This window comes from Hesperophylax consimilis, chromosome 12 (genome assembly GCF_061612785.1).
Source record: "Hesperophylax consimilis isolate HC1 chromosome 12, BYU_Hcon_1.0, whole genome shotgun sequence".
NCBI classification, from domain to species: Eukaryota; Metazoa; Arthropoda; class Insecta; order Trichoptera; family Limnephilidae; genus Hesperophylax; species Hesperophylax consimilis.
In genome coordinates, this window is record NC_142847.1 from 12,656,387 (window position 1) to 12,800,565 (window position 144,179).

General features: G+C 32.7%; 3 protein-coding genes and 1 non-coding gene across 4 annotated transcripts in view; all 4 read left to right on the forward strand.

Moving 5' to 3' along the window:
- Nucleotides 1-13,130: 13,130 nt before the first annotated feature.
- Nucleotides 13,131-93,957, forward strand: LOC149419169 (uncharacterized). The gene is made up of 2 exons (XM_089637716.1): nt 13,131-13,154; nt 93,082-93,957. The coding sequence occupies exon 2, from the start codon at nt 93,088-93,090 to the stop codon at nt 93,955-93,957; it is 870 nt and encodes a 289-aa protein (XP_089493842.1). The 5' UTR covers nt 13,131-13,154; nt 93,082-93,087.
- Nucleotides 93,958-102,536: 8,579 nt separating this feature from the next.
- ema (C-type lectin domain containing ema) lies at nt 102,537-139,941 on the forward strand. Its single transcript, XM_089638128.1, has 18 exons — nt 102,537-103,137; nt 103,793-103,932; nt 105,441-105,589; nt 106,161-106,303; nt 110,183-110,269; nt 112,484-113,661; nt 117,071-117,250; nt 119,643-119,895; nt 120,229-120,355; nt 122,816-122,896; nt 125,053-125,191; nt 127,648-127,808; nt 128,045-128,215; nt 129,654-129,898; nt 131,717-131,818; nt 132,208-132,339; nt 132,818-132,941; nt 134,408-139,941. Exons 1-18 carry the CDS (start codon nt 102,935-102,937, stop codon nt 134,624-134,626), a joined length of 3,834 nt encoding a protein of 1,277 aa, XP_089494254.1. The 5' UTR covers nt 102,537-102,934; the 3' UTR covers nt 134,627-139,941.
- Nucleotides 114,374-114,445, forward strand: TRNAV-GAC (transfer RNA valine (anticodon GAC)). The gene has a single exon. It is a non-coding gene; the product is annotated as a tRNA-Val (tRNA).
- Nucleotides 139,942-143,781: 3,840 nt separating the features above from the next.
- LOC149419172 (uncharacterized) overlaps nt 143,782-144,179 on the forward strand; it is a 5,448-nt gene continuing 5,050 nt past the window's right edge. The window contains exon 1 of the mRNA XM_089638129.1: nt 143,782-144,179. This exon is cut by the window's right edge and continues 5,050 nt beyond it. Coding sequence (XP_089494255.1) covers nt 144,016-144,179 — 164 coding nt within the window. The 5' untranslated portion in view covers nt 143,782-144,015.

Genomic DNA, 144,179 nt, shown 5'->3' on the forward strand with positions numbered 1-144,179 from the left:
TTTGATCAAACGTTCTAGATGTATGTAGTTGCATATTTTCAATATTTTCTTCGTCAGACAACTCCACATCTGAATTCGCATCGCAATCCGGAAGGTCTTCTAAAAGTAATGCTTCAATCAAAGCATTAATTTTTGAAATATCCATTTCGAAGACCTGAAAAAAGCGTAAAAAAATTGTACGGGACGATTGTATAAAAAATTTTATTTTTAAAATACCCACATGAGGTAAAAATTGCGAGACGCATATGACGCCGTTCTATTTGTATAAAGAACATTAACTTTAAATTCAGTAAATTTAAATGATTCACCTCTTCAAGGCATATAAGAATCTAGTAAATCAAAAAAAAAATAAAAAAAATTGTTGTCTCATATGCATTCGTGGACTTGTTCGATATAAAAATAATAAATTTCACTCATGTCTCAAACAAATAAAGTATAACAAGAAGTTACTGACGGTACTTATTAGTCCTTAACGATTTTTCGAGTTATTCAAACACTAATAACTAGAATTATGCACTAAAAACACATTTACTACATAAACAAAACCTTAATTTCCAAGTGTAATAAACAATAATGGCACTTACCAAGTAATAACTATTTTTAAATATTTTCTAAAACAACAGCACGTCACCACGCATTACGGTGGTCGTTGCGAAGACTTATTATTTGCCCTACTTGGCGCCAAATCGCCGTATGTCAAATACTTTGCTGTTATTGGCTAGCTAGACGGTACTAGAAAGTATCGTCAGGCTTAGCAAAGGTATAGACGATAATGCGGCATAGATTTTAGGCAGGAAATCAACAGGTACAAATTTGTACCGTCAGGAAGGAAAGGGTTAAACAAGAAAAAAATGCACATCATTACAAAGATATATTGAAGAACAAAAACAAAAAACCTGTTATGGAATGATCTCTTTAAAATATGCACTGCTAAAATTTTTAATCCGTACATATTTGTATTTATATCGAGCAACGTCAACTAACATTGCATACGAGTTACAATGGTGTGTAATCTAATTATAACAGAATTGGAGCCTGAAACCGTAGTATGATTAATACACTAATACATCCTGATCTAACGGTAGGAACATGAAAGCGAATCAACATTAATATATCATGGCTATCCAAATGACATTTTTTTATCTAAATCACATATGTCTAACATAAAAAAATATTAGTCCAAATAAGACAAGATTTTTGCAGTAAGCCCTTTGGTTTTACAATTATAATTACAATTACAATTGACAATTATTTGCAAATATATGGACAACGTGGTTTTACGACAACTTATTCAATAGTATATTATATCCTTAATAAAATGCCCTTAACCCTCCAGGCCTCTGGCATTTAACATTTCTTTAAGACGCTGACAGACGGTCGGAGAATTTGTGTATATTACGGCAAATCTAAAAAAACAGAAAACTGATTTTGAAAGGTGATAAGAGTTTTATCATTACAAATAAACATATACTTTTATTAAATACTAAATTTGCAAGAAAACTATAAGTTTTTTCACCACTGAGCTAAAATTACTGATAACCGAAAAAATGCAATTTTTTTTAGATTAATGTATTATAAACATTATTATCACCTCAGTTTTAATTCGTTTCAAAAAAATAATGATATTATTCATGAAATGCAGAAAAATTTCATTATTTTTTCTCAAATTACGTTCGGAATCTCATAGAGGTGTACATTTTAGTGAATCAAATTAAATCATCAGTGGTTAACTTCTGTATTTTAATATAATGAATTGATTTCTTTCGGGAAAAAAAACGCATAGTTCTGTATTTGATAACATTATTTTATAACATAACAGTCCTGATGATAGTACGGAGGTACTATAACTGGTAGACAGAAAAAATATTTCAATAAAGTGATTTAAAATCAAGTATTTTCGTTTCATTTATTTAAAGATTTGTTATTTTTTATTGATAAACTAATGTTTATAAGACAAGGTTTTATGCATAGAATAAAGGAAAACAAATAATCATAAGCAATAATTAGTTGCCTGAAATATCAATACAAATTGAAAGTATCTCCCGATTAAAAATATCAATACAAATTGAAAGTATCTCCCGATTAAAAATATCAATACAAATTGAAAGTATCTCCCGATTAAAAATATCAATACAAATTGAAAGTATCTCCCGATTAAAAATAAATGCATCCACATTAGAAGGCGCGGGTTCAATTCCCGTTGGCGGCATTTATTTTTACTCAGATACTTCAGGCGAATAATTATTGCTTATAATTATTTGTTACAAAGATTTGTGTTTTTTTTATTTTCCGATACCGTTCAATTCATATTTCTAACTATGACAGAAAGGGAGACGATTAACGTGACAGTAACATTTCTGTAAGACCATATGAGCTGTTCCCAAAAGCGAACAAATTAACTCTAGGGATAATAGCTGTTTGTTCACAAAAGCGAACAAATTAGCATGAGGGGTTAATGAAAAGAACACCATCCCGCAAATGTTTCGTACCCTCACATTGTTATGTCGGCATCACTAAATAACGAAAGCATGTATATCTATTTTCCCATTGAGTGATTTACTTGTAATATGCTAAGAATCCGTACCTCAGACAATCTCCTTCGATCCAAACACATCTCTTTCCTTTATCTCCACGTTCTGTAAGGAATGCATCGACAAGGCGATATATTACACCGTAATATAATATGTTGTATCGTGTGGCTTCACCCTTTAACGCTGTGATAAGTTGTAAGATAAAAGATGCTGATGTTAGGAATTGTAACAATGTGAAGATAAGATCTGTTAATATCGGGAGTGGACTACATAGAGCCTGAAAAGGAAATTGTAGATATAAATAATTTATACGGGACAAACATGTACACGTTTCCTTTTGGATTGTAAAAATCGTACGCTTGGTCTCCTGTAGAGGAGAATATACCATTTTATAGGATATCCTTTCGGATTGTTGGAAAATTGTAGTTATAAATAATTTATAAGCGATCTACATGTACATAAATGAACGAAGAATACGTTTCCATTTTGATTGTAAACCCAATGCATTAAGTCTTTTATTGAGGAAAATATATAAATTTATTATTATAAAAATTCTTATCGGGTTTAATAGTGTCATTAGTTCGAAGCTGTTTTCTGTTGCCAAGTAGTTATTTTTATGATATTATAGGGGAGAGTATGGTATATCGTACCGGTCGGTAAATCGTACCACCTCGATATTTTTGCTACGGGTACCTATTTTTTAATCCTGATAATATTCTGCCAACCGTTAGAAGCGTCATAGTTGTCCCGCCATTTTTATTTAGTTTTGGATCGTGCGTGCGCTGAAGGTGGAGTATTTTTGTTTTTTCACAAATTTCATCTAATGTTTTCGGCTCCTGCGTAAGGTGATTTCGTGTTCAAAGGTAGGTATGTTAGTTTTTTCTCAAATTAAGTTCACTTAGCATGTTTTTATTCAGCAAATTACGATTGCAAAATCATATTGTCACCTGTCGTTTACATGTTTTGTTGTCATTTTTTCATAAAAACTCAGAGTTTGTTAAATCGTACCACAAGTGGTTTGGTAAATCGTACCGGTTCGATTTACCGTAATTTGTTAGTTGTTTTTTAAGTAAATTATTTTCTTGTTTTAAATTAAAGAGTTCAGTACAACAAACACGATAGATCTCGTCAGAGCCTTTGAGCTCTAGGATAGACAACTATAGATTATTTAATTTAAGTTTTTAATCTAGTGGTGCTGGGAGATGCAGTGAGTGCAGAGTGCAGTCCCATTCTGCTGCAACTCTTAGGATATGGACATTAGGCTACGGAAATAGGGCTACATAAAACTAGTCACCAAGACGAGACAATACCCTAAAATAAAGCCACAATCTCAACGACGTAAGTGAAGCAGTCGTGCACAAAAATATGCAACACGCCATTGTGCATTGAACAGATCTACGGTTGAATTTGCCCTATCAAATCTCTAAAATAATGTGGGAATCTTAACGACATAAGCAGGGCCGGCCCGACGCCTGGCGCCAATTAAATTTTGATGCTCCTCGTCAAAACATGTAAACGCCTAGGTATCTCTGTAATCAATGATATACTAATGATATAGATATTTGTGTACCGCCGTTCTTGTGAAAACCTCTCCCAAGGACGTTCTGTTAGGACTGTTGGGTGTTAGGTATTGTCAGCGCTTTGAATATTTGGCGCCTGGAGCGGACTGCCTCAATTGCGCCCGCATAGGGCCGGCTCCGGACATAAGTGATGAAGTCGTGTAAAATCAATATTAGGCGCGCGGCCCGGTGTAATGGACAGTCCTACGGTCGACTTTGCCCTAGCAGGCATAGAAAATCGATCTATCCGTGGGGTTTATTTTAATTATTTCTGATGAACGTATTACTAAAATCTCAAATATTTCTACCTATATGGTGATATTTTTTAACAGAAAATTGCCGTTTTCAAATTCGGAACTGAATTGTCGTGAAGTCAGACTAGCCGCATTGAAAAAAAAATTTAATGATTGGTTTCAAGTGTTTTTTACATCCGATTAATTCAATTTGACCTCCAACGCTCTACCGAAAACTACCGAATCCGGTCTCCGCGCACTGCTGGTCATAAAACTCTTAAATGTACCAAAAGTAACGAAGTTATGGGACATTTTGTTTTATTTACATTTTTTATTATTACTTTTTTTTTTAAAGAAAGACAAACATTCCCGGATTACGAATAACCTGACAATATTTGAAAATCTCCTACTACCACCACAGTAAGCGGAAAATGTTGCTTGTGTTGTGATGGAGGACTTAGCCAGTCGAGGAATTGAACACACTACGCCTGGGTGTGACCCATGCGCGATGTCAACTCGGCCACCGACCGGTATATATTGTAACTTTATTATTATGTGAATACCGCACAAGTATCCCGAGTGCTCCCTACCGTCTGGAGCCAGTGAGACTATGGCATCCCCGTGTTGCTCACCATATGTTGAGAGACTGAAGGTAGTGGGGCGGGGAAGGAGACGGGGGATACGATGGAGGGGGAGTACCTAACTATTCATATCTGGTCGCCAAACACGGTTAAAGCCATTTCACGCAATATTTCAACTATGAATGGTGGTCTTACACCGGGCGATACTGAGAGTATCTTTCACTCTGGAACGTGACACAAGTATATTTTTTGAAAATAATAAATCAAATAAAATTTACTTGCGCACGCTGGGATTTAAACCCGCGACCTTCGGCTTGCTAGTCGAGATCTTTACCCCTCGACAACGGAGGCCTTCAAATTAATTAACTAACTCAATTAATAATCAAAGTATAGGGTTTTCCAATAAGAGGTGTTATTTTGAATAGCCCGCTATTTCGGTAGATGTTACTTTTGAAGCTTTTATTTTTTAACTTTTGACAATTAGAAACTACGTTATTAATAAAAATGGAATAATACACGCATCAACAACGTATTGAAATTATTAAAATTCACTATTATTAATTATTAGAATTCCATCGAAAAATCATCTTGAGTGATTACAAGCAAAATTGTCGCATCTGGGGCTCAGAAAACCCAAGAGTTATTGTTGAAAAGCCTCTCTATCCTCAACGTGTGACTGTTTGGTGCGGTTTATGGTCCGGTGGAGTCATTGGACCTTACTTTTTCGAAAATGAGGCTGAAGCAACAGTTACGGTGAATGGATTGCGTTCTCGAGAGATAATTAATGATTTTTATGGCCGGAACTGGATGGTATTGATCTGGACAACGTTTACTTCCAACAAAACGGCGCTACGTGCCACACAAGCAACGAAACCCTTGATCTTTTACGGTAAAATTTTCGTTGAATATCAACATAACACCTCTTATTGGAAAACCCTATATTATTGAAAGTGGTAGAGTAAAAAATGCAAAATTTTTGCACTTTCGGAATTTTACACACATTCCAAGCAAATTCTTTTTCCAATCTTGTCGTTCACCGTTGACCTTAACAATCACCATTGTAAATTAATAAAGCTGTGCAGCAGGCTTCTCCGAGAAGAAGTTACTACTAATTACCTTGAACAATATTAATGTCCCTTCATTGTGAACCCTTGAATAATTAGCGTCTGTCATATAATAACATCAGTTAAAACTAATTCTCATTACGGGTGCACATTTATGCAGGTGAACTACTTTTAAAGCCGCTGTAAAAGTCGATTGACGGGAAATTGAATGGAGTAAATTAATTGATATATAAATGATGCAATTAAAATGCTCTAAGCAAATTAAGTACTACATTTTTAATGTATTGTAGTGAGATCCAGTGATTTGTTTAGTTGTAAAACAATTAATTATATGGAATGGATTTGCCATTAAGGGGGGTAAGGTGGTTTCAATTTATAATAAGCAAATCATTCATTGTTATTGGCTCCTAAATCTGGTAGTACAGAAAGTGGTAACGCATTGGTAAAAAATAATTTAGAAAATGGAGTTTGTAATATTTTCAGTATCTCAGTGGTAAATCAGTGACAATATGTATTTTGAGTCAAGATACGCAGGTTACCGGATAACTCAATACAATGACAATTAAACACACCTTTTAAAAGTGATGTAAATTTATGAAAAGTGGTAAAACAAATACTAGATTAAACAGTAGGTAAGGTTTACGGGTTAGTTATTTTTCATCGGTTTTAATTACTTATGTGTGTTGACTTGTCATTGTGTTGAGTTATCAAGAAACCCTTTCAACAAGTAAAGACATTTATTTATATTACTTTTTTTATTTTAGCAAAATCAACAGTTTACAATAAGGTTAATTTATACTTGTGTAATTTACTTAACTAATAAACTGTCCATTGATTATCTCATTGTATTAACACATTTAACAAAACAATTGTGAACACAAATTTCTACTACCATAATACGAGCATGTGCCCAGTGTGGTAGTAGAAAAGCATGTATAAAAACTGTGTACAAAAACTTATATATTCCAAAAAGTTTTTGGTTCTCAGTTCAGAAGTCATATGAAAAGTAGAAATTTATTTGACTGTATTTTCAATAAGTAAAGCAGGGAATTCAAACCGAACAGCATAAAACATTGATAACGATGCTCTACAGTTTATAAATTTAATGTAGTTCAAGCCATGTTCGGTTCGGACATAAACAAACACAGTCACTGGCGGTAGCAGCCAGCGGCCTTACCGCGGGGGTAGTGTTGCGTGCGCACACGGACTGTGCGCATTCGGCATCCATTATAACTTAACCATTCACACAAGCTGGTAACTTAATTAGTCGCTGATGAATTAACTCTACTCTGCTCTATGGCTACGTTATTCTGAACTGACGATGGATGGATTGTGAGGGGCGGATTGGTATTAAGAAGATATATATTTTTTTAAATCTAATGTTCATCAAATTTCAACAATCATTTGGAGTTGTGTCATCATAGGTCATTTACTTGACAGAACTGAAATAATAACAGAACTTGAAAAGAACATTCACAGAACTTGAAAATTAACTTTGTAATTTTAAGAATTGTTCAAATTCTCGGAAACAACCCATTCTAACTGTAAAAGTTTCTTCTTCTTAATCTAACATTGCTAAGTTGTTCTTAAATACTTCCATTTGAATTATAATGAATTAATGCTAATTTTGGAAGCGGAAATTATCCCACTTCCCGACATCCGATCGAGTTGAAACTCGGCAGAGAGACTCGTTGGTGGCAATCACACATACGTATTTTTCTGAAATTGGGTGACATTACAGCAGGTAATATACGAAATAAATGTCGGTCATACTCGATCGTCATTTGGCGGAGTTTGTAGTAGCGACTCTAGTACCCGGGTAGGAAGGTTCAATCCTTAGACAAACCAAAAAAAAGTAAATATTTTTTAAAGTTTTAAAAGAAATTTTAAAAGTTCACAACACTTAGGAGCCAGTCCCAAGGGAGGAAGTTTTAATCATCAGCCAAACCGAAAAAACTATATATTTACTGTAATTACAGTAAATAACTTTGGTTTTTTACTGGTTGTTTTTTAAACCTAGTATTTTAAATGCCATTCTGTTTTAAAAATTAAGATTTTCAATGTTCTTCTTTTTTTTAATCGATAATATGTTCTTTTTTTCATTCATGATTTTGAAAATTGTTATTTTGTATCAAAAAATTTTAATTTTGTTCTTTTTTTAAAATCTTAGAAGTTAAATAATGTTTTTGTTCCATACAAAATAATTATAAACGTGTTTTTATGATTTGTTGCGTTCATTCTACTGCTATTTTTATATCTAGGATTTTTTTTAATTAATAGAACATTGATTTTCACCTTCACATCGGCATGTTCTGAAATTCAATATACTGGCACTATAACCATGTAAATGAATATAATGTCTACCTTATAATTTGTAAGATCTTATTTAATGTTTAATTGTGTAGATATATCAGAATAAGTCACATAAGTTGGTACGCGCTGCGAGATCCGAACTGAATTGATTTGAAAAATAAGCAGTAAAACAAAATGCTTACATTTATTCAAATACAAATCACTTATTTATGTGACCCTACTTTTACTTAGTACCTACACTCGAACAAAGAAGTGATTGCTTTCTAAGAAGAAAATAACTTATTTATTAGAAAAGTAAGTAAGTTTATTGATTAATTCAGTGAATTGACCAATGAAGATATCAATAAATTTCTCCCTGGCCGTATAATGATGATTCCGTTATTAATTACGTACACGATTCTCGCGTGTGAACGGCCCGATCATAAAACACCATCTATTGGAAGTCGTTCGAAGCTGCAGCAGCACGGTAGCCGCCACGCGGCTGGGGGAGGAACTACCGTGTTTTATATAGCCAATACTATACCCATACATCTCTATTTAACATGATAATCAATTATGTAAATTAATGAAGCTCTCTTTGAACTGTATTTGACAGAGCTGTATTTTTCTAATTTTACCGGTGTATACATTTTGTTTGGAATCTAATTACTATATTTGTTTACTGTTTTTAAGTTTTTTTAGCTCTGTTGCATAAAATACTTTATTTACAATGTTTGATGAATTTCGTGAGATAAGTCCTGTTGATTCTGGTAGAAATAAAAAAAAAAAACTTCATATTTTTTTTCCACTGAACAAGATTTATTTTCCCATACAATTAATTGAATATTTTTTACCCACAAACTACCAGCAATGAAATTTCTAAAAGTTATTTATGTTTTTTACTTGTACTATCATGTATAATCACCCCCTGAAGTTAGCGCACTTTTCCCCGGACACCCTGTATTTAGTTCTCACTTGATTAGCTTCACATTAACCGCAAACCTGGTATAATTTGTAAAATTTAGAGAGTTTCAAAAATAATTGTTCTACTTTCAAAGAAGGTACGAAGGATATGTTGGGATAATTTCAGTAAGCTTTCAAAGTTGGTGCTGTAGTTTAGAATTAGACTGCATCTGAACCTGCATACCGGCTCGTGTCTTTCCAACGACATAGAGTGGTATATTATAGGGATTTATTTTTGGGGTATTACGCCGTGTTCCGCTACCTCCTTCTTCGGCCAACGTTTTCGTAACAGCATTACAGTATCATCAGGGCATATGTATAATTACACGTCTGTGATTACACATCTGCCCTGATGATGGACTCTGTATTGCTGTCCGAAACGTTGGCTAAAGAAGAAGGTAGCGCAACACGGCATAATATACCAAAATAAACCACTATAATACTTTTGGCTGTGAAAATCTCAAATCATATCATAGATGTTTCAACTTTTTAATGTTGAATTTGTTCTTGAAGATTAGGTGGGGCGTAACAATAAATATAAGTAATAAATTAATGTCGAAGTTCAGCAATAAGAATTAGCACTTGTAAAATGAGAAGTTAAGAATTAATTCAGTCTCATGACGTTTACTTTTCCGGTGGTGTTATTCAAAAATCTTGTGTTCGAGAGATTTAATATATATATTTCATCATTTATCGTTCTCATCGTTGCCACTATTAAATTCCATTTGCCGACTAGGAACACAAGACAAAATGTAACATTCATCTGCAATACATACACAACCAACTATCAGACACACTCACTAACCAATAAGATGCATGATCTGGGCAACATGGGGGTAATATTGATACATTTGTTGAATCCATTTATAGAATTAAGCGTAATCTATATCAGCACTTTGTTGAATCCCACAAGTTATAGTAGCGTTGGTAATGTAGTTCTAGTGATTTGTCTTATATATTGTATTGTTTTAGTTTCTATATTATTTTATGTTACTGTTACATGTTTTACTAATATTGTTTAGTATTCAGTTTATCAGTTTACTGTTATATCATGCTTTATTTTTTTTGTATAATTTTCGATAGCTCACTAGGTATATTCTGTTCTTAAAATCCGTGTACAATTTTATCAAAAAAAGTTTAACTAAAAGCCCGGCGGGGTGTAAACCCTAATAATATAAAATAAAATTTACTGGTGCTGTACATCATTGAGAATTAAAATGGCTGCACATCTAGAATATAGTCGGTAATTAACACAAACCGTTTTATTAGTCACACTTAACATAACTTCAAATTGAGTTAATATCCCATGTTTCCCACCTCTGGTTTTATGAATATTGTTCGTTATCGTTCAGGGTTACTTCAATCAGGATATTATATTCCCAGCTTTATTACATCAATGAATAATGCACACACCTTTGAAAGTAATTAACCACGGTTAAAAACAACGCAATTGTATTTTATAAAAACGGATAAGCTGTGTTACTAATTATTTTTTATTATTGTATTTAGTGTTACCCCCTTACTAATAATTAATGGTTGTTAGGGTTAATTATTTTAATTCAATGAAATTGCTTGTTTTACCCAACTTATCTTTCAGAAAAACCACGAGCTATTTGGTACTTTTTCAAATTAGTCTTTGGCATAATGGATGCATCTGACTTAAGTAACTAATAACGTTCCGAGTACCAAATCGTAAAACGAGACCTCCTGAGTTGTTCTTTGTTAATTCATATAAAACCAGGTATTTTATAATTTCCCCAATCCAAAGGCTGCATATGCTTGGAAATAAATTCAGTTCTGTTGATATTTTCATTAATTCCATACTAAAATTAAAATCGGCAATTTCTTACATTTTGTTTCGCTAACATTATATTATACAATCTGTAACATACTTTTTATCTAAATTTTTTACTTATAATTTACTTTTTATTTTGTTATTAACTCCAGGTACATTAATACCAGTATTAGTATTTGTTGTATTGATGTATATTATATTAATTTATTTTGTTCTTATCTTTTTTTTTCTTTTTTTTTTGTTATACATACTACCAAAATGAATAAATTGAATTGCAAATCCTATCCGTGCATTATTATTATGTTTATTTGAATGCACCTATGTAATGTGATTTAATTCATTTATACTTGTTTTCTGTAAAAGCTCGACGGGAGTAAATGAATAAATAAATTAATTAATAAATTAAAAACCATCTTTACTTAATATTTTAATAATTGATTCGAAGCATTTAAAGCATATTCAAATACAGTGGGATTTATTTATATACACATACACGCCTGTAGGTACCTTAAGATCAAACGTTTTCAAATCCATCCCAGAAAAACATCAAAAAGTGTAAAATTTGACAACTTTTTAAAGTTCATATTAAATTTTTATATTTAAGCTAAAAAATAATTTGCTCCCGAAATTCATGATTAAGAATGAAAATTTTAATTTAGCAATTTACATGGCTACCATACGAGAAACTGGAGATTTTAGACTTCCAAAAAGAAATTTTTCGGCAACCCTAAATAATCTATATATTAAAAGATGTAAGAATTTTAATGAATTACCGACATATGTTAATGAAGCTAAAAGCCTTGCAGCTTTTCGTGGATATGCCTACATACCATAAAGAATACATTTTAGATGTATTGTAAAATGTCATTAATGTCATAGAAATAAGGTGTTGAAAGGTTTATACTAGATATATAAAAATATAATATTTATAACTAATTTAAAACATACAAAACGAAAATAAAAATTCACTTTTTCATTCATTTTTTAAACATACATATTGTAATGAAAAACAATATTCAATTTCACTAACAAAATATTAATGGCATTTTTTTAAATTGTCAAATTTTGATTTATAGATACAGTAACATTGAAATTTAGAGATATAACATAACTACATGAGAGGCTCGTAAAACCAAATCTTTATGCGCAGTAAAAAAATAATCATTGTCTTTGAAAATATACTCGATAGCGATGTTGACATAAAACCCAAAGTCAAACACCATCCTTCTGAAGATGTCTGTAAACAATTTTAATTCCTCGAATGACATAAACAAATACTAATCGAATTATGGTTTGCTTAATGATGTAATAAGCAAAATCACACGAAAATATGAAGTCGTATTTTGATCGCACTGCGGTGAGCTACGTAAAAACCATACTGCGTAGTGTGGAAAAGCACGGATTATTCGGTGGGATTTTGTGATATTGCCACCGCAAAATAAATATTATATTACTAACTCAGAATAAAAATAATTTACATGTCACTACCTCTTACATCCTACGCATTTGTATGTGAGGCTTTCATGGAAAAAATTATTACGTGCCATATAAAACTAAACAATTTATTTCTCGGAAGTTCTTCACATCTCTATACTGTAATGAGTTCAGTGATTTTGACTTCATTCGAAATGGACATCTTTTATTTATTTTTTATTGATTATTTATGTTTATTTGAAAACATATATATTTTTATTTATGTTTTTACATAATATTATTATTCTTGTTATTACATTATAATAACGTGCGACTACCATGGTACGAGCATGAGCATAGTATTGTAGTCGGGAGAACATAAATAATTTGTATCATATAAATTTGTATTAAATAATAAATATAAACAGTACAATGTAACCGATAAAGATGGTGTAAAGTTAATACAAATAAAATATCTTCACAATATATTAAATATCAGGTTTTCAACAAGGTTTTTTTTCTGTTTTCACCAACACTGTTCCTTAAATATTCAGAGAGTAAATAATGATCTCTGGAATTCATGTTTTTTATAATTAACTAGTCCTTCTTTTCCTTTTGCAGATCATTTGTGCCTCCCTACGAAAGAAACCTGTTTGTAAGAGGAGAAGACCAATTGAACACTCAACTCGACACAATTACACGAAAAGATAATAATACAAAAAGGTATGTTTTTTTGCAAAATTATTAGGTTATAATAAAAATTAAAAAATTATTATATTATATTGTAAGGTTATAGTAAAAAATCAATAAACTATTTGGTTATAATAAAAACTAAACATATAAACGATCAAATTTTTAAAACACGCTTTTATTGTTGCAAGCTCTAAAAACAGGTTTAAGTCGATGCCATACGTAGTAATGCAAAATCATGTGTTTTTGGTTTGAAAATTTGGTCGCCTAGAAATGTTTCAGATGCTTTAATTAAATACTGCAAGTAGAATACATCTTGGCCTTTAAAATAATCGAGTATTTTTTAGATAGGTCTTTTTATAAGCCCAGAAAAAAATAATGTAAAGGCCTTTGAAAACTGCTTTAAAGTTCAAAATCTCCTACTTACGAACCCATTTTCGGTTATGATTTTATTGTATATGTGGAAAACTATGTTATTTATAAAATGATCGAAAAAAAATTAAATATTTATGCCCGAACATACACAAAATAAAATAAAAGGCACTTTTTGGCCATGTTTTTTTCTTGCATAAATCAAAACAGGCGGGTGGTGTTAAGCAGGAATTCAAACCTTATCGCCATCTACGTAAGGGTTGTTATTGATAGCGGCTCAATTTAAAATATTACATGACGTAGTGCATCGCCTTAACCAAAGTTCGTGTTAATTTGAATTAACTGAGTCTCAGAAGTTTAAAAAAAGTTTGTGTGAAAATGGATTTCAAATTCCCATGGGACAAACTCTAGCTTCCATGTAACTCCCACATTCCTGGCACCTGACTGTACGAGTATTTTCTGTCGCTAAGCAACTTGATAAGAATAATTGCAGTCAACAACCCATGAGCATAAATTAAACGACCTTCTGACCCGAGGCCTCTGCATTAATTATTACGGAAGTGTTCACATAATGATTTCTTTCCCGATCCCGGCAATGGTATTAGTATGAACATTTGAAGCAATTATTTTAGACGATTTATTTTCTTAGTAAGTTTTTTAGGGTATACTTAAATGAATTCATAATCTGCTTTTTATAGATGTCGCTATTGTAATTATATAATAAAATAAAACATTTTTTGCAAGTAATGCTTTGAAATATTAAAATGAATTATTTGTTTGCGGTCAGTGGTTGAGTGGGCATAGCGCTTGGGTCTCACCCGAGCGTCGCGTGTTCGATTCCTCGGCTGGCTAAGTCCTCCATCACAACACAAGCAACATTTTCGGCTTTCTGTGGTGGTAGTATGAGATTTTCAAACATTGTTGGGTTATTCGTAACCTGGGAATGTTTGTCTTTCTTTTAAAAAAAAAAAAAAAAAAACATGTGCATACGCAATATGCAGAAGAATACTCGTACATTGTTTTATCCGTATACAAACTCAATTCTATCTCAATTCAAAAGATCGATCCCCGTTGGGATTCATTTTGCATACGGCATAATCGTAACTTGCAAAAATAGTTTTTTCCTAAAATAATTAAATTAACAAAAATTTACTTGCATACGCCGGGATTTGAACCCGCGACCTCCGAATTGCTAGTCGAGAGCCTTACCTCTCGACCACGGAGGCTGTTGATAGACATTTTTATCAAAACAAGTTTTAAATATAAAACGAAATAAATATGCAACATTTACACAAAGTAGACGGAGAAAAATGAGTATTTCTAATTTAAGATCTTTTCAAATTATTGGAATTCCAGTTAAAAACGGAATTGCAGACCTTTAACGAATGAATTAATATGTATCTTCATAAACTTTTAGTAAGTTACGAATATACTATAAAGATGTTGGAACACGTGTTTGTGAGGTGAAAAATTAATTTTTATAAAGTTTTTCTCATGAAAAATTAAAACAACAGACGTGTTCTTGAAAAATTTTATGAAACATTAAAACAGTGTTCCATTTCCAAATAATTCGTTGTCAATTCTTTTGTCAAGGTTAGTTTCAATGCAGAACGTCTCGCCAACAAAAAACAAAGATAGTTTAAGAGCGCAAGCCTCTGGTATGACTACGTTGGTTTTTCTCAACTTTATTTCTTTTATGCATGAAATTGACACATTTCTGACAATTGAACAGTTAAATATACAATGGAAAGGAATAACTAAAATTATCACGGAATTTATCAATAAAAAGGAGAAAAAAATATTGTCTGAATTCGTGCAACAGTCATGAACAACTAGGTAGCTTATCATGGAATAGTTGTTTTAGTAAGTTTGCTGAATAATATGTTCCTTGGCTCTGGCCGACGGAATTTGAGTTCAAAAACTTTCACTTTAATTGGAAAACCACAGAAAAACCTAGCACCCGACCATATTTTTTCGCATATCTTTATGTCTCAAACTATCCAAAACTGTGAATACCATAGTTTAATAAATTGTCACTTGGGATTTAGAGCACGTAATATGCGATAACATATATGAAAAACATTAATTTCGGTTGTGTACTTATAACACTGGTTCAATGAACACTGATTTGCTTTGAATTTAATTGTTTTTTTTCAAAATTAGAACTGTTGAACTTGAATAAATTCTGACGAGCCTACCTATGAAATAGTGTTTTAACATAAAAAATTATTTAAATTATTTTTTTCAAAACTGGAAAATTCATATTTCTTGATTTTTACTTTTTTATGAATACGGCACAAGAGTCCCAACTGATTCCAACCCTCTGGAGCCAGTGAGACTATGGCATCCCCAATTGAGGTATGTTGTGAGGCTGAAGATAGTGAGGACGGAAAGGAGATAAGGAAGAGGAAGGTGGAGGAGTACCCGGCTATTCAGATCTGGCTGCCAAACACGGATAAAGCCATTTCAAGCAACGTTTCAATTCGGAATCGTGGTCTTATACCAGAGTGATACTGGGAGTATCTTCCACTCTAGAACGTGCTGCAATAATGAGAGCATCTTCCATTCTGGAACGTGCTGCAATACTGAGAGCATCTTCCACTCTGAAACGAGAGAGTATCTTCCACTCTGGAACGTGCTGCAATAATGAGAGCATCTTCCATTCTGGAACGTGCTGCAATACTGAGAGCATCTTCTACTCTGAAACGAGAGAGTATCTTCCACTCTGGAACGTGCTGCAATAATGAGAGCATCTTCCACTCTGGAACGTCCTTCAATATCATATAAGTTTGTTAAAATGAATATATTTTGATATTAACCCAAATTCATGAAATAAAATTTACTTGTGCACGCCGGGATTCCTAGTTGAGAGTCTTACCCTCGAACATGGATACTTGTGCGCTAGTAATATAATCAAATTAACGTACGTTCCTAAGTTCCGAACCAAAAAAACCACAAACATATTTTGTTCTACAATTTAAAAAGAAGGTTTATGGATAGATTATATTACACTAATATTTTATTTTATTGTAACTTTATGCACTATTTTAATATGCACCATTTTAAAAGCAACTTCTCATTGTCTGTCGCTCTAAATGTTAAATTATTATTTTTTAACTCCTTTCGTTAATGTTAGTTTTATTTTTATCATATGGGTATAATAAATGCGAAATTCTTGTATCGTATTTTTTGCGTCCATTCGGCGCTACATACATCACCATGAAAGGAATAAATTGAACCAATGTTGCCTGTGACAGACCACGCTATAAGCGCGCTATATTTGCGTGGCTTGGTATATTTCAGCATATTCCATTGGTAGTGTATGGCGAGCGATACGCTAAAATATGCCAAGCCATGATGTGTATAGCGTAATGTGTCGCCTACCATACAAGTTGAATAAACTCATCATTCTTGAATAATATTGAAAGTGAGAGCGATGTGTTTCGAATGGTGGAGAATGTGTATTTATTTATTTTTTAAAACGTTTGGGAACTCTTGTGAATAGTAAAAGGTTCTTTTACTATAATTGCGTTTATTTACGTTACAATAAATAAATCTGGATTTAGCTACACTGTTCATTACCCGAGGGTTGTTAATTCTCTGTTTCTAGAAGCTTGTTGTCTGGCAATAATATCCCACAGGCAATTGCTACACTCTAGCGACATCTGTCGGACTCTGGAGTAAGCTTTATGACTGGTGCCATCTGTCGCTTGAAAACCCAACATATTACCAAACATCATATTAAACTAAAAAAATACTAAATATTAACCGTCTTATTACGTTGGTGTGGTAAAGTCGGCCTTGAGCCTAGTCTAAGACCATTTTAACCAAACAAACGCTATGGTAATAAGTCAAGTTTTTCGCTGTTCTGACCTTACGCCCCATGTAATATTTACACAAACGTTTTTAGTAATACTGTATAGCTTTGGCTTGTTTTTTCAAATTTAACGAGACCTTTGTAGAATTTGCTCATTTTGACAAGTTTTAATTTTAAGCGATTTTCCCGTGTAACATTGGCCTCCGATAAACGAAAAATTCCTTCATGAAATTGAATGGTTAATTTTCAATGCGTGTAAATGTTATGAGTAGTTAATTATGCTTAAAATTAACTAGTGCAGAGATCTTTGGTAACGGAGTAAGGCTCTCGACTACCAAGCCAGAGGTCGCGGGTTCAAACCTTGTTCGGTTTCATATTAAATAAAACCCATTAAAAAGTGCCATCGTTTCAAGTTCATGGTAAAACTGTTCTAAATTGTATTACAACATTTTCCCGGCCACTAAAACTGTTGATTAGTATGAGATTTATCCCCTCTTGGGGAAATTAATTAAACGATAATGTGAAAGTGGGAAATTGCTTTTTTTCTTAAAGACATGTAAAAAACCAGGAGAGAAAATAATGTTCTCAAAAAATGATGAAATTATTTTTGGGGTTAAAAGTAATGTTTTTTTATGACGTTCCTGCGCATATTCATAAGTGCTTATAGTCCTCAAATTCAACTTGGCAATAATTCTCGTCGAAATAAATCAGGATTTTTTTCCATCCTGCGGGATTTACTCAAACTCTATAAGAGTATCAAATGTCAGTAATTACTAATTAAACTCCAAACGCGTGAAATTGCCGGCTGTCAGTTTTATATATCGCCCCCACATTATCTCATGCGAGTAATACTCGTTTATTCAAGTGATTTAATAAGAATTAAAATATTCAATGAAAATTCGGACAAATTGGCAGAAACACGACTTCCACATCTCAGTCATTATTTTATAATGCCTTTTTTCTAACCTGAAATCGATTCATATTGGATTTATTGGCGTCTAAGTTATTAATCTGTCTTGATGATCGCAGTTATACCAAAACCGGTTAGCATTATCGAATAAGTAAAGTGGTTTACACAAATTCAGGGCTCTTTTTCAAATATGAGATACTATGGGTAATTCACTTTGTTGGATACTCTCAGCATCGCCCTGGTAAAATACCATCATTCATTGAATTATGGCTGTAAATGGCTTTAGTCGTTTTTGGTGACTAAATCTTCTATCTGCCAGGTAGGTACTTCTCTACCTCCCTTTTCCTCATCTCCTTCTCCTTCCATGCCCTTCAGCCTCACAAAATACTCCAATTGTAGATGCCAAGTCTCACTGGCTCTGTTTAGCCGTAGTTAGAGCAGTTCGGATGCTTGTGCAGTATTGTCCGTAGATACAAAGAATAAGTATCTACTATGAAATAATATAACTTTATCGCTAAAGATACATACATAAATCAATTATCTACATGATATAAATATAATATATACAAAAACCCTATTTAAACACCGGTTGCCATCACCTATATATAGTACATATTTTTTAAATAAATCACCGATAAAGTATATTTTATTAAGTAAATTTATACATTCGAAAAAATTCCCCAATTACTCGTATATGTGCACAATATAATACAAAATTTTACAGCATTGACATTTTTGGTAATAACCTAAAGAAATATCGATATGAAGTAATGCGTACGATCGATTATTAATATGAGAGTATGGAATGTATCGGGAGCATCTCCTATCCTCTTCCTATTTTCCTCTACCTCTCCCCTTCCTTTAACACCAAATTAATTTTAAGATATTAAAACTTCACTTCCTATGAACTTTAACATAAGAAACTTCTGTGGCTTGACTTCAGTTAACTTGTATATTTATATATATCATTGTATATTATATAAAAGCTGTTTGTTTCTTACAAAACAAATAAATAAATAAATATTTTCTTCGTTGACAAAGAAATTGGCAGCACTTATTTAGTGTCATAATGCGTGCACAACTATATAAAAGGAGAAAGTGTCGCGACGTTACTCAATACACCTTTTCCTGTCCTTGTTTGGCATTCGTGACACTCCCCGCTACCGGTAACATCTCTAATCGATGGAGAGTGTCACATATAACGCCTTAAGAGATGAGATCAGAGACGACAGCTGATGGCATATTGCCGATTGGCATCGTCCACCCCCTGTCACAGTGCCAATTGGCGGGCTTCCAAGTGTCACCACATCAATGGCGGCGCGATTCGAATATGGAATGCCACGTGAACATCAGGCGGCATCTAGCGAACGAAGCACAAAGCACGTGTTCTATTGAAAGGATCCACGCATGCAGAATGCTTAATTTATTTTCTATGGATTTTACGATTACAATAATACACAGGAATTCTTCAGTTTGTAAATGAACACAGGTAAAGCAGACGGAATTACGATGACAATTTATTGCTCATGTATTCGTGATGGAGTCATCAATCATTCCGAGTTCGTAGAAATAAAATTATAATAAATACATATCATCATTTAGAATTTCTTTTATTGATTATCTATCAGATTACGGCGTAATACTAGAAAGTCAGGATTAATTTCAGTGCAGAAACTCTGGGACTAACAACCATATGTATTCCTCACTCCCCAGAAAACTCTTTGGTGGAAATAATTATGCTCAGTCGAAAACTTCCATTTATCATTAAATACAATACCGTATAATTTTTACTATTCCTATGCAAAAGCCCCTAAAAGAAGTGTTAATTAATAACTCAGTTTAATCAAATAAAACGTAAAGTGTATATTTTTATCACACTGGTAAGAGATGAACTACATGAATTGACTTTAGATGTTTTTAGTGACTGAATCATTTTTTTCGATCGATAACCGATTGTGCGCTGGTGGCATTGTAATTTCGCCCTAGCTGGAATTTTTTGATATGCGATTTAAACCTGTTTGCCACGGGAAAGTGTATATTTTTTTTACATAATCGCTTGCGCTTGAAACACTTTAGAGTTCAATTTTGATTTCACGCATTTGTCAAAAAGGGTCTCGTGTTCCAAATGTATTAATTAAATGAATAACTAGATTATTTTCAACCTTCCCCTTACCCATCTTCTCGCCCTCCGAACTTACTTGTGATTTTTTTATTTCATTTATTTCTTTTTCACGCCTTGAAGGTTTATTTAAGTTATTCAAGATTATAATTACAATGTATACTACTTTACATCATAAACTGAGTATGAAAGAAATAAGCAGGTATAAATCAAGTACGTAGGTAGTAAGAAAGTAGTTTTATTACCGGTCAGTAGATGAGTTGGCATCGCGTTTGGGCCGGACCCAGGCGTCGCACGCTCAATTCCTCGGCTGACTGGCAGCCCTCTGTCACAACACAAGCAATGGTGATAGTAGGAGTTTTTAAAATATATATTTATATTTTTGAAGTGAAACTTCTTTACGCGCGTCATGCAATTTCGAGGACCGGAGTAAAACCGACTCATGACCGAAACGAAAATGCGGGTACCCCCACCACCGATTAAAGTTCATTTGATCTAGTCAAAGTTTTGAAGTAACATATAAATGCTTCTTAGCTCATCCCGACAACTGGCGTTGGTGGTGTAATGGTCAGCATAGTTGCCTTCCAAGCAGTTGATCCGAGTTCGATTCTCGGCCATCGCACATTATTTTTTTGTTTTTAACGCCTTTTTCATTCAATATCTTATTTTTTAGTAGGTCAGAACATTTTTTAAAAGAAAATAATATTGCAAAATAATAAAAACACTTATCTCACTGTGATAAAACATTACTCCGCTAGAGCGCGCTTTGCGTTATTGTGTTGGATTAAAATTATTATCTAATCCGTATATTATGATAATTGTATTACATTTATTTAATTAATTTATTTATTTTGATAATATGTAATAATTTACAGAAAAAAAAATTAAAACTATCTCCCTCTGATAAAATATCCGTTCGCTAGAGCGCACTACGCGATCTTGTGTGGGATTCTATTTCTGTACATTGTACATTATTTTTAAAAATATATTATATTTTGGGTGTGATGTAGGTAACATTATAAAACATAACAAGCTCTCATATTTTCAGAACCTACATAATATAATCAATTTATGCGGCTTTGCTTACAGTTGGTGCTCAGCGTGGTTGGCTTTCAATCAGTTAAGCGAGGTTCGATTCTCGGCTGTGGCATTTTTGAAGTGAAACCTTGTTGAGGTGGGGGAGCCGCTCACGAACGTTCTCTCTCTTCTCTTCTTTCCTCTCTCTCAGACACCAGCGAACTGCGCCACGCCAAGCATCAGCTGAAACTAGAAGTTTCACTTCTGTCTTGCGTAGGCTTGACACACCCACTTTTTTTTATCATATAAATTTGTAGAAAGGAGTCAAAGTTATAAAGGTTTTAGCGCAATTGAGGTGACTTTTCACAAAAATTTCACAAATCAGCCAAATATTATTATAATTTAAATAAACATGAACCGTTTGTAATTATCAAACTTGTATTACGTACGATTGGGTGTTTTAAAGACCATAGATAAATAATATACCGATCAAATGTGCAAATTAAAAGCATTCTAATTGACTGAACTTTAGGTTAGACACAGAATGGTGGCGGTAAACATCGTTTGAATTATACTTATTACCAAGTTTGCGTAGACTTTGAAAAGGCAAATTATCTAAATAAATGGTAACAGACTTAGGAACATTAATATAGTTATGATACATAATTGCCATAGTCCCAATGGCTCCGGGTATTTGGAACCTTTAACCAGTAATAAAAAAGGAAATTGGCTATTACCTCGCGTGCTCACACGGATGCTTGTTAAAGTGGGTTCATTTTCAATTTATTTACAGAACTACATTTGAAATTTTCAAAAATATGATTACATACTTTCTGAACTAATGAATAAAAATCATGATTTATGAATCTCAAGTTAAGATCTACTTCTACATGGTGTCCGGAAACTATTTGTATAAACGGCAAATTAGTTAATCTACATCACACTTGGAGTCGATTTTGTAGTTATATTTTTTTTTATTTAGGCTTACATTTATCGAGTAAATCGAGTCTAAAGTTGGAATTTCTCGTGTCAAAGTCGATAAAAAATCGATAGCTGCAGGATTGCTATGAGTTGTTAATTGTATTTTAAAATGCGTTAGCACAGATCAGGCTCCAATAGCTTCTTAATGATAGCGTTTCAAAAAAATGGAAAGAGTCTAAAATAAAATTAAGTTCATTAATGATTAAAAATTTAAAAATATATTATGTTTTGTCGGAATCCCTGTGTTATTTAAATTTCATTAATTTCCGGACACCGTGTACATTGTATTCATCTGTCAATAATATTGATGATCGCGCAGATCACAATCCTAGATAGAGATAGAGTAATTAACATCTCAGGAATTAAGATTACTTTTTCGTAATCATCAAATTAAGATCGAAGGTATATCAATGGATTTGAAATCGTCGATGATTTTTTTTTACGATGACGGGATGTATTGCTTTGTACCGTTACAATGTACTAGGGGTTATCCTATCCCAATCAAGGGGATCTAAGGCTCTATAGTTCTGAGACCAAAAGGTCACTTTATCGATGTAATTTGCATCTCAAAAGATATAAACTTCACTCTTCAATGTTTTTCGATAGAATCGTCATAATAAAAGATGGACTTCATTATAACGATTAAGAACTAGCGAGTACTTGCGAAAAATAGCGTGTATTCCTGGAATGTCTTAACTTGTATAACTCAATATAACTGCAAAAAACGTGAAGTTATAAATATTTATAAGAATTTAATAATATACTGATGTGAATAACTCGTTTTCTCAGTAATTTGTGTTATCTCTCTTTAGATATCAAAATACAATTTGGTCATCTTTTTTTTTCAACTTAAGAAATCAAAAAAATTTGAACATTTGATCATTTTTTTTGACGTTTAAATTTTTATTTAAAAGCTTCGTAGCTCATGGTGGAAGTCATATAATTAAAAAAATATAATTTTATACAGCTAGACAAAAAGTTAAGCTTGCATAAAAAGTTATCGCACGAGCTCACGATTCGAGAAAGTAAAATTATGCAAAGAAACGTTTTTTTACCGTTTTAATGGAAATTGTTTTTTAGGTTATGTATATTTTTCTATATAAATATATATATATATATATATATATACATATATATATATATATATATATATGTGTGTACACATATATTGTAAGATTTTTCTGATAAATAAAATACCTACAATAAATTTGTTAGCAAAAAATTCACGGGACATTATAGGATTGTTGCAGCTAAAGATAAGTATTTATTTTTTTTAAATTACTTCAATATCATTGACTTTCAAAGGAAGAAATTTACCCTTCTAATTTATTTATTTTTTATAATATTCATTACATTATATGCAAGGAAGCTTTTGCCTGTCAAACTAGACTCGTTTTAGGACAGTCAAATTAACAGGTTTCAAATTATACTAGAGGAATACAGGATTTAAGAATAGAGAATATAATTATGTAAAAACGAAGATACAACTAGGCGTTCGTGATAAATAATTGTCAGAATACATTTTTTGCAATATTTCGGAATCAGTTCTGCCTAGATCTAATTACCATTTTGTTCTATCTATCAAAATAATACAATACGCGTTATATTCATATTAATTGAACAAAAATGTATCACCGCTTATGAAAAGAAGAACTATTCAAATAATATTGTATAATGTGTGTCCTCTGGACCTAGATGAAACTACGCGCGTTGTCTCAGTGACGTATCTCCACTCTATTCAGTTATCTATTTAAACAAAATAATGCACATTTAAAAAAATAATTTAGGCACCTATTTTATCGCTTGTCTGATATGACAAGTAGTTCCAATTTTGAAATTAAAATCATTGAACTTGAACGATGTTACGCATTACACAGAAATATTTCAAATAACGCATGCACCAAAAACCGAAAATGGTGTGTTTAATTGTTCTAATTCTCTGAAACAACCCGTCCTAAGTATTTTAAAAAAACGAGATTTCAAATTTTTTATTTATGTACCAATGGAAATAAAAATATGCAAACCAAGTAGCCCTAAATTTGTGTATAATATACGATTATAAAAAGTGGGGTGCACGAAAATCACGATCAATAATAATATGTATTTTTATTAGCAGGTAGAAATATTAATATCATTCATAAACGGCTGCTTGAACACAATTTTGGGTTTATCTTTTTTCAGTTAAATTCCACATTTTTTGTGCCTATCTATGTATTATTATTTTGTCTTATTCTAAATATTTTATAAAATATTTCAAAATATGGAATGTACTGCATACATTCTGGAATAAAATCTTATTATTGTTTTAACGGTTTTTTCTCAATAATAATTTTATCGTACTCTTATTGAGGAACTATACCGGATTATTCGTGGAAAGTAAGTGAATCGGTGTACTTTCGAAGTAATTTTATGATAAACGGAAGGAGATATCGATTGAAGATTGGCTGCCGGAATAAAATCGAAGATAGTCGATAAAAACGAAGTATTATTTGGTGACCTGATTTGCCTCATGGGAAATTTTCACGGTGAATATAGTTTACGGTTGGTGTGTGGGAAGGATGTAATGATTCCGTTATAATATTATGTTAAATAACAGGTCAAAATAATAAAGACTTTATTGAAACTTATTATTTTTTAACGTGTCGTAGAATGGAAGGATGCACTCAGATAAAATGTAAACGCGCGTTATGGGCGTGTCTTTATCCCGAATAAGTAAAATGTTTTCTTAATTTTGATGAAATTTATCAAGAAATTTCAAATATCGAAATTATTACAAGAACAGATAATCAGATCAGATTACATTGGCATGTCTGGGACTTCGAGAGTTCTTATGTAATTTGATGACCCTTTTCTATAAAGAACACATTTTTAAGGATTTTCTGTTCTGCGGCAAAATGGAACAGTCCGAATCTTACAGGTATTTGAAATGAAGATTTTTGCTTAACGAATAACTATATTTTAAAAATCATCAGGTGACTACCTCTGTGGTTGAGTGGTAAGGCTTTCGAATAGCAATCCGAAGGTCGCGTGTTCAAATCCGGCATGCGCAAGTAAATTTTATTTGATGGATTTTATGTTAGCTCTTAATTTATTCATTTAAAATAATATAAAGTATACTTGCGGTGTAAGATGATCATTCAGAATTGAAGCTTTGCTTTAAATGGCTTTAACCGTATTTGGTGACCAGATTTCAATAGCCATGTACTCTCCCACCTTCCTTAACCCCTTCCCAACATCTTCAGCCTCACAATATACCCCAATTGTGGATGCAAAAGTCTCACTGGCTCCAGACGGTCGGGATCAGTTGGAACTTTTGTGCCATTTTCAAATAAATAAAAAATTCAAAAAGGAATAAACGTAACATGTTGCTTGTGCAAAGGTGTAGGATTTTTCTAGTGGAGTAATTGAACCTCCGACGATACTTGTGTGGCATTTGTTTGATCCGTTGCATTTTTCCACTCGTGTAATTTGCTAATCGGCTAATCCACTAATTGTTCGTTTAGTGTGCACACCGCAATGGTGTGTGAACACACGTAAAAATAATGACTCGCAATTTTTTTACGACTGCATTGTAATAAACTTCTCCTTACACTAATATGTAAATTACCCTCTTTGTCGATAGGAAGGTACCGGCCGGCCCAAGCGAGCGGGACATGTAAATTAATCTCCCCCGGTACCGCGTGTCACATGGTAACATGGATTCTCGCAACGCTTGTCTGGTATTGCCGCCGCACTCGGAATGCAAGCTACTACAGTGTGACAAAAAATTCTAGACATTTAATAAAATGCAACGAAAAAATTTAATAATTCTGGCAACACCGATTTTAGAACAAAATAAAGTAGCAGCTTATCAACCGATTCCGGAAATTTAATAAAATATTTATAAAAAATCATAACTATAGCAACACCGATTTTCGAACAAAATAAAGTAGTTTTGAATTTTAAGGTTATGTTTGTCCTCCGAATCTGACATGTTGAAAATGGACTGCAAAAATAACATGAACAGTGGTGACAGAACAGAATATGATACAAAAATATTGTAAATATTCGGAATCGCTGGACACGGATTATTCGAAATATTTTTAAATAAAACTTTTCGATTTACCTTAATTACTATAAAAGGAGGGTAAACTTCGGTTTATGGGCGAAATTCCTAAAAAATAAAACTAGTTATTTTTATACTAACTATGGGCCGGGGAATCCGAATCTGGAAGAATTAGGTTGCGGCAAGCAATATTAACTGAATTACACGACTTTAAAATTTCGACGTACAAACAATTTAACTAGCCATTTTGAACGCTTTCTGACAATAAAACTAGTTATCTTTATACATCTTTATACTAACTTTGGGCTGGGGAATCCGAATCCGAAAGAATTAGGTTGGGGCAAGCAATATAAACTTAAATACACGACTTAAAATTTTTCTATGGATTTTATTGTCAAAACGTGTCGAAAATGGGGTATTGTATTTTGTTCTGCATCGAAAATTTTTAAGTCGTGTATTTCAGTTTATATTGCTTGCCCCAACCTAATTCTTTCGGATTCGGATTCCCCGGCCCAAAGTTAGTATAAAGATAACTTGTTTTATTGTCAGAAAGCGTTCAAAATGGCCAGTTAAATTGTTTGTGCGTCGAAATTTTAAAGTCGTGTAATTCAGTTAATATTGCTTGCCGCAACCTAATTCTTCCAGATTCGGATTCCCCGGCCCAAAGTTAGTATAAAAATAACTAGTTTTATTTTTTAGGAATTTCGCCCATAAACCGAATTTTTTCCTAAAAGGAATCTGACTGTATTTGGGATATTTTTAATTTTAGTTTTTTAATTTTTAATTACGTAAATCGAAAATTCACTTTCATTGTATGGGATGACAGCTGGAATGATTTCTGTTGATGGCATTTTCTCTTGTTGGTATTCCTGATGTGAGTGGCTAGAATTTCAACCATATCTGTATGCAAATACTAGGTAGGTACTATTTTGGCCAAACTCGAAAAATAAAATAAAGATATTTAAATAAAGAAAAATTAAAAAGGTAAGGTTATTATAGGTTAGGATAAATGTTGGGTTATTATAGGTTAGGTTAGGTTGGGTTATTAAAGGTTAGGTTAGGTTAGGTTTATTTTTCATATTTTTTTCATAATGTGCTGTTTTTTCATGGAACTCTATGTCTACATTTGTTGACGGACTGTAGCTAGTTACTTGTTAGCTACCACGCAATACCCGCACTCAGGAAGAAACATTCAAGCTACCACGCAATGGGCTCTCAGGAAGAATTCATGCTGCCACGCATAAGGCCCGCGCGGTTTGTACCGCGTCCTCTCGTGCCTCGCACAAACCTGTCTAATATCAAACGTTGAATAATTTTCTTCTTTTCGCTTCGTATAATTTCACTAATAAGTTACTTATCAGTGACAATTCCAAATAAAGTACACGGAGAAAAATAATCCTGTTAAAAAGTAATAACATGCCATTTTTCTGATAAAATATTGGTCATTCAGAATATATGGAGAACACGCGTTCTTTTTATAGTAAATTTCATGACGTAATGCAACGTTATCAGTATGTCATTATCAATATCAATATCAATATTTGTTCCGCCGCGGCCGTCCTCACAAAACATTCGCGTTTAAGGCGATGCCATACATAGTAATGCAAAATCATGTGTTTTTGGTTTGAAAATTTGGTCGCCTAGAAATGTTTCAGATGCTTGAATTAAATACTGCGAGTAGAATACATCGTGGCCTTTGAAATAATCGAGTATTTTTTAGATAAGTATTTTTATAAGCCCAGAAAAAGATAATGTAAAGGCTTATGAAAACTGCTTTAAAGTTCAAAATCTCCTACTTACGAACCCATTTTCGGTTACGATTTTATTGTATAATGTGGCAAATTAAGTTATTTATAAAATTATCAAAAAAATTTCAATATTTATGCCTGAACATCCACAAAATATAATAAAAGGCACTTTTTGGCCATGTTTTTTTCTTGCATAAATCAAAACAGGCGAATGGTGTTAAGCGGAAATTTAAACCTTATCGCCATCTACGTAAGGGTTGTTATTGATAGCGGCTCAATATAAAATATTACACGACGTAGTGCATCGCCTTAATGGATACTTTGTTAGGAACACGGTAAATTCTTTCGTTAAAGACCTGTAGTCCCGTTTTAAACAGGAAAACGAATAATTTGACCAGACAAAAAATTGAAAAATGAATGAACTTTTAATAAATTAACATTATTTAACATCGGAAGGTTTTCTCCGTGTACTTTTTGGAAATTTGGGACAAACTAACTTAACTTAACCTAACCTAACTTAAAAGAAGTTTATTTGTTTGAATAGACAACAAATGAGCACATTATTTGTTTCTGTAAAAATTAACTTCAATGGTGAGTGTTGTCAGATAGATAGAAATAAGAGAATGAAAATTTGTAAAAATACTTGGTACTTTACTTACGCTTACTTTATTATAAACACTGGAGATAATTTATTATCTTTAATCCCAGTATTAAAGCTTTTAGCTGTCCATTACAGATAAATGTTTCATGTTAAAATTTATGGATACTTCCATTAGAAATGGGACCATTTAAGGTTAAAAAGAAAAGAGAGTATTGCGGGTGATAGTACTTTTACAAGTGCGTCGATGAGGAATGTATCACGTAGTCTCGGGTACCCGTTAAACAATCGGCTGGCTTGTGGAAACCCGGCTATCGGACTGGGTCTACAAGTCAGCAAAATGACCATTTGTATGCCGCAGTTAATCCGGTAAGAACGAGTTCGTGAAGGAATTCAATAATAAATGATTATATTATTCCAACTTTTAATACGATCGACTACAAATGTACAGGGTTTTCCAATAAGAGGTGTTATTTTGATATTCAATCGTAAAACATCAATGGTTTCGTTGCTTGTGTGACACGTAGATCCATTCACCGTAACTGTTGTTCCAGCCTCATTTTCGAAAAAATAAGGTCCAATGACTCCGCCGGACCATAAACCACACCAAACAGACACACGTTGAGGATAGAGAGGCTTTTCAACAATAATTATTGGGTTTTCCGAGCCCCAGACGCGACAATTTCGCTTGTTGACGAAGCCACCGAGGTGAAAATGGGCCTCATCACTCAAGATGATTTGCATTTGATTCACTCAAGTGAATTTTAATAATTTCAATGCGTTGTTGAAGCGTGTATTGTTCCATTTGTATTAATGGCGTAGTTTCTAATTGTCAAATGTCAAAAAATGACAGCTTCAAAAGTAACATCTACCGAAATAGCGGGCTATTCAAAATATAACCTCTTATTGGAAAACCCTGTATAAACTGTTGTAACAGACGCCCAGTAATATCTGTTGTTAAAAGTGATACTCCATGAGGACAATTTGTTTCACAAAATTTGAAAAATCTATCAAAAGTTAATTTTAAAGTTCTGTTATTATATCATTATTGACTACAACTGAAATAATAAAATAAATTAAATAGAACTTTCACAAAACTTTGTATTTGGATGAATTTTTCAAACTTTTTGAATGAATTGTTAAAATTGTTTTTTTTTATGAAAATGATGCACAAAATGAATTCCGAATACTTTTAATTATTCAAAAAGAAAATTCGCGTTAACAGTTGATTTTTTAACACTATCACGATAATATTAAGAAAAAAAAAAGAATTAATTAACTGATTAACCATCACGCCGTTTCTCCGCGAGGGTAGGCAGAGAGGACGGACCGCCAAACAACACTGACATGTCTGGATCATGTATTAAGGGATTATCTTAATAATTAGTGGAGTAATAAATGTTGTCATGTTTGCATGGAAAGAAGATGATTTGGTATGACAATAAAATATGTTATCTGTCCAGTTTGGAGTACCTAATACCAATCAAATTTACACTACATGTTAAATTAAGTGCTACCTTGCTTGCAATTCTAAGAGCAGCTCCTTGCAAGGCTTGCCATGCATTATTCAATCAACCATCAAATTGATTCACAGTTTGGAATTATGTATCTACATTACTTGTTTAATTTACAGTATTAGTAACGGTGATTTAAATGTAATTTTAAATGGTTTAAACGTAATTAAGCTTTGCATGCGCGGTTGGACTGGTTCAAAATTAGGTATTGGATGTGAAATTTATTGGAAGTTTATCTCAGAATATTCCGTGTTAACTTCCTCCTCAGGAGTTCAGTTTGTACATCCTTATAGAATGGTGAACTATATGTTGCAGTATCTTCACGAATCCTAGTACAACATTTATTTTTTTCATCTTCAGATCGGTAATCGCAAGAATGCTATTGTGAAAGCCGATAACTTTGTGTTTATTTTTATTTAATGCTCTATTGGGCTTTTAGGGGTAATTTTACATTGAGTTATGTACCAGCTGACGAGTATCTGGCGTTACTCTTAAATGTAGTATGTAACTTTTTATAAATGTAATATGCATGTATTATATAATATAAAAGAGAGGATTTCTCTAAATGATAATCATATCAAAATCCTTTGCGTAGTTTAGAAGAACTAAGCGCACAAATAGACAGACGTGGATAGCGCCTTGATTTTAGTATGATTATTACGTATAACACTATAATATTTAGTGACTAGTTCGAAATAGACAGACCTTCCTCTTTCCCATCTCCGCATCTGCATTCAGCCCACAACGTACCCGAAATTTGGTGATTCCATAGTTCCACTAGGTCCGGACGATTAGGACTTGTGAGTTTTTCGCAGTAATCACATAAAATAACAATGTTTTATAACGGTGATGGCTGCTTTCGCTAAACTATTATTTCTTGATGCCTGTGTTCTGACCAAATTATTTATAGTTGTCAAACAGGTACAGTATACACTATTTGGGTGTAATATTAGATGATAAATTAAAATTTGACAAACACTAACGATGGCTTGTTTCACAGAATTTGAATAATACATCAAATTTTAAAGTTAATTTTCTAGTTCTGTTTTCTAGTCCCATTTCAGCTCTCTTATTATATCATTGGGGCCTAGTTGCTTCGCAGAACTGAAATAATAACAGAACTTGAATAAAACTTTGACAGGACTTGAAATTCAAATTCTGTCAAATAACCCGACATTAGTATCTAGTATCATATTGGTATTATATTAGTATCATTAATATCTAGGAAAATTCATAAAAAAAACGTTGAATTCTTGAAAACAATCAGAAATAACTTGGATCTCAAGAGAACGTGTATTGTATACTCTTATATTGGAATTCCGCATTAAAATTATTGTCCTATTGTTTTATTCTAATTTAACGAAGCCCAAAATAATGGTTTGCAGATTATACAAAATAGAAGGATGAGGATGATATTAATGAAAAATTAAAATTATGTAATAAATTTAAATAGGATGACAACTAAATAACACATAATTTATTTCTAACATAACTCCAAAATATCTGCAAACTAATATTACGTAGCATGAAAATGTTCGCAATTATCCTTCGAGAAGTTGTCTAGATTTTAGGCTTCCCAAAACTAAAATTAGGTGCACATAAAATAAAGTGTTTTAGATAAGATAAAATCTTTACAATAACCTACTACCAATAAAGGAAGCCACAATTCATGGCATTTTTCGTAGGATATGTAAAAAAAAATAAGATTTTTGTGTATATACGTTTTACCTACTTTTATGTCACTTTAATTGTATTTCTTAAATCGTGTTTTTATTCAATATTTTTATTTTGAGTATGATGTCTTTTTTTATAATAGAAAAATGGAAAACTCTTTCGTTCATCTAAATAAAAAATCAATATTTTTTTTAAATACGCTGAATTTTACTGTATGAAACGTTATTAAATACTTAAATCCGGTTTGGACGCTTTAACATTAAATTTGAATAATATGTTTAGAGTCTGTACAAAGGAATAAATGCGGTTATCAGAACTTGTGCACATGCTTGTAATAATAAAACTAAAATCACTCCCTTTTAGCCAATTATTTTTTAGATACCCACGATCTATCACAATATCCCTACAATTATTTCCATAAAATTTATCGAGCAAGGAATCATACCGCATTTTTCCACTTTCTCCGTAGTACAGCGAAGGTCGTAATTTGGGGGATATTAAGTGTTATGTGAATGCATGGCCTCACACATAATCCATCTGTTGTATTTTCTTTAATGTGAGGCGCCTTCGTGGAACATCAAAATTAAACACATACATTACACGCATTGGATACCATCTCTGTTTTTTAAGTCCATCCGATAAAATAGCAAATCACAATCACAGAGATAGTATAATACAACAGGCGCCAACTTCTCACAAAATTATTCACATAATAACACATTTTGATACATTATGACTGTAACCTTCTCAAAATTTTAGAAATTTAAGCCCTTGCGGTTTTGAACGGTGGATTCAATTTAGAATAAACCCAGTAGAATGTTCTAAAACAATTGTCTGGGAAATTTTGACCACAAAATAAATTAATCTAATTTTTCACGCTTACGAATTTTTTGTATATTATTTTACCATTATTTGAATTTTTATTGAAATTTATTCAATTTATTTAAAAGAAATGTTCATTCTTCACAATCTCTTTTTCAATGCATATTGTATCAGAGATTCGAAACAAAAACTTCGATCACCTAATTGTATCCAGAGATGTGCAAAATGGGTACCCAAAACCATTTGAAATTCAAAATGGAAATGGGTCAAAACATTTCCATTTGGAAATGCAAAATGCAAAATGGTTTTTAGAAAAGCATTTCAAATGCAAAATGCAAAATACCTATTTTCAAAATGCATTGAAAATGCAAAATGGTTTCTCAGGTCAAACAATTAAAATAATTATATAATTTTTAAACAATTTTGTCATTTAATAATGGACATCCTGAGGTGATATCTCACAAAAGCGGCGCTATACAAATTATCCAATAATAAATAAAAAAATCAATGTAGAACAAACATATTACATGATGGTAAATCCAAAAACACAAAAAATTTGCACGGGTCTAATGTTGCCAACGTAAAAACATAGAAACTACTATCTACCATTTAATATTACAGCGTCATGGCCCCATGTTCACTATTTGAATCAGTATTTTTTGTAATGGTATCACTCAATTGCCAGAGCTCCTACCAGGGAGCAACTTGACAAATGTAAATTATCTCTCATAACGAGGTTGAGGACCGACTGATATTTGGGGCTTACGAAAAAAAGATGAGTGGAGATAGTAGGAAGAATGTTGCAAAAAAGCAATTAAAATGGAAAATGCATTGAGAAAAGCATTTCAAATGCAAAATGCAAAATGTTTTTTAGAAAAGCATTTAAAATGCAAAATGGAAAATACCGATTTCGCATTTTGCATTTCCATTTGAAATGGATTTATTTGAAATAAAGCACATCTCTGATTGTATCTCCACGAAACAGTATATTAAGTAAACTGAGTTTGATAGTTTGCAAACCTGGAAACATTTGTTTGGAGGTTTTCAAACCTGGGAACATTAGATTCTATGATACAAAATGTATATTTTTGGCCTGGACTTTCATTTAGCATCAAGGTAAAGATAATTGTTTAGGAGATACAATATCAGTGCTCATAAAACATTGCTTGGAGGATTTTCAATATTTTTTAATATGTTTATATCTTTAGGACGGTGGGTATAGGAGATCCAATATTGAATAATTTCAGTTTTTAACTCATGTTCTCCCAAAATTGGAGATGTAATATTTTATCTCCAAGCCTTCGACTAGTACCAATTATTTTTTTATGAGTCGCAGTCCGGATCAAGTGGGACTATGGCATTTCCGATTGCGGAATGTGAGGAGGATAAAGGGAGTGGAGTTGATGAGAAAGAGGAAGCTTGGAAAGTACCTGGCTATTTATATCTAGTCACCAAATAACGCTAGAGCTATTTCAAGCAACCTGTCGATTATTGAGTGGTGTACGGTCAAAAATTAGTATTGCTAATTTATTAGAAATCTTCTCAAGCCGATTAAAACGGGATTGCAGGCAGATTTCTTATAAACTTTCATTTCATAATATATCAGAACACGTGTTCATGCACCTGCATTTGCCTTGATAATATATAATGACAAAATGTGAAAATATTAGGATGATCACGTGTTCCGACATCGTGATAATATATTCGTATTTTACTCAAAGTTTATCAGGAAACCTATTAATTCATTCATTGAGGGCCTGCAATCCCATTTTTAACCGGTTTAGTAAGTAAAAGAGATTTTTTTATAAATAAGCAATACAAATATTGTATCTTCCACTCTTTAGATAGATGTTAATTATTATATTACATATTAGATATGCGTTGACAAGATTAATAATAATCTACAATAAAAATTTGTTTTAGACCACTTTAATTTTAATTACACTCTACCGGTTTCGGAAGCACCCTTCCTTCGTCAGGAGAATATTAAAACTAACCTACGATACAAAATATTCACAGTACATTGATTTGTCTAAAACAAATTTATATATTTTTATTGTAAATTATGACGAGCCACAAAATAAATGCTTATTACAAATATGTAATAATAATCTTTCATACATTGTCTTTGATATTATGTTATTTATCACAAAATCGTGTCATATTTATCACCAACACTAAATATTTTTTTTAATTAACAGTATTTGCATAATTAATCCTTTCCAGTCGTTTCGCTAATGAACCAAATTACTTACAAATTAAAATGATTTTATTGCCTTGATAAAGAACATCTCCCTTACAGTTTAATATCGTATCGAATTCGCACCAATATGTTACATAATAAAAATATATCGAGATTCCTACAGGAAAAATAAAATAAGTGGTATAATAAAACAACAATGTGTTTAGCTTCACTTGGTTCCGAATGACCTTACGCTTGTCAGTTAAAAACAATGAGTGAAGAAAATGCCCTTAGAAGTTAAAGGTGACTTACTGATATCAGCATATGGGCAGTTCATATTATGTTTTTATTGCATCTCACTATACATGTTTTTTTCTTATAAAAATCAACCTGACTAAAACTAAGCCTGTATCGAGGTTAACAATTTACATTTGAGTGAAGCAAACATAGAGTTATCACAAACATATATTAATACTACAAACAAACACAAAATATTTGTCCCGTTGGCGTCATGTATCTTTTATCAGGAGATCTTTCAATGTGGATGAGTGTTTCAGGCTAATAATTATTGCTTATAAAATAATTGTTACCCTTTGTGCTATGCATAAAAAATCTTGTCTTAAACAATAGTTTACCAAAACAAAATAATACAAAATATTTATTTTTAAAAGAAAAAAATATGTAATAGATGAGTTACCAGATGGGTAATTTGACAGTATATTGTAACAATATTTGAACCATAATCAATCATTATTCCCAAGAAGAAACAAAAAGTAGATAATAATGACAGCGAGGGTGACATTCAGTTTTAGCAAATGGGACTTATATAAAATAATACATTTAAGTAACTGTCTATAAACTGTTAAATTTCTGAATATATCGCTATTGTTTTTCTATCTGCATAGACAGACTGAGCCATAGCAACGCGTGGCGTTATAATATCATATAATATCAATCAAATTATACTCTATTTATATACAATCCAAAGGAAATGTTTCAAGACTGCAATTTTTTTTAATCGGACGCTTCTTAAATTTTGTCACTTCATTACGAGAACATTGTTCAGTTTTTTTTTTTGTATGACGTCTATTTAAGGCGAAGCACTACGAAGTATTACAAAATTATGTTTTTGGTATTAAAATTTGATGGCTTAGAATTATTTTTAATTTGTACTTTAAGGCGATGCACTACGTCGTGTAATATTTTGAATCGAGCCGCTATCAATAACACACCTTACGTAGATGGCGATAAGGCTTAAATTCCCGCTTAATACCATCCACCTGTTTTGATTTATGCAAGAAAAAAACATGGCCAAGAAGTGCCTTTTATTTTATTTTGTGGATGTTCAGGCACAAATATTTAAATGTTTTTCGATTTTTTTTATAAATAATTTAATTTGTCACATTATATAATAAAACCATAACCGAAAATGGGTTCGTAAGTAGGAGATTTTGAACTTTAAAACAGTTTTCATAGGTCTATACATTATTTTGTTCTGGGCTTATAAAAAGACTTATCTAAAAAATACTCGATTACTTCAAAGGCCAGGATGTATTCTACTCGCAGTATTTAATTAAGGTTAAACGCAACGCTCGTTGTATTCTACGTGTTCACAGATGGCGTTAATTAATTAATTTTGTTTAAATACGCTTTTGCAAGGTATTGCTTTGCAGTATTAAGACAAATTATTTGTTTGCGCCCTCATATACGCAATATGAATATGAATAAATAGTTTTGTCCATATAAAAACTCAATTCTATCGAGAAAGGCATACAAATACAATATTCGATTGAATCATCGGTAAAACATCGAAAGAATTAAGTCTTTAAACGAACAAAACTATTGATTCATATTCATATTGCGTATATACGGGCGCAAACAAATGATTTGTCTTAATATTGTAAAGCAATACCTTGCAAAAGCGTATTTAAACAAAATTAATTAATTAACACCATCTGTGAACACGTAGAATACAACGAGCGTTGCGTTTAACCTTAAAGCATCTGAATGATGTCTAGGCGACTAAATTTTCAAACCAAACACAGACGATTTTAAATTACTACGTAGTGCATCGCCTTAATTAAAAATGCTGCAAGTAAAACACATCATGACCTTTGAAATAATTAAGCATTTATTAATGTATTTTTACAAGCCTAGAAAAAATTAAGTATTTTGCCTATAAAACTGCTACAAGGTTGAAAATATCTTATTTACGAACCTCTTTTCGGTTATGGTTTTATTGTATAATGTGGCTAATTAAGTTCTTTAGAAAATGATCATAAATTATTTAATTATTTGTGTCTGAGCTTCGCAAAATAAAATAAAACACACTTACGGCAGGTGTTAAACGGGAATTCAAACCTCATCGCCGTTTACGTAAGGAGTAGTATTATCAGCCGCCCGATTCCAAGTGTTACACGACGTGGTGCATCGCTTTCAATTGAAAATGCGCATCTTTCCATTATTTATTGGACAATCTGTATAGCGCCGCTTTTGTGGGATATCACCTCAGGGGCGCTTTACAGTTGATGCAGGTATTAAAAAATATAAATATTACAAAAATAAAGTTAAGTTAAGTAAAATGAAGTACAGGAACAGGTGACACGAAGATAGAAGATGGAGACTCTGCAGCAAGAATCCTAGGTGGTGAAGAAACTGGACCAGCTGCTGCAGCGAAAGTCCACCAACAGTGCCAGCACGAGGTTCGCCATCCATCCAGGTTATGTGTCTGCTGCTAATAAAGCGCTGACAGAATATACTCTCACAGATACCAGACCTTGGCAGCACGAGTAGAAACTAAGTTTTTTTTAAGGAATTGGAGGCTTTAAGAGTGTTATAAACCTTTTAGTTTTTATATGTGACGAATAACTTTAGTATAAATTTTTAAAGGTGGTTTTAGTGACATCTTTTGGAATTACAGTTTTATAAACGAATCAATGCAAATCACGAAAGCGGAAATTAATCCATTTTCCGACATCCGACAGAGTTGAACCTCGGCAGATACATTCGTTGTTGATGACAATTCAATTTCAGCGTTTATTTAAATGTAATTATTACATTTTTATACAAACAAATTTAGAATAAGACTATTGGCTGATATTACAGCAGTTAATATACGAAAAAAATGTCGGTCCTACCCAATCGGAATTCGGTTCAGTTACTAGCGTAGTGGACTTCAGTTCCTGGGGGCGTATTTCCTTTTCCGTGCTCAATAGGAGGCAGTACTGCCTCGAAACACGCACGGGTTTGTTACTCTAATGCTCTTTCTAAACTCTAGTACTGCCTCCTATTGAACACGGAAAAGGGAATACGCTACCTGGGGAGGAAATATCGAACTACACTCAAACCAAAAAAAAATCTTATTAACTAGGTAAAAATTTCAAAATAGATAGTATAGTAAAAAAAAGGTTATTTGTGGGTTGATTTTATTTATCTTTTACTATGTTTTTTAAGCTCTAGTGAGCTTGATGAAATCGTGTTTTATTGTTACCCTCGGGTGAAAAATAACAAGTTCAAGCGCATTACATGCACACCATAAAATTATAAAATGTGTGAGTAGGTTGTAAAAACACAATTATTTAGTTTCGGTCGGAAGAATGAGAAACCACAGCATTTCTGAATGTTTTACTGATCAATTATATGAAATTACTTTATCAAACCACCGACCTTATAATATACGAATTAGAGTTTTAAAGTGTTCTAGCGTTTCATTAATATGTCCTATGTTTATCTGAATTAACGATACGTTCAACTTTGTAGACGAAAAACACACGATTTAACCCTTTCGGGCCTTGTGTATATTTAAAAAAACATTGATTTAATAATTTTCGTTTATCAATTGCTGTAATTCAATTTATTGGATTTTAGTTTATAGAAGTTTAGGCGTGGCCAGTTTTCTCGACCGATTTTTTTTAAATGCAAGTTTTGAAGCATTTTTTTCAATGTTTAATTTTAAGTAACTTTAAAAAAAAAATTATTTAACGATTTGTCATGTTATGTGAAACATAATATCTGAGACGTAATGTTCTTTTAAATAAAATTAGCAATAACTTTAGAACTATTGAAAAAAAATAAACATAAACAGCAAACATTTTCAAATAACTTTACCCTTGTTATCAAGGATCAAATATATTCTACCACTGCTAGTTTTAATTCAGGCCTGAAAAGGTGAAACATAGTATAACTTAACAGTTATTTTACCCAATGCCCAAATTTTTTTCTTTGTTTAACAAATCATTGCTTTAACCATGATTTTTGATGAAATAAACAATTTAATAACAAATATATTAACATTAATGATAAGATTGCTTTGTGTACATTTTTCACCAACCGTACTAGCGATATCTTTCAGTTATATTTAAAAAAATGTTTTACGTGTATTTCCGCTTACTGTGGTGATAGTAGGAGATTTTCAAATATTGTGAGGTTATTAGTAACCCGGGAATATTAGTCTTTCTTTAAACAAATATATAATAACTAAATTAAAATAAAATAACTTCGTTTGAAATCCACTTTATTGTATATATTTATAACCAAACGATTTCAGTTCAACCCGAACCTTCATCAGGGTTAATAAAAACATATTATATATTAGTTTGAATTGAAACCGGTTGGTTATATAAAGTGGTATTCAAACAAAGTTATTTTATTGTAATTATTATAATTATGTATACCCACAAAGTGTATACTACAAGCGAAAAAAAAAAAATTTTTTTTTTTTAAAGAATAACTTTCAAATGTGTATTTTCATAAAATAATTCAATTAACGCCATCTATGGACGCGTGGATTATAACGTACATTACGTTAACCCTTTTTCGTCACTATTGATGAGATTTAAACCAGCAATATTTTTAATTTAATAAATGTCTCTACAAAACTCAAAGCATGTGCAAAAAAACGATAACATGATGCAAAAGTGTGGTCTGAACTGTTGGTATTACGACCAGCCATTTCCCATGCACATTAATTACGTAAGTGTGCATTTGCATAGTCCATACGTGTTGTGTTATTATTCCCAAGAGTACAGCCTTACAGGCTTCGGGCAAACGCTCCCATAAACATACTGATCAGATGCTACCGCATGGTAATCCCGTCACGTAGATCGATCGGCTCTTATTAAAAAAATAGCGTATTCGTTTCCTTATCTGCATCTTAATTTGATAATTGTATACGCTGACATACATTGAATAACGCTTTGCGAATGGTTTCCTTTGCGAACCAAAATAATGAACGTTTCGGTCTTGCGTCTGTTACAATGTTCCGTTAACCAATAAAGTTTGGGAAGTTAAGTGGGCATCAATAAGATATTTGTATGCAGACGATGTCATTGACATGTTTTTTTTAATGGGATGGTCACATAACTACTGTTTTTGAGGAGACCGTTTTTGACCTAATACCAACTTTTTTTTGAAATGCTGCACTAGAATCCCATCTGCCGAAATTAATGAGATTATAGTATACCCCATTAATATAATTAATAATAATGAATAATGTAAGGGCGGTGAAAGTGTTATGGACAATATTAATAAGTGGATTGGAAGTTAATGGAGAAATGATTACATACTATTGGAATAATGTTTAAGTTTAGACTGACCGGTCAGTGGTTGAGTGGGCATAGCGCTTGGGTCTCACCCGAGCGTCGCGTGTTCGATTCCTCGGCTGGCTAAGTCCTCCATCACAACACAAGCAACATTTTCGGCTTTCTGTGGTGGTAGTAGGAGATTTTCAAACATTGTTGGGTTATTCATAACCCGGGAATGTTTGTCTTTCTTTTAAAGAAAAAAAAAAAAAATGTTAAAAAAAACTTGTAGTTTTGTGAACAGTAGACCTTGCATCCAAAAATAATGTTTCTCAAGGCGATGCACTACGTAGTAATTAAAAATCATGTGTGTTGGGTTTGAAAATTTAGTCGCCTAGAAATGTTTCAGATGCTTTAATTTAATACTGCGAGTAGAATACATCCTGGCCTTTGAAATAATCGAGTATTTTTTAGATAAGTCTTTTTATAAGCCCAGAAAAAAATAATGTATAGGCCTATGAAAACTGGTTTCAAGTTCAAAATCTCCTACATACGAGCCCATTGTCGGTTATGATTTTATTGTATAATGTAGCAAATTAAGTTTTTTATAAAATGATCGGAAAAAAATTAAATATTTATGCCTGAACATGCACAAAATAAAATAAAGGGCACTTTTTAGCCATGTTTTTTTCTTGCATAAATGAAAACAGGCGGATGGTGTTAAGCGGGAATTTAAACCTTATCGCCATATACGTAAGGGTTGTTATTGATAGAGGCTCAATTTAAAATATTACACGACGTAGTGCATCGCCTTAATAAATCAAAAACCAAAATTTCCCCAGGATTCAAGAGATTTGTAAGTAGGTACTTAAATAACAACAAAACATGTATTTTCAGTAACTTTTTTATTTCAAATAAGGAATTGTACGATTTGTCCAAATTAACTCTGTCGATGAAACGCAAGTGAATAAAAAATGAAGGCGGATTTTTCTTAGAATAGATTAAGTTACATTGGAATTTTCTTATGACCGCATTCTTCGTCATTTATTTTAGTAGTACATAAATAAATATTATTTGTTTTTCAATCGGGATGGTTCTAGACTATGCAAGGAACCCGGGGGAAGCAAACGTAATGTACGTTATAATCTACGCATTCATAATTAATTATTTTATAAATATACACTCTTTGCAAGTTATGCTTTAAAATATTAAGACTAACTATTTGTTTGCGCCCGTACATACGCAATATCGGCAATTCATTCAAATTATTTGTATGCCTGTAAATTATGCCAGAATTGTGTTTGTATACGGACTAAACTATTTATCACTGTAAATAATTAAATTAACACCATCTTTGAACGCCTAGAGTTAAAAGTACTTTACGTCAATACTGCATTTGTGTGAAAGCTCTACGAAATAACACACCTTTAAAATCATGATTTGATATTAAGTTTTATTTTTTATCGCTGTTAAGCTAAATAGTAATGTAAGCTTATTAATATTAATCGCGCTAGTAGTGTTTTCAGCAACCTACTTTTTTAATGATTTTTTTTTTCTTTCCTTGTACGATTATTTCACATGAGATAAAGCAACATTTTGAATAACACTTTAAGTTCCAGCCAAAAGAACCTTCTGACATTATTTTCGCAATAACTTATATTTTTTGTAAATTCTACCTTTAAGTCTTGCCATATAATTTGTTTATATATTTTATAAAATAGTATGTATCTTAAGTGTGTAGTTTCCCTTGGAATCCAAGGCTTGGATAGCTACTTAAATTCAGAGAAATGTTTCAAAAAAATATTATATGAGGAAGTCATACGAAAATTTTCTTCACAAAAAAAATAATTTATAGTGAGTTTGTTGTGTAAATACATACAGTACAGACTTTTAAATCTCGCTTTTTCACAGAGAAAAAAACAATGTTTTCAAGTGACGAAAAGACAATATTAAGGTACATTATTTCTTTGCCGAGTGGACATTTTTTTGAGGATGCTAGGAGATTTTTTTAATGTTGAAAATACAATAAAATCGAACAGAGTGCGGTGAGCGACTAGCGAATTCATGGTGGATTTCAAGCAAGTGCTTTTGCAGCATAGACGTTATAAAAGCTGTTAAATATGGATTTTATACTAACAATTTTATCGTCTCCTCAGAGAAATTTGTTTTTTATACCTATAGAAATTACAATTTAACGAGAACATGAAGTAGTTGTTCTATAAATTTAACGCCATATAAAACCTCAGACGATACAAATCTAGTCGTCAAAAAAGGTTAACGATGATGGTTTTATTAACGTCAACATCTTTATCATCGGTGGAGAGAAAATAAGTATGAGAAGAAATATAATTTTAACGAGAACTTGATGTAAAAATTATCCATAAAAAATTAGCACCACATTCAATCTCAGAATATGACCCTTGTCTGAACAACATTAAATTAAGCATACATTCATTTTTCTTTGGGAGACATGAAATCCAGAGTCAAATACTGCGGAAATTTATTTAAAACTTATTTATTTATTTATTTGTTTTTTCATATTATATCCGCGTGAATAAATAAATTAAGTGGAATATACTCCCAGTTTCGCGCTAGTTAATGACCACTATTCAGAATCAGTTGCTTGAAATGACTTTAGTCATTCTTGGTGACCAAATCTGAATAGCAATGAAATTCTCAAATTTCCTATTCCCCATTTCCATCCCTTCCCCATTACGTTACATTCTAGGGGTATGTTATTTATGGATTTTTCATTATATTTTTTAATTCTTAGATTGATAATGATAATAATGATTTATTGTCTTCTTTTCTTAGTAACATATAGAGATAGGGATCTCCCGTGCTGAGGATTTCATTTAAATATTATAATTTAATTATAAGAAATTAATATTACAACAAAGTAAAATATGAAATTAATTATAAACATATATCATGAAGTATAATTTTTTTTTTTAATAATTTTAAAATAATTAAGGTAGTGTTTTTTTGTATAGTTCAGTTTATTAGATTCGGTTTAAATCTGTGTTTGATATCAGTAAATGTTCTATTTCAGATCTCCCTATATTAAGTATCCAGCTTTTTATTTGAGATTTAAATGTTATAATGTTGAGGTTTTTGAGTGAGAGTGGTATTTTATTGTAGAGTTTAATACTATGATATCAGAAGCTTTTTTGATCAAAAGATTGTATCTTATAACGTGTGTAGTTTTTCAATACGTTGAATTACCACGAAATTTGTCCAAATTACAACATATAACGATTTTTTATTTTGATTTCCGTACAAGAAATCCAACTGACCGCAGCCATTGGAGTCATGGTACCTGTCATCAATTTGGGATATTTTGTGAATCAAAAAGATTTTTTTATATTTATAATATCAGTAAAATTTAATAAAGGTGAATTTTCTATAGAAAGTGGGATGAATATATCGGTAAAAGCAGGTGGAATGTACGTTAATAAGTTTGGTAAGTATTATACAGCCGGCGACCACCTATTCAGATCTACTCTATAAGCAAACAACTCAATTCATCAAAGTAACTGCATCTATGTAGCAGATATATGTTGATCTGGAGAAACTCAACTTAAATACCAGTTACCCTATCGCATGTCTGTCTGAATAAATCCTCAAACAAATGGTTCTTAATTGACATATTTATAGACAGATGCATTGTGGCATTAAATAGGAGAGGCATTGTATGCTAGATGTGCCCTTCAATTATTGTAATGACCAAGTAATAATCAAGCCTGTTGAATGATAAAGTATACTCATAAATAATAATGATTTTTGTCCTACAGGAACGCCTCAAAATATGCACATCATTAGGTACATAATAGCTTCTAGTTCTTTAGTTAGTTATATGTATTGCTGTATTATTGAAAACGAACATACATTACTTTCTATTGCGATGCGACCATATATAACATCATCTCTTTCTCGTAAAGGAAGCTCTTACATATTCTGCAGTAAATCATTGATAATGTGCCAAAAGTAAAAATTGAATGGTACCTACCTACTTCTCAATTCATCACCTGACGTTGGGGACAACCTTGACCAATACCTATCATTTCAACTCTCTTCAACCTCGACAATTTGTCATTTCATCTGTCTGTAAATTTGCTGGTTACGTTTCGGTTCCGGTTCACGATGTCGGCCTTTTTATCCCGCCAAATATCGCATGATCGTGGTTTCTACTACGAGCTGTCACACCGGAATAATCATTATTATGCTATCTACCGACCTGACGAAAGTTCGAAAAAGAAGAATTGTCACAAAGATGGCGACATTTCTTTGGATAAATTGTATAATTCGTAACTTGAAAAAAAAATAACATAAAATATTGGTGAGTTATAAGTAAGTAGGTGGGTATTTAAGTACCTATTTACAAAGCTATTGATTTCTGTTTGGATTTATAAAATAATGGAAAAATAAAAACATACTTTTTGGAGGCGAAGCGAATGTTCACAATACTACAAGTTATTTTTTTGTTGTTTTGTAATCGACAAAGACATAGGTTAGTGGGGCATAAAAATTATTTTTGCTTTGATTGATGTTGAACTCCATTTTACATAAATAATCATTTTCTATCTTTTTTTGTTGTTTTGGTACTTTTAAAACCAGCCTCTTGCGTTCCACGCCATCGCAGGTGGGACACCAATTTGCAGTTTTCTATTCTCCAGTTTTCTCATGCGAAAGTGTTATTATCGTTTCTTTGATATTACATATTATTTTAGCCAGAGTTAATTATAAGTTAGTAGTTAGTTATTAAATCATCAAGCCGCGCGGTACCGTGTGACAGATCCGTCTGAGTGACCGCAATTTCTCCACATTAATCACTAGACAATACTCGGGAATTAATTAATTGCCATGAATAATGCATTTGTCAACGAGTCGCTAACCGAGATTGCAATGTCAAGGTAATCATTAATTATTTCTGTAATTTTCTGGAACGTTGTTTAACTGCTAGTAATGAGGAGAACAAAAAAAAACTTAAAATTGTTGAGAAAATATAATAAATTGGATAAATATGATTTAAGATTTTCACGGCCAAAAGTATTTTTGTTATTTGTTTTTGGGGTGTTGTGCCGTGTTGCGCTAACTACTTCTTTAGCCAACGTTTCGGACAGCATTACAGTGTCCATCATCAGGGTAGATGTGTTATTTATTATTTACTGATGATGGACACTGCAATGCTGTCCGAAACGTTGGCTAAAGAAGGAGTTAGCGCGACACGGCATAACACCCCAAAAACAAATAACAAAAATTGGATAAAGTTGATATTCCTCTCAGTATCTTCCTGGTGTAAGACCACCATTAAGAATTGAAACATTGCTTGAAATGGTTTTATCCATGTTCTCTTGCACCTTCCCGTTCCTCATCTCCTTCCCTCCTTTCAACTCACAACACACTCCAATTGGGGATGCCATAGTGTCACCTGCTCCAGACTGTAGGGACTCTTGTGCGGTATTCACAAAAAACATTAAATACATCATATTTTGTATTTTCGCATGTTTAATTTAAGAATTTTAAAAACATGAAAATTACCCACATAGAGGCGAAACGTAAAAAAATTTTGTGGTTGCGTTTTTATTGACAAATGACACAATGTCAAATTAATGAAGCAAATAATATAACCTTACATTAGAATATTCCATAATTTATTCCAAAATTAGTGTTGCCATATTCAAAATTTATATATATTTAATAAAACATTATTTTATTTTTGGAAAAACTTAATGAGTAAAACCTAAAATTGTAATATCCAATCAGTGAAAACAAATTGGATAATCTCTAACGAAAATTTAAAACAGAAATTTCGGAAAAAGATACGGGTTTTTTTCTGTTTCAAGTTTTCATTTGAATATCTCCAATATTGTCTTCAATGATCAAATATTATTTTCAATTCCACTTAATTTTTTAGGTAAATAGCACCGATTTCTAAACAAATTATAAGAATTGATAACGCGGGATGTAGGTAGTACATTATTCCTATTTGTTTGTAATATCTTTTATTATTATTATATTATCTGACTCCAGATCAGAATGTTACGTATTCAGATCACGTCAGGGTCACAAATTTATACGAATTGATAATGTAGGGTGAGGTGATTTAAAATACAAAATGATAAAATTAAAATGTGAGGTTGACTCTCGAATTTGACATTTTAACCGTTGGAATGAAGAATGTAACAATTTTTTTAAAATATGTATTTTTTTTAATTTTGCTAAAAGCATACATTTCTCCAACATAATACTTTGATTAGATCTAATGTTCTATAAAATGATTCGATTGCAGTTGATAACATTTTCAAAATATTTCTAGTAATTATTAACTGGGGGTTACTCTTCCATTTGTGGCATTCAGTCAAGTGTCATTTGTCACGTCGCATCACTAACACACAGATTGAAGATCAAAACATGTGACATGTCATGTCAGAGTCGTTTTAGTGTCAAGTTCGTCACGATTCAATAGGAGATTAGGTCAGAGATTTTATGTTTCTCATCTATACATTTCACCTAGCAATAATAAAATTGACTGAGCGTAGCGAAGTCCTGTTTTAACTAGACCATTTTGCGTTTCGTCTGTCTGTAATTTTTTTCTGTAAGATGGTGGCCTTTTTAATGATTCAGTAAAGATTTTCAAATGTGAATTTGTAGTATTTATTAAGACTTCCTTATAATACATTATTTCAATATTATGTTACTCATCTGCCTGAATGTTTGAAATAATTGTACTTCCTTATTTGAAATAGTTATTTAAAAAAACGTTACAATTAATGTGTTATGATTAAGCGCGTAATTAGTGCCTACTAACAAATTTTGTGCTTTCAGATGAATTTTTTTTTTAGATTTATTTAACAAGAAAAAATTAGAAATATACTCTTTTTGGACGCGGTATCTATTGTTTACAGAACTACTAACTATTTTTTAATTTCTATATATTACTTGAAATTGGTGGGAATTTTTCACCTTTTTGTAAAACCTTGGACTTTTTAGAAGCTTAATAGCACTATTATACTTAACACGTTTTTCTTACTTTGTGGAAACCTTTATTACCTTTCCAGACAATATTGATACAACAAGCGTGTGAAAGTTTGTAAATAAAATTTCGACTAAAATATCTGATAAAACTATTTGATTGCTTCACCCTTACACGAGCAACTTGCAAAAAGAACACTCAACTTTCATGCCAACTAAAGGTAAACACGATAAAGGCTATTTATTTTAGTTGGTGACAGCACTTTGATTGCATATATTCTTTTATACATTTTTAGTTTCTCTCTTTAATGATATCGAGCAAGAAACGATGTGTAATTATATTATATCTACGTATTTTAATGAGAAAACGTGAAAGTAATTTTAATAAATTTTAATAAAGCAGGAAGACAAAATTTTCTTCATAAAACATTTCGAAGTGCTTTCCAAAAACATTGATCTGCGAATACCCCCTCGTTAAAAATTACGTGCCTTGTATCATGTCTGTAATATTTTATCCGAAATTTTCATTTAACGATAATTAGGTAGTGACATTAAAATTGATTGATTTTTCGCATCACGCACTGAATAAATTTCAACAATGTTGGCCCTTTGCAAAAATACAAGTGCATCGAACTCGATCAATAATCTTTAGTAAGGATGGCAACACTGTACTTAGTTTTAAACGGATCATTTAACGCAGTGATGCAAAATCTTTTTAACATGACACACTGTGTCAATTTTCACATTGTTAACGGGAAGCCAGATGAGAAACTAAATACGTCATTTTTTTTCAACTGTCAATTGATATGTTTTTTTTTTTTTTATTGAGTTTTTTTTAAACTCGCTTGCATTTTTTATTTGTATAAAGCGATACAAATGGGAAACTTATGAACTCTGAATTTTTAGTCATTTTTTGTTTTTTTTTTGTTCACTCATATTCATAAAGAGTTTATTATTTTTCAATGTTTGTATTAATTAAATTAGTGATATGCAATAGATTTTCACGGCCAAAAGTATTTTTGTTATTTGTTTTTGGGGTGTTATGGCGTGTTGCGCTAACTCCTTCTTTAGCCAATAACACATCTGCCCTGATGATGGACACTGCAATGCTGTCCGAAACGTTGGCTAAAGAAGGAGCTAGCGCAACACGGCATAACACCCCAAAAACAAATAACAAAAATAGTGATATGCAAATCAACACTATAGCCTGCAGGGTGAACTTTTAAATGATGACCATTAATAAACTACTCCCAAATCGATATCTTCGGGCTTTTTGTATGAAACAAATTGATCCTAAAAACCATAGATATGCTAATATATAGACATTCGGAGCCTATGTATTATACTATACACCAATGAAAAGCTCTGAAAGTTTATTCCAAAGATTTTCAGAGTTTTTCATTGGTGGATGTAGTTAGGCAACAATATGACGTCATAATATTCACAGTTCCAATTTTTGATTGGAGTTATACCCCTCTGCTGATGACAGACCATCTCGCACAAGAGAGGGTACCAGAAAAAAAGCTTAAAATATAGAAAGAGAAGTCCGCCAGAGGTACTTTATTTAGCAATGTGGAAATTATTAAATTACCGTCAATTTTACCCGCGGGTTGTACACGACTGATACAACCCGCGTACGAGATTTCAGGGCTTGATAAAATAATTACTGTTCAACATTATCGAGGGAAGAAAAAAAAATTTCTGAGTTTATTAAACCCAGACTCTTGAAGAAATATTTTTCCTTGTTTTTACTCAATTGTTTAAAAAAAAAACAGTACGATAATTTCAAATATTTTTCTGTATAATTGCAACCATAAGTTTGCCAGTTTATTGGAAAAGCATGGATGATTTCGTATCAGAAACATCATTAAAATTTACTGTAGTTCTTATCCTCGCGCAAGGGCATTGTTCTTGAAATATCAACTCCAAATTAATGAGACAAGATAAAAGTGAGGATACGTTCAACTTTTGGCCAAAAGTTGTGTCATTATTTTCTATATTTTTTTATTTATTGTTCTCAATTTTACACCTATTTTATATATCGCACAAGAGTCTAAACTGCACCCAACTGTCCGGAACAAGTGGGACTATGGTAATCTCAATTGGAATATATTGTGGGGCTGAAGGTACATCGGAAAGAGGAGAAGATAGGAATGAGGAAAAAGGAAGGTTATAAATTACCTGACTATTCAGATGAAAAGATTTTAAGAACGAGTTTTTATTAAAACAGAAGGTTGGATTTTGAGAATTACATATATTATAATTTATACCATCTAAATTAATTTAGTGGATTGGTTGAATATATTTTTAAAGTTAATATTGTACGTAAATAGTGTAATAACTATACTATTTTATAAAAGGAACACTTTTCGCGGCCACGAGTTATGCTTATTCTGCTTAAAATTTGTCTTCAATTAATGTATGCTAATTATTCGGCTTTAATGTAAAACAATTTACCCCGTGCTAAAATAAAATCTGACCGTTCGATATGCATGAGGTATAAATTATTCATGGCTCGAACTGATCTGTTCATGTCATGCTGTGGGAACTCCTTGTTTGCGAGGAGTATTTGTACAGCGTGTGTGGGACTCTTGGAATGTTGCCAGATCACAGAATTACATCTAAATCTAAATCAAGTACCTGAATTGTCACCAGTTGAAAGTTTACATTAAAGTTATTCTAGTTTCTACATTGTTGTAACCTCGACGGTATTTATTTTATTTAAAAAAAAATAAAGATAAACATTCCGGAGTTAAACGTAACCTACAATTGTAGGATTTCTACCTAAACCCATAATAAAAAGCTAAAATTGTTGATTTTATAATAAGGACTTCTGGAATGGTTCAAATGTGCACGGTTTGAGAAAGCTTTTAAAAAATTGATAGATAAATTATTATATTTAAAACTTGGAAAGTAGATACCTGGTAATTCTAGTATTTGCTGCTTAAAAACGCACCCGCAATTTCTGTTCGGCATCGTTCTTTTTGGTGGTGGAGAGTTAAGGAACTACAAGCGAAATGTTAAAAAAAAACATCTGTAATTTTAAAATATATATTTAGCTCCACGTAAACGCTTCATTTTACTTTATCTCTGACAGATACAGTGTGCTATTATAAATTAAACGCTTCCTTTTCCAATGGGTAGCCTTTAATCAGTGAATTCGGGACGTGTTTTTTACTGTGAAGAATTCGCACCAGACAGAAGACATTGAGTTATGTCAAATTTGGCGGTCGAATTCGGTCATTTAACTGTGGCGCCATACGTGCTCGAATTGTCGAATTATAACTGTTTTCATACTGTAAACAGTACCTACCCACTACCGACCTAAGCAATGCAATCGAAATTCGAACGCGGAAACAAATTATTATCCAAATTAATTTTACGCGGTTACGCGTTCCCGCGTTTTCCGAGAACAGCCATTATTGTTATTTATTTTTTATTAGGCTCTCGGATGAATGAATAACACAAATTGCACTTGTTCAGATCAATAATTGCAATAGTAGATACTTATTTTTGTTAAATGATTCAAGGTTGGTTGTCTGAATTGTCTTTGGAGCGTAATATCATTATTGTTTGTTTTTCAAATTGAGACTCTTTTATTTTGGGAGTCTTCTGGGTACCTACCTTTTATTACTCTTTAAAGTTATAATTTATTGCCACCGTATAAATGATAATAAATTTTAATAGTTTAATAACTCCAATCGAAAATTGTAACCGAAATATTGTGACGTCATATGATGCCTTATTATATCCAGCAATGAAAAACTCTGAAATCCTATGGAACAAACTTTCAGAGTTTTTCATTGGTGTATAGTATAATATGTAGGCTCCGAATGAGAATTGTATGTGCTGTCTATATATTGGAATATCTATGGTGTTTAGGTATCTACTGTCTATATATTGGCAAATCTATGGTTTTTATAGATCTAGTGAGTGGTTCATTTATGATTTATCAGCACTTTGGCAATTATTCCAATAATCACAGACAAACGTCTTCAATTAGTTTAATGTTTGGCTTAGCACTTACTATGATGCACGTACTTATTTCAAGGCTAAACATGTTTACCCACTAAACTTAGAACGAAAAACCTTGATTGCGTTATTTCCAAATACTTAGTAGTCAATAAAAACTACATACTCCAAAAAATTATGCAGACGTCTATAACAATATTCATTTTTACTAATTTTAATATTTTTAGTTTTGTCGCGTGCTTAAATATTTCGTACTAAAAAAATTTGATTACCTTTTGTTGAAAGAACTTTGAGTTTGAATCTTTGGAGACATAAATATAATAGTCTCTAAAGTTATTTGACATGCAGATTGACACAAACTTAATTTCTGGTGTCTTAAATATAAAGTGAAGTAAATTAAAATCACAGGCGCTACTAGACAATTGCGTCATTAAGTCAATACATCACAAGTTATTGCATTTCGTATGTCTGTAAATTTGTTTTATGTTCGGTTTTCAATTAGAGATGTTGATCTTTTTAGATATTGCCTTTGTATCCCGCCAGAGTTCACACGACCCATTCGAGCTGTCAAATCGGAATAACCAATATAATGGCAAAAAGACATTTTGGAAAAAGGATTGTCATTGAGATAGTTTCGTTTCTTTGAAAAATTTTATAATAACTTAATTGAAATAACTAAAAAGGTACATATAGTAAATATGATTTACAGGTAATGGGAAGGTGGGTATTTAAGTACCTACTTACAAATATTTAGAAGAAATTTTCGTTTTGATTTATCAAAGAAGAGAAAATTAGAAACACACTTTTACAGACGCAAGGTTTATTACTGTTCACAGTACTACTAGTTTTAAAATCCTTTGGAAAATTGTATCCAAAATATGTATCTACGCTACGCACAGTATATACTTCTCCAACTACACAGTTTATATTGTATACCGTAGAATAACATAAGACTGTTACAATTGACTGGAAATTGCACAAAAATCATTATCAAGATAATTTATAATAAAATCAAAACTTACCCCTTCAAATAATTGTTGCAAAAAAGTAATATTTTGGATCTAAGACAAACCTATAGCATTCAATGTCTAATATATATTTAAACGCATCCAAATATTTTCACGAAAAACTCAAACCATTCTAGCCGAAGAAATGGAACTTGTGTACAAGCAGTACCCCAATGCAAAACCAGATTTGCCCAGATATACTAATTTTTTGCCCCTAAAATTTACAACACACTAATATAAACTTTTGTCCAAACATTAACTATTATAAAAAAACAAATCTTAAGTAAAAGAATCTGAAATAGATACATTTTTCTTAAAAATTCAGAGAAAGTTTAAAACTTCACTAAAAATGTAATACATTTTGTTTGCACTTATCTTAATTTCTTAATTTTATCTTTCAAAAAATTAAATTTTATTTTTTATAATTCAACCATAGACATGTTATAATAACTACTATAATACCAACGCACAGGCTTTATACCTCTCTGGAAAATTTTGTTACGTACTACACTGAATTTTTATTTGTTTAACTGTTCCAATGCTGTATCAAAAGTTTCAATTAAAAAAAGACGTAGTTGTATGGTGGTCTATTCCCTTTGCCTACCACTATGGAGAAATGGCGTCATGGTAAGGTAGTTAGTTAGTAAGATAGGTAGTGGAATATAATGAACTTATTTCCTTAGTTGAACTAATCACCCACTGGATGACCCCGACTGAACGGAACATTTATGCTGAACCAATCAACGTCTGATGGGTTACTTAAGTAGGTAATCATGATCAACGGATTTATTGGCAGGTAAGTATTTATTAGCGGCATAAATCATGTATCCCTCAGAATTAAATACTATGAACCTTTAAGCCGAGGCAGACTCAAAATATTTGAGTAAATTATTAATTTTATATTTTTTTGGTAAATTTTTTGATACAAACAGTTAAATATAATATATTATCGTGCATATTTTATGAAAAAAAAACTCGTAAAAAAGGTTTTTTTACTGAAATACATCTATTTTAAAATTTTATTTAAAACTTAAAAAAAAATTTTTGATCATGTCAGATGTCGATCGTGTAGGACTGACATATATATCATATATTAACTACTTCAATTTCGTTCAATTTCAGAGAAATACGTACATATCCGCGTGTGTACACGTGATTGACACCAAAAGTTTATAGAATGCATTGCCATCGACAAAGAGTCTATATGCCAAGTTTCAACTCGATCAGATATCAGTAAGTGGGTAAATTTCCGCTTCCAAGATTTAAGGCGATGCACTACGTCGTGTAATATTTTGAATAATTAAATCAATTCTCTAACGAAAAAAAATGTTTACTGGGTTGCGCATATTATAATTAAGAAAAATTATAAATTATTAACACAACAATACACACATCATAAGCGTGGATAAATTGAAAATATCATCGTGTGAAATTATGTTATTGTATTTATTTTTTATTTAAGGCGATGCACCACGTAGTAATTTAAAATCATCTGTTTTTGGTTTAAAAATTTGGTCGCCTAGAAATGTTTCAGATGCTTTAATTAAATACTGCGAGTAGAATACATTCTGGCCTTTGAAATAATCGAGTATTTTTTACATAAGTCTTTTTATAAGCCCAGAAAAAAAATAATGTATAGGCCTATGAAAACTGCTTTAATGTTCAAAATCTCCTACTTACGAACCCATTTTCGATTATCATTTTATTGTATAATGTGACAAATTAAATTAATAATAAAATGATCGAAAAACATTTAAATATTTGTGCCTGAACATCCACAAAATAAAATAAAAGGCACTTTTTGGCCATGTTTTTTCTTGCATAAATCAAAAAAGGTGGATGGTGTGAAGCGGAAATTTAAGCCTTATCGCCATCTACGTAAGGTGTGTTATTGAGAGCAGCTCGATTCAAAATATTAAACGACGTAGTGCATCGCCTTAAGATCTCTTTTTGATAGATAATACAATACAACGAAACAATGTAACGCAACGTAGGCAATCATTAACACAGTTAGTCATAATATGCATTCTTATACCGGCCACAGAGACCTCTGGCCTCTGAGCCACTCTATATTGCCTCAGAACATGGCATTAAGGATCCATAAATTATTTGTCCAGTCATAAAATTGAAAACTCCGTTGTAACTCGTATTTCTGTAACGTGCGGGATAGTGAGAAAGAGGGAGAGGTTACAATGGAGCTTTCAGCGGTATGCCTAATCATTCTATAATAATGGTAAATACCCACATGATACCATCTCATTATTTAGATTTTGTGTTAAGCTATTTTTAATTTTATAACAACTTGACTCTGTTGAAATCGTTTTATATGCACGCCGTACCGGTTTCAGCGCAACCGGTTAAATAAAACGATCAAACTATACATAAAATTATTTATACGAAAATGCCAACCGGTTTTGGTACACGTCAAAACATGGATGTTTCGTTTATTTATATATGTACCCTTACGAAGGTATTTCATTCAATAATGCGCCATCAGAATGATAATAATTTTCAAAACCCTTAATAATTCAATTTTCATTGGAACAACTTTTCTTCAACTTTTGAAGATTATATCCCTCAATGTAATATATCATTGAAGAAGAATATCTGAACAAATCTGGACGAAACATGAAACAGAATAAGACACAGTAAATAAAAAAAGATAACGGTCACAACTAGGAATACAATATCTTACCGGGACAGCGTTTTAACCTCTCGACCATTAGGGACCCAGTTATTAAACGTCATATTTAAAATTCAGAATTAACAATATCATCTTGCAACTAATTGTACCAATATTTTTGGCAGTTACTTTTTAAAATTATCACAAAGTTTTATTATGTCCTTTCTCCAAAGAATTGAGTTTTTAAACGAACAAAACAATTTATTCATATTGCGTATGTACGGGCGCAAACAAATAATTTGTCTTAATATTGTAAAGACCTTGCAAAAGGCGTGTTTTAATAAAATTAATTAATTAACGCCGTCTATGAACACGTAGAATATATCCTTTATTAAATCTGTTCAAGTGTTATTAGTTCCTAGCTAGGCAGATTGCCAGTTTTAAGGAGCCAAATGCAGGAAATTAGTATGTTCATTAGAAAGATACCTAGTTTATTTATTCTATTCTATTTCAACTATCAACAGTTTAACACATAATTTTTTTTTAAATTTGGAATTGCTAATATTGCCTTTGATAATGAAATATTACAATTTGAGATTTTACTCATTAAGTTATTCCAAAAATAAAATATTCATCATAGACTTACAAACAGAGTCAATAGATGTCGTACATTAAAATAAAAATAAAATAATTTTATCCAAGACACTGTCTAGATTATATTTAGTTCGAGTTGAATCTTGCTATCATACATAAAGATAGCAGACAATAAAAATATGCCGTGCGAAAATGAAGATAATGTGTATAGTTCTAATTCAAAGTATGATACAGTTAAATGTAACTTTTTTTATTGTTAATATTGTCTTCAATATTTAAATATCACAATTTGATGTTTGAGTCATTAAGTTATTCCAAAAATAAAAATAAAATATTCATCCTAGACTTGCAAACACAGTCAATAGATGTCGCACATTAAAATTAAAATAAAATAGATTTATCCAAGACACTGTCTAGATTGCATTTAGTTCGAGTTGAATATTGCTATCATACATAAAGATAGCAGACAATAAAATTATGCGGTGCGAAAATGAAAATAATTTTGATAGTTCTTATTCGAAGTATGATACAGTTAAATGTTACTTTTTTATTGCTAATATTGTCTTCAATATTTAAATATTACAATTTGAGGTTTGAGTCATTAAGTTATTCCAAAAATAAAAATAAATATTCATCCTAGACTTGCAAACACAGTCAATAGATGTCGCACATTAAAATAAAAATAAAATAAATTTATCCAAGACACTGTCTAGATTGCATTTAGTTCGAGTTGAATCTTGCTATCATACATAAAGATAGCAGACTATAAAAATATGCGGTGCGAAAATGAAGATAATTTTGATAGTTCTTATTCGAAGTATGATACAGTTAAATGTTACTTTTTTATTGCTAATATTGTCTTCAATATTTAAATATTACAATTTGAGGTTTGAGTCATTAAGTTATTCCAAAAATAAAAATAAATATTCATCCTAGACTTGCAAACACAGTCAATAGATGTCGCACATTAAAATTAAAATTAAATAAATTTATCCAAGACACTGTCAAGATTGCATTTAGTTCGAGTTGAATCTTGACTATAAAAATATGCGGTGCGAAAATGAAGATAATTTTGATAGTTCTTATTCGAAGTATGATACAGTTGAATATAAAATATGTTCCCATTAGCTCAGATGTTAGAGAGGTGCCCTGGCAAGGCAAGTGTCCTGGGTTCAAGTCCTAGATGTGACCGTATATTTTTATGTTGTTTCTGTTTCAAATTTTCGCTTTTAATTAAACATTTGACTTTGCTTGCGGCCGAAAGAACTAACGAAATATGTTTTGCTATTTACAAAACAATAAACATGAAGCATTCCATCAACTGCTAAACTAAGTATTCATCTTTATGTTCATCGATAATATTTTGCATTTTAATATGAATGTATTAATTGCTTTTGTAAGAATCTGAATATTTTATTAGAACATTAATATTTTATGTGAAATTTACAACAATGAATTCTTTTGCAATAAAAACTAGCATAAATATCTGCATAAAATTTTAATTGCGTTGAGAGCTTTATTCGTCATGAATATTGAAAGTACAGGGTTTTCCAATAAGAGGTATTATTTTGAATAGCCCGCTATTTCGGTAGATGTTACTTTTGAAGCTGTCATTTTTTAACATTTTAACTACGCCATTAATAAAAATGGAACGATACACGCTTCAACAACGTATTGAAATTACTAAAATTCACTTGAGTGAATCAAATGCAAATCATCTTGATTGATAAGGCCCATTTCCACCTCGGTGGCTTCGTCCACATGCAAAATTGTCGCATCTGGGGCTCGGAAAACCCAAAAGTTATTGTTGAAAAGCCTCTCTATCCTCAACGTGTGACTGTTTGGTGCGGTTTATGGTCCGGCAGTGTCATTGGACCTTACTTTTTCTAAAATGAAGCTGGAGCAACAGTTACGGTGAATGGATTGCGCTATCGAGAGAGGATTAATGTTTTTTATGGCCGGAATTGGATGGTATTGATCTGGACAACGTTTACTTTCAACAAGACGGTGCTACGTGCCACACAAGCAACGAAACCATTGATCTTTTACGATTGAATATCAAAATAACACCACTTATTGGAAAACCCTGTAGAATTTTCAATTATTGTTTAAACCTGTATGCTTTATCCGCAGTAACAATTTTCCAACTTTATCGATTTTCTAAATAAAATTTTAATCTAAAAACCGATAAAATAATTAGTATTCACAATATATAACAAACATTTACGTATATTACACATTTAAATGCACAAATAACATTACATTATAATTGCATTTTATAAATTTATTATTTTTCTATTGAACTTGACAAGTGTTTTTTTTATTATTAATACAGCAATTTTTTTTATAAAATTTTAGTTTGTAATGCGAGCCTCACTGGGTGCTTACCCGTGCTGAGGCGCCCATTTTACAATTTTAAAATATACAAAATATGTATGTATCTAAATAAAAAAGACTGTGTGTTTTTTTTTCTCTTTTCAGATAAATTCATTTGTAATTTCACCTTTTTTGTTCTTTCCGATATCTTAATTTTGTTTGCGTTTTTTTTTTGTTTCTCTCAGTTTTTTGTATCCAGTGTAAGATTGTTGAATGCTTTTATTGCCTGGTACTAAATATTTAAATACAAATGTATCTATTACTATTTAAATACAAATGTATTATCTATTACTATTTAAATACAAATATATTATCTATTACTATTTAAATACGAATGTATTTTCTATTACTATTTTAATTCAAATGTATTATCTATTACTATTAAAATACAAATGTATTTTTATTACTATTTAAATACAAATGTACCTAGTTGTAAATGTTAATGTAATATAAGCAGTGGCTAAGCAACCCTATATGATTGCGGGTTCGATTCCCGGTGAGCGCTAATATATTTTGTTTATTTATTTAATGCAATTATGTAATTTCACATTCATTTGATCTAAAACAATGTAACAAGTCAATTCGGGGATGTTCCAGAGTTGTAATATACCTTCAGTGTAGCCGTAGTTAAAGACCATCGATTCTGAATAATCGGAACATTGCTTGCAGTAGCTTTAGCCATGTTTGGTGACAAGATCTGGTTAGCTAGGGACTACCCAACCTTCCCCTTTTCACAACATACCTATAACATCATACTGGTTCCGGGCAGCTGGGATCAGTTAGGACTATTGTGGGGTATTCACATAAAAATATGATCCAATATATTTAATTTCCATATTATTCATATTTTTCCGTTTTCTAATAAAGTTTTTTAAATGTTTTTTTCTCAGACGTAATAACGAACAATATATAAATGGGTTCCATGATAACTCAACACACTTCTAAAAAGTGATATAAAGTCATTAGAAACGATGAAAAAAAATTTAACCTAACCTAACCTACCTAACCCAGTTAATAAAGTTTTTGTTTCATGACTTTATATAACTGTTTAAAGATGTGATGAATTATCATTGTGATGATTTAACCGGTCACCATGTAAATGGTACACAGAGAAAACTTACTGATCTGATATTGCCAATTTATTAAAAATCTGTTAAAAACGGGACTGCAGGCCTTTAACGAATGAATTGACAGGTTTCCTAAAAAACTGTCGATAAAACTCAAAAATGGTAATATTAGTTAACACATGTTCAGAAAAGTTCTAAAATTGTAACATTTCGTCATTATATTTATCAAGAAAAGGACACCTGCATGAATACGGGTTCTGATATATTCAGAATAGACTAATATTATATTAGGAAACTAGCTTCCCTTCGCCACGCGTTGCTTGGGCTTAGTCTGCCTGTGCAGATAGAAAAACAATAGCTCGTTTTGATTTTACGTCCAACAGAAGGCGCTGTTTAAAATTTAAAGAAAAAACCTGTCACAGGTGACAACTATATCATATATGTATATAAAACACAAGCGTATTCGAATACGCGTGTGTATTATACGATTATTTTCTGGACCTCTTGGAGGTTTTGATTAAAGAAGCTTCGTGTTTACAAAAATACCTGACGGTGTTAGATATTTGACATCTCGGAATAAATGTTTTAAAACTCATTGGGTTCACATTACATGAAAAATTGTTTCCGTGATGTAATATATTAGGAAATAAGAACTTGATAAAGTATGCGAGATGTTTTTAAAGTGCTTACTTTAGCAATGATATTTCTAATTAATAAGCTAGACTGACATGATTCTGCATCTTCGAGGATGACAGGCTGGTCACTTAATTCAGATATAAATACACTTAGTTGCATAACTGCATCATCATCATCTTGAGTTACTCCCTTTGAGAGTATGATCGTCTGTTCGCTGACTAATTGAAGGTAGCTACGTGCCTGAAGGGGCGGTACACAGTACACTGCAGCCATTAAACTAATAACTAATAACACACCGTAGACAAATTACCCCAAGGCAAGGGTTATTCGAAAGCAATAATGCGCATAAGGGCGCGTATTATAGCAGAGCCTATGAGAGCCGATACTGGACCTACCTATATTCTAGGAAGTTGTATCGTAAACTAGACTGGTATTTTGTAAAAGAGCACTTTATCTGGCATCTGGAAACTGGACCATATTTTTTTAAGATTGCATCTAGCATGTTTATAAAATTATAGTCGCTTCTAAGTAAAGAAGGCGGTGTGTATTTAGATCGAGTAAGGTATTGTATGCAGCCATTGTTAGATAAACAATACGTCTTTGTATTTTCAGTATTTAGATAGAGTAAGGCATTGTATATAGCCATTGGTGGATAAAAATACGTCCTGTATTTACAATATTTAGATACAGTAAGGCATTGTATATAGCCATTGGTGGATAAACAATGCGTCCTGTATTTACAATATTTAGATAGAGTAAGGCATTGTATATAGCCATTGGTAGATAAAAATACGTCTTTGTATTTACAGTATTTAGATAGAGTAAAATATTGTATATAGCCATTGGTGGATAAACAATACGTCTTGTATTTACAATATTTATACAGAGTAAGGCACGATACGTAGCCATTGGTAGATCAACAATACGTCTTTGTATTTTCAGTATTTAGGTAGAGTAAGGCATTATATGTAGCTATTTGTAGATAACTAATATTTCATTGTATTTACAATATTTTAGACATAAAATAATAATCATGTTGTTTATTATTATATGTCAAAATATTATCGCATTCAAGGTCCGTATTTATTTCACAGTTAGCCAATTTACCTCTTTTAACATTTATGTTACTGTAAAATTATTCCAATTGCTCTATTTTAGATAATTTGAACGCGATATTTTTTTGTAAATCGTCTTATAAAAACCGAAATATCACTCTTCAATAAAGTGTTTTCATTTTTTTAATGCGATTTCTGCACAAGAGGGATGTACCGGAGTCCATGCGTCAACGGCATTGCCAATATGCAGTAATACTCGTGTAAAAAAGCGGAGAAACGTCGGAAAACAAAGCAAAAATAATATATGCAAGAAGGAAAGATTACAACGAAAGATAAGAGAAAAAATGTACTAGGTCACCACCATCTTTTATTAATACAGACAGTGCTGCAGAAAATGAACTTTTAGTTAAAGAGGCCTGTTTTCGGAGTTTAGTACTGGGTTAATATATATAGTAGTATAGTTAGTCCGTTTTCGCCTGTTTTCGGAGTTTTGTACTGGGTTAGTATATATAGTCGTATAGTTAGTAAACCCAGCGCAAAAGTCCGAAAACAGGTATTTTCAACTGTGAGTTCATTTTCTATAGCACGGCTTGTATTAATGGCAGTGACTAGGTACATCTAATATTGAAGAATATAATATTTTTAAAGATGTTGAGAAACATTATTCAAAAAGTGCTTCTAAATTTGAAATATTTTATTTTTCTTGTACTATAAAGATTTATTTATCTCCCGAGGATATTTATAATAATTGCATCTTAATTCAATTTACAGAATAACGTAATGAAAATGGGCCTTTATCTAAAAATTTACTTAAAAATTTGCACTTAAGACTTTATACCATCATAATTTATAATCGAAAAGTATTTGTGACGGAAAAAGTTGTTTAAAATCACTTGATCGAACACAAGTTGAACGTCTTAACAAAATCAGAGCTTTCATAATACTTGTTCGCGTTCAGTTCTACTTTCAGAGGTAAGATAATATATAATATCGTCGGTTAAGAGCCACAAGGAAATAAATTACGTTTTTAACGAAGTGATTATTTAATAACTAAGTGTTCCATACAATGATAAAGGACATTCTGAAGAAAAATTGATTATTAAAAACTCATATTGGCAAAAATGTTAGTTAACCATTTGTTGCTCTCAACCGACCGATATATATATTGAAAAGTTGGCACCTGTATACGTATCTTACAAAGCAATATTATAATTGAATACTGATTAAATTTTGATTGCATGATTGAATTCAGCTTCCCAATAAAATACTGCGAGTAACAATGGTGGTCTAAGCAAGCTGAAACCGGGATGAGAAGTGCCATTTAAATCTAGTAATGGAAGGATTACATTTCATAAAGGACCCCAGAACCAGTTCAATGATCCGCGTCTCGGAGAGATCAAAACTATTCTATTAAAAGAATATGTAATCAGTTATGGACTTTCCAAGAATGTGATTCCGTAAAATGGGGTTACTTTTATCAATTTTCAACATTGAAACTTTTTTATAAATACATTTTATGACTTACATAGATATTTATTGCACATGTAGTATATCGAAATATAAAGTCGAATAAGAATAATGGTGATCAAATTGAAATTTCGGAATGAGACGCCTTTGATAATCCATGATTTTAATAAACCAGGATTTATTTAAAAAAAAGAACAAAAATCTGTCGACAAATATGTTAACCTCTCGTACGCCGGCGTATCATTAAGGATATTATTTAAAAAAAATATTTCTCTTAATATAGCTAACTACTTATAGTCATGCTTATTGTAGTTTTTATACTATTTTTATACATATATAAACACATTACCTGATAAGACGCTACAATTTACAAAATTTTCATAAAAACAGTTTCTATAAATTTAGAATCAGCTGGCATACCGCGAACATTTCGCATAAGCGATCAAGAAGTTGTAGCATTTAAAGAAACTGTAAAAAATGTAATACCTAGGACATGTTAAATAACAGAACCAGATGGTTTTTTGGTCATTTTCGGAGCATACTTCCCTGTTTTTTTTGGGGGGGGGATTTATCGAGGGAATTTCATATAATTACTTTTCAACTCGAATAATGAATACAGATTGTCTTAGAAAACCACAATTTGTATACATATATAAAAAAAGAGGGTATAAATTTTTTAAATGATATAAAACTTAAGGCGTTCAAGATAAGTATACTATATTTCGGTAGAAATTCGGAATGTGAGTAATTTCTCATTGGTAGCGAGAATTTCGCAGATCAAAGTCACCCCCCCCGACTTAAAAGTTGCCCCATATTACAGTACCTACCTCTAGAAATACGCAGCCTGACAACAAGATATTTTACGAATATGAGACTGCTGATACAAAAGGAAGGAACAATGTTTTAAATGTGATGATATTCAATTGCTTATATTTTAAAAGAGATCGATGTTAACGAAACCACATATCTACCTACTACTTCTATCATATAGTAGGTAGATACCCATTACCTACTCGAGATTTTTTTGATCTTCTTGATCTTATTTATTGGCATTTTCGTTAAGAACATTTGGTCTTGATTTGCGTTTAATCGGAAGATAATAACAGAGCATCAGAAATAAATTAATAATGTAATTTATAAGATTTATTGACGCTTTTGCAACGAATAATATTTCAATTTAATAATTAAACTTTGATATAAAACAGATATAATATTTTGTTTATTTTTCGGAAGAATTTTATTGCGTATAACCTCAAATTTTAATATTTAATTATTGAATACAATATTAGCGATTTCTAAACGAAAATCTGAAACAGAAAAATCAGAAAAGGATACGGTCACATCTAGGACTCGAACCCAGGACCCTTGTCTTTCCGGGACACGGGTCCTGGGTTCGTGTTCTAGATGTGACCGTATCCTTTTCTGATTTTTCTGTTTCAGATTTTCGTTCAGAAATCGCTAAAATTGTCTTCAATAATAATATTTTGTGTATGGAGCAGCAAAAACTGTCGTTCGGTGAGCTCTGACATAGTGAAATTCGCTACATTTTTCGGACTGTGACTTATTATTCAAATCAGTCATTACAACTACTCTCAACTCGGAAAGTTATTTTCATATTTTCATCATAAGCTAGAATTAAAAGTAGATAGAGGTTTAATACATTAATTTAATGTAAAAAATCAAACAATTAAAACTTTACTTCTGTTCCAAACTATTAAAAAGTTTGGGTAGAAAGGAAAGTGTAGAATAAAAGATTATTTTGTACTTAAATCTTAATTATTATTGTAATGCATGAATGTTTTACATGTCAGATGGCATACACGAAACTAATTTTCCACCTGTCATACTGTGTTTATTAAAAACATATCACTACAAAGTAGGGTACATTAATTAATATGTTGGGATAATCCAGTGTGTATTTTAGAGAAGGGTTCTATCTATTTCTATCTTGATTGTAATTCTGTGCGTACAAAAGATTATAATATTATAAACGATAGAAATCTAGGAGCTTTGTAACCATGACAACCGTGAAAGCGAAGCCTTCAGCAAATTAACATACCGGGTACAGCGTGATCAGGAAATAATACTAATATAGAATGGATTTATTTATTTTAAACTGAGAACTTTTGCAGCATCAAGATAACATTTTTGTATGTGTTCATGTTTATCAATATTATCAGACCAGTTTTTACTACTTACCCAGGTGTCGTAGGTACAATTCTTCTGCAACCTTTTCCGCTTAAAATGATAGTATTAGAAGTTTTTAAAATTTTATCAGATTTTTTTTTAAATGCGTGTTTCTGATGTATTTATTCCTATTACAATACACATGACATAATTAACATATTTTTATATATTAAAAAAAAAATTATAGTCCTTGCCTAAAATGACGAAATATTCAAGGCCAATTCTTAAAATGTCCCAGAGACTTTGAGATTTCATTTAGCAGTACGATTCCTCTTAACATTCGTAACCCGGGAATAATTTATCTACGTATACCTTAAAGGTAGGTAATTATCTACATGTACATTGTTTATGTTCAAATATGTTCTAAAATGTGTTTTTTAAAGGTTTAATTACAATAATTAAATTAAAAAATACAGTTTTAGAGTCACCTGCTACTTAATTATGCTATACTTTTTTTTATTTTTTAGAAAGATATAAGAAATTCTGGATATATTTATTTTTGGTAGTAGTTACTACCCGGTTTCGTTTTCGCATGACTATTTGAAAACCTTTTTTTACATTACACTGGATGCCCTGAAGAAATTTTTTTCTCAGGGTCTATGTCACCTTTGGGGATGCTGTATGGAGGGTCTCTTTAATGAAAGGAAGTTCTGGGAAGAAAAAATGTATAAGTGGTGGGACTTTGTATTTGAATTATTTTTTGATTTGACAAAGTGAGCTAAAAATAGTTATTAGAAAGCTGGACATCCTTAATCGAGAGTTCGTAGGATTTCGTACAAACAAATGTTCCATTCTATTAGTAAAAACGTTGGGTTCGAAAAATATATTTTCAAAAAGATCGTGAAAATCGTGCGTAAATAGTTTTTCATTCAATACGGAAATGTATTCTAGATATTTATTTTATAAAAATATGAATAAAATTATTTCACTAATATTAATGATTGCTTATTGTTCCGACCAAACAAACTACAGAACTTAATAAAAATAATAACATTGAATAATAAAAATATGCTAATAAATCTAAACGATACATGAAACAGAACAAGACACAGAAAAATAAATTGGTAACAGTCTCAACCGAGAATCGAACCCAGGATCTCTGTCTTATCGGCCGAGTGGTTAGAAGTGTTTTCCCAATAAGACAGAAATAATGGGTGCGATTCCTAGTTGAGACCGTTACCTTTTTTACTTTGCTCTCTTGTTCTGTTTCATGTTTCGTTTAGATTTATTATTAGTATTATTACATATTATACAAAATGTTTTTTTCTGAATCAATTCAACATTCTTTATATATGTATAATATGTAATGCATAAATGTAAATTACATATTTAATTATTGAAGACAATATTAGCGATTTCTAAACGAAAATCTGAAACAGAAAAATCAGAAAAGGATACGGTCACATCTAGGACTCGAACCCAGGACCCTTGTCTTTCCGGGACACCGCTCTACCACTGAGCTAATGGGACCCTATCCCCCTCGGTCACTTCCGAAAATTCCGAAAAATAAATATTCATTCTAGACTTGCAGAAAAGTCAATAGATATCGCACATTAAAAATAAAAAAATAAGATAGGTTTATCTAAAAAGACGCTGTCTAGATTGCATTTAGTTCGGGTTGAATCTTGCGGTCGTACATAAAGATAGTTGCCAATAAAAATGTGCGGTGAAAAAATGAAGACAATGTTGGTAGTTCTTATTCGAAGTATGATACAATTAAAAGTGACCGAGGGGGATAGGGTCCCATTAGCTCAGTGGTAGAGCGGTGTCCCGGAAAAACAAGGGTCCTGGGTTCGAGTCCTAGATGCGACCGTATCCTTTTCTGATTTTTCTGTTTCAGATTTTCGTTTAGAAATCGCAAACATTGTCTTCAATAATTAAATATTACAATTTGAGGTTTTACTCAATAAAGTTATTCCGAAAAATAAATAAAGTAAATTACATAGTCGACGCAAAATCTAAATGATTTCATGCAAACGAAAAGTATAATTGTTTTTTATGACGATGTTTGTCTTTTTTATTTCTTGTTACTGATCCAGGTATTTTGGCTGCTTTGTTTACCATTTTATTAGTGTAACATTTATGTTGTTACTTACTATAGTTTTTACTTAACAGATAATGATTTACAATTATTTATCAATAACAAAAAAATCATTCAATTACGTCATTATAAATAAAAATAAAATCTCTCGCCTTTGTACTTATATTTTTTTTACACTTTATGCTTTGTTAACATTGATGGGTATAAGTTTCTAAAATGTATTAAAATAATAGTTTTACAATAAAATAGAAAAACAATAACATTCGTTTTAACCTCCTTGTAGTTGAATAAAAGCTTGCGCGACTAGTGCAACCACAATAGACTTGGTTGCCTCTACATTGTCCGTGAATTCAAATAATTACGTAAATTGCAGTCACTATCAAATGACGGAGTAATGATCATGGCCGCGGAACTGCTCCGTGTGACGAGTGGCAGGATTCATAGCCGGGATATACTGGTTGGGGAGGGAAGGCAGAAAAGAAATACCATTGTATCCTAATTAATACATGACTACCATAAACCTAGAGTACTTATTGCATTACGTGATGAATTTCTGTATCATATCATTACAATTCAAATGCCCATTGTCTCTCAAATATGTTTACACATCCATAATTCGCAACATTATATTATGTATTAATTTTATTTGAGCCATTTGTACATTGAAGTATACAAATTTCTATTTTATTATTATGTACAAAACATACTTTTTTTTATTAATTTGGCTCCTGCAATCCAACTTAAATGTATCAATTGGTGCAAGTTTTTGGTAGCGCTTTATAATATTGCATTTCTTTCTACAGCAAACTAATTTGTGTATTGGCTTTGTCCTTTTTGGTAGCCTAATTCCAATGCACGTCATTGTGTTATGTCTGTGCCTGTCCTTGTTGTATACATTTAAAAAAAAGTTATTATGGTAAAGGGTGTTATACTATATTACGCATAAATATCAGCGCGTTCACTTATTTCTTGATTTCGGTTATGTAGTCCAATAAATGAGATTTACAAAATAAGAATCGAAAGAGACTCCCCAAATTTTCCCAAATCGAAATCAATACCAATCACTGTCTACTAAGATATCCCGAAACTTCCCGTATACTTTCCAAAGAACCAACTTAACCATTTACCAACTTCTTGTGAGAATTTGTCGACTACCACAGTATCCACTGACTGGCAAGATTCGGGACGTCTTTACCGATTGTCCCCAGAATTCTACAAAATTTCTTGTTTTGATTTGCCACAAACTTTATATTCTTGTTTTACACTCCCATTGGTGTGTGTTTATATTACATATTATTGTACACCATTACGTGACTGTTGGTATTTATTCCTGGTTATTTATTTTTATTTGTTTTTGTTTACCCTTTATCAGTTTTGTACATTAATAAACTAAAATAAAGATAAATAGAGTACCCCAGCCAGTCTGACAGCTAGTCAATAAATGTATTGTCGTATCTACCAACTACGGCAATCGGACACATATTACATATATAACAGTGAAAAAATTCGCACGATTGAAATCTTCTTTAATGAACTATTTTATATTGTTGTTGGATGATTTTTTCTTCTTTTACAGTCAAATTAATCTAATTATTATGTTAACTATGAAACAACAATTTGTTGTTTTATTTAGTTATCTGAAGCAAAGAACTCTAAACCAGTCACCAGGAAAATAGTTTTTTCTTTCCGATTTGACTTCAATTTACATTTTTTTATAAAATTTCGTGTTATTATTATGTAAATTGGACGTAAGTCCATTAGTATATAAATCTCACAACAATATTTTAATAATGATCCTCGATACATTGACATAAAAATAAAACAAGATGTCATATCTTATGATCCTTTTGTTCCAAAGTGTATAAATATATATTTTTTAAATAGTGATTTAACTCGAAAGAAGCCTGCAAGTAACTACAAAAGTAATACCTATACCTTCTTCTTAGAATATTATTTTTTATTATAAAGAAACGGTCGTATCTATGACTTGTACGCAGTACCTGCTGCTTTATCAACTGAGCTAATGGGACCATATTTAACTGGATCAAACTTCGAATAAGAACTACCAACATTATCTTCATTTTCTCACCGCAATTTTTTATTGGATGCTGTCTTTGTGAATGATCGCAAGATTAATCTCTAACTAAATGTAATCTAGATAGTGTCTGAGATAAATATATTTTATTTTTATTTTAATGTGCGACATCTATTGACTTTTCCACAATTCTAGGATTAATATTTATTTTTGGAATAACTTGTAAACGAATAAAACCAAAAATTTTAATATTTAATTACATAAGAAAAAATTACCGAGTTTTTCTTTAATTGTTCTAACGTAGTTCATTAATTCTGATTGCACCTCGAAAATTATCCCTTCGTACTTCATATCTTAGAGTAAAGAAACTAGTGAAACGCCCCAAGGGAGTTAATTCAGAATTCTATTAAGTAAACTACGTAGGTCTAATCTCGTCCTTACAGTCGAGATGCTATTGAACCTCGTATTTAGAAAACAGGAGTAGGGATCTCGCTTAATAGGCGTATCTCTACCACATAACTACCATCCTTAATAGCCTGGGAGGACGAAAGGCGCTAAAAACTATAGTTAACATGGCTAATTATAAGCATAACCTCCGGTAACGAGGCTTCAAGGTCCTCGGGCGATTTGCAAGACCGTAAAATAATTATAATTTTAATAGTGTGCTGCTTCATTAGTTTTAAAATTACAACATTCAGGGTAAGTCTGCTCTTTCATAGATGGCGCTAATTTAATTATTTTATTAAAATACGTTTTTTTCAAGTTATGATTTACAATATTAAAACGAATTATTTGTTTGCGCCCGTACATATTCAATATGAATACAACTAAATAGTTTTGTCGGTATAAAAATGCTATTTTTTCAAGAGAGGCATACAAATATAAACCGATACAGAAAAAAATTCCTCATTTCATTATTCCTTAAAGATTCTCATTTCCAGAACTGCGACACGAACTTTTCTATTTATGATTCAGTTCGCAATAAATTTTTCACCAATCGATTAGATTATAATATAGAACATTGCAATAATCATGTTTCTGTCAAAAAACTAAGACGAAACACAATTTCTTCGTATTTTACGTTAATCTAACCCTGGCGAAGCGACAGCTACTAATTAATATAAGTTCTTGTTTCAATTTGATATCCTATTTAATAGTTTTATATTGTAAAGTTTTACTAAACGATTATAATTCACCCATCTCGCTAAACATTATGATATCAATTTGCCATGTCCAAGTATAGCTAACTGCGCAATTGATATTCTTACGGCGGGCACTAATATGTCGCCATTTCATAAAATTAACATGGTAACTCTGGTAAGTGTCCGATCATGTTATTCTTACGACATTATAAACGTATTAATGCCAATAATCTTCGACGGCCTCTGTGGTAAGGTTCTCGACTAAGAATCCAAGGGTAATGGATTCAAATCTGATCAAAATAATACAATGAGTATTAACGACACGTTCCAGAGTGGAAGATGCTCTCAGTATCGCCATGTTCAAAGACCACCTTTCAGAATCAAAACGTCACTTGAAATGGCTTTAGCCAGATGGTTACCAGATCTAAATATCCAGGTATTTCCCCAGATTTCTCTTCCCCATCTCCTTGCCCTCCCCACAACTTTCAGCCTCACAAAATACATACCTCAACAAGGGATGCCATAATTTTTATATGTTCTGCATTCAAATCCGTCGCGAATTTTGAGGCCTGCTTTTTTAGTAATTCTCGTCCCTCAACCAAAAGTTGTTCGTCGACCATACATTGGCTACCTATTTTTATTATTATTATTTTTTTTTATTTTTTATTGTTTAACTTAAAACATTGTTACATTGTACATAAAATTAGGTAATAATAGGTAATGTGTAAAACATAAGTTATTGAATTTCTACTCCAATGAAGAGTGCTAGCTCTTGAGCTTGGCGTAGGAGTTATTTGACAATTATTTCATGTTTATATCAGTAATTAACATAATTACAGTACAATAAATATAAACTTAAAAGAGGATTGTGACGTTAATTTTGGTTGTAACATGAATTGAAGTTATAACATTTGATAGGTGATATTAATTTTTTTTAAAGATAAATTTGACCTTCTTTTTGAATAAAATAAAATCTGGTATTTTTTTCACTTCTTCGGGAAGACTATTAAAATATCTTATGCCTTTTTAAATGTAGTTATTGTGCATTTGTTCTGTTGAAAATAGAGGAATTTGGATGTTAAAATTATGCCTTAAGGATGAGTTAAATTTAAGTTTTTTTACTACAGTTTCTTTATATATTTGTAATATTGCATCTTTTTTATAGAGGTCTTCAATTTTTGGTACTTCGAAAATTTTGAACAATGATGCTGAAGAGAAAGTTGGTTTTTTTTTCAAAATTACTTTGATAATTAGTTTTTGTACCACTTTAACAGAGCTTAAAAATTTTTACCTATAAGTGATTCTTGCCGCAGAATAGCGCTCTTTCTTTTGGTTTTCAGAATCCACCCCTCCAGTTTTTAAAATGAGAATATGCATAGTTCCTACCTGAATGTCATTTATCCAGTTCCTACCTATCCCCAAACATCACCTTGCTGGAAAAGTGTTTGAAATTTGTAACAATGACAAAAACTCAGTGAAAATTCGAATTCATCCGATTTGTAAAAACACACAAGATGGATTTAATTACTGGAAGCAAGTCGTCGGTGTTTATCGTGTATATAATCTTTAAAATAAAACAAAGTTGACAATATTAAAAGTGCTTAATATCATTTAAGTATTCATTCGTTGAGTTGTGGCGATAATTACCTCGAGGTATCGCTATGGAACTCATTATATTGTGATTGTGTTGTGTGCTCCTTGTTGGTAAGTGATTGGTCATCTTGTTTTCCTTCTTTCCATAATGTGTTTCATTCCTTACTCATACTACAAATCACCTTATTCCAGCAAACGCCGTTTCATTTCGTCTTGTTTTAATTTCATTTACAGTTCACAATTCATGTTCATCTGAAGCTGTAATTCGGAAGCGATTTTAGATACAACACCACCTTTATCCATTTTTTAGACCTATTATTTTCAGCATAAAATGGTTTTCTACATCTTGGTTCATGCAAAAGTGCGGAGGTTGAGACGTCATCTGCAGTTCCGTAAAGAAATTGCTCTGTATAAGTTTTGCGAATGATGAAACAGTCGCTTTCAGAGACATCTACACGATCTTGCATTCCATCCTCAGTGTCTGATGACATATCGTCAGAAAGATATTCTAGCCTTATACTATTTGAAGCTCAAGATTTCAATGCCTGTCACTTATTTTACAAGTATTTGGTGGCTAGAAAACAAAAAAATAATTTCATTAAAATGTTTTTTTTTTTAAATTTCAATTAAATCTTTGGTTGTCAACATGATTCATAAGCATTTGCATAAATTGAAATATTCATCAAGAAAAATCCTACTGCAGTAAGAACCTGTGAATAATTCAGCTATTAATAATGTATCTTATTTTGTCATGGATTACATAGTTGATTAAATGTACCTCCAACCTGTGACTGGACAGACAGTCCATGCATTCTTTTCAGTTGTAGGATGGGGGATAACGAGTTCATTAGGAAATGGCTAATTTCCCTATATATCCTGAATAAATTCATGAACTCCGTTTGCCCCATTTCCATTTTTGGGAGTCTCTTAAAGTACGGAAAGGGATCCTTTCTTCGTTGTGGTAATCTTCAAAACGCACAATTTCGAACGCCAGCCATCCTGCAGCCATTTTAACTGAAAGTTATTATTATTTATGTAGAAAGTCTCAATGGTTTGTGCAGTTTATTGTAAATTATATCACTTTTATTTGACATTTCGGCCTTTCAACATGTTGCGTATTTTACTAACATCGCAATCACGTTAATTATATTCATTTAATAGCATAATTGTGCGACAAATAAGTCACTTATCATGTTCACAGTCAATACTTACGATAATATTAAGTTTTTTCTTGTTAAAACTACACAAATATTTAGTCAAAACGTCACACTAAAATGAAGCCAATTCTTCGCGAACGATAACATTGGATGGCATAACGATAGCTCCCGTGGCACCATTCGCTTAAGGCCATGAATTTTGACGTTAAATCGGAAGACTAACGATTCAAGGTGTCATCGAGAGAACCGGAATAGCATATTATGAAAAATCCAAAAACATACGTTAATTTGATGGAAAGGGCAAATTTCATGTCGTTAAGTAGAACGAGAATCGCCCTTCTGAGGCGCAGCGGTAACGCTAACACCGAAAAATATCACAAACTCTTTTCGCGTGAGCCAATGGTCATAGTGGGCTTTCTCATGGGTTTGGTAGTTTATCATTTTTGTGAAATGTTAAAAATGTTTATTTTAGGCCCACAGTGATTTAACTTAGAAAGGTTCTTAGATATTTTTTAGGATATTATAAACTATGGCAAGTACGCATGTCTAAATGACCCTTATTTAGTACACCTATTATAGGTTATTTTATTCATTATATCGGTGGACTCTCACGCCTTTAAATGTAGCGTAACTCGTTAAAATGGTGTTCATTAAAAGATTTTTATTTTTTTCCGCGCCATTAACTATTTACTATTGAATCGTTATTTAATAATGGCGTAAGGCATACCTTTGATAGCTTCACTCCAACCTCTCCCTCTTCTCGTTAACAACACATGCGACTGAAAGAGATGTTACATCGGAGCTCTCACTATCAGGACCAAAGTTTCCCAAAGGTTAAGCTTTCTCAGTACGATAATTAGACATGGCAATACTTTAGTCAGAAGCTGTATTTTATCACCGATGCTAAAACAACACTGATCGACCAGCCATAACTCTTAACCTGCCTTTCTATTAAAACGGAATATACCTACGATGAAAAAATTATTACCTCAAGAAAATGCGGTATTTCTGGCATTAACCTGCAAAATAATTATTACACTCTCATTTTATCCAGATTCTAGTGAAATAAAAATGTATTTTAATGAACCAAAATAAGACGAAAGACAAGAACAAATAAAACAAACTAACTAACTAAGCACCTTGCTATTTTCTTGAAGAGGTAGGCAAACAGGATAGAATACTACACATCTCTGCACATACTTATAGCTTAAGAGGAAGCTACAAGCCAAAAATGTATATATTCTTGGTATACCTTATATTTTAGGTAATAGGCATTAAAATCGCTTGACAAACGGAGTCTAGAAACGTTCGATTTCAAGCACAAAAGTGGTTTTTATTTATTTTGTAGATAATTTTATAAGAAAGCAAAAAAGTTAATCAAGTGAAACTGTCACAGATAATCTAAGCTATAATACTGTATTTTTTAAAAGTTGTTTCTTTTAAGCGGTCATACATTTCTATTGAAAAAATATTTTTTTGAAAAATCACCATTCTGCATTCCCGAAAAATTTCGGCGAAGATGAGCAATTTTCAAATGGCAAATCTCATTCTTTAGTTCGTCAAGGTCTAACTTTATGTGTTAGAGCTTTTGTCGTGTTTAGTTATGTTAGGTGATTCATCTCATTATTAAACCAATATTATCTCACTTTGTACGTTTAGGTTTAGAACTTCTCCACAAACCTAGTAAAATATTATGGAGCTCTTCATTGATAAAGATTATATTAGAAGGAATCTTGAAAATTCCGATATATTTGTAAGTGTCAATGCCATCTCTGTTTTAATAGAGCAAATTAAGTGCTTTTTAAAAGCCTGAACACAAAGAAAGTTGTATATATTATATTTAACTATAGTTTTTTTGCATTTAATATCTAGTGGATATATTCTAAAACTACTATAATAATATTATATTACCTACGTACTAATGTTTGAACTTCACAACCTTTAGAGATAACCCACGAAAAACTGCAAGACGCAAACTGCAAGTTAATTAAAAAATTTAAAACCTTTATAAAAAAATATCGTTTTTTTGTTCCCGATAGATTTGTTTGAGATTTAAGAGCGTTGCATTTTCTCGTAGGATATCCATGAACTGAACAAATAATCAGTGACATTAGCCCGGTACTTTCCCACCACCCTCTTCCGCATCTCCTTTCCCTCTTTTGAAGTTTTTTGAAGAGCCGTTGATAGCCGTTTGATGATTTTAAACAAATGTCAACAAAATTTAACTAAACGTTGATGGATCGAAAAGTAGCGGTTTTCAGTACTTTTAATTTTTGTTCAATTTGCAATGTTTTCGGTGTATTTCAAATGCGTCATATACCTTCATCTTATTTTTTTTTAATTTACTGTAAAATCGAGTATTGTTTTAGAAACTAGATATAATTATCTTTCCGGTAACGCATTTAAAATAAAAATGAGTATTTCTTAATAATAAAATGTTAATATCAAACAAGAAAAATGTATTTTATTTTATTTTATTTATTATTCTTTATTTTGGCTTTCACCCATTAGGGGTGATCTTTGCCATACACAATTAACATTGTTTTCTTATTAACAAATACAACAAATGACAGAATATAATTGATTATACATCATAAACATAACATAACGTAACATAAACATAACATAAACGGTACAGAACTGTTAACAGTAGGTAATCACAATATTATAAAAATAGGAACCTGTGTACAATATTAGTGGGCGTTTTTCGTTATTTATCCAGAGACTTTTCCAAAATTAGTAGCGTTTTTTTTTAAATGTTGTCAAAAACGCAAATTATTTTTTACTCCAATCGTAGAAAAATTGAGAGAATCGTTATTTCGAATAAACATTCTTTTTTTTGGGGAATTTGTAAGAAAACTGTAACTTCACTTTTATCTTTTCTGATAAGGTATCACAGACATAGGAATTAATAGACGAGAAGATAATGGCGAGGGGTAAAATCAACTGTTGAAGAACGAAGGGGGTAAGGTGACTGTGATTCGTCAATAAATCAATCTGAGAGTAAATAGGCATCTCGCATTATAATATCACCATTTAGTTCTTAAAAGTAAAATCTGCTTTTGAATGAATAGACATTTTTACATGGGAGCGCAAATCACTCGCCACGTTATGAACTAATTTGCGAAGTCCAAATTCGGCAAAGTAAGGCAGCTTCTATTTTCAGAGTCGTAGTTAGTTTCAGAGTATTTAGTTAAGACACTTTTACAAATGTTTCATAATTTACTTACCCCAGTAAACAACGATGAGCACACTTGAGAATCGCTACATTGTGATGTGATAGTATATGTTTCTAAAACTGATCCATATAATACGGTGTGAATAAGCTTAAAATAAAGTAAAATAATGCTTACTTATGGAATGTAATACGACAATTGGGTTTATTCTCTTTTTCACATCTATTTTTACAAGTTTTCATATCACAAGTCAACATTTTGCAGTGTTATTTCGTAAAATGAACCGATGATGCCTCGACCATAGTTCGCACAAGAATGATGACGTCACGTTTTCAAATTTCACTTGAGGCCATACGCGAGCACAGCCGGCGCCAATGGAACCGGTATGGGGAGTGGGGATAATACGCTTTTAATCACTTAGGGCAGGTCTACTAATATTCATATGTCTATGTAAGGTATACATAACTAATTATGAACCTAAATGTTATATTTTGCAAAATATGTATGTATTAATGTAACCCATATGATCTATATTAAAATAATAATAATTAAAAAAATAAATAAATAAAAATCTAGTTCATATAGTAAAAAATAAGAAACAATTTTTAAAGATAAATCGATTGTTACGATAGCGGCGCGAATTATGAATTATTCATTTTGGTTATTCTTAGGATTTTATGGCATTCAGTACGAATATATATTTAAAGTAAACTGGAAAGAATTATTATTTCTCTTTATAACGTTAAAAAAATTGCGTATTTCCGCGTGATAGTAAAAAATATAAAAATACTTTTATAAAATATGGACGCCCGGTCATATATGACCCTAAAATGCTGGAGGGGTTAACGGACATCATTCAAATTAATTTTAAAAAATCAATGTGACAGAGGTTTAAAAACTATTCTGAAGTCTTGAACTGTTATAGAAATATGGTCGTGGGAAATGTGTTGTAAGTTTGTACAGTATAAATAAATAATATTTAAACGGTAGTTGGTGAGCATTTTCCAGTAAAAGAAAAGAAATAGAACAATAACTGTTTTCTGGTTCCGCTGCAATTCTCATTAGTAATTCTGAAATGCATTTGTACATTTAAACCATAATTAAGCGTAACTCCATCTGCATTCTCAACCTCAAATAGTTTCTAATATAGGATGTAGCATTTAAAATGTTCAAAGATATAATTTAATGATAAAATATTTTTTGTTATTATTGCGTTTTCGTAGAAAACAATTGATTTTTTTAAAATTTGGTATTTAATTTTTTTTTTACTTATTATTTTAATTTTGTTGCCTTTTCGGTTGAAACTCAATAATCGATGATATTTTTAAGCGATTTTAACCCTTATGTACAAAGGAACTGCACGCAGAATAAGTTTAGAATCGCTTGCGCCAAATATGCTTCAGAAAATACTTATTTATTCGATGCATGCAGCTTCTTTGACGGCTTTGAGAATAAATTATCTACGATTTTTTAGCTTGTCATTTTTCCTCAAGGTCGCGGACGTATCCACAGGCAACTGGTTAAGGCTCCGTAGTAAGCGATCAAAAAGAAGATGAAGATGGTTTGAAAGGGAGATAAATATGAATGTTAGAGGGAGTTAATATTTAAAAAATAAAATTTAATAATAGGCGTAAGCGAAAATACGTAATAAAGAATGACTTATTTAAAATAGAGCAAATATCATTATTCTGTAAAAAAATTTCTTAAGTAGCATTTAAAGAAACACTGTTAATTTTCTCATGTATTTAACATGTCAAATAAGAGAACCAAAAGGGTTTTATCATTTTCAGAGCACACTTTGCATTATTTTTATCGATAGTAATATTTTTGTAATTTGATAATTAATATTTTTTTAAGAACTTAAAAACAGTGTTCAAGGGAAATATTTTATAAATCTGTAGAAATTCGGAATGCGGGGTATAAATGTACTTTGATAATTCTCAGATTCTGGCACAGAAAAACTTCCAGTAAAACTATTCTTCCGTTGGCTCAACAATTATGTCTCCCTTTCCCATATTTTCATCCGACTACAACATTTTTCGATACTTTCCTGTTATGTGGAGCGTGAAGCCACTTGTCTGCCAGTCCAAAAATACGAAAAACGTGAAATTATCTATGTAGGTAAAAGTAACCCAATCTAATAGCTTTTTATTTGTGATTAAATGTTATTGCTCATTGACGTATTTTCTGTGATATCAGGTTAAAACCTTTTTACTTTTTCGTGGTGTCACAGTTGGTTTCGCTTCGTGGTAATCTTCGTATTTGAAAATTTAAACAAAACCTTGTTTGCTGCGCTTAATCGGCTTTTTCTTTATTATTATGACTTTTTCAAACCACCCTGTTTGTTAAGTATAATCTTTGTACGCGCAAGTATACGAGTAGTAACTCGTAGTCCGGTTTCTATTACGTCAGATTTTTATTTTCAATGCAAATCAGATAAAACGGCACCAGAATTTGTACTGGGAGCAACAATATACCGGTGCAAGGGAATTCCTTGCATTTTAATTCTTCTTACAAATTGTCTTTATCTTTTGGTTTCTTAGTTAGAGACGGTTGGCTATTCGGGGACTCGTGAAGTGGGCAAGCTTCAACAATATTCATTTATTCTTTTTCCCGATTCACACAATAATCCGTTATGTCCTTGTTACGTATCAATAGTTTTAAAATACTTTAGTTATATTGGATGTGTTGTGTTCCCACAAACAGTTCTCCAACTCGTCATGGAAGGAGATTTATAAATAATTGGTTCTTTGTGGTAAATCAGGGATTTATTAATACTTCGCGTATTATAATGGTGACTCGATAGTCGACCTAACTAGAAGCTGGCTAATTGAGAACTGAAACAGTAAGTTTGTCTGAGAGCATTCCCACTGGCCTTGGCGACTACTGGCCGCTAGCTGCCATCTTGCGGACTTCCACAAAAGCTCTATGCCCTCTATGAGTGCAACTATGAATCTCTTACTTCCCAACAGGATGACACATTTTAAACTTTAGTTGAACCGTCATGCTAGGGATGTAGGGATGCCCTTGTGTTATGACAGGTAAAGTTTACAGATTGAAGATTTTCATAATATACATAATAATTAGTAAATTATAAAATTCTTATTTAGTTAATATTTTATGTGACATATAATAGGTTATAATTAATTAAACATTGATGAGTATTAAATTTTATATGAAAGAAATGTATTTTTGATGTAAGGATCCATAGAATTATTTGTATTTTGAAAGCATGGAGTTAAGTTTCGGTTTTTATGATATTAGGGAGAAAGTTGAAGGTTTTGGCACCTAAGTAGGTGAATTGTCTTTGTGCTAATGTAATATGACGTTTAGGTACATTTTAGTGTCGTTTGGTTATGTTTCTGGTGGTATGATTTTGTTTTTTATTGTATTTGTTCAAGAAATGTGTACATAATCACATATATCATCTTAATGTGTACAAACATTACAAAATGTGCTGGGTCAGCGGCGCACATTTGGCTGCCGCCTCAACGTTTGGAAGAGCATAAAACGACAAATGTTTGGCGAAGAGTGCGCCAATTGACATCGCAGGCGGAATATTAGCGACTGTGACCACACTGAAAGCAGTTCATTGAGGTTGAAGGTACCGTTGCAAGTAAATTTTCCTGTTCATTTGGACGACGTTAATAATGATCGTTCAAAGATTTTAATAAACGCGAAAATAAAATAACATTAAAACATATATTACGAGAAATTTCATAGAATAGCGTCGGCTCCACTGGCCGAATTCTCAGGACTTAAATTAAAACTTAACATATTATTCGATCGTATTTCTCGCGATAATGAGCTAATTGGCCTCTTTGCGGAATGAACGCCAAGTGTTTTCTTATCATATGTTAGTTACAGTCAACAAGTACTTCTTTATTTCACTATTTTCCCGTAGATCTGGACCGAGACGGAGGCTGAAAGAGAGAAACACACTAATTATTACACCATTAAACGAACTGCACCAGTTTCGGATCAGATAAAGACCAGAGACATATGCCTCTGCTGTACGCAGTACTAGTCCTCGGCCTCCTCTAAACGCTTTAATTAAACCTCTGTACGGCAATTAAACGGACAGTTTAATAAAGAAAATTCCATTAGCAGGTAAAGAGCTTTCTAACAAGTCACCTTTAACGTCTGTAGGTGTGTTGTATGTAAAATTGTACACGTATGGATTAATGATTAAGATGCATCTATTTGATCATAACTTTAATAACATTTTGTTGGAGGGCTTACACATTGCACACATTAAACTTCTGCTAAGAATACCTAGTACTTATTCATTTAATATTATATATGATTGTAAAATTTAAGGTTAAACGCGACGCTCGTTATATTCTACGCGTTAAGTTATGACTTTACAATATTAAGATAAATTGTATGTTTGCGCCCGTACATACGCAATATGAATATATATATAATATAATAGTTTTGTTCGTTTAAATACTCAATTTTTTTGAAAGGCATACAAACATTATCATGTACAGATGATTCTATCCAACGTTGTATTTAACAAATAATTCGTGTTAATATTTTAAAGCATAACTTGCAAAAACCGTATTTTTACAAAAAAATAAATTTACGCCCTATATGAACGCGTAGATTAAAACATTATCAGATGCAACCGAATCAATTTACAATTTCTGTGGCGGGTTTGGGTACCACCGCCCCGGTAATCATTTATTGGATAACCAACACCTCTGCCATAGGTCACTCCAAATGGTTCACTACGTTTGGTTATTTAGCAGGAGTGTCCGGGTTTGCCCACCATCTTCGGAGCGTGCCAGATAGGGAGAGGCTGGTTTAGGGATACTCTTTGACCTATCCAACTAGTTTCTCGACCCATCGCCTTGCACCGCAGTGGGAGGGATATATTCATATGTCCGTCACTCCTGGACACACTGATCCCTAGATTCCTACCCAATCCTCATACCTTTACCTTCCCAGAACTTTCTCTTCTTCATTCTTTAAAAAATACCAACCACACAGCATCCCAAACGATGACATAGTGTGTGGGTTAATGTTTTAAAAAAAACTTTTTCGTCTTTTCTGTTTAATAAGTTTTTGTTTGAGAGTGGTTTATGTTGTCAATTTATTAATTTATAACATTTAAATAATATAAAAAAGATGCAAAAACTGAATTAAAAAGGTTAGGTTGCGACCAAATATCAAACTCAGGACGCAATGACCAATTACCACACCAACTTTTTTTTGAGTTACACTCTTTTTTATTGTTAATATCACCATGAAACATACTAATTTCGCTTGTGGGTCTGTCTGTGGGTGATTGTAACTCTAGTCGACAAGCTCGAATTAAAATATTATGTATCATTTCAAAATTGGAACTGATGTTGTCAAGAAATCAGACAAGCGGTAAAGTACCTGCCTATGGTATAACATTTTTTTACCAAAAAATTATTTTAATTGTAAATTTGAAATATGTATTTCTTTTTATTTAATTTCTAAGTGTTGTCTTGACAGTCTAACATAAGATTTGGTGATTTTTTTAAATGTCTTTCAATGCCTTGACAGGTAACATAAGATTTGGTGATTTTTTAATTGTTTGCAAAAACGAATTTTTTTTTAATATTTTTTTTTTTATAGTGAATACCTCACAAGAGTCCCAACTGCTCCCGTCTGGAGCCAGTGAGACTATGGCATCCCCAATTGGGGGATGTTGTGAGGCTGAAGGTAAGTGGGGAAGGGAAAGAGGAAGGTGGGGAAGTACCTGGCTATTCAGATCTAGTCACTAAACACGGCTAAAGCCATTTGGAGCAACGTTTCAATTCTGAATGGTGGTCTTACACCAGGGCGATACTGGTAGTATCTTTCACTCTGGAACGTGCCGCAAATATACTATATATTATTTTAATTAATTAATTGTGAGATAACACAAATTAATCAAATAAAATTTATTTGCGCACGCCGGGTTCGAACCCGCGACCTTCGGAATGGCAGTCCAATGCGTTACCACTGGACTATGCCGGCCGTCTTCTATTCAATAATCATTCAATGTTTGTGACTTTATTCGGATCTTGGAGGAATAAAAGTTTGGACAGAACTTCACTTAGGAATCAATGTCAAGGTGGATGTCAATAACGGAAAAAATAATTCTTAAAAAGATAACATTGATATGAGATGGTCAATTTTTGCTGTCACTGGAACGGTTGATTTTATTTCTCTAAAGAACCGGTTATTTTTTTAACTGGTTCCTTTAGGAATGATTATCAAAAATTATTAAAATATTATTTTATAACAAATTACGTTCCAACGTATTTATATTACAAAATATATATAATTGTCTTCCTAATGAAAAACTAAATCCGAAAAAAAAACAGAGGATAATGTTATGCAGCCACATCAAGAAATTGTTATATAGTATATATATATATATCTAAAAAAAGATTAATCGCTCAGTATTCGATTAATGTTCGAACACGTGTTCCAACATCGTGATTAGAAATTTACTAAAAGTTTATCAGGAAACCTGTTAATGCATTCGTTAATGGCCTGCAATCCCGTTTTAACCGGGTTATCAATAATTTGAAGAGATTTCTAATAAATTAGCAAGGAAATAAATATAAATCAAGAGCAAACATATACCTACATACACTTATTCTTACTAAGCAGTTTTTTTAAATCCAATTTGAATCGTTTCTAATAATTATTGGTTGGGTGACCATGATATGCCATTAATCACTATTGATTAAAAGTAAATTTTGATAAGACAAAATTAGGATTACCAGACTTGTTTAAATTAATTTCATTATTTTACGAATTAATTTGGCAAGAGCACGACTTTAATTAAATGGACCATAAATTATTAATAATTAATTTAATTTCAGAGGCGAATACGCTCTTCGAATGAAAGGTGGAACTTTCTTTCGAAAATCAATAAAATCGGTATGTATTTTATGTTTATTTTGGCAGACCTTTTTTACGAAATTCCGCTTGATAGGTACTGTATTTCTTTACTTTATAGTTTAACATTATCGAAGTTTTATACGTAACATCATTGAGCTGAAATCATTAAAAATGTATCGATTTATTTCGCTATAGTAATAAACTCTCCAATTTGATTGATGTATGTAGCAACATTTAAACTAAGAACGCTAGAATTAGTTAAAATGTAACTAAATACATCGATAATTTCTCCAATGTGATTGATGTATGTAGCTATGTTTAAACTAAGAACGATAGAATTAGCTTAAATGTAACTAAATACATCAATAAACTCTCTAATATGTTTAATGTATGTAGCTACATTTAAACTAAGAACGGTAGAATTCTACATTATTTTAAATGTTTGAATTTTTCCTTGGACTAATTAACTTTAGACTAATAACCTAACCTTGGACTGATTAAACTCACTTGCGGTATTATTTTACCGGTAGAGTAAACCCGTGAAAAATTACGGGATATCATATATGTGGGATTTGTGAAGCTGAAAGTATTTATAAAATATTTGCCTCAAAATATTTTCAATTTTTTGGTTGGCAAATAATTAAAGACACTGTCAGAATTTTCTTTCGAATAATACCGTTACAAAAAACATTTATTAGTGCTTATATTTATTTTATCTGTCATTTAAGCTTCGATACGTAAAATTTACTATACACACTTTTCACACAAGTTCACTTATCTCTATTTGACCTTTGCGTTGGCGTACTTCAATTTATTAGGTACCTGTCCAGAGTGCCCAGTTAGATGTCGGTTTTGGATAAGACGGTTAACGAACATGACTTTATCTATGCTAAATTATCCTAATCTTAGCTGACCCGTGACCTTCGTGGCAGAACGGTGGGTTCCTTAGTGAGAGCAAGTACTTAATGATAAAACGTGAGTGCAAGTATTTCAAAACAATAAAATTATAATATACTTATAATAACTAGAAAAATTACGGGATAATTAAAATAAATAAAAAATGCAATTTTTTAAATACAAAAATGGTTTCCTTGTTATGTGATTTAGAACAAAATGAAAAAGCTTTCTGAATAAAATTTATATTTGTGTGTTACTTGTATTTTGTGCCTCACGATTATTATTATTTTGTGTGGATATTTTTTTATGTTACTGCCGCACAAGACTCCAAACTGCTTGGAGACAGTGAGAAAATATCATCAGCAATAATCGGAGTATGTTGTGAGTTTGTGAGGCTGAAGGTTTTGGGAAGGGGTAGGAGATGGGGTAAGAGGAAGGTGGGGGAGTAGAGTTTATATAATAATTGTGACAATATTAGCACCACTGCGGAAATTAACACAGATTTACACTACGACATTTCTGTGCTCCTGGAATTTATTACCATCTACATGCTTACATTTTGACTCTTAGTTTATTTATAAAATAGCAAACACGTGACCATACGCATGAAACGGGATATTAAAATTCAGTTTTGAAAATACAATTAAAATATTATATTATTATAAGTACGTACCTACCTCTTTTATGGCTTGTCTGAATTTTTTACACAATCCGTTCCGCTTTTGAAAATGACTCTTAGATTTAAATCAAATCCGAGTTCTAGAGTTGCTTATTTAACTGAGGGTTTATTTTGCAGAGAATTGAACACTCGTAGCTTGTACGCGAACCCGACGATTTGCATCACTCGGCTACAAACTGTTCAAATGATACCACGTGTGTATCAGTATTTCTTAATACTTAAGCTATGTTTAGTGACTACATATAAGGTTTTACTAACCGTCCTCTTCCCCATATTCTTTTCGTTCTTTTTCCTTCGGGTGCTAACATTTCATTAAAAAAAAAAAGTGGGTGTGTCAAGCCTACGCAAGACAGAAGTGAAACTTCTAGTTTCAGCTGATGCTTGGCGTGGCGCAGTTCGCTGGTGTCTGAGAGAGAGGAAAGAAGAGAAGAGAGAGAACGTTCGTGAGCGGCTCCCCCACCTCAACAAGGTTTCACTTCAAAAATGCCACAGCCGAGAATCGAACCTCGCTTAACTGATTGAAAGCCAACCACGCTGAGCACCAACTGTAAGCAAAGCCGCATAAATTGATTATATTATGTAGGTTCTGAAAATATGAGAGCTTGTTATGTTTTATAATGTTACCTACATCACACCCAAAATATAATATATTTTTAAAAATAATGTACAATGTACAGAAATAGAATCCCACACAAGATCGCGTAGTGCGCTCTAGCGAACGGATATTTTATCAGAGGGAGATAGTTTTAATTTTTTTTTCTGTAAATTATTACATATTATCAAAATAAATAAATTAATTAAATAAATGTAATACAATTATCATAATATACGGATTAGATAATAATTTTAATCCAACACAATAACGCAAAGCGCGCTCTAGCGGAGTAATGTTTTATCACAGTGAGATAAGTGTTTTTATTATTTTGCAATATTATTTTCTTTTAAAAAATGTTCTGACCTACTAAAAAATAAGATATTGAATGAAAAAGGCGTTAAAAACAAAAAAATAATGTGCGATGGCCGAGAATCGAACTCGGATCAACTGCTTGGAAGGCAACTATGCTGACCATTACACCACCAACGCCAGTTGTCGGGATGAGCTAAGAAGCATTTATATGTTACTTCAAAACTTTGACTAGATCAAATGAACTTTAATCGGTGGTGGGGGTACCCGCATTTTCGTTTCGGTCATGAGTCGGTTTTACTCCGGTCCTCGAAATTGCATGACGCGCGTAAAGAAGTTTCACTTCAAAACATGTTGAAAAAGTACTTTAAAAATTATAGGAATACCAATGTTGTAAAGGTGTAATTATTTTTCCTTTTTTAATAATACACTCGCAAATAAGCCTTGTTATAAACACCCTAAAGGGCTCTGTCAAGTAGAAAATTGCACATAGACAGCCTTACTCATTAGATTCTTACGCGCCGGTTTAACATTGGTATGGTTCAGCCCGCCTTTAGCCCAGTTTCCTAAAGTTGTTTTACTGTATGTGTATATTCCAAGCTTTAAAGTTATAACAACGATTATTAATATTTACACCGCTATTATAAGCAATGAGTTAGAAAGGTCTGTAATCCAGTGAACACGTCATAACAGCTCAGGGCATGGAGTCTGGAGTTATTGCGGCCAAGTATTCTATGAAAAAGATAATATATAATGCCTTGATATTATGTCATGAGTCATATATTGCCATAAGCTAGTTGTTATCGACAATACCATTCAGCAAGCCCAAGCGTTCACTTTGCGCGCATCCTGAATTGAGCGGCTGTGTAAAAAAACTTTCGATACAATTTAATATTACATGAATTTATTTTGCAATCGGTTGATTAAAAAATATGATCATATACGATATTCGTTGTCAATTTCGAATAAGATTTCAATACCAAAAATGACTGTTTGAATATCGGGTGAGTAGTAGTAAACCTTAGTTAATTATCTAAGATCTAAGACGTTGTTAGAACCAGAAGATTTACTATTTACCCTCTTATTTAATTCGGATTTGAAAACAATTTATCTGGGCTTTTAGTTGTATTATAAAATAATAATAACAACATTTAATATTAGCTACAGTTAATTTCGCACATTACATGTGACCAGAGTCGGCTCGTAACTGAAATTATCGGCAGCGCATTTCACTTTTTAAATGCCAGAGCCAGCAAGAATATTCTACAAATAAAAACACATTCTTCGTGACGTGCGCGTGCACAATTCTTCAACAGTGTAATTTCAGGGCTCCGGCCGCTAAGGGTTAACGAGGGTCCTGCGATTCAATCACTCCACTAAGCTACGTTTCTAAAATAATTATTCCACCAGAATTCACACAATTTCACTGTGCACGAGTGCCAATTTTTTAATGTTGTAGCGCTAACATTGCTAATTAGTATTCCTGAAGGAATTCATTGCAGATGTATTGGTTTACGCGTAATGTGCAGCATTTTGATCATGATCAAAGTGGTGCAAAATCCACTAGCCTTTAAGGCGTTTTACGCATACATTGGTATTGCGCGGAATGAGCCATATATCTACACTGCTTCAACACGTGATTTCCCGTTACGTGAAGACTAATGACGAATAGTGCCATGCCAAATCCACGTCGGAATCATATTTCTTCAGATTCGTTTAACACGGTATTTTTTCCGCCGAGGGACATCCGTTTAAACCGAGGGACAACACTGCGTAGCATACCGGCCGTATAAATCGCTGTACAATTTCACTGTTGGCTCGGCGCAGATGCAAAACATTTCTGCTGAAATTCAATTATCTGCCGGCCACTCTATTATTATAAATATACACTAATTGGCAATCTCTAATCACGGTGCGAGACGGACGAAAAATATATTGCGGATCGCTCGAGTAGCTTATTCTGCTGCTGCCTGATTAGGTACCTACACCAACACATTGTATTGGATAGGTGAATCAAGCTAGCGCCATTCATAGAGAATAAAGGGATACTTTGGCATATGGCAATACTGATTTTATTCAAATGTTTTAAGTACTATAGTATATCATAAATTATAGTATTGAACATGTGTAAGGATCTTTCAAAATCATTGAAAATTACAATTTTATTCACATTGTAGACACGTATTATTGATATTTGTGTCAGGGCGTTTGTAAGAAAATAATCTTTCAGCGTTGATCAGTTTATTTCTCTTACATATAGGGTTTTTTTTTCTTCCTAATATTTCCCAAATGAGGTGGGCAGCCCGAAATTGATGTAACCTCAAAATATTCTATTTATCTATTCTTACTTGTTTCCAATGTCTCTGTGTTACTCCACTTCTGCGCTGACCGCCTCAAAGGAGGATGCCATAGTTCCCTCTGGTTCTAGACATTTAACAATTTTGTGTAGTACCTATCTATCACACACAGTTTTAACCCTTTCGTAACGTGTGTATATTTGAAAATATATAGTTTTAATGATTTTTTCCTCCCTATATCTAGAGGGAATAAAAATTGGCCGATTTCGTGTTTCAATTATTGCTGGTATAACTAGTTGGGTGCTATTATACTTATAGGTTATAGATTAGGCGGTATCAATTTTTATATTTTGTATTCTATCTCGACCGAAATTTTTTTCCCCATTTTAAAACTCAAGTTTTGAATGTATTTTTTCAATGTTTAACTATGTAATTTTATTCTAATTTCATGAAATGTTTTATTTTTTCTACACAATGTGCAATTTTTTATTTTGTATGAAACACGCTCTCTGAGAACTAATATTGTTCTAAATAAAATTAGAAATAACTTCTCTATTACTATAAAAAAATCAAATAATTAATAATCGTTATCAAGCGTAAAATACATTCTACAACTGTCAGTGTTAATTCAGATCTGAAAGGGTTAAGGCTGTAGTTTTCAATACGATCCAACAGAAATAAAATACGTTTGCTAGGTAGGTGTTTCCTACGCATAACGAACATAACCACATAACAAATGGGTCCACATTCTGCATTCTAGTACCTGACCGCGAACCCCTCCTCCAGATCATGCTGTACCACTTGCATAATACATAATAGGACTAACTGGAGGGAACGATAAAGAAACCGTCACAGTAATATAACTCCGGCCAAGAAACCTATGTGCAAGTTGAGTGTAAACCATTTTAGATGACTGGCTCTTTACCGTTGTACAATTGGCTTTAAATAATAAATTACTTTATTTAACTTGTGCTTACGGTTTCGAGTCAAATCGTATGTATGGGTAAATTGGAATACATTGTGACATTAAGGGCTAGAGTGCTGTAACTGTGGTGTCTCGCAACTCTTCAAATAGCCATTAGGCCAATGTCCTTAATTGGCAGGCGCTAGGAATGATTCTGGGCGTAAATTTTCCCGGGCCCCGTCCTTAGGCTAGCAATCGTATTTATTTATGTCTATGTCACTGCATTATCGACATCTCTAATTTTTACAGCGCTATCTATATAGCAGTGAATAACCTCTTATCTAAACTAGGATACCACAAGGTTCGAAGATCACCAGACTATGGAAGTGAATAACGTCTTATCTAAACTAGGATACCACAAGGTTTGAAAGGTCTCTTCACTATAGAAAGACTATGTCATGGTACTCATTCAGGAATAAAAATAGTTATTTAAAATCCATTAAAATCGTAAGTTTTCTGTTTATTCTAATGACGTATTAATTAATAATTATAAGCAATAATTAGTCGTCTGAAATATCAATACAAATTGAAAATATCTCCCGAGTAAAAATAAATGCCGCCAACGGGAATTGAAAAATTTAATAACCGGTAATTGTTGATGGAGGTATAGCACATATTGAATAAGCCGACATAGCTCAGTGGTTTCAGAGCAACTGACCGGACATCAGAAGTATGACCGCACTCTATGACCGCAGACAAAAAATTTGCAAAATTTGCCACGGTAAAACCAAAAAATGTCGTCAATTTTTGTCATTCAGTAATCAATTACCAAAAATATATATAACCGCAAAATCTTTTAGAGTTTTTTTAATGTGAAAAATTAAAAGTACCAATTTGTATACTAATTAAATTTAAATTAAGCGTAAAATTTTTCACATCCCGTTTTGGCGCCCTCATAATCAGGAGTCAGGGGAATATGCCCTCTGGGGAAACCCCCTTGGTACGCGACCACCTAGGTAATAATATTACGCAGGAAATTGCTAACATATTTTCTTTACCCTCTTCACTCTTTAAACCGGGTTTTTTTATTCCTTCCTTATCTGATCAATAAATAAACGCTGTAATTCACGTTCAAGAATACATATGAGTTGTGACGTTGTGGAACGTGTAATTATAACCGATATGAAAATGCATTATTAATTGAATAGTGTTATATCACATTTTATTAATTTAAAATTATATATGGTATGAGTGGAAAATACTCTCAGTATCGCCCTGTTGAAATATCACCATTCAGAATCGAAACGTTGCTTGGAATGGCTTTAGTGATCACGGAGTGCCTTTGGTGACTAGATCTGAATTGTCATTCACATTCCTAATCCATCTCCTTCCCTTCCCCTATGTAATCAGTCACACAACATGCCATAATCTCACTGGCTCCAGACGGTTTTAATGGTTCCATGATAACTCAACACAGTGACAATTCAACACACTTTTAAAAAGTGATATAAAGTCATTAGAAACGAGGAAATTTTTTTTTAACCTAACCTAACCTAACCTACTTTTTTATTTTTTATATTAACTCCACACAGGAGGCCCTGGAGAAAATAATTTCCCTCAGGGCCTATGTCATCTTTGGGGATGCTGTGTGGAGGGTCTTTTTGTGGAGAGGAAGGAGTGAACATGGGTCTTGAAGAGTCCCATGTTGTAGGAGGGAGGAAATACAGAGGCCGGCATCTCGTTCCACAGCCGAGCTGTTGAACTTAAGAACGAATCGTAGAAGCGACCCGTTCTCATGTGGCAAATGTCAACCGTGTACAAATGTTGGGCGCGCGTTTGGCGTGTATCCCGACTACGCACCGGTGCCGAAGGGATCAATGACGCTAGTTCCTCAGAGCATCTTCCATTGTAATACCGATAGAACAAGGACAGCATACCTACCTGACGCCTGTGCTCCAAAGATTGCAGTCCGTTTGTTAAGATTGGGGAATCTATCAAACGGACCGCCCGTTTCTGGACAGAGTCAAGGGTTTTTTTTAGGTATTTTGGGGCTCCGGACCATACTTAACCCAGTTAATAAAGTTTTTGTTTCATCACTTTCCATGACTTTATATAAATTTTTAAAGATGTGATGAATTATCATTGTGATGATTTATCCGGTCACCGTAAGTACGAATGTTAGAGGGAGCGCGCTAATATAAAAAAGAACGATAGTAATTAAGCGAAACTGATGAAAATACACGACTCATTTGAAATATTTCAAAAATCTCTCGAGAAAATTCTTTAGTTGCATTTAAAGATACACTGTGAATTTTTTCATACATTTAACATGTTAAATAACAGAACAAAACGTGTTTTTTAATTCTTTTCGGAGCTTACTTTACGATGTTTTTCTATCGAGGGAATTTCATATAATTAACGTTTCGGCATAACAAATCTATAGGTAATATAGAAAATGGGTATACTGGAACTTAAATAGGAGATTAATTAACATAAATTGATAAATACCACTAATCGATGTAAATTGTATGCACTTTGCACGTCATAATATACTTTCAACGAGATAACTAGATTGATGAAAACCAGTTCCAATTAGTAATTATTATTTCGTTATTGACATTCGTACCTTTGACGCTCCGCCATAGTCTATAATTTTTATACTAGTATCTTACTCATATGTTTATGACATTTCCGTGTAATTACTGTGCGGAAACAAATTTTCTATTGTTTATTTACTTGCGCAGGCCCGTGAAAAAATACAGTCTGAATTCTCGACAAATCAGTTCCAATTTTGTGAATGGTAATTAAAATAATTTTCTTATGTTTAATGAATAACTAATGTTTATGAGACAAGGTTTTATGCACAGCACAAAGGATAACGTATTTTTAAGCAATTATTACTATATTAGAAAAAAACTCTAATAAGCAATACATAATTGTTGAATGAAAAATACCAGTACATAAGCCGATGTAGCGCAATTGGTAGAGCAACTGACCGGCAATCAGAAAGCTGAGGGTTCAATTCCTGTCGGCGGCATTTATTTTTCTAGAAAGATTTTTTCAATTTATATAGGTGTTTCAGGCTAATAATTATTGCTTAAGAAAATAAAATAATTTTCTCCTAAAAATATTACATTTTTGGTAGGTACTTTATTACTTCGTCGAACAGTTCCAATTTGGAACTGACACATACACAAAGTTTTATAGTTCATTGAACCAGCGTTACGCAGTACAGACACACAACCGAAAATAGTTTTGTTTGATCTGTGTACTATATATACTTATCTACGTTCGCCAAATTAACTAGACAAAAAGCTTACCACAAATATATTTGATCAAAACGTCGCAAAATTTCAGAGAAATCAAATAAAAACGGTTTTTTTATTTGGGGGGTTCGCAAGAAAACTGCCACCTCACTTTTCATCTCGTTCATACAAAAAAAAATGAACTTGCTTTCAATTTCCTGGAAACAAGATAAAAAAACTGAAATGTTTAACACTTTGCTAGCACATTTTAAAACGTTTATTTCTTCGATACATGATTACCAACACATGCATTGGGCATTTATGTTATAAAAAAACATCACCTTAAAATAGTAAAATTTGACCATAAAATTTAATTTGAATAACGCCATAACCGTTTTAACCTAACTTTATGACATAACATGAAAGTAGATTTTACAAATGCTATTATTATGCATTTACCTGCCTAAAACTGACGAAAAAACATAAATAAGTTATAAATATGTTGAATAACACAAATATAATAGTAAATTGATCATTTTATGAACAAAACACGATCTGTGGACATATTTCAAGAAGATATAAAAACAACTGTTGCTGTGTACTCTGTGTACTGCAGCTTTTGCGCTTGAAGAATATTATAATGCGCATGCGTGAACTCGCAAAAAACATTGTTGCCAAATTTAAAAAAGAGAATATATTTTTTGAAATATATTTTATAGATATTTTTTTATTGGTACCTACTCAAATCTTAACTCAGACATTCTTTAAACACTATGTAACAAAAACACCGTTTAACGAATGTGAAGTGGTTTTTCTTTAGTAAGGCTTTATGTATTCTTCACTTATTAGTTTATTCTTCACTAAAGTGTTGTACTAACTAATGAGGGTTGTTTCACAGAATTTGAACAATTCAACAAACGAAGTTAAAATTCAAATTCTGTGAATGTTCTATTTAAGTTCTGTTATTATTTCATCATGGACTGGTAGTTTAATAGTATGTACTTGGGTAGCAACAGAACTTGAATAAATTAACTTTTAAATGTGATGAATTGTTCAAATTCTTTGCAACAACCCATCCATCAGGAGTAATACAAGCACAAAATTTTAATTCGCTAATGTGAAATGTATTGTATTAAGGGTAATTTTCAATTTATGTTCTAACCAGTAACCACGGGTACCAATCGTGAAGAAAAGAGTACTTTAATGTTTCTATCAATTAGATTTGCGGATATGTACCTAAATAATATTATAATGTCAAAATATATTGCATTGTGATGATGACCAAAATACAGAGCATTATTATTCTAGCTTTTTTGTATTATTTAAAGCCTAGTAACTAGTAAAATGTGTAGTTATTAGGCATATAAATCTACCCGCCTTTATCCGGTTTCTCAGGATAAACTAGTGCACTTTCAGTGTGTGTTTAATTGGGAAGAATTAATTATCGCAGAGTCATTAATTGCAAAGGATGCGGTTCTCGATAATAACTACTGCATACCGGTTGTTGTTTTTGTCAAGGATCGCCTTTGACTTAACACTGGACAAGTGTGAATCCTACGAAACTACTCCTACCTCTTATTTTATTTACCCTGAGATTAATTAGATATTACCGCTTTATACGTAAATTATAAGACTCAATTGATTATTAATGTAGCGCATTCTCCATGTAAAAGCAAAAGCAGATCACTGTTGAGACGAGCAAATCGTTAAACTAGTCTTTAATATGGCTTTCTTTTTTTACAGGTCAAAATGATGACTGCAAAGTGGAGTGCTCTCCTCCTTGTAACTCTGCTGTCTTCAACAACAGCCGCTCCATTCTTCGTAAGAATAAGAAGATCAATCGACGATGTATCTCAAGAAACATCAGACGCAGATGAGCAACAACCCAGAGAAGCAAAATCATTTGGCTTCTTGGACCCTCAAGAAACTGTAACCGACAACGAAAATATCAAACCAAAAAGAACTGGCGCACGGTCACGGCAAAACAAAGCATTGTCGTACTACGATTTCGTTCCTCAAATCTTCGGAGGAGGTGATTACGACACGAATGATGATTTATCGTATGACGTACAAGACGATGCTGAAGAAGATGATAGATCGAGAGTAGCACCATCAAGAAGAAAGCAGAATCAATATAAGAACAGCATAACAAATCAAAATTCTCTATCTTATGATAATTCTCCAATCTACTACATCAGACTGCCTCCCACTCCGTACATGTTTGTTCCCGGAGTCGGTTACATCTCGCAGCCACCTTCTCTGGGTCCACCAGTGCCTCCGCCAGTGAACCCATTCATCAATGTTCCTATTGACTTCGTATCTAATGGCAAACCGACCAACGTGTACCAGTGGAGCGGCGCACCTACCTACCAGCCTCCTGTGGCACTCGATCCCTACAGCCAGCTATACTCCAGACCTGTTTCCAGACCTCAACAACAGAGACCTACCAATAATTTCGGATACCAGAGACCTACCCAGAACAAGAAACCAGTAGACACTAAAGTAACAAACCTCAAGAAAGGACCTTACAACTTTAACGGAAAGCCCCACGATGTCTTCTTGCTCAGGGATTCATACAATGCTTTATACTCTGACGCGCTTCAAAACTTTTATCCTTAAAACAAATGTATTTAAAAAAATTATTCATGATACCAGTTAGAATAATGATAAACATTGAATTTCAATGCTGAAGTGTTTTTAAAAGTTTGAATAAGCTTTGTGAAAGTTCATTGTTTACGGTGATATATTACTTTTCAAAAGCTTCGAAAAAATAGGCTTAATAATTAATTATGAAATATTATGTAGTCAGATATCATTCAAAATGACAGTAGTAATTGTATTATTTTGGCATGTAATGGATTAACCGTGTTCAAATTCATTATATTATTTATATCTCTTTATTTCAAATCAAAACCTTTCATCTAGAAATTTACTTATATAATAATTTACTTTCTATTCGTTTATTTGTACCACAGCTTGCTACTTGCCATGTACTAGGTTTGAGTAATGTACTTATATCATCCCAATAATATATTACTTCATACTTATTTATATAGAGGCATATTATTACGTTAGTTTAATTGCTTATGTTTGTACATATTAATTCGTTAATAAGATAACGTAATATTTAATGATTGTCTGGAATCGATTTTATGCATGCTTTAGATATAAGTTTTGGACTGAATGAAATTGAGATATCATACATTACGTATTTTAAACCCCCGCATATCCAATTTCTACTGATTTATAACAAGTTTCTAGTAAACTCTTTAAGTTTTTAAGTTCCAAAAAAATTTATATTTTATTTTTGAAGATAATATCTATACATTTGTTATGCTGAAACGTCAATTATATGAAATTCCCTGGAAAGAAAAAATTGCATATTAAGTTGTGAAAATTATTAAAAACTCGTTTTGTTCAGTTATTTAATATGTTATAGGTGGTTCCATGATAACTCAACACAGTGACAATACAAACACTTTTAAAAAGTGATATAAAGTCATTAGAAACGATGAAAAAAAAATTAACCTAACCTAACCTAACCTAACCTACATAACCCAGTTAATAAAGTTTTTATTTCATCACTTTCCATGACTTTATATAACTTTTTAAAGATGTGATGATTTATCCGGTTACCGTTATAGGTATGAAAAAAATTACAGTGTATTTTTAAATGCAACTAAAGCATTTTTCGAGAGATTTTTGCTCTATTTCAAAATTTTCGTGTTTTATTAAATATTTTCACCATTTTCGCTAAATTACGCTATAACATTCGTATTTATATATCTCCCTTTCAAATCAACTTTGGACGCTTACTACGGGGCCTAAACTGATACTTCTTAGAATTTTGGTAATTTCAAAAATAGACTGAACGAATGTTTTTTCATTTGTTTTTGTTGCATTTACTTTGAGCTCGATCCTAGCTTAGAAATTATTAAATTATTTGCAAAACACGCAATAAATTGAAAAATATTTGTCCATCGATAATGATTCATTACAAAATGCTTACAAATTTCTGTCTGTTTTCTTTTCTCAGTCAACTTATTTGTTTGTTTTGGTAGTACCTACTCCTCTTGATAGATCAAAAAATGTTTCCCTACAAGATTGCATCACTAACTCGTTATATTGAGCTTTTTTTCGACTTGAGTTGGGATTCGGACGGGTTGTTCAATTCATCAAATTTCATCGTTCATTTTCTGGTTCTGTGAAAGTCCTATTCAAGTTCTGTTATTATGTAATTATAGGCTAGTTGCTTGACAGAACTGAAATAAAAACATAACTTGAAAAAATGTTTCACAGAAAATGAACGGTGAAATTTGATGAATTGTTCGAATTCTCCGAAACGATCCGTCCTTAATATTTAGATAATATTCATATACGTATGTTACAATATATAAAAATATAATCTTCAAAATGTCTAAAAATAGCAGCATTCGTACTATTTTTACCCATTGTTGAATTTGAAATGTTACTCGTATTTTCTGAAAAAAATCATCTAAGATTAAATATGATTTCACATTTTCACTGCCAAAAGTGATTTATTTTTGGGATATTATGCCGTCTTGCGCTAACTCCTTCTTTAGCCAACGTTTTGGACAGTATTACAGTGACCATCATTTGGGAAGATCATTGTAATGTGCGAAACGGCACAATTATATGAGATTGTATATTTAATGTTAATTCCGAGAAAAATACATACCCTGCTTTTCACGGTAATTGTAAATCACTTTACTTATTTGAACTTTTAATCGAAAGAACGTATCTCAAATATTTCATATTCTTTCGAGTTAATTTATGTTAAATTACTTTGCTTCGGTTTATAAAAAAAAACACTTAACAACCTACTTGTTGAATTGACAAGTTAAACTACTACTAAAAAATAAAAATTGGTTCACTCAATCGACCATTGAAATAAAATTAATAATTTGTGTAGCCTATACGTATAGAGTAGATAGGTAATTCTATTAAAAGTCATCTTTTATCAAATTATACATCTTTAAACATTTATTTATAACTAAATTTATATAACACATACTTCACTTGGGCATCATTCTATAATTGTCTATTTAAGTTAACATAATGATAGGTATCCCTTTTGTCTCAAAACTCTGGACAGCACGATTGATTATTGATTATTATCCATTGCCATGATAGCAAGTTTGCTATCAAGGCAATGGATTAAAAAATTTAATTGTCCTAAGATTGAAGTTGTGTCTTACGTAAACGGCAAAATGTTTATGCTTAGTAGATAGATAGATATATTATTTTATTTTATTTAGCTTGTAAGTGTTGTAAAATATTTATTCCGATTTTTAATTCCTTTTTTTATTTAAACTTTTAACGTTTATTATTTTATAAATAAATATATTAAAATGACAACTGTGTTTTTAATTCAACTGCATATTATGTCCTAATCTGATTTTCTGAAGAACAAACAACTGGAAAGTACCTAATAAGTAATGGAAAATACATATTAAATATATTTGTTTCCTTTTCAAATACATCTACTTGAATTTCACTTTTGATTTCTTAAAAGAATGAAGTGAAATTTGCAAATTGAAATTAACCCACTTTTCGACATCCGATCGAGCTGAAAATTGACAGATAAACTCTTTGTAGATGACAATGCATTTGGTCAACTTTTTGTGTCAATCACGTATACACAATTAGACATATTCGCAGTTCTCTGAAATTTGATAACATTACAGCAGTTATGTACGAAATAAATGTCGGTCCTACCAAATTGGGATTTGGTTCAGTTGCTATCGCGGCTAACTCCAACCCTGGGGAGGAAGGTTCAATCTTCAGTCAAACCAAAAAATGTACAGTTTTAAATACATATATCAATAAAAATTATAAAAGTATTTATTCAATGCATAAGTTACTATACGAGGAATTTTTCAACGTCAGGACAGTATTTTCAGCGGTGTATTTGTCATAATTTCATGAATAGTGCATTGACTACAGCAAAACAAATACAATTTAAAATTAGTATCCTCGCGTATAACACCATGCTGATTGAAGTGGGGAACTTTATCAAAAAATCAACTCGTAAATTATCCTGCCTAAAATATTTGAAATTTTGAAAGCTCTCGATCTCCTGATGACGTAGGACCATAGATATACCTGGATATACCACTCATACAGAATAGAAAATCAAGTGCTTTACTAAAACCATAGACAAGCCGCGCTAAGCTCCACATTCCAACCGAGCCGAGCTTTAAATCAACCGATATATCGGGCCTTTGCTTGTAGAGCTTTAGGCTGGCCGCATACATACGTTTTCCGTATTCGATTTCCGAATTCGTTTTCCGTATTCGGACATCCGAATGCACGGAATCAGTAGAAAATACATTAACTGCCGCACACGTTCGTTTTAGTTCCGAACGGAACAAATTCCTTACGTACGTTCCGAATGCAAGCCGGCGCGTTCGGAGAAACCGAATGGAAAAAACCTAATGACGTCATGTGGAACGCAGCTCTTGCATACATTTTGTTTGTGTTGACGCAAACGTTCGGAAATTTCCGTTCAGTAATTCAGTGTTGCCAACGGATCTTGACCTAATATCGCCGTTTCTCATACATAAGGTAGCGTAAAGTAGCCGAATTTGCTGTTAGGTGGGACATGTTTAAAATTGATGTTTTTACGTGAAAATAAAAATTTCGTGAGGAGGGGTGGCTAGAGAATTTCAAAAATATAAAATATGTCCCCAGAAAAGAAAAATAAATTTCATGGGGGGGGGGGTGGCTAGAGAAATTCGAGACATGTTTAAAATTGATGTTCTTGAAGTAGCTTAATTGGCGACCAGTCGCCTTTTAGATTTTTTCGGCGCCGATTCTCGCTCTGAGTAGCCTAAATGGCGATATATCGCCCTTTTTGGCAACACTGGTACTGACGTTTATACATTCCGAATGAAGAAAAACGAATGTTTGCGCTAGTCTCACGGAATTCCGAATACGGAAAACGAATTCGGAAATCTAATACGGAAAACGTATGTATGCGGCCAGCCTTACCCACCTCGATATTATTTGTTCACGTTTCCAGACCACCGGGCGGTTGCCCAGACTGCCTAACCAGTCCACACGCCAATGAACAGAACAATGCTAAGACTATTAATATTATTACTAATATCAAGTTAACATTTTTAAACAAGAAATAGGAACGCTGTGAAGGTTAAGAGTGCTTATTTACCTAGATAAGTAATAACTCTACCGGACTTGACCTCCGTGTTGAATTATTGTTGTTGAATAGGTACCTAAGATCAAGATACAAGATCACAGCATCAATTATAAAAATACAGAGTCCATTGTTGTCGGTTATCAATGATGTTGAATAGGTAAACCATTTAAAGAGGCTCAGGGGCGTGCCGAGGTTTTTTAAGTGATTCAACATAGAGAACGTATTTGGAGATTGGCTAAATGAGACAGTAGAAGAGGAACGCTGTTGGGTAAGATTACGTTAACTATCCTGCAGCCAAGTGGGGGAGTAGGTAGTACACAAAATTACTGTCCTTCTTATCTTAGCTTAAATACTTGACATATCATTTTAGTATTTTACGTATTCCTATTATTTACATAAGTTACCATTATTAATTGACTGAATAATTGGGATTTCTGTAGTTTAAAAGCCCATAAGACATAAAAATGCATGGGGTCGTCGGAAGACTCACATGGTTACAGACGTTTTGTTTGGCATCTTGGCCTGTCAAGAGTTAAGATGGACATACACAATGTAGTTATGAGAATATCTACACTAGAACGCAAATATGTGCATTTTTAATTTGCGTCTGTATCTTTATTTCGGGTCATGTCAGTCACATGATTGTGTGTGGTATACCTTAAGTAGCCACTGGACCTTATTTGGCCACATTTTGTCAATTTGCAAACGCCTGCGAGCTCACTCTGGCCAAAGTGCGGGCAGTTTGAAGAGATATCTTAAAACGTTTATTGGAATTATTTTGTGAGCTCATGCGCGTTGGAATCTTGGATTAATTATAAAACTAGCTTAGTAATTTTACATTTTAATTTAAAAAATGTCTCGCATCTCTTCCGACTTATTTGTTATTGACATTCCATGAACCGAAATTATATATATACCTACATAAAACATATGTATACATATTGAGACATGCGTGTTAGAATTTAAATTTATATAGGCCATAGACAACACACAAAAGTCATAATATTTAATATTGCTTTATTGCTATTGTAGGTACCACAAAAGTAAATAAAAAGCAGAAATCACGCTTTATAAAATTAACATATTTTTAATATTTTTTCATGAATCCTAAAAATATGCAATAAACGATCAAATTTAGGTGCATTCAATGGCTCTCTAGTACTACAAGCACTTTATATGTCTCCATATTAAAATTCGACGGTATAATTTTTTGAAAGAGAGCGGGAAATTTTGAAAACAAACACTAATAATAATTTAGTATGTTTAAATTTTTTTTGGAAATTTATATGATCGTAATCTCTGGAATAATTAATATTAATAATAAAATATAGTTAATACAAACAAATAATTTGTGTTAATTTTGTAAAGGAATACTTTGCAAAATGCATATTTTAATTTAGTTAATTAATGAACACGTAGAATATAACGAGCGTCGCGTTTGAGTTTAAATCCTATGACAGACCACGCTATATGTTCGTGGCTTGGCTTATTTCAGCATATCGCTCGCCATACATTCCCATTGCCAGTGTATGGCGAGCGATATGCTGAAATAGGCCAAGCCATTAGGCTTATAGCGTAATGTGTCACCTACTTAAGGGTAAACTTAAAAAAAAATCATTATCTTGCTCTTTTGTATATGGCGCTAATTTTTATTTATTTATTAAAATACACTTTATAATACGGACATGTGTCTAGGGTGGTAATCGAAAAGCATGTAAAAAACTGTATTCAAATATATTTTACAAATAAAGGAAAGAAAAAAAATTCAACTTATAAATGCTATAATCTACAGGTATATATATATATATACCATTTACAATATTCGGACTAATTATTTGTTAGCGCCCATACATGCGCAATATTAAATAGAAATAAATAGCTTGGTATAAAAACTCAATTCTTCCAAGAAAGGCATACAAATTCAATATTGTATCCATGATTCCATCCAATCGAAACCAATATTGTATTTGTATGCCTCTATCGAAAGAATTGAGATTGTATCCGAGCAAATTATTTATTAAATTTAGTATATTTAACATATTATGCTTTTTGCAAGGTATCGCTTTACAATATTAAGGCAAATTATTTGTTTGCGCCCGTACATACGCAATATGAATATGAATAAACAGTTTTGTCCTTAAAAAAACTCAATACTTTCAAGAAAGGCATACGAATACAATATCGTATTGAATCATCGGTACAATATTTTATTTGTATGCCTTTCTCGAAAGAATTGAATTTTAAACTGAAAAAATATTTAATCATATTCATGTGTGTATGTGCGCGCAAACAAATAATTCGTCAAGCATAAGGGCCCGTTCCCACTTCCGTTTTCAAATCGGAGGCGGGTCCCGTTTTAAAAACGGATGGCCAATGGCCCTGTTCACACTACCGTTTTAAAAACGGATCCGTTTTAAAAACGGACCATACTCTACGAAAAAAAAATAATTGTCGATTCAACAAAAACATGTTATTTGCTCATTATTCAGTAATGGTGCGCAATGGACGACGATGAAGCTCTTGTTGTCATGTGGTACTTATTAAATAGAAGGAAAAAAGTGAAAAGAAAATTTTGGGTACCTACACCCAATCATAGCCGAATGATTTTCTGTAGGAATTTTCCAAGTGTTAATTGGTGAGTTGAGAAGTGATGAACTAAAGTTCTTTAATTATTTTAGAATAATAATGATTGGATTATTTATATAGCGCCGTTTTCACCATGAAAAATCACCTCAAGGGCGCTTAATGGCTTAAGAGAATGTCTATCACTTCCTTTAACCATCTACTGGAATGAGTTTCAGAGAGCTTAACATATCAAAATACAAAATTGAGAAAGTGCATTTGTCCTGAAGAAAGGCTATCGATATTTTAAAGTAAGAAAACAATAAACACTCAAATATTTTTTATTATGTGTTTATTTAACTAATACGCTCTTCCGTGCATCTCATTAAAGCTTTAAAATTTAAAAAAATTAAAATTAAAAAAATAAAAATGTTGATGTACAAAAGTTGTGTACACCAAGTGTTTTGTTTTTATTTAGTTAAAGATAAAATATTACCATACTCTTTCTTCGACCAGTGGTATTAAATTTTCGGGATTTATTTCCTTATCCATTATTGTAGTTTTGATTTATTTACTTAACAAAACAACCAAATACAAGCACGCTGCGTGCCTGCTTCCTTGCGACAGGGAGCGGGCGGGGAGGGGTCGGGGTTTGGCGGGGACTCTGCCGGAACGACTGGACGACAAGTGTGAACAGCTCCATACAACACTATGAGCGAGCGTGTGCCGACACGATTTGAAAACGGACGCGCTGCGTAGGCGAGCCATCCGACAAAAAATGTCGGATCCGTTTTCAAATCGTGTCGGACAAGTGTGAACAGCTCCATACATCCACTACAGCCACTAGGGCATCCGTTTTTAAAACGGGACCCGCCTCCGATTTGAAAACGGAAGTGGGAACGGGCCCTAACTTGCAAAAAGCGTATTTTAATAAAATAATTAAATTACCGCCATCTATGAACACGTAGATTGTGACGAACGTCTCGGTTCAATGAGCTTATAACTTATAAGTTAATCCCAATTATAAATTACGTACATCTGACTTCTAGAAAGATAAATGCATATTATGTAACTTCATTATGTTAATGAATTGAGTGAATTATTTGCATTTATCTTTCATTAAAGTTGGTAAATTGAGTAAAAGTAATAATAAAGAAACTTTATCATAGGTTGTTTTGTTTACAAAAATGAAATATTGTCGACCAAGACGTAGCATTCATAAATGCCTGCCATCTATTGTTGACTAGCAAAATCATATTATTACGTATTATTCTTTCGTGGTTTGAAAACTACTTTGTAAAATATTTATTATTGTTTATGGATGTTGCACCAATATTTTTTAATTTTAATTATTTTTTCGTGTGTAGCAGATAATTAGGAAAATTATGATTTTCATAGAGAAATCTTATCGAAATCGCAGAAAAATAGACATCCATCGTCGCCCGTCGGCAATGCAGATTTCTAGAATAATAATTGACATACCTAACGTCAGATAATCGGAAAGTATAATTTCATGCTGATTGATTTCCAAAGCGCCTAGTATTGGTTTGATTCGTTATCAATTAGTATTTAGTTAATAAATTATCATTTTTTATCAAACATTCTAATAAATACAAAGTGCAAAATCTATGTAATGGTTTTCTAACCGTAGGCGTATCTTATGTTGACATTGCACATACGCTAAGACAAGTATGTAATGTTATACATAACCTTGTTATCGCTAATTCAATTGAATGTATCGCCTTTGTTTATGTTAAATCCTGATTCTGGTCAGTTGTGACCATGAAGATGCAAACCCTTAAAAGTTTTATTGTGGATTGTTAGTGTAAATTGTGATATAAGTGCATCAAAGTTATGTTTCGAAGTAGAAGTTGGTTCGGGGGAGGATGGGGTCGTCCAAAGAATCCTCATTCGTTGGAGCACCTTAAATACCTCTACAACGTCCTGGCTAGGAACCACACCGTGTCTGAACACAATAGGGGACTCTTAGTTGAGTCTCTGAGATCCATCGCTGAGATTTTAATTTGGGGTGACCAAAATGACAGCTCTGTGTTTGAGTGAGTAGAAATCATTAATTAATAAACACTAAATACGTTGTCTCCACGATAGTGTGATCTTTAGGACTATTCGAATACGTCTGACAAGAAAATTGGTCTAATTTTAAAGCCAATATTGCAGAATTTAGCTTTCTCCTGTGTTCCAAAAATATTTCTTTTTCTGTCTATTTTTCACTGGTTATGTTGACAGTTTTGTTTTACCACAATAAATTATAAGTTTTATTCATCAAAGCTTTATGTAGGTACCTACCTATACTATATATTAAACTAAATCATAAACCTTTGTGTCTTGCATAATGTGCAATATATCTGATTACAGTCATTTGCATAATATAAAAATTACATCCGAGAATTTGTTCATCATTTCAAAGGGAATATTGATTCTATATTCACTTTATCATTTAAAATTAAATAAAAAATTTAATTAATTCTTCACACAATATGTATCAGATATTAACATCTTTATTTCCCTTGGTGAAAATTTATCTTACTAAACCATTATTTATCTTAAAATAATAATAATAATAATTAAAATATCAGCTTTTCATACAATTTTTTAAATATTTAACCCGCCGTTAAAAAGTGCTGCATATTGGGGCACCTAGCATCGAAACGTCACGCATTTAAAGAGTTCTGTTTTTTTTTTTATTTGTAGTTTCTTCCTGGAGAAGAACATGCTATCCTTCTTCCTGCGCATCATGCGACAGAGAAGTGGGGGCTCATCCTACGTCTGCGTCCAGCTGCTGCAAACCTTGAACATCCTCTTTGAGAACATCAGAAATGAGACTTCGCTATGTAAGATTATTATTCATCATTCATCAGAGAACATCAAAGACTTGTGAAGACTTAATGTTGATATGACTGCTTATTATCATTAAAAAAACAATAATTAAAGGATAAGTATTGTGTTTTATCTGCTCATTCAGATTACCTATAAGGAAAAAAATCATTTATGTAGGTACTGGGCTATGCAACTTTATATGTAATGCTATTTCAATAGAAGTCAGTCAAATAAATAATTTTTTGTAGATTTTAATGAAAAAAGAAAGTTTTTTAGCAAAAAACATTAATTTATGTTAATTTAATAATATAATGAATCAATCCATTCTCCATTTCAATTACTATATTTATCTTTTCTATTCGCACTTGCATATGGTGTAAAGAGAGCTAACTTTGGGAGGTGATAACATTTCATGATGGTAGAAGTAAAAAAGATAAATAACTTTTTTAGAAATTCCAATGTTTATTTTTAAGTACTATTTTTTTCCCATAAAAACAATTCATCTTCCTTTTACCTAAAATCTACCTTAACCTCTCAGAAAAAGACTTTTATTTACTTTCTGTTCCTTTGCGAACTGTCAAAACGTGAAAATTTTTGTGTTATTCACGAGTTTTGTTAAAAGCTTCATAACTCACGTTTTGGGAAACGTAGCCTCATTCTAAAAAATGTTTTGGAAAGATTATGAAATTCACTATCGTATTGTTTTGTTATACGTAAATATTTGCGTTTCTAAATATACATTTTCTGAAAACGTCAAAAATATGTAAAAATCGCTGACCATTATTTCAAAGCTGTGAAAAATGTACTCTTTTCTGAGTATCATAAAGAAATAACACTTTATATATTGAAGAAATATAATTAAAAACTATTAGTCACCTCAAAATATTAACCGTCCAAACTAAAATATTTTTAATAAATTATTTAGAAACGCAATAAATTATGAACGAACAAGATGACAGATCCAATCGACTTAGATAATGCACCTCTACATTCCATAGATATTCTTGAATACAGACGCGTAGCGTTATTCATTATCGATACTCTGTTTTTTAAATCATGGCAATCCGTATACTAGTGATGGAAATAAATCGATTTTTGTAAAATCTCGCGCGTTTACGTGAAAAAACGTTCTAATGTCTTGACCGCCATTATCATATTTACGTCTTTTGACGTTCTAATGTTCTGAGTGGTTAAAACGATGGAATTTCGAAAAAAGTTATTTAACTTTTTTACTTGCACTAATCATGTAGAATCACCCTCCGAAGTTAGCGCACTTTACATCTGGACATCCTGTATACATTTTTACAATTACCTTACATAGATTCTATAAAGTATGTGTTGCTTAAGCTGCAAAAGTTTGCAATTTTTTTATGTGCAAATGTACTTGAAAAGAATCATAGCATGGGTGTAAAACGACATTGTGAATTGAAAATTTGGCAGCAGAAAATTACGGAACATTGTTAGTTATATTACGGTTTATTATCTTTATTTGTGGGTTTTACAGTGTTATTTCTTTTTGCAGATTATTTGCTCAGTAACAACCATGTTAACTCCATCATTGTGCATAAATTTGACTTTTCCGACGAAGAAGTGATGGCGTACTACATATCGTTCTTGAAGACTTTGAGTTTCAAACTAAATGGCCACACCATCCACTTTTTCTACAACGAGGTAAATACATTTGCTATATCTGGATGTAGTAGCTTCGCTTTATTTTTAAAACGTAGCCCTTTATTTGAGATCTTATTTGTCGCTTATACTTATTCCCTACCAAACTTCTGAAACAATTTTTTATTTATTTTGTAATTTCTTAATTACCAAGATGGCGAGCTGCCGCTAAATACTGGGTTCAAGTCCTAAAGGTGACCGTATCTTTATATGATTTTTCTATTACAAATTTTCGTTTAAAAATCGGTAATATTTTCTTCAATAATTGAATATTACAATTTAAAGTTTTACTCATCATTTATTAGTTTTATTAGTTTTATTCCAAAAATAATTATAATTTCCTTGCAAAGCGAATAAAATATATTTCATTATGCTAGGAGCATTTTTTAAGATTTAAAAAAGTATAAAATAGAGTCAAGTGCAGTTGAGCTGCTAGCATATCCGCTACGGATATGTTCACATTCAAGCGGTTAAGTGCAGTTGAGCTGATAGCATATCCGCTACGGATACGCACACGTTCAAGCGGTTAATTGTTATTGAAGACTAACCTAACAAATGATTCTTATATTTCCAGCACACCAATGACTTCCCCCTGTACACTGAAGCCATCAAGTTCTTCAACCACAGGGAGTCCATGGTCCGGATAGCCGTGAGGACTCTGACACTCAACGTGTACCGAGTGGAAGACGCAAGCATGCTGAAATTCATCCGAGACAAGTACGGATATCTCATATAACAGTCATTTTATTAAACTGGGTCGGCTCTGTTGGGCAGGACACCTAGCAAGAGTGGAAGAAAGATGACCAACAATCACACCATTTCATTGTTTAGATACAACTGACATGTTTTGTGAGCAATGCAGAAACCCCAGTGAAGTTTATTTAAGGCCACGTCCGCACAGACAGGCGGCTTGCTTAGCGCCTAGAGCCTAGTGGCTTGCATTCTGGCTACTTGCTAGGATACACGGTGTCCGCACTGAAGGTGGTTTGCGTGGTGGGTCGCTAGGTGTCTTGGTCATTTGCTTGTCGTCTAGTTGACGAGATGTCACTTTCAAAAATAGCTCTAAAACTGCTACTTACAGAAAATTCATCTTTAAAATATACCATTTCACGGCCTTATCCATCATGTTGGGTTCATGACATAAATAAGTCACGGTCATGTCATGGGCAGTTTAATGTTCTGTATAAACAATTGCGTAATTTTGACGAAAAATTTTACCAGTCCAGCCCAAAGAATCATTTGATATACTTCTTAGTATACATAATCCAACGCCATAACCATAATTAACGTCTCATTGTAAAAAAAAATATGACATAATTATTATTATTTTTTTTTTAGACAACTACATTTTTATGTAGTTCATTAGCTGGATTCCACAGAGGTTCTCTTTTAAAAACAGATGCAATTAATATTTCGTCCATTTTTCTCTTCAAAAATGCCTCGCGCCTAGTGACAAAAAACCAACACGTTCGTTCACTTCGATACCCGCAAAGCGACTAGCATAGCGACTAGCTAGACGCCAAGCGCGCAGTGCGGCCAGTCGCGAGTATTCTAGAACGTTTGTTTTCCTAAGCTACTCGCTAGGTGACTCGCTAGACTCTAGGCGCTAAGCAAGCCGCCTGCCTGTGCGGACGTGGCCTAAGTAAACCCTGATGAAGAAGAAATCACAAAACATGTTTGTTGTATCCAAGCATTCAAAGTGGTTAAAACTTAGTGATTATTTTTTGTTTGTACGTTTAAACAGGCTTCTATTTCATAAACCAGGATAAAGAAGTATTAAAATAATTGGGATGGTGTGGACGCCAATACTGCAGCCTTAGGCATAAGGCACTGGAGGGAGACAGCAGGGGACCAGCAGGATTGGGGGAATTTTATAAAGGCAGCCAAGACTCAAATTATGATGTATTATTTATATTATTATGCAGTGTTTACCTAACTAGGTAACTTAAGGCCAAATATAGGGTTTTCCAATAAGAGGTGTTATTTTGAATAGCCCGCTATTTCGGTAGATGTTACTTTTGAAGCTGTCATTTTTTGACATTTGACAAGTAGAAACTACGCCATTAATAAAAATGGAACGATACACACTCCAACAACGCATTGAAATTATTAAAATTCACTTGAGTGAATCAAATGCAAATCATCTTGAGTGATGAGGCCCATTTCCACCTCGGTGGCTTCGTCAACAAGCAAAATTGTCGCATCTGGGGCTCGGAAAACCCAAGAGTTATTGTTGAAAAGCCTCTCTATCCTCAACGTGTGACTGTTTGGTGCGGTTTATGGTCCGGCGGAGTTATTGGACCTTACTTTTTCGAAAATGAGGCTGGAGCAACAGTTACGGTGAATGGATTGCGCTATCGAGAGATGATTAATGATTTTTTATGGAATTGAATATCAAAATAACACCTCTTATTGGAAAACCCTGTATAATACAAATAAGATAAATATTATTGCAGTAAAACTTTCTTATGTGAGAAAACCTTATATGTTAGATAAATTAGGCCATTTTTTTTTAATTTCAGTCTTTAAGGCAGTGCTCCGCAACCGGTGTGCCGTGACACACTGGTGTGCCGTGAGCCAGACACAGGTGTGCCGCGGTCAAATTCAATGTATTTGACATTTTACAATATTTAATTATGTATTTAATACACAATGACAAAATATTTTTCATAATATTGTCTATTTTTAATTGTCTGCAGATACTGTTAAAAGACGTATTCACAATATTTTAGAAACACTGAAAACTGTTATTGGCTGAAAAATTTGCACTTCAGATCAACGAAACAACCGATATTAAAAATAAAGCACAGTTGATAGCTATTGTACTTTTCGTTGATGAGGACTTTATTAAAGAACATTATTTATTTTGTAAGGAGGTTCCAGAGCGAACTACCGGTGAAGAATTTTTTCAAGTAACCGATGATTTCTTCAAAACATATAATATTATGGAGCAATTGCTTTGCTGTTTGCACGGATGGCGCTGCGGCAATGACGAGTAGTAAAAATGGTTTTGTCTCTTGTGTAAAACAAAAAAAAATCCAACGTTACAATTTACACACTGCTGCATACACCGAGAAGCATGATTGATGGTCAAAAATTTACCGGAGGAACTTTTGAACACGATGAATGAATGTATTAAAATCGCAAAAGTAATTAAATCAAGAGCCCCAAACTCGCGAATCTTTGGAATACTCTGTTCAGAAATGGGAGCCGAATATGAATCCTTATTGTTTTATACTGAAATTCGTTGGCTATCCCGAGGCAAAGTTTTGGCTAGATTGTTTGAGCTTCGTCACTAGGTGTGTGAGTTTCTTTTAAATCAAAATATGCCCAAACTATATCAGCACCTCGATTACTGGATAGCCAAACTTGCATACATGGCTGATATATTCGAGCATTTGAATGAACTTAATAACGAACTTTGGCTGAAAGAGTTGCAAAAAGTATGTTTGGAAATGTACCAAAGGATCAACCATAGTACAATTGAAAACAAACAATTAACTGTGGATCTGGCCCAACAACATTTAAGTATGCTTCAGCAGAAATATTTTGTCAGTATTTTTATTTCATTAATACGTAACAATACGATTGGATTCCAAATTCTTTTGCAACCAATGCAATAAATTCTACGGAAGCACTGCCTCTGCAAATTCGAGTGGAATTTACAGATTTAAATAATGACATTTACTTTATTAAAGATTTACGTTAAAAAAGAATATACTTAAAAATATAGAATATATTAAGAATATAGATTTACGTTAAAAAATAATTACATTTCCGTCAAAGAATTCTTAACACTACTTCCATTTTCAACAACATATTTATGTGAGCAAAGTTTTTCAACGCTTGTATTAATTAAAAATGATAAGCGGTCATGCTTAAAAGGTCTTGACCAAGAACTTCGGGTTGCGCTGTCAAAAATCGAGCCGAATATAAAAATTTTGTGTTCATTGAAACAAGTGCAGGTTAATTTAACAATTAATCGCTCATTAATTTATTGCTTTTTTATAATAATTATTAAGATTGCGTAAAAATAAATATTTTATAGTTAAATGTTTGTATGTTTACTTTTCAAATAAAAAACAAGAAATTATTGTAAAATTTGAATCAATTTAATATCTATTTAATTTTGGTGTGCCGCGGAATTCTAGGAAGAAATTTGGTGTGTCGTAGGTGAGAAAAGGTTGCGGAGCACTGCTTTAAGGAACCGAAAATAACTTTTAACCTTTAGGAGCCGGAACCCTGTAATTGCAGTGTTGAAGAATTGTGCCCACGCACGTCATGAAGCACTGCAATTGCAGTGTCGACCTTATATATTCATTTCATCTTTGGATATTACTTCTACTGGGTTTGTTAAACACATAAATCAAAATGTCACTTTATCAAGTATGGTATTGTCTTGTTATTAAGTTGCCCTTAACAAAAAAATTATTTTTATTTATTGAATATTCTTGCCGGCTCCTATGGGTTAAGCATGAAAACGTCTTATGTGGGAACTTTATAAGTAAGTCAGTAAGAAATAGCATAGGTATACTCTACGATGAATTAACTAACCTAACCTTATGATTAACTGATTTTAATTTTTGTAATTTACAGAACTGCAGCCCCATACTTCAGTAATCTTGTTTGGTTCATTGGAAAACATATCTTGGAGCTAGATACCTGCGTGAGGAATGATGCGGAGTAAGTCTAAATTTACTGACTTATTACTTCTGTATTTTATAGAAACCTGTATAAAAAATACTCCATGACAAATGTATCTAAAAATACTACATAATTCCTGAAAAAAGGATAAATTAAATTAATATAATACACTCACGTCTCTCCAAGCTGAAACCCGTGCGCAAAATGATTGCTTGTCTAATGGCTTGCCTTTCCATATTGTTGAAAGTTGGGCTTTTCAGTTCCGGACCGCGACGGTCATATATTTAAAAAAAACGGACCCCTAATGAAAGTAATTGGTGACCCCTGGTATAGACGCTCATATATTTCTTGCTTACGCATAAAACGCAGCGACAATCGCATAATCTGGACAGGCTCTAAGACTACGTTGCACATCGTCTGAAATATCAAAGTCGATAAACTTGTTTTCAGACGCACTCGTTTTATTGACTTTATGTCACTTCCCGCAGACTAAATGTTAGACATTTTTTTTATTATCATGTTTCATGACATTAATTAACCAATTAAAAACTTACATAATTATATTTTTAATTGGTGTAAATAATGATTACAGATTAAATGTGGTTTTTACTTGTATTGGTTGATTTATCATTAACTTAAATATGTACTTGTATACATTTTGAAGGTATACATACTGAACAACATAACATTGTAGTGGCTGGTTGGGGTATTAATAAATTAATAAATTATACAAATCTCTTGTGCTATAAATACCCGATGACTAAAATAAACTTGATTCGTTAATAATTATTAATACATATAGCAAATATCCATAATTTATTTTTTTATTTTTTTATTTGAGACACAAACAGGACATTTAAAGTACATTCTTGTATAGTATAAAATAAATTTACATACAAATATAAATGTCCCTAGACTAATGCGTCTCCAGCAATCACATTTGCACATTCACTATCAAAACAATATCATTATTTTTTTATACAAAGCCTAAAATTACAGAAATTACAAGACATAATAATTTTAAACGTATTTTTAAATTAGGTTTATAATAGAAAATATCAAACCATCAAAAATCAACAAATAATGTTGGTTTTTTTTTTTTTTTTTTTTTTTTAGGTACAGAAATATAAATTATCTTTTCCGATTTTATGTCCGGGTTAAATCTTCCCCATAGGAAAAACTAAACCCTTCCACAAATGATCATTTAGTCAATCAACATTATGTAAGTGCATAATATAGGCAAAATAAATACAAAACAATACAAGAACAAAACTTCAACTCACCAGAGATCAAATGGGAAAATAATTCACCAACTCCAGATATTTTCATATCAGAGGGTTCGGCTCGGTAGAACTCCTAACAGGGCCTATAAATCCTACTGATCCCTCAACATAAATATTTTTAAAAAAATCTTTCATTATCCTACATTATAGCCTAAAATATATAGCCGAAATAACGAATGGTAATATTTTTATAGTCTGAGAATGCCAAATTCTTTTTATCTCATTTCCTAAATCTGTGTATTTTCTTATTTTTTCATTAACAGATTTTTGAATATTACAGGAATTTGGAATAGCGACATCAATGATATAAGTTATTTTTTAAATTTTGTCATGTAAAACTATATCGGGTCTATTATGACTAATCATTCGGTCTGTTAGTATAGTTTTATCATAATATATTTTATAAAATTCGTTTTCTAAAAATGAATTTGGTTCGTATTCATAATATGGTACTATATTACGGCAGTCAATCAAGTTATCTTTAATTACCAAACTTTGGTGAATTATTTTTAAAACTTGATTGCGCCTAAATGTATACTCGGACGGTGCTAATATAGAACATCCCGATATAATATGTTCTATAGTTTCCGGAAAAGCCAAACATTTTCTACATAAATCATCAATTTGATTTGTATCTTTGATTATATGCTTCCTATAATTTTTAGTATTAATGACTCTATCCTGAATAGCAAGCATAAATCCTTCTATTTCTGCGCTCAACTCTTGAATACTCAACCATTTGTTTGACGAAAATTTGTCAACATACGTTTGGTTGAGATAATTGAAGTGTTTTGCGTGTAAAATTTTATTTGACCAGGAATCTAATAATTCCTGGTTGGGATTTATAAAAATGTTGGCATTCTCGTCGTATACATTTAAAGCTTTAATGTTTCTATCTGCCTTGCAATAATATAATATTATATTATTTTCTGTTATAATATTATTAATGTTTATTTAATGATTGTTCCAGTCATCAATCGCAGCAGAAACTGGATGACTTAGTTGCAGAGCATTTAGATCATCTCCATTACCTGAATGATATACTCTGTCTCAATATACCTGATCTAAACCAAGTTCTGACAGAACATCTCCTTCACAAACTTCTGATTCCCTTGTACATCTATTCCCTAACGAGCAACACGGCTCACAGAATAAGACTGGCCAGTAAGAGACCCTTGATGAACAACACCAACTCAGAACAGATCCTGCATATTGAAACTATAACCAGAAGTTTAGCTGATATACTTCATCAGAAGGGAATAGATCTCGGTATCCAGGAATCTCGACCCTCCTCTTCTAGGCTAGACGAATATGAAGAAGAACAAAAGCCAAGAGTCTCTTGTGTTGTCTCTCTGTTTCTCTTATCCCAAGTCTTCCTCATCATAACCCATGGACCCCTTGTCCACGCACTGGCTTGTATTATTCTACATTCAAACAACTCTGTGTTTGAGGAGGGTGCTACAAAAATACTAGAAAATTATCTTAAAAGTAAACAAGGCTGTATAAAGCTGGAGTTTGCTAAACCATCTGAAAGCTTAGAACGATCTCTCGCCATCAACACTTCCAGTGGACAGAGATATAATAAGGAATCAGAGATTGAAGAAAGCTTTGACGCCCATGATGGTGGAATGCTTATCAGAGGCTCGCTTGAAAGGGAGCACTTCAACGATGGCGCTAGCTCCGATATGGATCCAGATTTGATTTCAAATTCCATTCCTTCGACGTCTCGAGCTAGCGAGGCTTCCGGAAGCTCTAGAAACAATTCTTCGGAAGATCTGATTGCTTCCGATAGCAATACAGTATTGAATCGCAGTTTGCTGGATCAATATCACACGACAATCGGCGAACGATTGCAGAATGTCCCAGATTCGCCATTGCCGGATTCTGGTTTAGGCTCAAACACTTCAGGGAGTGTACAAGACACTAATTTGAACATTACCGATGAAGAGAAAGAACAGTTTTACCAGTCCAGTACGAACACGCCCATTGTAGAACATAGAACATTGAATCTGACGACTGAAAAAAAACCCTCGATTGTAGAAACAAAACCCTTCCTTGAAACTATTCTCAAATCCCTTGACTGTTCAGAGAACGACTATATTGCTCTATTTGCCCTTTGTCTTCTCTACGCCCTTATCAATAATAAAGGTCAGTATATTTTATATATTATTTGTCTTTGAATTTACAACTGTCATTGATTTTTATCATCAACTGTTCAAAATTATTCACCTTTCTTTCATCTTCCTAATTTTCATGCTGCCGTGATTAGCTGGTAAGAATTTGGTCAATTCTGTTGACGTACATTTAGAATATATCAAATTGCATGTGTACATTGACAATACTTATTAATTTTATCTGGTTTTAGACATTTGCACGAATACAATCATTGACTGAACATGTTTGTAGTTTGTAACATTTAAAAATACTAGGGAAAGAATCTAACATTTAGAATTTTTTTAAAAGCCTGCAAAATACCCGCTTTTCAGTTATGGGTTAAAACTATGTCGCAATTTCTAAAGATGCATGTGACGGTAAATATATATGTGTAGACATTACATATCGTCGCTGGACGCCTAATAACTGCAGTATTAAAAAAGAGAGTGAAAAAAGCATTTTTAGCAGGAAAATGAAAGGATGAACCATTTATTTTTCGGAATATCATATTCCAAAAAATAAATATTCATCCTAAACTTGCAGAAAAGTCAATAGATGTTGCACAAAATAATTTATTAAAAAATAATATAGGTTTATCTAAAAGACGCTGTCTAGATTGCATTTAGTTCGCCAATAAAAAATGAAGACAATGTTGGTAGTTCTTATTCGAAGTATGATACAGTTAAATGTGACCGAAGGGGATAGGGTCCCATTAGCTCAGTGGTAGAGCGGTGCCCCGACAAGGCAACGGTCCTGGGTTCAAGTCCTAGATGTGACTGTATCCTTTTCTGTTTCAGATTTTCATTTAGAAATCGCTAATATTGTCTTCAATAATTTCATTTATTTTTATTTGTTGTGTACATTAAAAGTCATTATCATAGGATGAAAGTAGACTGAAAGCTGAATGAGATCTCTCAGGCAAATGTGTGGTAAAACTATGTTTGACAGTGTGAAAAATGTGGAGATACACAAAGCATGCAAGGCTGATACAAGCGTAGTGAGTAAGATTAGATTAGTACATAGTGAGTTTGGGCATGTAGAACGGATGAATGAAAAATGGAAAGTATATGATCTGAATGTGATAAATATGAATAAAAAAATAAGAGTGACAAGCCACCACAGGTACTTTGTAATACATATTAAGTTTTGTTGCCAACTATGAACGTAATGCCTAGTTGTAATTTTAGTTTTAATATTTTTTTTTTGTTATAAAATATTATGTGTATTTTTTTAATATTATATCATGTTTGTATGTATTCTTTTTATTTTTATAATTAGAGCTGCTTACGATTTTCTTGAATTACACTATTTTTTTAGTAAATATATATTTTTTTTTTATTAAAAAATGTGAAATGTAGAAAAAATCGGGAACGCTGGAGGAATACATGGCAGGATCAAGTGAACTAAATACTTGAGTCGGGTCATGTCAAACAGCATAGTATGTATAAATGTGAATGGAGCAAGGAGTGTCTGCCAAGAAGCCAAAAGTCTTCCAGTTTTTTTTTCCAGTTTTTCGTCTCAATGTTGTCAAATACAAATATTAGTATTTACTTATCATGGAATATTAATAGTAGTTTTAGAATAGATGTACACTAGATATAATATGTTCAATTTAATAACTAAATAAAAAATACTTTAAAAAAAAGACAGAGTTGTTTGGTGGTCCATTCTCTCTGGCTACCCCTGCGGAAACGGTCTGATGTTTAACTAGTTATTTATTTAAATAAGTATTATTTTTAGATCCACCTTCATTTTCCTGCCTGAAAATAGTTTTTTTATTTTATTTAATCAAAAGCGGTTAAATTTAAGAATAAAAATTATCAGTTCTGCAATACAAATTTGACTACTGACCTGTCGAATGAAACATTATTCGCTGTGACCTCATACCCGACACGCCACGGATTTGGGCATTTTGGCGGCCCTTGACAAAAAAAATTTACTTTCTGGTATTTAAGTTAGAAGTTCAAAACTGATAAAAAAATTAAATGTACTTAAGTTCCTTATTGTAAATAAATTTAAATATTTATGTATTTCATTGTAAATTAATCATATTTTTACCATTTTATTAATGTAAATGTAATTCTTATTTTTCTGTAAAATGATGTATTTTCAACTTAATACATTTATTAATATTTCATTAATTTGCATGATAGTTTTGCTATCTTTTCTACATAATATTATTACAAGTATGTACATATTTACTATCAGACATCGTCCAAGATTTCAACACTATTTGATTAAACCATTAAAAAATGAATATACAAGATCGACACTGCAATTGCAGTTCTTTCTTATTGTACATAGGCATGATTCTTCAACACTGCAAATGTAGGGCTCTGGCCCCTAGGAGTTAACACATAACACTCATTATATATTAAAAATAATTTTGTTAATTTTTGCACTGCACTGGGAATTAATGCATAAATCATCACTCCATTACTTTTTCCTTTTTTTAATGTGAAACCAAACAAGAGTCCAAACTGCTCCCAACCATCTGGTGCCAGTGAGACTATAGCATCCACAGTCGGGGTATATTGTGAGGCTGAAGGTAGTGGGGAGAGGAAGAAGATTGGGAAGAGGAAGGTGGGGAAGTACCTGGCTATTCAGATTTGGTCACCAGACACGGCCAAAGCCATTTCAAGCAATGTTTCAATTCTAAATTATGGTCTTACACCAGGGCGATACTGAGTATATCTTCCACTCTGGAACGTGCCGCAAATATACTAAATATTATTTTAAATGAGTAAATTTTGAAATAACACAAATTAATCAAATAAAATTTTCTTGCGCATGCGTGAATTTGAACCTGCGACCTCCAGCTTGCTAGTCGAGGGTCTTATATATATATAGAGTCCCTCGACCACAGAGGCTAAAATTATTCATACATTTATCATTAAAAAACACTGAACGAACATCATAATGTCTTTTACAGTTAAATAGATATTTCAAAGCTCCATAGTTTATGATGAAAATATTTACGTTCTGAAAATGATACCTAGAAATTTTACTCTTCATACATTTAGATTTCTGCTTTATTATGTAATATACAAAACAGAATAGCTTATTTAGGATACTAAACTTGGAGATTTCATTGACTAAAAAAACTAGTTGCTTTTACGAATAAACTAAAAAGAAATGCATCTATAATAATATAGAATAGAAAAATTATTTAGATAATAAAAGACAACTCCACATGTATGTCAAATGTTACTTATTTTGCCAACTTACACCATGAAATGTTTTAAAAGCTACCTCAAAAAAATTTCTTTGCAGCAACTGGGATATCAACTATATCTTTTTTTCGCTCTCAGTGCTGTCGACAAATCGATAGACCATTAAATTTGACCCTATAATCATAGAAATCTATGCTTATTTAATAAAGATTACTTATGTATTTCTCCAGGTATTAATCCAGATGTTCTCGACGTTGTATTAATGCCGGCCGTGAAACAGGAGAAAGATCCTGGAACTTTAGGATCGGATGCAGGAACCTCGACCGCTAGGCCACTGTTTGCCGCCCCGCTGTATAGCGAAACTCTGGTGGACAAACTCATCAATATTGTCCAGCTCAGTTACCAACCACGTAAGAATTCATCAGTTCATTCTGTAAAACAAGTTTTTTTTATTTCTTAAAAAGAGGAAAACAAAATCTTATGTAACAAATAATTATAAGCAATAATTAGTCGCCTAAAATATCAAATCAAATTAAATATATCTCCCGAGTAAAAATAAATGCCGCCAAAGGGAATTGAACCTTCTGATGTCCGGCCAGGTGCTCTGAACCACTGAGCTATGTCGGCTTATTTCCAACCCGCCAAATAATTCAATATGTACTAGTACATAGTTTCTGCTTATTATATTTTTTCACCTGTAAACATTAGTAAACATATTGCTCATAATTATTTCTTATCCTTTATGCTATGCATAAAACCTTGTCTTATAAACATTATTTATCATTAAAATAAAATCCAATAAATTCTGAATTTATTTTTATTTTACATTTTGGCTGTTGGGTGAGAACTATTATTAAAAAATAAAAGTTCTTACCACGCCCCGATCTCTCAGTGGAATGTTCCATGTTTAATTTCAAATCTTCACAAAAATCTTCAAATAAAAATTCACCCTGCGTATATTTGTGCTCGCAAAACTTGAAAAGTAGTCGATAAATAGTTAACTACTTTCAATTTTTCGTTCATTACAATTATTTTTGGTCGTTAAGGGGGGGCTAGGGTTAATTCGTACGAAAAAAGGCATTTTTTTGTGAATTTTTTGTGAAAACACAGTTAAAATCTCTTTATTAAATCTAATAGTACAGTAAAGTATGACATTTTAAGAATGTTGAATAAAATTTTCACGGAGAAATATTAAAAAATACGGCAATGGCAGCAATTATTCGGACGTGTCTCAAAAAAAAGTAGAATGGCGGTGCCCCTCATAACTCGGTGCTGGGTCATCTGAAATGAAAAAATTAAAGTTCATTCGTTAGATAATATTTTTTCCCAGGTAACGCTGGGAGGGTTTTTCGAAATTTTAATTTTTCACTTTTTTGGAACACTTTGAAGGGAAAAACGCTATTTTTAGTGAAAAAAATCGGCTAATTTGTTATTGTAAATTAATAATTATTAACAAATTTGAAAAAAAACTCTCCAGCGTTACCTCGTAAATTATGTACAGAAATAGTTTTCAAAATTTCAAAAGGATCGGTGCAGTAGTTTTGAAGTTATGATGGGCACCGACTTTGAAAACGTGAGTTGTGGGAAAAACGCTTTAAAGTTTTGAACACTAAAAAATCTGGTATTAAACGTTTATAAGCAAATTTTATCGGCTTACCTCACACTGAATCATCAATGCCAGGTCCATAAAGGATGTTGCTATCATCCATGATGTCTAAAGCACCTTTTTGCTCCTGTCTACGACAAATCCTGCCTTCTTTAGTTTGTCTCTCAGCTTCCTGCTCTGCTCGGCTTATACGTATGGTCGGGTAGGGGTTAAAATCCGACAGGTATAAAAATACTCGTAACTTCGTCAATTTTGTTCCAATCAACTTGAAATTTGAACATAATATTCTTAACATATTGAGCAATTATTTAAAAAAATTTAAAAAAATGCAAAAAAAATAATTTTAAAACCCTAGCCCCCCCTAGTAGATTTTGCAGTTATGAAAACTATTGAGCATTATTTACTATTGAGCATTATTTGACGGCCGGCATAGTCCAGTGGTAACGCATTGGACTGCCATTCCGAAGGTCGCGGGTTCGAACCCGGCGTGCGCAAATAAATTTTATTTGATTAATTTGTGTTATTTCACAATTAATTAATTAAAATAATATATAGTATATTTGCGGCACGTTCCAGAGTGGAAGATACTACCAGTATCGCCCTGGTGTAAGACCACCATTCAGAATTGAAACGTTGCTCCAAATGGCTTTAGCCGTGTTTAGTGACTAGATCTGAATAGCCTGGTACTTCCCCACCTTCCTCTTTCCCTTCCCCACTTACCTTCAGCCTCACAACATCCCCCAATTGGGGATGCCATAGTCTCACTGGCTCCAGACGGGAGCAGTTGGGACTCTTGTGAGGTCTCACTATAAAAATAAAAAAATTTACACAACTGTTTTTCTTCACAATAATTAGTTAGTTCTATATTTTAAGTTAAAATACATCATAATTTTAAACTGCCAGCTACTTAAAAATGTAACCTCAGAAAAGCTATTGTAAATAAAAACTTTATATTTTAAAATAGTTAATCCAGGCAATTTTTTTGATTCGGCCATTCGATTCAATTAATATCAAAAAAATTATCAAATTTTTTTTAAATTTATAAATCATTTTAATTCATAAAAATCACCTACCCAAATTTATGTAGCCATCGCTTGAGTGGATAACATAAAATTTATCAGTGCTTAATTTTACCGCATTAATGTTTTTGCATTTGACATAACTAACATTTTATTTATGTTTATCCATTCTTTCAGCTTGTCGTGTAAGGCTCGTCAGCCTTGAATTAAGTCTCAAGCTGTTATCGCAAGCTGCCGGGGGCCTTAATTCTGCCCCCCAGGGCTCCATAACCTCTTCTGGTCTCCCGGGGCCTTCCGGGGGACTATGTAAAGGCTTCACTGCGGCTGAGAGGAGGGCCAGGGCTGTTGAAGCAGCAAGACAGCACTCCGCATCGCTAGTCAGAAATTATTATAAGAGTGAAGAAATATTTTTGGACATGTTTGAAGACGAGTGAGTACCTGTTTCCCAAACCATTGCCTGATTAACAATTTGATTCTGATAGCCAGTTTCAACCTTTCTATTATTTATTATTGTTATTATAAAACATTTATATTACTAGAATTTTAATAATAACAAAAAAGTAGTCACCCTGTGCTGCCACAAGGCGGGTTGTCTGCAAGTTCTACTATTTTTCTTTAATTTAATAAACATAATCATTAAAGTCTAGAAGCTTACAAATACTGTCTCAACGGTTGTGTACACTTCTCTTGAATCGGTAATATCTCAGTCATAAGAAATTAATCATATTTGCCAGCGAAAAAACTAATTGTATCGCTCTTGCAGGTTCTGCGAAATGCAGAAAAGTCCGCTCAACGTGGAGTGGCTTTGCATGGATGCGGCCATTCTGCTCCCCCCCACGGGGACTCCCATGACGGGAATCGCCTTCACTAAGCGCCTGCCCTGCGGAGAAGTAAACATGCTCTGTTGTAATGCATGCTGATTGTAATTAATCGTTGCACCAAATCTTATATGTAGATTCATTCCAAAAGTTGGTCTAATACAAATAATTTTTATCAGTTGGAATTAAAATATTTTACGGTGTAAGTGCATAACTATTGTGAAAATAAATTTCATACCTTGTCAGAAATACAACCGAATTTGACTGGGTCTGAGAAGGTTGGGCAACAAATAACTTTACGCTTTGGCATTTTCATTATTGCTTAATTTCAGCATTATTTAAATTACAAAATTGTTCTGTCCATCTTCTTACTTCAGACTTTATGGGGTAATTTTCTGCATTAAAAAAGACAAGTCTAGTTTATTTTATATGTAGCAATCTCCAACAAATCTAATCAGAACATATCCTATTACATAAATGGTCCTACCACTGAAAGCTCCATTGTAACCTATCTCTAAGTTCATTTGTTCGCTTTTGGGAACAGTTCATATGGTATCATAGAAATTGTTGTGTCTTCCTTAATGTCATGGTGAGATATATGATCTAAATGGTGTTATTAAGAGAAAACACCACGCTTTATATCCAAATCTAAAAGTTAACCACAGAAAAATTAAATTGTACTACATACTCTATGAAAGCAAAGGTTCCAACTATAATTTGAAATTTTTTATTTTTTCTAAATATAAATCGATAAAAAAGTTTGATGACAGTACTATTTATAATACATTTGAGCCGTTTTTGTAACTTTTCATGTTTGCATTCAAAATTTTAATATTTCAAAAATTATATATGATTTAAGATTTTCACGGCCAAAAGTATTTTGTTATTAGTTTTTGGGGTGTTATGCCGTGTTGCGCTAACTCCTTCTTACAAATAACAAAAATTATATGTTTATTTATACTACTAAAATTTTAAAGCGTGTTTCATCACTTTTCAAAAACAGTTTTTTAGTTTTCGGATGCATTCAGAAATATTCCATTTATTTGAATTTTATTTCAAAGCAGAAATACACACAAATCCTTTGACTTTCTGTCAGCATCAGCGTCTTACAATATTTATAAATATACGGTCAATATACCAGAGGCCATGGGGGTTAAGGTTAAACGCGACGCTCGTTATATTCTAGTTGTTCATAGATGGCATTAATTAATTTATTTTATTAAAATACGCTTTTTACAAGGTATTGCTTTACAATATTAAAATGAATTATTTGTTTGCGCCCGTACAAACACAATATAAATATGAATAAATAGTTTTGTTTAATTGAGTTTAAAAACTCAATACTTTCGAGAAAGTCATACAAATACAATACTAAACCGATGATTCATATTGCGTTTGTACGGGCGCAAACAAATAATTTGTCTTAACCACTCAGAACATTAGAACGTCAAAAGACGTAAATATGATAATAGCGGCCAAGACATTAGAACGTCTTTTCACGTAAACGCGCGAGATTTTACAAAAATCGATTTATTTCCATCACTAGTATACGGATTGCCATGATTTAAAAAACAGAGTATCGATAATGAATAACGCTACGCGTCTGTATTCAAGAATATCTATGGAACGTAGAGGTGCATTATCTAAGCCGATTGGATCTGTCATCTTGTTCGTTCATAATTTATTGCGTTTCTAAATAATTTATTAAAAATATTTTAGTTTGGACGGTTAATATTTTGAGGTGACTAATAGTTTTTAATTATATTTCTTCAATATATAAAGTGTTATTTCTTTATGATACTCAGAAAAAAGTACATTTTTCACGGCTTTGAAATAATGGTCAGCGATTTTTACATATTTTTGACGTTTTCATAAAATGTATATTTAGAAACGCAAATATTTACGTATAACAACACAATATGACAGTGGATTTCATAATCTTTCCAAAACATTTTTTAGAATGAGGCTACGTTTCCCAAAACGTGAGTTATGAAGCTTTTAGCAAAACTCGTAAATAACACAAAAATTTTCACGTTTTGACAGTTCTCAAAGGAACACACAGTAAATAAAAGTCTTTGTCTGAGAGGTTAAGGTTAAACATAACACAATTTATAATCTTCACTTTCATAGATGGTGCTAATTAAAATATTTTAGAAAAAAATGCTTTCGTGTTATTTATGGGAATGAGGAAAAGGTTACAGTGTAACTATCAGTGGTAAGTCAGTTATTTCAGAACATGTATTGCCATGTTAAAAGCTTGTCTAATATGTTGTCTTTTGTTTTCCATTCTTTTTAGCTGTATATGTTATTTGTATCTATAAATATATTGGTTCCACGACAAAACAGAACGTTGAAGAAAAGTGATGAAAGAGAACAAACTAATAACCAAACAAACCTGACCTAAACTACCTAACCTATATTTTTATCATGTTCTGTTCTGTTTTAACCGGTTACCCTGTATATTACATATTATGTAGTTTGATGGGTTAGTATGCACCTTTATTTATTTTTTCTTTACCGTTGCAATGCTAGGTGTGCCGGGAACAAAAACTCCTCCCGAAGATGAGACGAAAGGCAATAGTAACGCATCTTGCTCACCTTGAGTTATCAGCGGTATGCTATTCCAATAGATCTTTGTACATATTAATCTTACACTATCGTTGCCGTGTTTGGGAAAACTGTCATTCACTCAAGGCATGATTTTCACATTCATCGAAACAAACAAACCATAACTGTTTTGTTATATCTCAATTAAATAAAATGCTTCCCACTTTTAGTTGTAGCTTAATAATGGACCGATTGTATTAGAAATTCACTTCTATATTCTCCTAGCTTTTATTTTTCCCTAGAAATGTAACAATGCACCAAGTTTACCAAAACTTCTTTTAAATGTGAATTGACCTTAATGAACCCAATGTGAACTTAAGGCGATGCACTACGTAGTAATGCAAAATCATGTGTTTTTGGTTTGAAAATTTGATCGCCTAAAAATGTTTCAGATGGTTTAAATAAATACCGCGAGTATAATACGTCTTGGCCTTTGAAATAATCGAGTATTTTTTACATAAGTCTTTTTATAAGCCCAGAAAAAAATAATTTATAAGGCCTATGAAAACTGCTTTAAAGTTCAAAATTTCCTACTTACGAACCCATTTGCGGTTATGGTTTTATTGTATAATGTGGCAAATTAAGTTATTTATAAAATGATCGGAAAACATTTAAATATTTATGCCTGAACATCCACAAAATAAAATAAAAGGCACTTTTTTGCCATGTTTTTTTCTTGCCTAAATCAAAACAGCTGGATGGTGTTAAGCGGGAATTTAAGCCTTATCGCCATCTACATAAGGAGTGTTATCGATTGCGGCTCGATTCAAAATATTACACGACGTAGTGCATCGCCTTAATGCCAAAATATAGAGCTAAATGTACAATGGAAGATCCATTCACAGTGCAATGTTTAGTCACCAGCATGAGACTTTTTGCCGTCTTTTCCTTTACATTTAATATATCTTCCTTCAGCCCCTTCCTTATCCTCCCTCACGCGTCAGATCTACCAGCTCTTCAAAATCTCTTGCGAGGAGTCACATAAACATATTTTATGAATAGCACAACATGACAAGTTGAACAAAAAATATAAGTTTTTTTTTTTAAACCAACCTTGCACTTCCTTTTTGTTTTATCTTAGTTATATTTTCATTTCATAATCTTGAAAGTAATGAAGGTTTATTGCTGAAATTAACTGTTCATCACAAACCGTTGTAAAATCAGGCTTTGAAATCTGCAAAAAAAAAGAAAACATTTGAATTTATCAACGACATAATAATAAGATTTGTTGTCACTAAAATCTCGCAATATTAGAAAATAATGATCTATTTGCTTTTTAAACTTTACGTACCTAAAGGTAAAAATCTCGTATCACCCGAAGGGGGGTCACTAGAGTCCCCCATATTTGGCGGAGCAATTGTGTCTCTTAATATTCCTTTTGCCTTTCCAGTAACACTTAGATATTAGTTACTAGCTACCAATTTAACCAGACATCGTCCATCTTCGTCCAGCAATGAATAGTACAAAATCAAGCGTAACTCAAATACATATAATGTACCTTCCAGCAAAATGCATTTCTTACAACCGCACTCACTGCTTGTTTGCAGTGAAGAATGTTTTTTGAATTGTTAATGTGTCCAGTGGGGGGGGGGGGATGAAATTTCGTTGGAGTTATTTAAAATCTTAAAATTATTAATGGGATAATTTTTTTTAAATGCAGAATAATTTTCCTAGAAATACCTAAATTTTAGAGAGTGTGATGTAAAAAACAACTTACATATAAAACTCTTGTTTAAAGGAAGTGTATTATCCCCCTCCGGTGCGGAAAGGTTAAAAACATTATTTTGAGGAATCTACATTCAGAACTTAATTTCTCACTTAGCTCGAATATCTTTTTAACGCGGTACTTTTTCTTTCTAAAATTATACAAGTGCTTATTTCTCACTCAAATTATGCACATATATTTTAACCAATATTGTTATCTGAAGCTTTAAATCAAATATGAAAATTTTAACTAATCCATTTGTCAGTGTTTCAATATTATCCGAGTTTGGATCAATGGTAACCATTATTAGATGCAGGCCAGATATTTTATGATATCACATCACAAGATATCCTCTTGTGAGTTTAGCTGTAAATACATAATATTAATAAACATTAAAAGTTGACATGATTATATATTATTGTGTTTAGTAATTTTTTAATCTTTTTAATATTTTCAGGGCGAGAGGGCACGCTGGGCCATAAGGGCGTACTTCCTAATCAGAGGTCTCTCCCTCGCTCTCAACAACGAGAGTGACACCCAGCTTCCGCTCACAAATCCACTGTCATATGTACAAATAGGAAATGTATTGGATCTGAGTAAGTTACATTTGAGGCCCCTAGAAACAAAGACGGAAGTGTCCACCAAACGTCAAAAATGGGTTGAATATGCAGTTTTATAGAGAAAGGTTCATTCTATCTCGAGAATATATCTGTTTTTAATATAATTGTCACTAAACCATAGTATTTTGGCTTTAAAGTTTTGTTGTTGTAACAAATACGGCAGTGTCCACCTCCTTCCGAAACAAAAGCGGCAGTTTTTCAAATAGCCAATCAGGAGCCTTTATTCATAATGGCGGCCGTACTTGAATTCATACAAACTCGTGCGGAAGCGTCAGTGAATCGTGTAGTGAAAAGTTGTTATTTTTTGTGGAAATAACCATTTATTGTTAGTGGACGTCAAATATTCCAAGAATGGAAACTTTCCCCGATATATTGCCACCGGAATCAGTGAGAAAACGTGTCAAACAACCACATAAATGGAAGGCAAACATCGCCAAGAAAAAAAGGTAAACCGTCATCATGTTGTAGGCAAATGTCAAAATATGACATTTTTAGATTTATCTGAATTTGTTCACAATCTTTTTTCACAATTAATCAAGTAAGGGGAGATGTCTACTAAATAATAGTAACTAATCGTTTTAATATTATTCACAGATATTCTCCAACGTGTTTACCATCTGCTCCCGCTTGCAACCACAAAACTTCAAAAAGTTTTCAATGCAGTAGCATTAAAATGACAGATTTGATACGTTTTCACAAGATTTTTTACTCACGTAAGGACGAAAAATATGAAGATGCACTAATTTTCAACTTTCCATAATATCTGCAAGAGGAATTTAACTACAAATATGATAAATCCCAGTTTAATTGAGGCTAATCAAATTTCGGTTAATCCTTTAAAATTACGAAAATTACGAAAATGTTGCAAAACTGCTAAATATCCACTTTGGCGGTGACTGGAGAAATATTCCCGAATTGAATTTCTACTCGAAATTATGTCCAACTACTTCTCTTGTACCTCAAGAAGAAGAAGATGATTATGTTCACATAGAATGTAATGAGGAATCGGCAGAAATCGTGTCAGACTTATTAATGATTTAGTTAATTTTTGTATTATATTATAATTTAGTTAACTTTTCTTTAAATCTATTTTTACCTTTAATTAAATCTATTTTACCTTTTTTAAATCTATTTTCTGTTATCCAGAATTTATGAAAATTTCTAAGATAGAAGTGACCTATCAACTTTCAATAATATCTTCAAGAGGAACTCAACTGCAACTTTTTCAATAAAAAAAAATCTTCCTAAAAATATTGTTTTCTTACATTGACTGCAACATCTTTGAAATTGTCATTTACATCAAAAGCGGCAGTTTCCAACTGTTTGTGAAACAAAACAGCAAGTGTCCAAAATGGTCAAAATGATTGAAACAAAAACGGAAGTGTCCATCAAAAAAATTCATTTTTTAAAGAAACTGGGGCCTTTAGATACATAGATGATTTAAAATAGTATTCTTAAACCGGTTTACTATCATATTATTAAAATTTCCTTGCATATTGATGAATAACGGACTGATTAAACGTTTTTTTTAGATTGCCAACAATTTAACAAAGTGGACACTTCCGTCTTTGTTTCTAGGGGCCTCATTTATTTATTTATTTATTGATTTACCAGTATTCTGTACAATGTTAAGGGCCGTAAACTGTAGGGGCCGGCAAGAAACTTCAAGAAACAAAAATATTTTCTTGTTATAGCCAACACGTAGACAATAAATACCATACTTGATAAAGCAACGTTTTTATTTTTGTCTTTTAACTAACTTCCGAAGGCAAAATTAATATACATACAAGGTCGACACTGCAATTGCAGGGCTCCGAGCTCTAGGGGTTAAAACATAACAATCACTAGACACGCATACAATATGTTAACATTTTGTTAATTCATTTTTTGCACTGCACCGGGAATTAATGCATAAATCATCACTCTGTAAATGAATTTATTTAATATCAACGGTATAAATATACCATAATTCATGTCACAGAATAACAATTAACTGTGGCATTTGATCATAAAATGACGATAGAAAGTATAAAATTAATACTAGAAGGAGATATAAGTGCATATAAAATATTATCAACAAGTATAAGTAGACTTAGTTACATTAGTAATGATTTAAAAGATATGATAGTAAAGCCTTCTTGTACCTAGCTTCTATTAATGCATTTTTTATTCAATTTATAACATGAGAATATTGTTGAAATCTCCGTCAGTCAAACCAACAGTCGTCGAATGGATCTACATAGTTTGATACTCAGTGGATAATTAACGATTTGCTCCCTTTTGCACACAAGTTATGCTTAGTGACAAGGTAAACTTATTTCTCTTTATAAAATAAGATTTAAAACAAATCTGGCAATTTCCAATGTTTTTGGCTTTAAACTCAAATGAATTGGTGTACATAAATATATAACAATATTTCTTTTTTTTTCCAGATAATTCCGATCTCATTGCCTGCACCATTGTCCTGAAAGATGGACAAAAGTCGCGAAGGTTCATGGTCATAGATCCAATACAGATCATTCTCGTCGAGCCAGAGCAGAAGAGACTGGGATGGGGTGTGGCTAAACTGGTTGGAAATCTTCAAGACCTGGAGGTTAGGAACCATTTTTGTTGAACTCAAATACCATTTTATCTGTCAATCTTCTACCAGCTGTCAATTTATATTTCAAGTTCAGGGCCCCAAACTCCCCTCTTCCCACCCCCGGACACGAAAATGAGGGGCCCCTAAACTCAGTGTACCCAGGGGCTCCCTCACGGCTTAAGACGGCCCTGATGGCTTCCATGCCTCACTGCTATACGTCAGTAGTTACATATCTGAATACATTTCAGGTGAGTGGTGACAAGGACGACTCTCGTTGCCTGCACCTGCGCATCCACCGTCCCCCCAGCGGAGAGGGCAAGTCGAGCCGCACCGCTCGTAGCGCTCCGCCCCTGCTGCAGGCCAAGTTCGTCTTCGATGACCACATCCGCTGTATGGCAGCTAAACAAAGACTCAGCAAGGTAAGATATTTAAAAAAAATTATGTTAGCTTGAACTTGAATAGATATGATTTCATAAACAGAGTGCTTATGAAATTCTAGCCAAGATAGTTGTCAACCTCTTTCAGTAGATACTATGTAAAGATCTTTCTTGTTTCAAATTTTGTTGTTCACTTCTCCCATTTTGGTTAAAACCGTTATGTTTTTTTATTTTTTTTTTATAGTGAATACCTCACAAGAGTCTCAACTGCTCCCGTCTGGAGCCAGTGAGACTATGGCATCCGCAATTGGGGGATGTTGTGAGGCTGAAGGTAAGTGGGAAGGGAAAGAGGAAGGTGGGGAAGTACCTGGCTATTCAGATCTAGTCACTAAATACGGCTAAAGCCATTTGGAGCAACGTTTCAATTCTGAATGATGGTCTTACACCAGGGCGATACTGGAAGTATCTTCCACTCTGGAACGTGCCGCAAATATACTTTATATTATTTTAATTAATTAATTGTGAAATAACACAAATTAATCAAATAAAATTTATTTGCGCACGCCGGGTTCGAACCCGCGACCTTCGGAATGGCAGTCCAATGCGTTACCACTGGACTACGCCGGCCGTCTTATTAGCATTTTAAAATTATAAATACATTTTCCGAAAAATATCTTTCTCTACACTGTTTAGATTTGTACGCCTTGCAGAGATAAATGAGGTCCAGAGACGATCAATGTCAATTGTCAATGTGCTTACATCATTGACAATGTGCATTGAAGTGTGATTGACGGAACTTCAATTTACCCGTCCATACTTCTGCCCCAGTTGATTTGTGAACCTCTACGGAAACATAACCTAAAGTGTGCAAATACAGTGATAATCTTTGGATTTTTCTTCCATAATTTTGAACAATCGCTATTACATGCAATTACAAGTAAAACAAATCTCGTTCCGCAATGAAACTGAATTCCAAATGGCTCTACAGAGAGAGCAATTGAACGAACAATTGTCAATCGCGCAGCGTAAACGATCAAACTGCTACATCATTGGCGCTTGTTTATGGGGTCTATACGCTCAATCAGTAATTGTCAAAACACAAATGACGTAAATTGATATAACTATTGACAGTAGATATTGATCATCTCGGGTATACTTAAAATTTGACAGAAAACAAATACATATGTATTTATGTACATGTAATGTCAAATTTTGTAAAGTTTCTGTATATTAATCCTTTGAGATGGGATTTGTTCTCCTGCGCAAACACTCTCTGTTGGCTCCAGTCTCTAGCTATTCCCCTCCAGTTGTCAAGCTTTCCCAATGTGCTCCAATTCTCGGTCAGCCTTCCATTCCATATGCTCTTCTTTTGTGCACGGAAGTAATCATACTCTATCATAGATACATCTCCGTTTGGTTTGCTTCAATACACACTTACATCCAAGAATATTAATTAAACATAAATATTCCATCTATGTAGGGTCGGCAAAGGGCCCGCCAAAAAAAAATGCAGCAGATAGCTCGTCTGCTCGAACTGTCCCATCCTCCTTTGGGCGCAGGGCTCAATACGGGCTCCACCTCCTCTCGGGGCGGCCAACAGCAGAGATCCTCGGAGCACCGCCCACTCTTCTCCTCGTCAGCGGCCCGAGTTCCAGGGTTCGCAGCCGCCCTGAAGAAAGACACTACGCCAGGTGCCATCACCACAAGGGGAAAGAGAATTGAAAGGTAATATCTTTTTTATCTTATCTTTATTGTGTGGTTTTATTAGTGTTGTCCAACTTTGATTTGTGGTAGAAAGGAACGAGGAAAATACTCACCCACCATTTAGATTATACATTAGATCAATGTGGTTTCATTAGTGTTGTCCAGCATTCACTAACATACTTTTAAATCAATGTGGTTTGATTAGTGTTGTCCAGCTTTTACTAACATACTTTTAAATCAATGTGGTTTGATTAGTGTTGTCCAGCATTTACTAACATACTTTGAGATTAATGTGGTTTTATGTTTATCAACCATTTAATTACATATTGTTCAACTTACGTGGTTTTATAAGTGTTGTTCAGCTTGGATGTGTGGCAGAGAGAGGTGGAAATACTCACCCAGCATTTAGTAAAACAATTTTTTACATTTTTTGTTTTTAATGAGTTTTATTAATTCACAATGTACATTTGTTACGTATAAATTTTTATAAAATTAGCGACCGGTTTCGACACGTCCGTGTCATTAACTAGCTATTTTAAAACAAGTTTTAAAATAGCTAGTTAAGTCCGTGTCATTAACTAGCTATTTTAAAACAAGTTTTAAAATAGCTAGTTAATGACACGGACGTGTCGAAACCGGTCGCTAATTTTATAAAAATTTATACGTAACAAATGTACATTGTGAATTAATAAAACTCATTAAAAACAAAAAATGTCTAGAAATTGTTACATAGTGAATGCCAAAGAAATACAAAAAAAAAAAAAAAAAACAATTTTTTAGTTTATGTGGTTTGATAAGTGTTGTCCAGCTTTGTTATGTGGTAGAGAGAGAGAGAGAGAGAGAGTTGGAAAATACTCATTATAGGAACATATTTTTAGATTAATATGGTTTCATAAGTGATTTCCAGCTTAGTGACGTATTTTTCAGCTTATGTGGTTTTATTTAAGTGCTTAAGTTGTTCAACTTAGATGTGCGGCAGGCAGAGAGAGGTGGAAAATGGGGGTTTATGTGGTTTTATAAGTGTTTTCCAGCTTTGCCATGTGGTAGAGAGAGAGGTGGAAAATACTCGTCTAGCATTTAGTACTACATTTTTTTTTAAATTTAATTGGTTTTATAAGTGTTGTCCAGTTTCAAAATATGGTAGAGAGAGCCGGAAAATTCCTGTCCATAATTTATGCTTGTACGTAGTTACAATCTTTTAAGATCCAGTGTTAATACTAAATACATAATATGTGTGGCTCAGTCCCTTTAATGAAGCTCACCAGGGTTATCATTAGGTGTTTGATAATGTTTGCTGATTCCACAGTAAGGCCCCCTGGCCTTTTTCTGGTAGCCTTTTTCCGTTCAAGGCGGGTCATTGGCACCATAGATGAAAAGATGTTTTGTATTGATGTTTTCCATTCCCAAAGCTGCATGTATATATCTCCTGATGTAACAGATGCCCTCTTTATAGTCCTATGTACTAGATTTCTCAATGTGTATCAATACCATAGATGAATTTCCTACATCCATTGATGCTTTCATCTGCCTACTACTGCATGTATCTCCTGAGAAGGCGTGTCCTGTTTATAGTCCTACAAGCTCACTCAGTGAATTTCTGTCCACAGTGAGTAGTTTCTTTGCTCGCTTAGGATTTCAACTGTCTTTAGATTGTTACTTACTAAGAAATAAGTTTGTGTTGTCTTTCGGTGGTAAAGATTATAGGTAATTTCGTACAGCCATGTGTCTTGTGAGGTGGCGGTGTCCTGTTACGTGCACGTTACATGAGCACCACTAAAACTTTAAAATTAACACTTGTATATTCTTTTCTTACAGCATTTTTAAATTCTTTTCTAACAGGCAGGATTCTAGCGGAGGCAATTCGGGCAGTGTGACTCCTCCAGTTCCAGGGTATGAACGTGAATCCGCTGGTTCTTACTTTAGCAACACGGTGCAGAAAGCGTAAGTTAAAAGACATCCCTTTTTATAACCTACAAATAATTTTTATTTGAACGATACATTGTTTTATCAATGTCTCTTTCAAAAACTTTCGAGATATTATTTAAGATTTTCACAGCCAGTATTATGTATATTGTTTGACTTTTGGGTGTTGAACCGTGTTGTTCATCCTCTTCGTTCCCCTAATTACCCTTTGCCCTGATGATGGAAACTGCAATGATATCCGAAACATTGTCTCAAGGAAGAAAATGCATAATATTACTCAATACGCCAAAACTTAACATTTTTACAATGTCTATTAAATTGCAAGGTACCAAAATTTGATTGTTATGAAGTCATTTCATGCAATTTATTTGAATACGTAACCATAAGTTTTATTTTCCAAAATTCAGCAGCGAAGTAAAGGAGCACCATAGATCCAGTATTTCCGGTGCCGCCGGATACCGGAGACAGAGTCCAGCCTCAGGAGTGCTCCGAGAACATCAGCCAGGAACATACCGGGACAGAACACGAAGCAGGGATAGGTGAGCAGTCCAGTCCTGATAATAACATTAAATATACTCTAAAGTAGCTAACTAAAGCGGAATTTACATTACAAAACTAGTTTCATCATGCATGCATTAGTTTTGCACCCCACATGATTTTTTGGCAACACTAGTGTCATGCAACTAATTTCATTGTGTAAATTCGTGATGAAACTAGTATAGCAAAAACGCTTCTGCTAAACGGCTTATTTTATTATATATTGCAAATAAAAAGCTTTAATGCTGATGGTGCCATGGTTGCTATGATTCTGAAGATTTTACAATACTAAATATTATGCAATTTCCCAACTCTTTTGTTAATTCATTTTGACTTGTCGCAGAAAGACGTTTTTATAGTCTTCAGTTTGCAGTAGTGGTCTTGTAATAATTATTTTTGAGTTTGAGTCAACTAAAGCTGTATTGTTCCCAATTTTTTAAGCCGTAGCCTTAGTCTAAAAGTTTACACATTATTTTCCAGCCGAGGCAACAGATCCAGAGATGGTTCACCTAGGATGCCTCGCCCTAGGTCTGAAGAGATTCCCCTGGAACCAATGTCCACTCCGGAGAAGTCCAGGACTGTAATCACCCACTCCGTTCCATTGGTAGCCATTGCAAACCTACTCTTATTAACTACTAGGCATCATCATTTTAACATATTTGCCTCACTTGGAAAAACTCATTTCCCATGGACCTCTCTACTTTTACTCTGACACCGTTTGTCAAAAACTGTTTGTTGACATTACAATAGGCCCATCTTTCACTCACGTCGCAAACAACTTGTCGCGCACAGTCCGTACACGCTACTTTTTGAATTCTCTAAACGTCATAACAAGAATGCTTTCATAACTTCACTCAAAATTTTAATATTCTGTCATTCTTTGTTGACTGTTTTGTTCATTAACCTAAAACACAAGCATTGTTACAAAATGTCTGACGCAAATGACGCCATGTTGAAAGTATCGACGACATGAGTCGGAACAACCTCGCCAACAACAACAATAACTGTCTGATCGCGGGAGGCTGGCATCGCTAACACATGTACAAAATATTGGCAACGTATGCCTGTGTACGATCCTCCTCCCAGATGTACGGTGGTAGTCACCAAGATACTTGAATCGTTGAGTATCGGATACTTACGTATCCTTGTGAAAGAAGGGCCTAAGTGTACCTAACAATTCCGAACTAATAGCACTCTTATAATTATAATATTAATTCGCTCTTCCTAAAATCTATGTACCTAGTATGTTTAAGTCAATAGATCAATTTTAATAATTCTCTGACGTTGAACGTTGACAAACGTTGCTTGAAATGGCGTTATTTGAAAGATGCTCATTTATTTATTAAACGTTTCATGTTCAAATCTTACTCAAGGGTACCATCTAGTCTAGAGTGCACAGAGTGCATGAGTCTATCGCTATCCTTTTCATTTTCAAGAACAAATAGCATGCGCACTCTCTTTGTTTCAATGGACGGACAGCTGCTATGCTTTGTCCTCTTCTATCGCATGGGATGGTTGGTTGGGACCTCTCAGTCGCACACGAGAATTCGCTGCAAGTTTTCAAAATTCGACAACCGGAATTCGGGACTGATTTTTAGCAGGCAACCTTATACCATCGTGTTCATAATGAAATAATCTTTAATTTCATATAATTTTTATTCAATAATCAGACCGGTGCAAAATGCTTTTTCGATTTACCTGTTTATACATGGCAACCTGAGAGTTGTGACCGGAAAAGAGTAGGCAACCTAACGTTTGCATATTCTATGGGTTTCATACTTTCGATTGGTATAGAATTTGTATAATAATCAAACCGGTGAAATGTTTAAAAAAAAATTTTTTTTTAATTATTAATTAATCATACCCTGGACTAAAATTTGCTAGGCAACCGATATGCAATATATTTATTGACATATTAAATTAAATATAAAATACGTTTCATCAAATAAACATCTCGGTGACGGTCGTTCTATAAGGGATCTTAGACTATAATACATGTTTCAAGGAGTTTCGTTCTCGAAATGCAATCACCAACATCCAGTATCTAATGAACATACAATGACGTTTCAGGTGCAAGAGAGACCCCACTCTCCGAAGACCAAAGTGATGATGCATGAGGAACCTGATCTACTGAAGGCTTGCACTTCCGCAGCTTCAGATGCCGTCTGCGATATGAAGAAGCCACCGCTCACTCCACAGCAGTCCGAAGAGACCTCTTTCATATCACAAGAAACTGTAGACCAAGCCAAAAACAAACAACGAAAACGGGGCTCCATTGAAACCATATGACATTAAAGGAACTTAGGTTATTTTTCCCATTACTCTGGTAAAAAGAAATTTATCTTTTACTAGCTGATACCCATGATATTTATCCTCACCAATTCACAAATTTAAATCAATGCGAATCGTTTGGTTTTCAATATTACAGCGAGTCATATTTTTAAGAATACAATACAATTAATTTTATAGTACAGGAGATATTGCTAAATACTGCCATAACAAAATCACATACATCAATAATTTATTATTACACTGTCTTTTCGGTATTGAAAAATGCGAACTCGAGCTAGTCAATTTTAAAAAAAGTTTTGCTAACTTGAGTTCAATATTCAGAGTTCATAAATGCGTTGACAGATTCGTTTACAATCAACTGTTGCTTCCGTTATATAAGTATGTATCTACCCTATTGTTTCTTTCCTTGCCCAATTTTCTGGTTTACGATAGTTCGCAATTATTGTTTTATCTGGGGGTGTAATGGAAACCAGTCTCTGTCCAGTGAAAATGTGTGGTCAACTCAATAAAAATTTGGGCTTTATATTACGCTGTTAAAATTGTTTGTGTTGTACATGTTTATTGATAAGCTATTCATATGTGGAATCGTAGATATATAATCTCACGGCCTGCGTAGCATGGTAGTGGATTTGACTAAGGCTCATCGTACACAGAGATGCATACGCAATTGAGATGCAACAACAAGTCGCCTGCTTATATTCTCCTCTTTAATGCCGGTTTCCGTATACGGCACTGCCCGAATTAAACTGAACTTGTTAATATGATGTTAAATCTAGAGATGAAGACCATGTTCTTCTTTATCTTTATTATAAGCCTAAAAAAACTTTCTAGGAGAAGATTCTGGGTTCACCCATAAATCGAAAGAAACGCCGCCAAGAAAGTACATTAGAATGATGACAAAAGGATGTCAAAAGATTCTTATTTAAAATTGGTGCAATTGTTAAGTCCTAGGCGAACTATTGTCAATTGTTAACTCTTACAACTAACTTCTTATGTATTCTCTTAAGTAGAAATGTGTAGTTATATAAACACTGATTATTTTCTACCTCCAGAACAAATCGCTCATTTAATAAAACCACATGTGTGATGTAAATCACGACTTTGAGTTAAAAATGCTAAAATATTTGTGAATTCACCCAAATTTGTTGTGTAAAAGACCACATGTTGTCTGCTATTTATGTTTCTTTTCAATTATTACAAATTTAATATATTTTTCAGAAAAAAAATCTGTTTATTGCAGTTATTTGATTTTGACAAATATTTGAAAATTCGTCAATTAATCTTCAGACACTATTTTATCAAAACATGATAAATGCAGATACGTTTCAATTTAAATTTAAAATCGTGTTTGGACACCATTTCTGACAGAGGAATAGTAGATGAGCGTTGTGTTGCACCCTACCGACCTACGAGCGACTGCGTATACTACACATGTTTATAAGTATCTCGGTGTACTATAGGCCTCAGAGTCAGGAGATCAGGTCTTGATGTTGTCATGTTGATTGTTAAGTTTTATGGACTTTATAAAATGGGTCTACACCTGTTGTAAAGTACATTTATAAATGAATTATTACATAAATAGTTAATGATAAATGAATATGATGTTTTTAGTTTGCATGAAAAATTCATAAATTTATTTGTACCTTGTCTCAAGCTTTCTACGTTTTTATGCCACTTTTCAGTGTGGATAGATTTGATATGACATAGTTGCTGGAGTAAAATAATCCTTCTGTAAGATGAATATTGGTTTTTTTTCTTTTACCATTTTGCTGCCTATAAAAACTGAACCTGACTACGCGATTTTGCTACAACAGCGCAAAAAATTTGTAAATAGTAAATGTAAGCTTCAAATGAGGGCCGTTGGGTTAATTTTTTTTGTAAATAATCTGTCCAATATCATATCCATGAATGTAAATGTTAATCCATAAATGCTATAATATTATGGCACTTATTATTGTTCCTTGTATCCTCGCACATTTAACTAATGATGTGTTGTACATAACACTGAATTTATCAAGTTGTTATTTAAATAATACGAGGGGGTACCCAAAAGAAACCAAACTGATGCTGCGGGGGGCTTAGTTTTTGTAATACCGGGTTCTGCCGATAGAACCGTGTACAACTACCTTTTCTCAGTCAGTATGCTAGGCGCGCTGTGCTGGAGAAGTTGTCCTTTCGGCTGGTGTGAATTTTTTGTTTGCTCTTCGTTTTTGCGATGGCTGATTTTCATGATAGTGCGCGGCCGTGAAGTTTTTAAAACTGACGCAGAAACTCTTGAAATGTTAAAAACGGCGTACAAGGATGATGCTACACGGAAAACTCAAATTTGAGAACCACAAATAATTATGGTTCTCAAATGAGGAATAAACTCTGAATGGATGACTCATCTCACATTGAAAAAACAAATTTGTCTTGATGTTTGATTTCGAGGTGAGGTGAGTTTGGAGTCTCCCTTTTTATTGATTGATTTTGTGTCATCCGTTGGATTGTCGCTTTGTTTCAGGGTCTTCCAGGGCACCATGATTTGTCTCCTTGACTTTGAATATAAAGTTTGGGTCATTTGGAACTCTGTTCATTATCTGAATGAATTCAACATCTGCAAAAAGGACTATGTACTTCTCCAGCGCAGTGCTTGGCATACTGACTGGGGAAAGGTAGCTGTACATACACGGTTCTACCGGCAGAACCCGCTACTACAAAAACTAAGCCCCCCGCAACATCAGCTCGGTTTCTTTTGGGTACCCCCTCATAGAAGCACACTTGATGAACAAAATAATACGAAAATTACTGTCTACATCTAATTTCGAAAATTTCTGTATAAAGCGAGGGCAACGCCTGGGACTTCATTTAGTAAGAAATACTTTTTCTATCATTTCCATTATGTTTCCGTGTGGTTTATTTATTCTGTCATCGTTTTAATTTATCTCGTATATCCTTAACTATGTAACAGAAATATGTTTTCTGTTACAGCAAAAACTATGCTGACATGATATTTGCATTGTGAGCTATGGAGTTTTTAAATATAGGTCGAGTAATAAAACTAGTATATTATTATTATAAATGTGCCCATGAACTGTCCTGGTGACAAAAACTTATACTTGTTTCTTAAATAATGTTAAATATTATACTGTCAAAATCTATATATGTACCTATTATGGCTTCTAAAAAATCTTACAAAATCAACATTATTCGCTTGATTTTATGAACATTTTTAAATAAAAATAGTAATCTTTCACTCGTTAGTATGTATATTATCACGTTCAGAATTTGAAAACCATTTCCAAATTGTTTTGGAAATGGTTTTCAAATTTTATATATTATATCTAAACAAACACATCAGATAATAATCATAGACGCACATTTTCCTAATCACATCCTTCCAATATAAATAATAAGACATCATATTCAATTTGTATGCAAATATGTCCTAAATGACAACATTATCATTAATTTTAGATATAAACATCTTGTTGAATATTACAATATAGTGAGTACAATGTGGGCCAAATAAACCTCGCCACTTTTATTATGACTCGGTGTGATATTATCCTATTATGATTTAATAAATACCAAAAAATCTATCTATTAAAGAAGAAAGAATATTATGCAAATTTATCTATTAAAAAAAAAAGTCTATGGCGAGCAGGCAGGCAGCCGCGAGGAGGACACCGGGCGTGCGGTATGGATTATGCAAATCTACAGTTTTATTCCGAGACTGATGAAAATTTGCAAACATTGGGTTTATGGTATCCCTAGATGGGGTATGTCAGAAGAGGAAGGTTGGGAAGCACTTGGTTGTCACCAAACACGGCTAAAGCCACCTCAAGCGACGTTTCTATTCTGATTGGTGGTCTTTCACCAGGGGGATACTGAGAATACCTTCCCCTCTGGATCCAATTCATGTTGAGTGCTTTTGAATTTTATGCAAATGATAAACAACCATTATTGTATTATAAATACATAGACATCCAAATTGATTGGAGCAGGGAGGTGGCGTGACCTTCTACCTTTCTGTGATTTGTTAAATAGCGAATCTGACAGTGTACATGCAACTCGCATTGTAATATCTTTATGTAGTCCTCGAAAACAAAATCTGTTTACAAATTACTAGTCCTTTTTAAAATGGCAGGCAAATTACTGGCTGCGTAAAACACTTAACTACATATCCCAAATTGGGTAAACAAAATTTGGGGGTTTCCTAAATCGAATATTTTGTTAAACTTGTTAGTGTTATAATTTACTAACCTTATTCGTTTTTGCATCACTACGCAGCCCGATTTGTAGGCAGTTTGTTTAAAAACGAACATTCGGACCCTGCGCAGAAAAGTTCCACAATGGACTGTACTGCAATCGTTGCCTTGCTTTACTTTTCTATGAAGGGTATAGTTATTTCAATGTCCGCTCTTCGGCAGTCAACATACGACTGATGTCTTAGTTTATTCAAAGCATTCTCAACATTTCTGGTGCCAAAAATATGGTCACATGGTTTGCCTCCAACTCGTCGAAATGATACCCAAATTTTATGTTAGTGCAAGTCTATCAATTTGGATAGATCTATGGGTTAATGGTTGTTCATAAGTTATGTAAAATTTAAAACATGTTTATTAGTAAGGGGGTTAAGTATTTAAAAAAACCTTTTATAAATTTCCTTTTGTTTTTATCAAATCTTAATTAGGTAATTTCTGTTTAGCTTTACATCTGGATTTTGAAATATATTAATGCTTTATTTTTTATTTTTGCCTTTTTACAATATGCTTTAAGGCGATGCCATACGTAGTAATGCAAAATCATGTGTTTTTGGTTTGAAAATTTGGTCGCCTAGTTCAAAATCTCCTACTTACAAACCCATTTTCGGTTATGATTTTATTGTATAATGTGGAAAATTAAGTTATTTATAAAATGATCGGAAAAAAATCAAATATTTATGCTTGAACATCCACAAAATAAAATAAAAGGCACTTTTTGGCCATGTTTTTTTCTTGCATAAATCAAAACAGGCGGATGGTGTTAAGCGGGAATTTAAACCTTATCGCCATCTACGTAAGGGTTGTTATTGAAAGCGGCTCAATTTAAAATATTACACGACGTAGTGCATCGCCTTAATTTATTTTCAAGGAACTTGGAGAAGAGGTTTTAAAACTGGTGAAGGCTTATTTGGTTCGGCGTATTTGAATTGTGACAAAATTGTGTAAATTATTATGTAATAGCGTAAGTAAACTGTGATTGGACATGAATGAATTTACAGTTTTGTGATGGACTCTGTTAGCTTTTTGTAACATTATATTTTACGACTGTTGTTTTGAAATGTGATAAGGAAGATATATCTTTAAATAAAGTAAATAATTTATTTGTTATCATTTGTTTTATTTGTTTTGATAATGATTTCATTACAAAATCCCCAATAAATAACTCTGGTTTTTCTCATGTAATTGTATTATTTCTTGTCAGGGCAGGCACAATCAGAGCAGTTCACCTCAGGAACCCACTTGCCAAGGAGCCAAGGTGCTGATAGTATCTAATACAGCGCCCTTGAGGTTTTTACTAGCGCCAGGCGCCTTGAGTGCTAGGAGCGTTTGTCTTGTGGAAGTGTAAGATAATCGCAAATTTTCTAAATTTACTAGAAGTTCACTGGTTTTACAAATTTTATGTTTTAAAGAAAAACTTGCCATCTGTCAAAACATATGAAATTTTGAATTCAGATTGAGAAAAAATGAAACTTTTAATGCATCTCCCGCGGCAAGAATAATTGTTTCTTGAAGTAGGTAATTAAGTTTAAACCAAGTGCTATTTTTTTTTAATTTTGCACACTAAGCGTGCAGTGGAATTCAGAAACTTTATAAAAAAAAAAACTATATTAGAAATAACACTGAGATTAATATATTTCACAATGGGAGATTCAGTTTCAAGTCTCCACTTTTTTAATTCATACTAATCCTTATTTATTCTTGTACGTGTTGTGATTGTTTTTATTTATGTTTATCAGAGTCAATACCGCAACATCTATTTCCTAACTAATATTATATTATTCCCTTTTTTTTCATTACTATTTTTTTTTAAAGAAAGGCATTGCTTTGGTAGAGGTCAATAAACCTGAACATTATGCCCCCCGACCACAACAGACATTTTTTCACGAAGATGCCACGTTCCTAAAAGAGACGTGTTTTTTCTCCCAGGGACGCAAGAAATGAAGGAACTAAAAATCGCAAGTTGGTTAAAACATATATGTTCATACGAGGTGTGTCGATTTGGTGTAAAACTCGAACGATTACTCATACTTGAACAACAAAAGTAGACGGGCTTTCAACTTTCGGGCTTTGGTTGTTTAAATTGATCAAACTTTGTTGAAAGAAGGTTCACACTAAAATAGCAGTTTAGACGTTTCGATCTTAGTTGATCAACTAGACACACGAAAGTAAATTAACACGTGTGAACCTTCTCTAATCAAAGTTGTTTTTACTTAGAAATCTTGTTCAATAAAAGTTGATCAACTCAAATTGTAACACCTCAACCAACCGGTAATTTTTTGAGAGAAGAAAGAGTTAGACTTATTTACATAAAAAAATCCCTTTGTTAATTGTATTCAAAGTATGTTTTAGAAAACATCAAACTTTGTTAAAAGAAAATACGTAATAATATATTATTGTCAGCGGTACGGAACAACGAAAAGGGAAAGATGGGGAAAGACATGTGAATGATATAGGTATCTGTGTAGATTATATTGGAGAATGGAGAGAGAGTTCTTGTCTATGGTTTGTTATGTTCGTGCCAGTTCGTGCGGAGTCAGTGGGCATAACTCCGATCGAAAATTGGAACCGTAGAAAAGACACGGTAATCACTACGGCTTGTGACGTCATATTGTTCTATACTTTATTCACCAATGAAAAACTCAGAATGTCTTTGGAAAAAACTGTTAACAGCTGAGTACTGGTTGAGTAGTATTTTTATGGTTGTTTGATATTTTGATCTCGAACTATGCCGTTATCGTGTAGTTTTGGCGAATTTTAATATATTGTTTATGCCTATGACAAACCACGCTAAAAGCGCGCTGTATTTTCGTGGCCTGACCTATTTCAGCATATGGCTCACCATACATTCTCATTGATAGTGTATGGCAGGCGATAAACTGTAATAGACCAAGCCATGATGCGTATAGTTTAATGTGTCGGCTACCTTATCCAATATTAGCGAGATGTCCGTCAGTTTGTGGATCTATTTCTCAATGGGAAGCAAAAGGCCGAGTGATTCGTTATGAAATTACACATTGCCAACGCATTGATTTCGACATCTCGAACACAAAATAGAACACGTGTTTGTAACTAAAAAACAGGTGGGAATCTTTATATTTTTTTCTTAATTTGCTAATTTGTAAAAGCCTTAATTTAATTTCACCGCAGAAAAAAATTTTTTTTTCAGAGAGTATCCGTGTTCTTGCCAGAAATGTGCGTATTGTGAGGCCGCAATGGATCGTGATTATATAATGCTAGGTACAATTCCATTGTTCTACCCATAGACATATGAATATTAGTAGACCTGCCCTAAGTGATTAAAAGCGTATTATCCCCACTCCCCATACCGGTTCCATTGGAGCCGGCTGTGCTCGCGTATGGCCTCAAGTAAAATTTGAAAACGTGACGTCATCATTCTTGTGCGAACTATGGTCGAGGCATCATCGGTTCATTTTACGAAATAACACGGCAAAATGTTGACTTGTACTATGAAAACTTGTAAAAATAGATGTGAAAAAGAGAATAAACCCAATTGTCCTATTACATTCCATATATAAGCATTATTTTACTTTATTTTAAGCATATTCACATCGTATAATATAGATCAGTTTTAGAAACATATACTATCACATCGAGAAACGTCTGGACGCGAAACACAAAGCTGGTTGGTTGCTGGGAAGTAAATTATGAACATTTATAAAAGTGTCTTAACTAAATACTTAAACGAAATATTCGACTCTGAAAATAGAACCGAATTTTTTTGCCGAATTTGGACTTCGCAAATTTGTTCATAACGTGGCGAGTAATTTGAGCTCCCATGTAAAAATGTAGGTCTATTCATTCAAAAGCAGATTTTACTTTTAAGAAGTAAATGGTGATATTATAATGCGAGATGCCTATTTACTGTCAGATTGATTTATTGACGAATCACAGTCAGCTTCACTCCCTTCGTTCTTCAACAGTTGATTTTACCCCTCGCCATTATCTTCTCGTCTATTAATTCCTATGTCTGTGGTTCTACCTTATTCATTAATGATTTAACTTGTATCTATAATTGCTGAAATAAAAATGCTTAAAGGTGCCTGTAAACGATCAAATTTGTTTGTCAAATTTTACGTTTGCTCGTCACGTGTTTGATGAGCAAGGCCTGGCAAGGCCGCAAACGTTCAAATGAAGTTTGTCAAATATTAGTTCATTTATTTACAGCTTTCGCCGGGAATTGTCTTTTGACGTTTATTGTATCCGGTCTGAATTGTTTTTGATTGTTCTGATTTTTTTTTCACGTCTTCTTCCGTAATATTGGCGCGAAATACTTTTAATAAATCCGTTATTGTTTTTATTCCTATGTTTCTTTTATTCTTGTCCACATAGTCCCTGCATTTTACTTTCCACAGTTGCGGCAGATCGCGATATATGGATATAAAATGTAATAAAAAGTCTCTTTCACTTATAACATTCGATGACGCAGCACTCTCCATAGTGATGGCAACACGAAACTGACGTTTGTTTGATAAACACCCCCACAAACGTTCAAACATGTTGTCAAATATCGTTCAAACTTTCTGTCAATCAGAATTTAAACACGTAGTTTGTTTGACAAGCACATCAAACAAGGCCGCAGACGTTCAAATAATTTGACAAACACGTAAATTTGACAAACAAATTTGATCGTTTACAGGCACCTTTACACAATACTGAGGTTTTCATTTTCTTGTATTGAGGCAATATTTTGACATTCCAAATCATTTCTATTTATAAAATATTTCAGGCTAATAAGTAGGCTCTGAATGAGAATTATATTGTCCATGGTCACACCTTTTTTGAGTTTCCTCTATCCTCGTCGATGGTGTGTGACGTAGTATTGTCGCACGCATAAAATTTGTCTAAATATTGGCACATCTATGGTTAAATAGATAACCAATTTGATGCCAAATGCCAATTTGTTTCATACAAATAGCCCGAAAATATCGATCTAGCGAGTGGTTTATTTATGTGCGGAGTCGTCGAGTTTCTGATTTATGGATTTCTCGCTTAAACTGTAGTGAAATTCACTGTTTTTCTTTGTGAAAGTGATTATTAGTTTCCTTAAATTGTTCTTCAAGGATAATTTTACTATGCTATAGTGTATTCTGGCTACCAAGGGCCAAGTTATGTGATAGCATGGCTGAGAACGACTCCCTTCAGAATTCCACTTTGGGTTACGAGACGGTTATTCCTGCACCACCGATTCTGATAGACTCCCCCGAAATAGCATCTATTGAATTACGCCCGTCAAAGCAATATAATTACATATGTAGAGACTTCCAGCGCGGCATATGCACGCG

Bases quoted from the DNA above. Each gene is read 5' to 3' on its own strand.
- LOC149419169 (XM_089637716.1), top strand. From the start codon at position 93,088: ATGATGACTGCAAAGTGGAGTGCTCTCCTCCTTGTAACTCTGCTGTCT.
- ema (XM_089638128.1), top strand. From the start codon at position 102,935: ATGTTTCGAAGTAGAAGTTGGTTCGGGGGAGGATGGGGTCGTCCAAAG. The intron at 103,138-103,792 runs GTGAGTAGAAAT...TTTTATTTGTAG, and splicing joins AATGACAGCTCTGTGTTTGA to TTTCTTCCTGGAGAAGAACA. The intron at 131,819-132,207 runs GTAAGTTAAAAG...TCCAAAATTCAG, and splicing joins AGCAACACGGTGCAGAAAGC to CAGCGAAGTAAAGGAGCACC.